Source organism: Lontra canadensis, unplaced genomic scaffold, assembly GCF_010015895.1.
Source record: "Lontra canadensis isolate GAN:19392208 unplaced genomic scaffold, GSC_riverotter_1.0 scaffold2, whole genome shotgun sequence".
Taxonomy (NCBI): Eukaryota; Metazoa; Chordata; class Mammalia; order Carnivora; family Mustelidae; genus Lontra; species Lontra canadensis.
This window is the reverse complement of record NW_022630996.1, coordinates 11551849-11696027: the sequence shown is the minus strand read 5'-3', so window position 1 is coordinate 11696027 and position 144179 is coordinate 11551849. Positions and strand designations below refer to the sequence as shown.

General features: G+C 42.0%; 1 protein-coding gene across 3 annotated transcripts; it reads left to right on the top strand.

The window, feature by feature from the left end:
* The first annotated feature begins 31362 nt into the window (after positions 1 to 31362).
* On the top strand, positions 31363 to 136092 carry LRGUK (leucine rich repeats and guanylate kinase domain containing). Of its 3 annotated transcripts, XM_032868987.1 has the most exons (20): positions 31363 to 31670; positions 39447 to 39554; positions 41911 to 41992; positions 45531 to 45631; positions 49229 to 49310; positions 59152 to 59276; positions 63554 to 63697; positions 68760 to 68840; positions 70467 to 70553; positions 71914 to 72020; positions 76894 to 77013; positions 83862 to 83958; positions 88125 to 88238; positions 90974 to 91175; positions 91795 to 91890; positions 111081 to 111220; positions 122449 to 122537; positions 124590 to 124712; positions 130920 to 131071; positions 135323 to 136092. In XM_032868987.1, exons 1-20 carry the CDS (start codon positions 31368 to 31370, stop codon positions 135451 to 135453), a joined length of 2484 nt encoding a protein of 827 aa, XP_032724878.1. In that variant the 5' UTR covers positions 31363 to 31367; the 3' UTR covers positions 135454 to 136092. The 3 variants fall into 3 exon arrangements, 2 of the variants coding, with proteins under 2 accessions (XP_032724878.1, XP_032724870.1); XR_004383968.1 differs by lacking the exons at positions 122449 to 122537; positions 135323 to 136092 and having other exon boundaries at positions 130920 to 131007; XM_032868979.1 differs by lacking the exons at positions 111081 to 111220; positions 122449 to 122537; positions 124590 to 124712; positions 130920 to 131071; positions 135323 to 136092 and adding an exon at positions 97889 to 100255.
* Positions 136093 to 144179: the final 8087 nt, after the last annotated feature.

Sequence of the window (144179 nt, the reverse complement as noted above, 5' to 3'; positions counted from 1 at the left end):
AGACCCCCATCAGCTGGTACACAGAGCTCCCAAACCTGGCCCCTATTGCTGCCGCAAACTGGCTCCCCCTCCAAGGGTACAGAGCTTTGTGCCCTTATCACACCATCTACATTATGCTATTAATATCCAGGGCCATGCCACCAGCCCATAGCTTATTAATAATGCAGAGCTGCCGCCCCTGACTTATTACACTACAGACATCCCTCATTTGCATGATTAGCACTTACCTTACTGATTAGAAAGTTTCATCCTGCCCCCAGACCTACCTTTTCTGAATGAATGGCTCTTTTAAAGGGAGGCAGGCTCTCTGAAATGTATCTCCAAACCAAATAAAAAGGAATCAACACCAAGAAGAGGACTGTGACTTTCTTTATGGAATGAGAAAAGAGGAGCTTAAGAAGGTTTTTAAAAGTTCAGCGCCATGCTTATCGAAGGAACTGTAAGTAGCTATGGCTATCAAGGGGCACCTGGGGAACAAAAAGTTAGAGAAGGTCTTGGGGATTTGTAGGAGATAGGAATGAATTTTTGGTTTTTACCTTGAAGAGTTTAGGGTTTTAGGCAAGAGAGTTGGGATCAGGTTTCGACTTGAGAAATATCACCCTGGAGGAAGATGGTTAATAAATTAGAAAGTGGGGGGCAGGGAGACTAGTAATAATCCAGGAGAAAGATGGTGGTGGCTTGAACAAGGGCAATGGCTATGCAGACGGACAGAAGGGGATAGACTCAGGAGGTGCGGACCGTGATGGCTCCCTTACCTCCTTCCAGTCTCTGCTTGGATTTCACCTAAGTGAACCCTTCACGGACTACGTGTTTAATACAGAAGTCCCTTTCCCATATCTTGTCACCCTTCTCTGCTTAATTTTTCTCCATAACATTGATCACCATCTGACATCCCATAGAATTTAGTTGTTAATTTCTTTTGTTTTGTTTTTTTCACCATCTAAAATATACGTTATGAGGGCTGGGGTATTTGTATCTTTTGTTCTCCGGATTTCCAACACCTAGACCAATCCCTGGGACATACTAGATGATCAAGAAATATTTTTAGAATGAATGTAGGGGTGAAGAATGAATAGAATTTCAGGACACAATCATTGGTTGGTTGGGAAAAAGTAAGAGGAAGCGGTAAAGGAGCAAAGGAAGGTTCCCAGGTTTCTGGCTAGGTTACCTGAGGGAGTGAGGTCCCAGTCAGTAAGACCGGGAGCACCGTGGGGGAGGGGAGAAGCGGGGTTGGAAGTGAAGAAGTGAGTGGATAAACTTGAAGCAACTGTGGGACATCTAGAGAAAAAAGAGTAGACAGGAGAGAACTTTGGGTTGGAGGAATAGATTTCGCAGCCTTTTGAGGCTTTATTCATTCAAAAAATCTTTATTGTGTGCCTGCTTTGTTCCAGACACTCTACCAGGCTCAATGGATACCAAGATGAGCAAAGAGAGGTCATGCAAAGGGATGAGATTATTCGTAAGATGACATTTACTACTGCAGTTGATAATAGTTCATGTCACTGAGGGGGCAGGAAGCAGGCAATCTCACAGACTGTAGAAGGAACTAGAAATTGGTAGGACCTTTCCAGAATCACAACTTGACAGTATGTCTCAAAAAGCTTGGAAATGGACATGTTGGTGATGCAACAGTTTCTCTTTTAGATACTTACTTGCTAATCATAAGTGCAAGACACACGGAGGCCAGCTTGCACACCAGCTGGCAACTGGGAACTCCACCCAGTGCTGCACAGGACAGGCCCTTAGTCCCGGCACCCTAAGAAGGTCTGTGAGGGCCCCTTCTGGATGCAGCTGCAGAAAAGTCAGGGTCTAGCTCTGGTCCTTTGCTTAGCCTAAGGCATACTCTCAAAGAAGGGCACTGGCTGCCTGTTCCAGTTACATACTCTGTGTACCACGCTAACCTGATCTCATAGTTGGAACTGATCATTTTATTAGATCTCATGGGTCTTTGAATCTAGAATTTGAGCAGAGATTAGCTGGGCACCTCTTCTGCTCCATGTGGTGTCTACCAGGGTCACCCTGTGGTACTGAGTTGGCAGCTGGGCTAGTCTGGAGCATTCAAGATGGTTTTACTCACGTGACTGTCATCTTGGCAGTAATGGCTCTGAGGGTCCTCTTCCACCCTGCATTGTCTCAGCGCCTCCACATGTGGGCTCTCCAGCAGAGTGGCTGCCCTTTTTCATGATGTCTAGGACACTAAGACACCTGAACAGAAGCCGCTAGTTCCTTTGAAAGCTAGCCCTGAGACTGGACTGGCCTCACTTTGGCCATACTGTAAAGGTCAGAAGGTAATGGGCTGTAATGGATCCCACCTCTCAAACAGAGGAATATTGCAGAATTTTTAGCCATCTTTAATCTGTCTCATTTCCTTTATCTTTTTCTTTTTCTTTTTTAAGATTTTGTTTCTTTATTAGAGAGAGCACAAGCAGGGGGAGCAGCTGGCAGAGGAAGATGGAGAAACAGGCTCCCTGCTCAGCGGGGAGCCCAATGCGGGGCTCCATGCTGGGACCCCAGGATCATGACCTGAGCTGAAGGCAGACGCTTAACCGACTGAGCCACCCAGGCGCCCCCTGTCAGATTTCTTAGTTCAGGATCACCAAGAGGGCAAGGTCTAGCATGTACCTTCTGGTTATTCTCCTGCTCTGCTGTGTGTGCCAATTCCTCCCTGTAAGTGTATCACAAAGTGAAAAATCTCTCAGCTTCCTTCTCCACAGAAAACTAGGCTTATTATAGCAAACAAAAAAGAGCTCCTGTAATGTCATTCTGATACCTAGACGTGAGGCAAACCAAGGCTGTGTGGTTCCTACGAACTGCTATACTGGCTCTCCTGGGAAGGCCCTTCACTGTGAAAGAGAAGGAAACAGCCTGGTCTCAGCTGTTCATTTCATGGCTCAGTCAAGAGGGTGGAGTTTCCTCTGATTAGTTCTTACATAGACCGCCATATATAAATGGCCACTGTGAAGGCAGCTACTTAGGAGCCAACTGTACAGACCTAAGTTATAATTCAAAAATACTCCCCTGGAAGCTGTGGTCACGTCCTTATTCGTCCAATAGCAAGGAGACTTGTCTCTTGTTAGTGTTCAAGACAGCATGAAAGACAGTATTAAAATCTCAGGACACCATGGACTACATAAAAAGTGCCAGAGGGCTTGGCCAAAAATGAGAACATGGCTGCCAACTGGTAGGGCACCATCCAGGCAAGAAGAAGAGCTACCAGGCACAGTGAGTGACCTCACAGGGAAAGTGGATCAGGGAGAAGGTCCCAAGAGGCTGGCGGATCTCCTTATCACAGGTGAATGTCTGCACTACCCTTGGATTATCTTCATATCAGGAGAGCCTCCGTAGGCTTCTTTGAATGTAGATGCCTCCCCACCTTTCATGTGGTTACAGAGGTTTCCAAGGTTATGGGCTTTCCAAGAGGTCAAAGATGAGCTACCCTGGGAAGGCATCTGGTTCAGCTCTAAAAAATGTATTTACCCAAAGGATGGGTCTCCCCACCCTTGAATTCTGCTGCCACATCTCATCACTGCTAATGGCCCCTCTGTGCCAGGTTGGCAGGTGAGACTTTGGATTTGAGTTCTGGGGATAGATGCTGTGTGGTGGTGTTAAATATGACCACAAATTCTCTGGCATTCTTCCCTTCAAGAGGTGGACCTTGGAGACTTCCAAAATGGTGGAGCAAGAACTTCTGAAAATTCGTTCTTCCATAAAAGCAATAAGAATACTTGTAAAAATTGCCAGAATCAACATTTCCAAAAACTGGAAATTAACCGAAGGCTTCCAACAACCCAATGAGCTCTTATTCTAGAAAAAATTGCTGAATCTCCATGAGAACAGCAAATGTTGTAGCATTTTTCTTTTTTGTAGCTCGCACTATTTTTAACTCGCACTATTCCAGTGCCCCTCACCCTGGCTCTGCGGTCATGAAAACCAGCAGCTTCAGAATCATGGTAGCTGTGAGAATGAGCAGCCATATGACCATTGGAGGGGTGGATTGAGTTTGGGGGCCCTCAAAAAGCCCCTTTCACATAGAATCATCACTATTTTACCTGTCTTATAGCTCCATGGAAAGCCCTAGTCATAGGACATTGTCATTATTTGACCTGATTCAGAGCTCACTGGGGGTAGGGAGGGAGGAGGGAACCCAATCCCTAGGGCATTTGTCAAGAACAATAAATAGCAATTGTTTCTCATTGTGAGGTTGAACACCAGTTGGGGCCAACAAAAGCCTGACCAAAACTTTAAGAGGAAGATCTCAGAAATGAGTTGTTCATAGGGTCCTTTGAAAAGCTCCAACATTATCATAGGATCTGGAAGACCACACACACATGTGCAGGACTGTGAGAACACTCCAGAAAGGCGTAAGAGGGACAGAAATTTGCAACTTGTCACCACTGCTGGACTTGAGAACTTAAACAAGCAGGAAGTTGTATACTTAAGGAGTGTTGCAAGTATGCCCCAGCACATATACACACACATAAACACACACACAGTGCCTCTTGGGAAAAACTGGAGACTAATTGGTTCAAAGCATTTATGGAAATTTCTGTTCAGTCATCATCTGACCATTAAGTTAACTGAACACAGACTTTAATGGTCACACATGACAGGGAATACATATCTGTATACAGATTTCATATACACATCTGTATACAGACTCTGTCCAGGAAAGTTACAAAACAAACATTAATGAAACAACAATGGCCCACCTGGATGGCTCAGTCAGTTGAGTGTCTAACCCTCGATTTCTGCTCAGGTCATGATCTCAGGGTCATGAGACTAAGGTCTGTGTCAGGCTCTGTGCTCTGCATGGAGACTGCTTAAGATTCTCTCTCTCCCTCTCTCTCCCCCAAAGCAAACAAACAAAACAAAAACAGCAACAAGAACCCTGGTGGAGGAAGGTGTCTGATTTCCAGAACTGCCACATTATTTCAAATGTCCAGTTTTCAATGGGAATGGAGTTCCTTTTTGGGCTGATGATAATGTTCTGGAATTAGATAGTGGTGATGATTGTACAATCTTGTGAATATACTAAAATCCATTGCATTGTGCAGTTTAAAAGTGTGAATATTGTTATGGTTGGTATGTGATGTATTTCAGTAAAATTTTTTAATGTCTAATTTTCAACCAAAAAATTATGAGACACACAAAGAAACAGGAAGTATGGCCTATACACAGGAAAAGAAACAGTCAGTAGAAATTGTCCCTGAAGAAGTCTAGATGTGAAGGGAGTTGAGGGAAATTGGAAGGGGAAGTGAACCATGAGAGACTATGGACTCTGAAAAACAGTCTGAGGGTTTTGAAGGGGCGGGGGGTAGGGGGTTGGGGGAACGAGGTGGTGGGTATTGGAGAGGGCACGGATTGCATGGAGCACTGGGTGTGGTGCAAAAACAATGAATAATGTTACGCTGAAAATAAATAAAAAAAAAGAAGTAAAAAAAAAAGGAGTCTAGATGTTGGGCTTACTATATAAAGACTTTCAATCAGTTATTATAAATCTGTTTACAGAACTAAAGGAAACCATATCTAAAGAGTTAAATGGAAGCATAAGTATAATGTCCCACCAAATAGAGAATATCAATAGAGATTATCAATAGAGCTTAATTTTGTACACCTTTAGTTGGGCTGCAGTTAGCAATGTAATCCTACTGAGTAGAGTATGGCAGAAATGATAGTTGTGACCATATTAGACACTGAAAACACTGATGCTTCTCTTTGCTTTCTTGGATTACTTGCTCTGGGGCAGCCAGCTGCTTTGTCATGAGGACACTGGAGCAGCCCAACGGACAGAGCCACATGGCAAAGTACTGAGACCTCCCATCAGCAACCATGTGGTTGGGTCACATTGGAAGCCAATCCTACAGCTTGCGTCAAGCCTTCAGATGATGGTAGCCCCACCAGCTGCTATCTCAGTCATTGTTTCATGAGAGCCCCTGAGCTAGAATCATCCAGGTAACTTGCTCTTGGATTTCTGACCCTCCGAAGCTGTGTATCTCACACCATCAGTGTCTGTTGTTTGAGCAGCTAAGTTTGGAGCTAATTTGTTATTCAGCAATAGTATCTAATAAATACTGAGAGGCAAAAGTCCTTTAAAATAATCAAAGGAAAGAATTAAGATCAATAGAGAAATGTTACCAGGAAGCTAATTTTGTTTCAATATGAGGAAGAACTTTATACAACGAGAGCAGCCTATAGTGGAATAAGTCACATTTTACCGTGGTGCGCTGCTGTCATTTAAAATTTTCAACCAGAGATGGATGGCCATTTATCACAGATGATGAATGTGGTTTCCTTCTCTAGTGGGTACAGGATTTTTCTGGATGACCTCTGTTTTCAAATTTACTTATAATTTCACACACACCACTACAACTACCATCTGTTTTCCAGAAAGAATCTGAAGTAGTCTAGAATTATGACACATCCATAAACAAGCTAAGATAAAAAAAAAAAAAAAAAGAGTCCAGAAACCACACAGAAGATTTAGAACAGTTACTAGAATTAAAATTAAGCTTTGTGGCAGCTTAAGAAAAAAATTCCACTCCCCATCACTGGAGATGTTGACATCCTCCCCTAGTGGTGAGACCTGACAATATCTTCCCTTTTTTCAGCCCACTAGCTAATTCTGGTTGGAGAATCACTGGCCCAGATTATCCCTCCCAACTCTGTCATTTTCTGTATGCTTTTGTTAGGGCTAAACACTACCTGACTTTTTAATCTTTTTTTTAAAGATTTTACTTATTCGAGAGAGAGAGTGTATGTGTGTGCATGGGAAAGATGGAAAACATAGAGGGGGAGGGCTGAGGGAGAGGGAAAAGCCGACTCCTCACTGAGCAAGGAGCCCAACTTGGGGCTCGACCCCAAGACCCTGAAGTCATGATTTGAGCCAAAGGCAGATGCTTCAGACTGACCACCCAGGTGCCCCTAATCATTACCGGATTTAACTGAAGAACATTCCTTATTACAGATAGAAAAAAAAAAAAAAGGCTATGGGTAACCAATCCCAGAAGATGAGCATGAGAAAGCCTATCTCCCGCCTTAATGGAGAGAAGTAGATATTACCATCTACTGCTTGCCGGAAAGTCTCCTAAAGCAGGCTGTTTTATCACACCTAACATTTAGGAGGCAGCCTCCCTGGTTTACTCCAGTGGAAGAGGGAGGAGATGGTTGTGACTCACAGACATCCTTGCTGAGACAAGTTCCTGGGTCATCCAAAACAGGAGTCAACTCACCAATGGTAAGGGGTCATGCCCATTGATCAGGGATCAACCTCCACAACCTGATATGAATGGAAACATCCAAGTTCCTAGCAGATTCCTTTTATCCCTAAACCTCTCCTCCTCATTATCTCGGTGTTTCCAGAAAAGACAAGATGTCGTGACTCTAAATCTAATTTGGGCCTGGCAAAGGTTCATGTTCCTATCAGTGGGCCACCTTAGTTGTGAAAGTTTCTGGAAGAAATCTGACGTGGAGTTGTACTGCCTTCTGGTGAAAACTCAGATGATCAGTGACATCCAAGGTCCCTCATCACCACTAGGTTCTCCGATGTCAGTGCCATGAGCTTTGGGTAGTGAAGTCAAATGTGTGCAACCAGCAAGCACACGTCCAAGCAACATCATGAAAGGAGGACATGCACTTATTAATCAAAATCGAGTCTGAGACAAAGTAGAGAAATGGCACCTGATGTTCTTTTCGCCAAAGTCCCTGCTTAATTCCAAACATATTCTGCAGGCTGGATGTCGGGCAGCTGAAGGGTGATCAGTCTTATGCTGGAATTAAAGCCTGCTGTGATGTTAATGAAGAACCGCCAGTAGGTTTGCTGGAAGGTAATTTAGATCTACATAATTATGACTTAATCCCTCACCCTGTGACATCAAAAAGGTCCCTACCCAAGCGAAGCTGCATGATTTCATGCCACAAGGACTACAGCTGTATGACTCCCACTCCCTTTTGTGTGTAGTGCTCACATCAGTCATGATGGCTTTATTAAATGGTGTGACCCGACCCAATTCTTGCACACAGGGCACTATCTCCTAATCAAAACCTCCAAATGTGGCTGAGCAGGCAGTGAAAAGAAATCAAGATCTGCATCTTAAATAGCAGATTAGCTGCTCTGGAAGGGAGAGCTGCCGGCAGGGGCGGGGAGGGCGAGAAGCAACCTCGCTTCTTTCCACCGTTGCAGTTGGAAGCACAGCCTCTAGCTGTTGGAGGTGACACGGTCCACGGAGGTATTTTCAGAACTCCAGCTCTTGTTCTGGGGACAACTGTCCTGCAAGGAGTTGCCTCTGGGACATCTCCTTGTCACACTCAGTGGGTTTCCAGGACCAAGGAGAGTCCTCTGAAGCATTTATGCTTTTCCTCCTTCATCTTCCAGGACGAGGGATGGGTGTGCAAGTTAAGAGTTACTATAGCGGGGTCGGCATTCCTTTCTTTTTCTTTTTCTTTTTTTTTTTTTTTTTAAGATTTTATTTATTTATTTGACAGACAGAGATCACAAGTAGGCAGAGAGGCAGGCAGAGAGAGAGGGGGAAGCAGGCTCCCGGCTGAGCAGAGAGCCCCATGCGGGGCTCAATCTCAGGACCCTGGGATCATGACCTGAGCCGAAGGCAGAGGCTTTAACCCACTGAGCCACCCAGGCGCCCCTCAGCATTCCTTTCAAAAAGCAGCCTGGTGACAACCCAGTGCCTAAACCAGACACAAAGCCAGTGCTTGGGTCATAAAACACAGAAAAGTCATAGGGGCTACTTAGGCCAGAGGTGGTAAAGACAGGGAGAGTGGTTCTATCCTGTTTGGGATAGGGAGAAGGACAGTGGGTCTGGGATGTTTCCAAAAGGAGGTGACATTTGAGCTTGGCTATGAAGACAGTATTATGGGGTGAATTGTGTTCCCTCAAAAGTCATTTGCTGGAGCGCCTGGGTGGCTCAGTTGGTTAGGCGACTGCCTTCGGCTCGGGTCATGATCCTGGAGTCCCACATTGGGCTCCCTGCTCAGCAGGGAGTCTGCTTCTCCTTCTGACCTCTCTCCTCTCATGCTTTCTCTCTCTCAAATAAATAAATAAAATCTTAAAAAAAAAAAAAAAGTCATTTGAGGAAGTCCTAATCTTAGTGCTAAGGAATTGTGACTTTATTTGGAAATCAGGTCATTGTAGTTGTGATCAGTTAAGATAACGTCAGAGTGTCAATGACGTCCATCCAGTGTCAATGATGTTCTCATAAAAAAGGGAAATGTAGGGACACCCGGATGGCTTAGTGGTTAAGCCTCTGCCTTTGGCTCAGGTCATGATCTCAGAGTCCTGGGATCGAGCCCTGCATCGGGCTCTCTGCTCAGCAGGGAGCCTGCTTCCCCCTCTCTCTCTCTGCCTGCCTCTCTGCCTATTTGTGATCTCTGTAAAATAAATAAATAAAATCTTAAAAAAAAAAAAAAGGGAAATTTACACACACACACACACACACACACACACACCGAGATGCTATGCGAAGACTGGAATTATGTTGTTCCAAGCCAAGGAACTCGAAGCTGTCAGAGAGGCCTGGAACAGATCCTTGCCTGGAGCCTTACACAGGGGCTGTGGTACCGCTGAAACCTTGAACTCTCACTGGCCACTGGGACTGCCAGGCAATACATTTATGTTGTTCTAAGCACCCCCGCCCCCCAGTTTGTGGTGCTTTGTTATGGCAGCCCTAGCAAGCTAATAGGGATTTGTAGGACTATATTTTTAGACATGGGAAAAGAGAGGCTCGGGTGAAGGTAAGCGCTCCAGCTTCTTGAGTTAAGAACTGGGCTTGCTGGGCTCCTGAGTGGCTCTGTCAGGTGCAAGTCAGGCTCTTGATTTGGGCTCAGGATGTGATCTTGGGGTGTTGAGATCAAGCCCTGAGTAGAGCCCCATTCAGTAGAGACTCCCCAGCAAGGAATCTGCTTGAAATTCTTTCCTCTACCCCTCCTCCCCTTCTCTCTCTCAAATCTTAAAAAAAAAAAAAGAGTTGGACTTGTATCTCGGGAGCATTCAGTGGCCCAGTTTTGTTGGAACCAGGAGGCTGAACAGGAGCCATGAGAAGGTATTTTGGGGACAGGCAATACAGAGCTTTGAATGGCAGGAATTTTTTTTTTATCTGGGGGGATTTTATTTCTCCTTTGTTTTCTGTTCATTTATATCCACTTTAACCAGAAGTGATTTGAGATGTCTGACTTCAGTCTGTAAGTCGTGGGGAACCAGGTTATGTTCTAAGAAGTGACTTGGTCAGTGTCTACAGGAAGATAAACTTGGACACATCTGCCGAGAGAAATGAGAGACAGGAAGCCGCCCAGGATGCTGCTGCTGGCCCCTGAGGAAGAAGCTAGGACGACTGCAGTAGGAAAATGGCAACAGAACAGAGGGGTTGAAGATGAGTGATGAGACTATCTGTTGACCTAGCAAATGTGTGAGTCTCCGGAGAGGAAGGGGGAGAGAGGAACAGGACCACAGGTTGTCAATGTTTGGAGCCTGATGACTGGGAGGACAGTAGTGCCACTGACCGATTTAGTGAGGAAGGGAGGACCATGTAGAGGGAGTTGAAGAATTCCTTCACACACATTCACTTTGCGGTCATCTGTGGGGCAGGCGTTAAACTTGGAAGAAAATGAACTTGAGAGAAAATATGACATCATTCACCTTGACGTGAGAATTGAAATTTTGAAGCCAACTGTAAAATAACAGTTCTAGCAAACAGGAAATGAAATGGGGGGGAAAAACCGTCCGGTAATCCACTTAAAAACTGTTCTCATCTATTCAAACGTGGTTGTTTTTGTTGTTGTTGTTGTTGTTTTGTTTTAAGTACTATCAACAAAGAAAGGATTTGGTCAGGGGCGCCTGGGTGGCTCAGTGGGTTAAGCCTCTGCCTTCAGCTCAAGTCATGATCCCAGGGTCCTGGAATTAAGTCCCTCATCGGGCTCTCTGCTCAGCAGGGAGCCTGCTTCCCCCCTCTCTCTCTCTGCCTGCCTCCCTGCCTACTTGTGATCTCTCTCTCTTGTGTCAAATAAATAAACTTTTAAAAATCTAAAAAAAAAAGAAAAGAAAAGAAAAGATTTGGTCAGTGGCAAAAGTGCTGGAACCTTGCTTTTAAGCCAAGTCCTGTCTCTGTGTGAGAGGATGAAGTAATGAAATAAATACACCGTTGGTCAGGGAAAGTCTCCCCCACCTGGAAAAACAGAAGCAAGGACTCAAGCCTGAGGCCCTGAGCCCCAGAGAGCCATCTCCCTGCTTTGCTCTCCCGGCCATAGCAGGAAACGGAAGTGGAGACACCGAGGGAGTAAGAAAGCAAAGCTCTCAGCTTTCTTTGGAGAGTTAATTAGTCGGTGAGCAAGCTCCCTGACAGAGGAAGCTCTGGTCATCAAAGTATTCTTAATTGATGCATCGGAGAGAGAGAGAGACAAAAGAAGCTGCATCTGCAAAGAAGACCTTGGATGCTTTTTGCAACAGAATGAGAGAAACTACTTTCTTTTAAAGCAGAGTATAAAAGCTGTGGTTAAGTTCCAGAGAAGAATACAAACCATACTTAACTCTTTCTATGCCGAAGTCTTTATTAAGCCAGGTAAAAGTGAGTACTATCTCCTGCAGTCTCCTCACCAAACCTTATAAAGCCCAATAAAACTAAGACCCCACACGGTGGCTTGTCCTCAAAACTACTTACCAGCTCATCCCCACCCAGTAAACGTCTAAGGTGGGCCACAGGTAATTAAATAATTGCTAACAACCACATTTAAAAAGGTAAAAAAACAAAACAGGTGAAGTTGATGTTAATAAAATCTCATAACATTTTAATAAAATATCTTACTTAACCCAGTATGTCCAAAATGGTACCGTTTTAACATTTAATTAATTTTTAAATGCTTGAGGTATTTTATGGGAATTTTTGGGTTTGAACGCTCCAACATCCAGTGTCTGTCTGTGCTCCCAGCGCATCTCCGTTCACACCGGCCACATTTCAAGGGTTTAGCCGCCACCTGTGGCCACCTTACCCGGGGGTGTCGCATTGCCTCTTCTGAAGAAGGCTAAGCTGTTCATCCACATCAGCTGGGGGGTTCCCACCTCGTTTTCAAAATAGATGATTTTTCTTTACATTGAAATTTTTGACCGATGAATTTGCTAGAAATGTCTCCAGTATTCTATGGTATCTCCTCTTGTTGAAAGGTTGGCCGTAGGACTCAGTTCACAAATAGTGTTTTGTACTAAGCCCAAAGTAGACTCTCAAGGAAATGTTTATGGAAAGGGATTTGAGGGGTTGGAGGAGAACTACCACTCGTGGAGGGCTGTCTCTGGGCTGCGTACTGTGCCAGGGGTTAAATCTACGTTAGCCCACATCACTCTCACGCCAACCCCAGGCTGTATGTTCATTGCTCCCGGCTTTCAGTGAGAACACTGGAGATAAAAGAAGAGAAGTATCTTGCTCCAGAACAGCTAGTGGGGTGTGACCAGTAAGAAGTCCTAATTTTCAGTACTAACGGTTCTTTTAGTTCTGAGGAATACCAGACCAAAGCCAACTCTACAAATAGTGGTCCTTAGTGGGTTTCCTTAGCTTTTGCAGTGAACGAGTTATACAGAGGCAACTCACATGATGCGCCAAGACCGTCCCACATTTTGATGGAGGCACATGGGTCATTGAACCCTCCCCACTCCCCCCATCAACTTCCCCACAGCCTGTCCCACTGAGCACAGCAGTGCTCCGGCACGGAACATTACCCATAGAAGGGGGCTAATCCAGCTGCCCACCACCCCGGAAAGCCCCAGCTCTTTCCCCTTACTGAACTTCCGTCCCCACAGGCTGAGGAATGGCGCCTTACTTGAATCTTGGAGCGGACTCTGTCTCACACCCCGCCTCAGAAGATCCCAGGAAATATGCAACTGAGGAGGAAAAGGAAGCTGAAGGTAATGACAATCCTAACAGTGCTTTTTTTTTTTTTTTTTTTAAAGTAGTTGAAGAGAGCTCCTCGTTTGGTAGAGAAGGTAAGGATGCACAGAAAGGATCAACAGCCAGGGTAAGAAGGATCCCAGAAAGGGTGAGATGGAAGATGGGGTAGAAGCATCTTCCATCTGTAATCAGTCCTCTAGCTCATCTGCAAACTGGACGTGGGGCAGGCAGAGCTGACAGTCCTCTTCTGTCCAGTGCCTCCCATCTGCTCACACCCCCAGTTCCACCGGCCCTTTCTGCAGCCGCTGGTCAAAAATGGGAGCCTGGTTTGCATTTTCTGCTTACTTTACCCGGACTTAGTTCTGCCACTAGAATCTAAACTGTTTGGGAGCCGGAGCCGGGACTTGACTCAGGTTTTTTTTTTTTTTCAAGATTTTATTTATTTATTTGACAGAGAGAGACACAGTGAGAGAGAGAGAACATGAGCAGGGGTGGGGGGGTGGGAGAAGGAGAAGCAGGCTTCCCATCAAATGGGGAGCCTGAGCCTGAAGCAGGGCTCAATCCCAGGACCCCTGGATCATGACCTGAGCTGAAGGCAGTTGCTTAACCCACTGAGCCACCCAGGCACACCAGGTTGCTATCTTCCACTTTGTTTATGACAGTGCTTTGCTCCGAGGAGGCACTCCATAAGCCTTTGTTGACCTGAATGTATGGGTAAAGATCTGGGGTGTCCTGTAAGTACAAAGTGATAAGGAGAAAGGGTTAAGCGTGTACAGAACAGAGAGGATATTGAGAAATTCATTTGCATTTAAGAGAGAGGTGGGAGGAGGACGCTGAGAGGGGATGAATTAGGAGAAGAGGTGCAGGCCGGGTGCAGTGGGCAGACCCTTCGAAGCCCGGGAGAAATCAGAGACCCGAATTGTCTTATTATCACATTAAAGAGCTCTAGCAGGGATGACTGCCCTTTGTTGACAGATACCTGTTTGATCTTATAAGGGACCCTGGGAAGAGAAGTTTCCTACGGTTTCTGTGAGATTGCTCTGCATTTCACAGAGAAAGCTCTCTAAATTACAAAAGGAATGAACGTGATGTGATTAACTGCTCCAGATTTGGGGGGGAAAAGGCAAACTAATTCAAATAACGAGTTAACCATTGGAAACATCCATGAATGGTTCCCATGATCAAGGCAAGTAATGAAAGACCTAAGGTGGTCCCTGACCTGGGCCAAAGGTGGCCATTATTCAGAAAACAGGCTCCCTCTGTCCCTATCCCACTGATTACAAAGGCTGATGATTTTATGCTGACCTAGTTCCAAGAGGCTTATATGTGAGTGTCCCCAAACCATGGAAGAAGAGACCATCTCTGCCTTTTTTTTTTTTTTTTAAGATTTAATTTATTTCTTTGACAGAGATCACAAGTAGGTAGAGAGGCAGAGGGAGCGAGAGGGGGAAGCAGGCTCCCTGCTGAGCAGAGAGCCCGATGTGAGGCTCGATTCCAGGACACTGAGATCATGACCTGAGCTGAAGGCAGAAGCTTAACCCACTGCGCCACCCAGGCGCCCCTTGAAGCCTTTTTTTAGAAGTGGGAACCCATTTGCAGAAGCTCCTTCGGTGGAAACATATCATTGGCCATGTGAACATCCTAAGCCAATCGCCAGCAAGGAAAGGGACCCCGCCTGATTGAAATCAATCAAGGCCCCAGCAGAGCCTTCACTGGGTGGGGGCCACGCTCTAGGAGGCAACATCTGTCTGCTTGTAAGCAGAGTTCCTAAGGAGGTGCAGGGTTGGTGAGGAAGGAGGGGTGGGGTAGAGGCTGGGGGTGAGAGCTGTTAGGTCTACAGATGTTAGTGATGTGCTCCAGCCTGGATATTTCATGACCCAGTGCTTTAGTTCTACTTGTTAAAGCAGTGAAGCCTTAGGTTTTTTTCTTCTAAGAGATTTCGTTGGTGCGGGTTGTATTTCAGGTTTCTGGGGGATGCACGGAATGTGGTAGAAAGAGCATATAGGCATTAGGGTTCGAAGATGAAGGCCAAGAAAGAATGCCTGAGACATCTTTGGTGCAAAAAGGTGGTTTTATTGAAGCACGGGACAGAAAGAGTTGCACTGGGGTCATGAGAAGTGGCCCATTATAGACTTTCAAGTTGGGAGGGGGCTGGGGATAGCACTAGCCTCCCAGGTATTTTTGGCAAGCAAGTTTTCCAGGATCCCTGTAGTTATTATTCAGAAAGGTCATTTATTATTGTTAAGTAAACAGTCATGAGACCCTTCAGATGTGTATCAGTGGGTCATGGGCTTGAAGGATGAATCCCAACATGCATCTAGGAAGAGGGGATAGGTAGAGATAAGGAAAGTTCCCTTTATATGTTTATATGCCCTCTTTATATGTTAATGTAGACTTACAGGATCCTGGCGGTTGGGCTGACCTTTTACCCTTAGTGAAGTACTAACCTCAAGGCAGCTGAGTTCCAAGAGGGATGTCACTCTGCCTGTTTTAAGGACCTGTGAAAGGGCTATATGTAGTAAGGAAATCTAATTTTTCTTTTGCCTTTGTTTCCCACATCAAGAAGATCTAGGTTTACATTTTGTGCTGGACCACCTACCAATGGTCTCATGTACTCTTAGGCAAGTCACCTAACCCCCTAACTCTTGTCTTCTGGTTTGCAAAATGGGATAATTGTTTCTACTGTTGTGAATATTAGAGAAAGTATAAAATATTAGAGAAAGTATAAAAAAGCCGAGCATAGTGCATGCCACATATCAGGTGTCTTATTTAGGAAATCCCTTCATCTGTATTAGAAACAGTAGCAACAGTGGGTAGGCCAGCTGCGTAGTAATTTGCTGGGGGGTTGACATCCTAGATTTGTTTTCAGGGGACACATATGACATGATTTACAATTCCATAGAGTCTTCTGAGAAAATAAGTACAATAAGGTATTTTTCATAAATATCGAGGACAGATGGCACCTAGAGCCAGTCTAGCAAATTAAGGGACCCAAACAAAAGGGAAAACATTGGTGTGCCCTTTCTCTCCTCACTAGGACTCGGTCCTGCACTCGCTCCCTAGCCTCTGATGGTGAGGAAGGATGGGTTCCAAATGGGGTCCATTAGTCACAGCCTCCTCTGCCTTCCCTTAGTACTTGGTCCTCGCTCCATCATTAGCCTCCCTCACATTGTATTACGAAATCCACCCATCTTTAGGAATCATCTGCACTTAGTTCCATTTCTCCCACTACACCACGGGTTATCACAGACAGCGTTTCTTATTTATTTTGTCTCCCTAAGGGAAAATCCAGGAATCTAGAAGCTTCTGTTTAGCATGTAAATTATAAAGAGAGCCTGCCATTTGCTAACTAGAATGTGACCCCTTTTAGTGCTGTGATGAGGTCATGGGATGTTCATTTTCATCTTTCAGGGATGGCTTCGAAGTTAACAGAACTGCCCTCAGAGGAGCCATTAGAAAGGCTAAGAAGGGCTGAGGCTCTGACCCACAATTCAGTTTTCAAGGGCTGCCATCTTCTTGCTGCGTCATTCCTTTCTTATCTCAACCTCTATTAGCAGCTCTCTTTTAAACTGCTGCTCCTTGAGAGGGAATTCTTGTTCCTCTGTTCCAGTAGGAATAGCTCAGAATTTATGAAGTCAGCTTTTTTTTTTTTTTTTTTTTTTTCTGCTCTTCTCCAGGAGCTGTGTGTTTATCAGATTTGATTTACAGTCTTGAGGTTTGGCAGTGAGGACCTCCTTCCTATTTTGGATTTCCACATGTTACGGTTGCTATTATGTTTCCTCACCTTTGATGATTCCATTTGTGAATGGTTGGACTCAGAATTGTAGTCTTAACAGTCTACAGCTCAGATTCTGTACTTTATCACATAATTCAAAGGTCAGTGCTCTGTAACTCTCAATTAATAGATGAAGGGACCTGCTTCATAGGGATATGCCTTCAGGTTCCATATTAATTGTCTCTAATGAGGAATCACGGGGGTGGATACTCCCGGTGATACTCTTAGTAGACCAACATTTGTTTGGGGTGGGAAGGGGTGGGAAGGCATAATCATGCTATGAATCTAAGTGCGCCCCCCAAGTGAGTTCCAGATACCAACCAGTATCTCAATGATGAAAATTTGCTAAAGGCTTAACACGGATAGCTACACTGTCATTTGGAGTCACATTGACTTGTCTTTGGCCTTGCATGACATCCCCAACCTTCCCTTTCAAGGCACCTGATCTTTTTCTTAATAACGGACACCTGGTGTCCAGTGCTCTCTGCCCCTTTGTCAAGGCAGAGGTCCTGATGCTGGCCTCTGCTATTTCTTCTTACACTCCCTCATCTGTTTTCCTAACACTGAATTTGCTCATGCTTTCAAGATCCTCACATGCTTCTCAGTGCTCTCCCCCCCCACCTCCCCCTTTTCTGTTCATCTATTCCTGTCTAGGCAGTTTAAATGACAACCTCTTCCTACAGTGGCAGTCTCTTCAGTGCATAGTGTTGTAAAACAATATAGATCTTTTTCCTCCTTACTCAGAAAAACTAATGTCTTTTGTGGTCAGAAAGAAAATTAGTAGCGGCTGAAAGTAGAATTTTAATGACACTAAGACTTAATTGTTATTCAGCTTTGACTTTAAATCCTACCTCCTCTTCCACGAATTCCTATTAATTCATCAGCTAAATAATGTGGCTGCTACTAAAGATTCTGACATCTAATTCTCTGCCTGTGCAGGTTTATTGCCAGGGTGAAAAATACTTTGTCTTTTTACTTTCATTTTTAAAAACAAGCATAATGAAAATATAAAATATTGTTTAGGATTTATCTAAAAAGACTTGGCAGTTTCCTTGAGAAATGGTTGAATGAGGAGATATGAATCAAATTGGAAGCCCGCTGTCCCAGACTCCTAGTCATTATTTGAATAAGTATGAGCTGATTGGACATGGAGAAGATCTCTCCCTATTTTTAACTGTGATCCATATCCATTTACTTCTTTTAAAAAAGTTTTAAGGGGTGCCTAGGTGGCTCAGTGGGTTTAGCCTCTGCCTTCGGCTCAGGTCATGATCACAGAGTCCGGGGATCCATCCCCGCATCAGGCTCTCTGCTCAGTGGGGATCCTGCTTCCCCTCTCTCTCTCTGCCTGCTGCTCTACCTACTTGTGATCTCTGTCTGTCAAATAAATAAATAAAATATTTTTAAAAAGAAGTTTTAAGGTAAAAGGTAATTTTTGAGATGGCAGAGGATTAGGAATTAGCCATGTAAGAGGTTGGGTTTACAAACTACCCCACAGGTTGTGCACTGGATTATTTACTTCTGTGGTTTTAAGCCTCCCATTCTGAAAGCTGCTGCCAGGAGGTGGCTGGGACATTTATAAACACAGTAGCATTTTCTTATTTATAGAATCAGTAATGGGGGTAGCGGGAAGGTTGTAAGAAGTGTATTCCCAGGATTCACCCCTAGGGTACAATATTCTGGGTGTAGTTTACAGAACGATTCCATTCAAGTCCAGCTACAGGCAGAGGTCCCTTCCAGACATAGTCAGATTAGTTTAGTAAGTGAAGCAGGTTTGGGTGTGGATTGAGTTTGTCCTTTAGTTAGGTTCACATGCATAGAAGAGAAATGAGCCAAGGGAAGAGACAATTCCTTTGAGATGTGACTAAAGATCAAGATTAAAAGTAATAGAACACTTGGGTACTTTCACATTCAAGCCAGCTCTCTCATTAACTTCTGATATAAATTTTGAAATAAATTCTGAAAAAATTACATTATTGCTTAATGTAATTCAGCCCTGGGTTTACTTCTTATGCCCAAATAGTAAACCAGTCTTTACCGATGAGTGGCATATAAACAAAGTTTAACTTCCTGACTGGGTTTAGGGAGACTGAAGAAACCCTTCAGGCTGCTCTAATTTGCTAGCAGTATAAATTCCTACTACTAGTCTGCTTATAATAGCTATCTTTATACCTGGCAGGCATGTTGGTCTTTTACATTGTTTTCCCTTTGAAATCTTAGTTTAAAAAACAAAAACAAAAACAAAAAACCCTCATGATTTCGCTTCCCTTCCTCCCTAATTCCCTTGCATCCAGGTGAGATTAGGCATGTTCAGGATGGTATAACCCTAGACTTCCCTTGCATCCAAAAAAAAAGAAAGGAAAAGAAAAAAGCAAGAGAGATGACTCCTGAGCCTCTCTCACTCAACTTTCAACTTCTAAACAGGATGTAAATACCATGGTGAATATCTCACTAGACTAATTAGCTTCACTAGCTCCTTTAAAAAAGGCTGTCTTCAGAGTGCCTGGGTGGTGCAGTTGGTTGGGTGACCAACTCTTGATTGTGGTCATGGTCTCCGGATCTTGAGATCAAGCCCCAGGTCAGCATTTGCACTGAGCTCCGTGTTTGCACTGAGCTCAGTCTGCTTAAGACTGTCTCTCCTTCTGTCCCCTCCCTCTATGCACATGCATGCATGCTTGCTTTTTCTCTCTCTCAAATAAATAAATAAATCTTAAAAAGAAAAAATAAAAAGCTATCTTCATGTTCACTTACCATTCATATCAGTGAGGGACTCAGCAGGAAATATTAGGCTCACTTGGTTAGGCTTCTGAATAGAATTTAATAAAGAGACTATGGGTAGAGTTAAGGAAACCACCAAAGGATGTTGAGATACCAGGGCCTAGATGAAGCAGAAACGGAAGGATCAAGGGAAGCAAACAATATTCTAATTGAACCCAGTGAGAACTGAAGCTATGGATGGGGTTCTCTAGACTGGAACAATAGTCATGGAGGGATGCAGGTGATATAAGGGAAACTCTGACCATTCTCTCACCTGGCTTCCCTTTGGCCAAAATAAATTAAAAGACAAAAGGCAAGGGAGCCAGATGATATCATCTGCAGGGGTCAGCCCCTCCAGAGATATGGAGGCTAGAGAGGAAGAGATGGGGCAGGGAAGAAATGGAGACTAACCAATGCCTATGCCTTACAGATTATTAAATTAGTCCTGGTAATGTGTTTGATAATGCCTGCCCTATTATTGGTCCCATCTTGTACAGTGGTAATACTCTCTGCCTAAAGAGACAATCCTTGTTTCTCTTGATAATTTTATATGTTAAAGAAAGTAATAGGGTCTTTTCAACAAATAATATTGAGGAAATTAGATGTCCATATGCAAAAGAATGAAGTTGGATCTTGCCTTAAACCATATATAGAAGTTAACTCAAAATGGGTCAAAACATAAACATAAGAGATAAAGCTATAAAACTGTCAGAAGAAAACATAGGAGAAAAGCTTCCAGACTATGACAGTCACTTCTCAAATGTGGAAATGCATAGAGAACAACAGTACAAATAGATAAACTGGACTAAGTAAAAATTTAAAACTTCTGTTCATCAAACAACACAATCAACGGAGTGAAAACACAACCCATAGAATGAGTGAAATATTTGCAGGTCATATGTCTGATAAAAGATTAGTATTCAGAATATATAAAGAACTTCTACAACTCAATAACAAAACCCAAACAACCTGATTTTAAAATGGGCAAAGGACTGACAGATATTTCCCCAAAGAAGATCTACAAATGGCCAATAAACACTCAGAAAGATGCTCAACATCACTAACCATTAGAGAAATGTGAACCCAAACCACAAGGAGATAAAACTTTATACCCACTGGGATGAAAATCATCCAAAAACAAAGCAAAACAAACAAACAAAAACCAGAAAGTACCGAGTGTTAGCAAGGATGTGGAGAAATTGGAGCCCTTATTCACTGTTAGTAGGAATGTAAAATGATGCAGCTGCTATGGAAGACAGTACGGCAGTTCATAAAAATTTAAAAATAGAATTAGCATCTGATCCAGTAATGCCACTTCTAGGCACATACACAAAAGAAGTGAAAGCAGGGTCTCCACACATCCATTTCATTGCAGCATTATTCATAACAGCCAAAAGATGGAAGCAACACCAGTGTCCACTGATAGATAAATGGATAAGCAGAATGTGGTATAGACATATCGTGGAATATTATTCAGACTTAAGAAGAAAAATTTTACATGTGCCACAACATGGATAAACCCTGAGGATGTTATGCTAAATAAAATAAGTTAGTCACCAAGAATTCTATGATTCTACTTCCATGAAGTACATGGACTAGTCAAAGTCAATGGTGATCTCCAGGGGCTGGGGTGAAGGGCAAATGGGGAGTTATTGTCTGATGGGTATAGAGTCAGTTTTGCACAATGAAAAGAATTCTGGGGATGGATGGTGGTGACCCTTGCACAGCAGTGTAAATATACTTAATATCATTGAACTGTATGTACACTTTTAAGGGGTTATGATGGTGAATTGTGTGTGTATTTTGCCACAATTTTTAAAGGCTGTAGTATGAAGAACAACTCAGAGCCGAAATAGTCAAAAATCAAGTTTCTCCAACATGATTTTTATGCAAAGGAATTTTATAAAAGCCGTAAATCACTTCCTGACTGAATTCCCAATCAAGACGGACTCTTTAGTAACTTGATTTGGTCAGGAACAAAAATCAAAATGAGACAGAGTAAGAGCTGCTTGAGGGGACCTCAATAATTAATGACCTTTGAAAAATACCCTGAGCCTCTATTTATTTATCATGAAAATACTAGCATATTCAGAGCTGTTGGTATCTGCAAGACTCTTTACAAAGCAGATAAATAATTCAAACACAGATTTGCTCACCTGGGTGTCTAAGGGCAGTGAGAGGCCCAAGGGCAGGACCTGGTCCTATTCTTCTGATGGTTATTGATTTTTGTTTTCCAGATATGTATGTTGCCCGTATCCTGTGACTCCAAAAAGCCGTGCAACATGACTCCAGGTATGATTTCTCTATCATCCTCTTCCCACTTTTTTTTGTTTTTTTTAAAGATTTTATTTATTTACTTGAGAGAGAATGAGTGAGAGAGAGCACAAGAGAGGAGAAGGTCAGAGGGAGAAGCAGACCCCCCAAGGAGCTGGGAACCCGATGTGGGACTCGATCCTGGAAGTCCGGGATCATGACCTGAGCCGAAGGCAGTCGCTCAACCAACTGAGCCACCCACGCGCCCCTCTTCCCACTTTTGAATGTTTCATAGAATTCTAGCACTAACTCTTGTCTACTTGTATTTCTCATGTAAGTGTGGGTCTTTCCATTTTTTAATCATCCCTGTTATTCTTATTATTTCTATGTACACCCTAGACTTTTTTTAATTTATTTATTTGACAGAGAGAGAGAAAGAGCACAGGCAGGCAGAGAGGCAGTCAGAGGGGGAGGGGAAGCAGGCTCCCCACCGAGCAGAGAGCCCGATGCAGGGGTCCATCCCAGGACCCTGATATCATGACCTGAGCCGAAGGCAGAGGTTTAACCCACTGAGCCACCCAGGTGCCCCCACGCTTAACTTTTTGATACTTTTCATGGCTTGCATCCTCCAGACCTAAGGAACACAAGAGTGCTCCCCCAGGCGGTGGGGCACAAAATGGAGGATGGTGGTCAGAGCATCCACCAGGGTCTGATGGGGCCACTGGAACACTGATGGGAAAAGGTATGAGATTTGTTCTTCCCCTTTGACAGATCCCAAAGGACTTTTGTTTCTGTCCCTTATTTAGAAACCACTCACAAACGTTAGCTCCTGTACTGGCTAATTTTATGCATCAACCAGACCTGGCCACGAGGTGCCCAAACATTTGGTCAGACATTGTTCTGGGTGCATCTGTGACGACGCTTCTGAGTGAGATTAACATTTGAGTCAGTAGACTGAGTAAACCAAACTGCCCTCCCTAAATGGGAGGCCTCCTGCAATCAAAACAGAAGACCCTGGGTGCCCAGCTGGCTCATTTAGTTAAGCGACTGCTGTCAGCTCAGATCATGATCCCAGAGTCCTGGGATCGAGTCCTGACAGGCTCCCGGATCAGCAAGGGGCCTGCTTCTCCCTTTACCCTCCGCCTTCCCCTGCTTGTGATCTCTCTCACCCTGTCTCTCAAAATAAATAAAATCTTAAAAAAAAATTGAAGATCTTAATAGAACAAAAAGGCCAAGTAAGAGGGAACTCTGCTGGTCCGACTGCTAAACTGAGACATCTGTCTTCCTCTGCTCTTGGCCCAGAACTTAGGCCGTGGGCTCCCTCAGGTCTCCAGCTTGCCAGCTTCAGATCTAGCCTCCAAAATCATACACACACACACACACACACGAAGAAGAAAGAAGAAAGAAAAGAAAAAAAGGGCAAAAAAAGAAAAAAGAAGAAGAAAAATCACTTGAGTGAAAGTCGGAAGATAAAGATTCTAACATCAGTGTGTCACTAGCCAGTGAGATGAGACCATAGGCAATCCAGACACTGTATATATAAATTCATTTTTGCTGCCTTTCAGACCATCCCAAGATCTTAGTGGCTTAAAACAACCATTTATTTAGTTCATCCTTCTTTAGGTTAACTGAATGGCTCTTCTGGTCTGGTTTTTGCTGGGTTCCTCAGAAATCTTGAGTCAGTGAGCAGGATGGCTGGTGTTGGATGAACTGGGCTGGCTTCGTTGACGTGCCTGGTAATGGGAGGCGGCGACCTAAAGCCCCAGGGAGCTAGACCCGCGTCTGTCATCATCCTGCTGGCTGGTCCTGGCTTCTTTGCAGGGTGATTACCATCTTCCTAGGAGCAGCAAGAGGGAACAGTCCAGGGGCGCCTGGGTGGCTCAGTCGGTCAAGTGTCTGCCTTGGCTCAGGTCATGATCCCAGTGTCCTGGAATGGAGCCCTACATCATCAATCTCCTTGCTCAGTGGGGAGCCTGCTTCTCCCTCTGCCAGTGGCTCCCCTTGCTTGTGTGCTCTCTCTCTCTCAGGAAGGAAGGAAGGAACGAACGAACAAATGGAAAGAGGGAAGGAAGGGAGGGAAGAAGGGAAAAAAAGAAGGGAGAGGAAGAAAGGAGGGAAAGACAGAAAAAAGAGGAAAAAGACAGGGAAAGAAGGAAAGAAGGGAAAGAAAAAGAGAGGAGAGAGAAAGAGAGAAAGAAAAAAGAGAGAGGAAGGAAGGAAGGGAGGGAGGGAGGCAGTCAGGGATGGGGGCAGACCGGCCCAATGCCCAAGCATCTTCCGGTCTCTGCTGCTGTCACAGTTGCAACTGTTCTGTGAGCCAAAGCAAGTCTCACTCAGAGTGGAGAAATAGGCTCCACCCCTTAGTGGGAGGGGCTGAAGTCACATGGCAAGGGGTGTGCGGACAGGGGCAGGGGAATCCCTGGTTGTATTTGCCATTTACCTCCCTGAAGCCCCGAGTTTCGAGTTTCGAGTTTCGAGTTTCCTATTCCTCTGAGTGAACTCTCCCTGGAACCTGGGGAGGTAGGCATTAGGACAGGCTTGGATTAGATCCCAGGTCTAATCTAAAGGAGTCCTGTGAAATCCTTTGAGTTTGGGAATTCTAGTTTGTGTCAGAATTCTGATTTCTGGCGGCTTCAGAGACCGGGCCCTCCCTGCTGGGACGGGCGTCCTCCTAAGTTAATTCCAAACACTCACTCAGGAGGACTGAGGCAGCAGCTGCATTCGGTATAATCACCACAAGGCTAAGCTTCTGAACTGTCAGTGCATGTTTATAAAGCACTTTTTTTTTTTTTTAAAGGCAAATTTGGGCTTTTTTTTTTTTTAAAGATTTTATTTATTTATTTGAAACAGAGAGAGAGAGATCACAGGTATGCAGAGAGGCAGGCATAGAGAGAGAGAGGAGAAAGCAAGCTCCCTGCTGAGCAGAGAGCCCGATGCGGGCATCGATTCCAGGACCCTGAGATCATGACCTGAGCCGAAGGCAGAGGCTTAACCCACTGAGCCACCCAGGCGCCCTATAAAGCACTTTTCATAAAGCTTATGTACCAGGTGCATTAGCAAGGAAGGGAGGGACCCTCCGTCGAGAAAGGGAACTGAGGAAGTCTGGCCACAAGGTGTGGATGGGAATTGTGTCCACTGCCTAAAAGACATGCTATGTCAGGGACCAGCGGAGCCTCTATTCCTCCCACGGGAAAGCAGCATCTGTGTGTAAGGGACTGGGCGTAAAACCAAGAATTGTATGGCTCCTGCCTTCTCCGAGTGGCTTTCAGAATCGCCTACGAGGCCTATCTCTTCTCTTTTTCTTTACTGTCATCTCCTAGATTCTAAGATATTTTGACACGACGGAATTTCACCTGCTCCTTCAGGCATGTCCCTCTTCTTTGAGGAAGTCGGCATCCTCCCTTCTTCCGGACTTCCTGTGAGCAGTTTTTATTTCTAGACCCGTTACTTCTCAGAGCCTCTTCCTAAAACATGTCCGGGCCAGCCTCCTTGCCTTGATTTATGCTGCTTCCCATCGCTTGACTCCCCGCTCTTCTCCTCCTCCGGCGTGTCTCCTTCCTCCTTGAAGGCCTCGTTCACCTCTTACCTCATCCACGAAGCTTCTGAACATCCTTATCTGGGGACAGATTTATCTCAACCGACAGCTCCCGTGGACTGGACTGCTTCCCCTGCTTGGAGGAGTGAGCCCTCTGCCCAGAGTGGTCTGCACCTGCTCCCTCCCCGAGGGCCTGAAACTACCTCCAGATCTGTCAGGTGGGACTTACCTTCTCTTATGTACTTTCATTTTTGTTTTTTCAAGATTTTATTTATTGGGCGCTTGGGTGGCTCTGTCATTAGGCATCTGCCTTCAGCTCAGGTCATGATCCCAGGGTCCTGGGATCGAGCCCCACTTCGGGATCCTTGCTGTGCAGGAAGCCTGCTTCTCCCTCTCCCACAACCCCTGCTTGTGTTCTTTCTCTCGCTGTGTCTCTCTCTGTCAAAAGGATACATAAAATCTTAAAAAAAAAAAATAAGATTTTATTTATTTATTTGAGAGACAGGGAGAGAGCACAGGCAAGGGGAGAGGCAGAGGGAGAGGGAGAAGGAGACTCCTGTCTGAGCTGGGAGCCCTATATGGGGCTTGATCCCAGGACCTGGAGATCATGACCTGAGCTGAAAGCAAATGCTTACTCATCTGAGCTACCCAGGTGCCCTCTTGTGTACATTTTTTTTTTTTTTTTAAGATTTTTATTTATCTGACAGAGAGAGCACACAAGCAGCGGAGCTGCAGGTAGAGGGAGGGGGAGAAGAAGACTCCCCACTGAGCAGGGACCCGACAAGGGGCTGGATCCCAGGACCCTGGGATCACAACCAGAGCTGAAGGCAGACGCTTAACTGAGCCATCCAGGCGCGCCCTTCCTGTGTACTTTTTAAAAAATTTTTTATTTATTTGACAGAGTTCACAAGGAGGCAGAGAGGCAGGCAGAGGGGGAGGGGGAATCAGGCTCCCTGCTGAGCAGAGAGCCCAATGCAGGGCTCCATCCCAGGACCCTGAGATCATGACCTGAGCCAAAGGCAGAGGTTTAACCCACTGAGCCACCCAGGTGTCCCCCTCATTTTAAAATCTCTGTATCTTGCTGCTCAACTATAATGCAAATTTCTTGACTAAAGAGATCAAGAGTTTACCTTTTTCTTTTTTTTTTAAGATTTTATTTATTTGTTAGAGAACACAAGCAGGGGGCGTAGCAGTCAGAGGGAGAAGCAGGCTCCTGCTGAGCCATGACCCTGATGTGGGACTTGATCCCAGGACCCTGGGATCATGACCTGAGCCAAAGGCAGATGCTTAACCGACTGAGCCTCCCAAGCACCCCGATTTAGAACACATAGTATGTGGCTCAGTCAAGTCCTGCCAGGACTTTATCAGTTTCTACCAGCCTGATTAATTACTCCCACCATAATCTGGATGCAATTGATTTCTATAAGGGTAACAAATGAAGTTCCTCGTTTGTTGTATTGTCTTTCCCCAACCTGTTTAATAATAATCGTGAGGCTCCAAGTGTCTGTCTGTCTTAACATTTCGAAGGATCCTTCCATACCATGTTGTGTCAAGGCCCTAGGTCATGGTCTCATGGCTCCTATATTTTCCCTCGTTAGCTGTTATGGCAGTTGAAATTAAGTGATTATTGTATAATTATTTGCTTAATGTCCACAATCCCACTAGGCTGTTATTAGATAATGAACTTTCTTATGAAAAATGACCTCATCTTCATAGAAAGGGATAACAAAGTAAACGAGGTATGACATTAATGCATTGAATTATTTCAACTTTAAGGGTCTCCCCTATTTTAGTCAATTTTGGCTGCTGTAACAGAGTATCGTGAACTGGGTGATTTATAGACAACAGAAATTTACTTCTCCCAGTTCTGGAGGCTGGAAGTCCAAGATCTTGGTACCAGGTTCAGGTTCTGGGGAAGAACTTCCAGCTTGTAAACTGCCACTTTCCCCTTGTATCCTCACAGGGCAAAAAGAGGGAGCTATCTGTCTGGCCTTGGATAATCCCATTCATGAGAATTCCATCCTTATGACCTAATCACTTCCGAGAGGCCCCACCTCCTTACCCCATCACACTGGGGATTAGATTTCAGCTCAGGGACTTGGCGGGAGGGGGACAGAAAAATTCAGTCCCTAACAGCCTTCATAAACTTTCACAAAAGTGGCTGAACGGTGTTTTGTTCTGTTTTTTTTTGTTGTTGTTGTTGTCTTTTTTTTATTTACTTGAGTAATCTTTACCCCGAACATGGGGCTTAAACTCACAGCCCTGAGATCAAGAGTGGCACGCTCTTCCAACTGAGCTAGCCAAGTGCCCCATGAAGTAGTGTTTTGATGAAGGATGTGGGCTGGGAAAGCAAGCTTTCTCTATTTGAATCCTTGCTTTGCCACTGTGTGATAAAGTAGGTTGAGTGGGTTATAATCTCCCTATGCTTAGCTCATTTATAATAGAGGGATAATTTTAATTTCTACTTTGTAGGGTTCTAATAGGGATAAAATGAATTAATATATGTAAACCACTTATAAGGGATTTTGGCACATAGTAAATACCCATTAAACATTATTAGTAATGGTTATGTTTTCATTGTTACTCTCATATCACTGGTGCCTTCAATGGCCTATCTGTTCTCCCATTTCATGATACTCTGGAAAATTTTAAATATTCCATTAAAAAAATACCACAAGTTCAAGGTGCTGCCATTTCAACATACCTGAGAAATATTGTCCCACCTGTTTTTCCTTGCACAAAATTGGGGCTTAGGTACATGAAGGGGATGGAGCCAAACATTCCTTGCTTTGCCCAAGGTCCACACTCCGGGGAAGGTATTCTCCCCAAATACAGGAAATAGAGGGTTGGTCCCTGCCTTTTCTTCCCATTGTCAGTTGCCTTAGAGTGCTGGCTCCGGATTCGTAAAGACCCCTCTTCCACACAAAAAGTCAAGAGTACAATAAATACTGTTACAGAAGCCCAGCTACCTAGTCCCTAAAGCTGGTAATTAAGACCTTCTTTCAAACTACAGCTCTTAACCCCTTTGACACTCTCCTCCCAATAGCCTATTCTGTTTGTCCTCTCAAGAGAGCTGCTCTTAGCTTCATGGTGACAATATTCCACTTTCTTGGAGGGAGGGGGACATTATCAGTGGCGGAAAGGATCCAGGGCTATCCCAGAAGCCCTTGCTCTCCTGGATTACCATATCCCGCTGCTGGCCCAGCCTACTCTATTTCCCTGGTCCCAGAATCCTGAGCTCTTCCTGCCTGCCCCCAACACATACACGTGCATGCCCACACATATAGTACATTTTCGGGCTCTCACCAAGGGCATGCTCTTTGTGCCTCCCAATTACTTCCTGAAAAACCAATTCATACTTGTCGAGAAGACAGAGTACTACTGGTTAAGACCAGAGGCTTTGGGTCCATTAAGACTTGTGTTGGAATTTTGGTGTGGACACAAACTATGTGACAGGGCAGTTTGCTTAGCATTTTGGAGCATCCTTCTTCCCCTTTGTAAAATGGAAATGGCGATTCCTATTTCAGCAAGCAGTTGGAATAATTCATTGAGATATGTAGATGGCACTTCGGGTAAGCCTTGTTTACTGTAAGCAGAGCATAAATGGAAGCAGTTGTTGATGTTTTATGCCAGTAAGAGTTTAGACAAAATATTTCCTCCTCTCACTTCTTCTCCCTCTGCCTAATTGTCTTCTCTACCTGGTAACAAAATTTTATGGAGGTAATGTCTTTCATTTTGATGCCCAGAACCCCAAAGTGTTCTATTCATAAAATTCCCGCCCCAGGAGCATTTTGGTGAACTAGCAAGAGCAAAGTTTGAGCGATGAGAGGTTTAAAGTCTTCATTCCTGCTCAGCTGTTAACAAATCAGGTGATTTGGGGCAAGTTATTGTCTCTGGTGGACCACCAGTTTCTTCTCCTATAAAAGGGAACATTCGATAAGATAAGCTTTTAAGTTCTCTCTAGTTCTGACATGCCATGATTCTATATGAAAGGGTCATTGTCTGAGTGATTCTCTTATTTCTACTGAAGAACATTAACTGATACATCTTCCTTCTCCTGAGACCTCTCGTGTACCTTTATCTTGACTTATATTTTCCATCTGCAAAAACGGTACTTAAAGGCCGACTGTAGAACTGGTCATTCTGGGTTTGGATTTCAGCACCACCACTTGAACTTGGGCTAGTTATTTAACTTCTCTGGGCCTCAGTTACCTCATCTGTCAAGTGGGGATAGACGCAGCCTAAATGTAAAGGTGAAAAGAAAGCACTTAGAAATATATAACTCCAGGGGTGCCCCGGTGGGTCCATCAGTTAAACGTCAGACTCTTGATTTCTGCTCAGGTCATGATCTCAGGGTGGTGAGACTGAGCCTGTTTCTGGCTCCGTGCTCAGCGGGGAATCTGCTTCTTTCCCTTTCCCTCTGCACCTGACCCCGCTCACGCATGCTCTCTCTCTAATAAATAAAGCTTCAAAAAAAAAAAAAAAAAAAGAAAGAAATACATAACTCCAGAAGCTATAGTTTAATGTCCTGTAGGGTATCAGCTGTTTTTTTTCTCTTTAACAGAATACCTCTCTTTATGGACTGTGAAGCCCTGTTACCATATTACTGGTTCTCTCATTAATGAATAGGTTGAATAAAATCATTCACAAGTGTTTTATTCCATTTTTGTATGAGAATCATGTTTTTAATTTTTTGAAAATTATTCTTTGACAGGTCCTAACTAACTCCATCTTAAGACACTGTCCTCAATAGAGGCACTGACAAATCTTCCTTTGCTAGAAATGCTGATTAAGTCATTTTAAGAAACAAAAACCACACCTGGTTTCCATACTTAGGCTTTCTGCCCCCTTCTTCCCTATGTCAGTTAGCAAGAGCCAGGTCCTGTGGGGGTGACGGCGAGGAAAAACCCCTTGGAGGAGTCTCCACCCACAGGAAAAAGAAATAAACAAGCAGCAAGATGAGCCGAGCAAAAAGAGATACTTTCATTGTAGCCTTTACATTTATGACTAGCAAGATAATGAAGGAAGGTAATTCTGAAAGCTTTATGTCAGTTTTAATGGTCCCTCCAGCACTGAGAAAGATAATAGTCAATGGATGGTGTCCATAAGGATTTTTTTCTTCTTCTCCCCTGACAGATATTGACAGGATCATTTTGCATTTGCAGCTGCTGTCATTAAAGCATGGAGAAAAAGCCCTGTAAGGCCAGGAGGATGTGAGCGACTTCCCTGCAAGGGTCTCTATTGTCATCACTATGGCAATAATAGTTACTATAATTTTCATTCTGCTTTTCCATAGTCTACTTAGTGGAGCTCAAGGCTATGGGATTTGGGTCACATAAAATCACACTAGCATAAAATCATGCTTTGTAATCTTGCAAGAGTATCTAACTGCACAGAGAACCTATGCAACAAGATAAAAATAATTACCAATGCAGGTCACTTGATTAATACAATTATTTATGGGATGCTAATAGCTTTTCAGAGGCTTTCAGATACAGTGTCAATTTGACAATCTTTTTTTTTTTTTTCTTCTGTTTGGATTGTTAGACCACTGCCCGTTTTTCTCCCCAAGGACATGGCTTCTCATTTCAAGGGGAAAATGTAAATTAATTGCAAATCAGCTCCCGTCCTCCTCTGGTCCTTTTTCTTTAGTATCTGCTATTAAATAATAAAGACAGGAGCCGTGCCGTCTATTTCATTTATGCACAACCTGGTCTAACAACGCGCGGCCCGCTCAAAGTTTCAGTCTTAATTAGCTTTTCGACGGAGATCATTAGAGGTATCTAACACTTTCAAAGTACACTCTGTGGAAAGGGCCTCTGCGAATGAATCAGGTGAATGAAGGATGCTCACAGGTGGCGTTAGGGTGGGATGAAAAGTCTCCCAAAGGGACCTCCAGGTTAGGAGAAACCAGTTGGAGACAAAAGGGGTGCGAAGAAAAGAGGTGAAAATGAGAAAGAAAAGTAAAAAGAAAGCCAGCGACTGAGCGCACTAAAAGAGAGGGGAAAAACACCCAGACGAGTCAGACGAAAAGAAAGAAAAAGCCGAGAGCCTGCGGTGGCTCAGACTGTAAACCAGGACGCGCGGAGGGGCGGAGATTACAGCCCACAATCCCTTGCGGCGCCGCCTCCCCTGGCGTCCGTCTCCTGGGCAACCCCGGTAAACAAAAATGGCGGCCGCCGGGAGCGGTCCCCAGTGGCCGATGTCTTCCCCTCTCCAGAGCGGTTCACGAACCGGAGCCCAGTGGATTCTGCCGCACTCAGAAAAAGAGCGGCAGTCTCGCTGGTCTTCTTTTCCCATGGGGCAGAGATCGAAAGTTACTTTCCACAAAGCCTCCTCCTACCTGCTCCAGCAGCTCATTCACCGCTCTCAGGAGTCGGACGCGGACGGAGAGGAATACGAGGACGAGGCCGAGGGCGAGGGCGAAGGGGAATCCGAGGAGTCCTCAGAGTCCGAGATGCAGGATTTGGAGGTGTGCCTTACCCCCACCCCCACGCCCTCTCTCCCTTCTCTAGGTGTCGCGCCCTGCTACTCGGGCGGCAGCTCCCTCACGCGCCCCTCAGCAGCCCTCGGGCTCTCGCCGCCCGGAGCGCCTCTCCCCGGCCGCTCCTAGGCTCCTGCTCCTTTCTTCCCGTTCCCTCACCTTTTGCCTGCATTTATTTCCACGTGTCTCCTTTTTTGGTCCCTAGCACACTGGGTGTCTTAAGCGTCAAGTTTCACAGCGTCCTGACGAAAAGGTTTCCACCTATTAGTATGCGGAGTTACAGCTTTAGCTTTGAAAAGTTGTGCTTCGACGGTATTGGGAACGTGCAGAGTTCGTCCTTGGCAGCCCCTGCACCCTTCTCCGTGATTGCGAGGTACCCCAGCACTCTCCCTCACTTCCAGTCCCTTCATCCTCCTTCCTCCAGGGGGAAAAAAAATTACTGTCCTGAAGTAATCCGATAAGGGCTAACCCAAACACCGAGTAATGTATTACTTCTGCCCGGGGTATGTAATGCAACACACAAGCAACACACGCCCCCTTACAGTGTACAAACAGCCGGCTCACTGGTGGTGTTTTCTCAGGTGGAGAGTGTTTCTTACCTTCCCGTCTGTATTCCCCCAGGTGCGGCTTTGCCTTCACATTACTGTAAATTCTCTTGTCTACAGTACATCTTCTAAACCTCACCCAATTCCACTTCTTTCCTACACTGATCATCTTGTTTTTACCCCACGGCCAGTTTTTTGGTTTGGGGGTCAGGGGTGGTGTGGGTCCCTTTCCATCTCTTACCACTTCCTTCCCTTGGCTTCTAATAAATTGTTTGCCTTCCTTCAAAAACATAAGTTGATTCGCTTCCTTTCAATAAACTGTTGGGTTTTCCTCTTTGTCTTGGCTGCCGGGAAACTCAGAATCAATATTTTTCTTCATTTTAATAGTTTTTCTCTAGGGTTTTTTTCTCTCCTTTCCTCTTCCTTCATGGTATAAACTGCTGCAAAATCATTTCTTTCTTTTTTTTTTTTTTTTAATATTTTATCCATTTATTTGACAGACAGAGATCACAAGTAGGCAGAGAGGCAGGCAGAGAAAGTAGGAAGCAGGCTCCCTAAGCAGAGAGCCCGATGCGGGGCTCGATCCCAGGATTCTGGGATCATGACCCGAGCCGAAGGCAGAGGCTTTAACCCACTGAGCCACCCAGGCACCCCTGCAAAATCATTTCTGAAGTAGATATAATACAAAAAAATAGAATGTATCCAGTACCCCGGTTCTGTGATATTTTGGCTTCCCTGCTCTGCATCTTTGTGCATTTTCCTAGTCCCGTCTTCTCCTTGAGGCCAAATATGTTTTTCTTTGCTAGTCCCATTCTCTTTCACAAACTCCTTTCCTCATTTGTCTTGTTTATTCGTTTTCACCTGTCTGTAATTTGCATTGTCTTATGTTCTTCTGATTTTACTGTTAACCACCTACATTCTTTTCCCACTTGGGTTCCCTTCTTTCATAACACCCTTCTATCCATTTTCAATATTTGGCCCATTTTTCCACCCTTCTCTCCCATTTTGACTTTCCTCCTCTTCTCCTTCCTTCTATATGGGCTGGATACACATTAGTTTTTCTAAAAGTGGATGATAGAAAATTATTACTCACATTATTCATCTTTTATTGATTTACTTTGCTACCCTTAACAGTGATAAATGCAAAACTGTAGCAGTGTTTTTACAACTTTGAGATTTTTGTATGGTTTCTACCAGCTTCCACCCCAAAGGAATTCACAGATGAATCACCGGTTTACTTTATTATTCTAATTAACACATGCTCTTGGGCTGTGGGTTTCATTAGTGCTGGTATTAGCCTGTGTTCAGTATACCATTAACAAACCGTAGCGGGGGGGGGGGTTGACTTGAACTGGTTATCCCTGGCTTGTAGGTTGTGTGTGGAAAAATTTATTTTTTTCCTCCACTTATGTTCTAAATATTAATATTTATTTTGTATTCTTACATCTTATTTTAGCTTTTTGGGGTATCCGATAAATTTTAATAGGCTGAATAAGCTGAAAACTTGGAATTGAGGAAAAATTTAGACTTTCATGTTCAAAGATTTATTGTCCATCTCCTCGCCTGGCTAAGGTTTATAATGCCATGATAGTCACAGTTGTTACGGAGTGCCTATGGCATTATTTGTCTCAGAAGCCCCTGGCAAACTCAAGGAAGGTAGACCAGCTGTTCAGAATACTGCCTTTGGTTAGTTTTGAGATTTTGAGTAAGTTATTTCACTTCTGTGTCTCCTCTGTAATCTGGGAATTCTAATGATACCTATCTCCTAGGAGAGTTGTGAGACTTAGATGAGAACCATAAGTGAAATACTTACCATAATATATTATTTTTACTGATACAAATAATAACACATGTGTTTTTTATCTGCTAACTATATATAGCTTATTAAGTGATTTGGTAAATTTCATTGACTTTGAGCAAGTATTCATTGAATGATTACTATGTAGGAGCCACTCTGACTCCATACTGGCCCATCACATATGTCTGGTGCATGGAAACCGCTCTGCCAGTAACTTGATGTGGGTAATGTCTACTCATGGGATAGTTATAAACATCAAATCTGATAAGAAAGCCTGTTAAAGTTCTTGATAAGAGTGTCTGATACAGAGTAGTTCCTAAAAGTTACAGAGGTAATGCATAATAGCAATAGTAATGACAGAAGAAAATGAGAACTTCCTTGAGGACCTAGGTGTCCCCTGTGCTCAAGGTCAGCTAAGGATGTGAGTAAATCATAGCTGTTGAGCATCTGAAGCGTTGTACTTAGGTGTGTACAGATGACAGCTGGATTGCAGGAATCATGGCAAACTTTGAGGGAAGCACACCCTTGTCTGGGTGGAGAGGGGGTGTGTGGGCACACAGGTGAAGTGTGGGCCAGATTTTGGAGGGTTTTATGCTATTTTACAGACCATGGACTTGGGTCTCTAAGCGGTGGGGAGCTCCCCTGGCAGCTGCCCTGACTGGGGTTAGATTAGAGGATAGTGAGACTGGAGACAGGCAGATCATGAGAAGCCTCTAGCAATGTCTGTGGAGGAGAGACAAGAGTCTGAATTAAGGAAGTGGAAGTGGGAATGGAAAAGAAGCTAAAGATGAAGACATTTAAAATATTTAAGGTGGGACAGTTACTAATTAAGTATTGGAAGTCTAGGATGACTGCTAGGTCTCTGGCACAGTCTGGGGACGTATTAAGGCCGTTCACCACAGGAAATTTCCACCACAGTCAGAAAGGGGACAGGTGCAGCAGCACAGGAAAGAGCAGACAGATGAATCACATGACTCTGGAAATCAGGGGAGGGGGCCTCAGGACAGGAGACCTGGGATCATCAGCTTTGGGGTCTGTGAGATCCTCCAGGAAGAGAAGAGGAGGGCCAAGGGAAGAATTTACCCCGAGGGGGTGCAGCAGATGAAGAGAAATCAGGGAAGGCAACAGGAAGGGAATGGTAAGCAAAGAAGAAGAAAGAAGCATTGTGTGAGGGAAAGCCAAGAGTTGTGCTGCCAGTAGGTTAAACGGAAAGGGCCCTAAACAGTGCTCATTAGTTTTCCCCATTTGAGGGTGATTGGAGACCTTGGCCCGTGTGGTTTTGTGTTTGGAGACCTTGGCCCATGTAGTTTTGTGATTGGAGACCTTGGCCCATGTGGTTTTGTGATTGGAGACCTTGGCCCATGTGGTTTTGTGATGTTGTGAAGGCGGAAGCCTAACCGAAGTGCCCTGAAGAGTGAGTGGGAGGTGAGCGAGGGGGCCCTAAAGGATGCAAAAGCAACTCTGCAGTAGCTCGGTTATTGAGGGAGACCGTAGCTGAAGGAACAGGAAGGGACTCACAGACTTGTGTCGCTGGAGAACTGACAGGGTGCAGAGTAACAACGATGGAGAGAGACTGGCTGACATCGCAGGCCAAGAGGGCAACATGGATGGTCCCTGCACAAGGTCCCTGAGGAAACAGGAAGTGGGGGCCCTGAGTGTGGAAAAGAAGCAGTCTGCCTCTGACACCCGAAGGAAGGGCGTTCGGACAGGTGCAGAATGATGGCAGGGTTGATGTCTGGTCGCTTCCATGGGAAGTGGGGGAGCAGTGCACCTGCTGAGAGTGAGGACAACAGAGGGGAGGCCCCTGGAGGCTTGAGGAGAGGTTGAAGATCTGACAGCCAGGGTGGGAGCTGAAAGGCAGCTGATGAAGAACGAGGGACTGGAACAGCAGCGGGTCTGGAACAGCAGCGGGTGCAGCTAACGGTTGACACTGGGGTGGTACCAGCGTGAATGGCTTGGGGGTCCCCTCCCAGCCCACTCAGTAGCTCAAGGGCAGGAGCAGTTTTAATTCACTCAGCTGTGTTTGAGCTCCTACTGTGTACCAGGCACCGTCTTCCCCCTCCTACTTTATGCTTCAGCTATCTTGAACTCTAGTTTCCCCAATGGGCTGTGCTCGCCTTTGCCTTTGGAATTTTGTACCTGTTGCCCTTTTGCCTGCAGTACCCTTCTTGGTCTTCTTCTCCTGCCCTTTCTTCTCCTTTGCCAGAGTCACTTAGTTACTTATGTCTTAACTTCATTGCTTTCTCCCCCAGCAAGTCTTTGCCAACCTCCTAATTCCCCCTAGAACTGGCAAAAAATGGATGCCCTGCTTATGGTCAAAGCACCCTGCTTACTCGTATTGTAATATTTATCAAACTACTTGAAATTGCTTGTGTACTTGTCTGTCTCCCAGACTGAACTGTAAATCCCTTAAAGACAGACACAATGTCTTATTCATAATTCTATCCACTGAGCCTAGCATACTGGCTGGCACATGCCCGGCATGCTGTAAAGATTTTTGTCTCAGATGAATGATGAGCATGACACAGTCCCTGCCTCAGCGCAGTAGTTGATTGTGAACTTGATTCAGGTTTGGGTATGTGTGTGGTAGTTTGAGTCAGAGGACGAGGAGTCAGAGACTTAAGGGTAGAGAGACATTGAAATGGCCCAGGGGATACCAAGCAGGGAAGGAAGTGAGAGGGGACAGGTAGACTCAGAGAGGAAAGGAACTGGCTAGAGATGTTGTCATCAAGGCGAGGTTAGTGTAGGACCACAGAGGAGAATGCTAGGGTCTGAGGTTTCTAAGGTGGAACAGTTCAGCATGATGACTTGGTCCGGGGCGTGGCCATGGCAACGAGTGGCTGAAGCCGAGTAGAGATCAATTTAAAGTGTCTGGAGTTGAAAAAGAAACGTGTGTGTGCGCGTGTGAGCGCTTGGGAGTAGGAGGGGGGATTGAATGGCCATCCTTAGGCTCTGAAACTGCCCAAGATCAAGTAGGGCTTTTAAAGGTCTGAAAATGACCAAAGATCAGAAGGGAAAAGCATGATGCTGATAAAGGGCAAGAACCTCAAGGGACGAGTGAGGGGGTTGCCATGGGGACACTTGCATTGGGGAGCTGGGAAAATGCTGACCGGCTTGGCATGCCCGGCTCCATATCCATGGCTGTGTTGAAAGGCAGACATTTACCTACTATCAGCAGGGGGGCAATATCTTCTCACACCAGGAAATAGAGGGTGTGGGTCAGGTAAACTTCAGAGATTTAGGGGCGCCTGGGTGGCTCAGTGGGTTGGGCCTCTGCCTTCGGCTCAGATCATGATCTGAGGGTCCCGGGATCGAGCCCCGTATCGGGCTCTCTGCTCAGCGGGGAGCCTGCTTCCGCCTGTCTCCCTGCCTGCCTTTCTGCCTGCTTGTGACCTCTCTGTCAAATAAATAAATAAAATCTTTTAAAAAAAAATTCAGAGATTTAGATGGAAAGTTTTGGAGGGGAAGGTAACACCTCCCTGTCTAATCCTTCCCAGATGTTGTATAAGAAATTGGAACTGTATTTAGAAAAGTGAGTGTCTTTCCTCCGTTTGTAAACAGGTTGATCGGTATGGAAGAATGAAGCCTTAAGATGCAGAATTTCCAACTTCATCAATTAGTGGAAACAATGGCCATTCAGTGGGACACTTGCTATAGTTCTAGGCAAAGCACGAAGAGCTTTACAGTATTTTGTTTTTCCTTCTCCCTAACCATTAAGAGAAAGTAATAACATTCCCTATTTGCAGATAAAGAATAAGAGGCTCAGAGAAAATTTTATCTTCCCAAAGTCACAAATTCAAAATGGCCGATTGGGGGTTCAAACCAAGCCTGTGCAGCCTCACAGCTTGTGCACTATCTCCCCTATATGCATGAGCGATATTTGCTTTCCTGGGCTAGTGGAGGGGTGGCACAGAGAAACTCCTGCTACTAGCACAAGCCTATGTACTTCGCCCTCAATACCAGCAGCCCAAGCAGCACTCTTGGTTCCTGAATTAATATAGAACTGGAAAGAGTATTTTGCCATCATTGTATACGCACTAGTCACAGTTAATTATATCGGTGTGACTGATGGGATTACTGGGTTTTGTGTCCTCATGCTGATGTGTTGGTCATTATAGGGTTGAAGGCAGTACGGAGCTAATATGGATCTACCTGTTGTCTCTTATGTTTATTTTTGGGGAAAGGCATGTTGACGTATCACTGGTTCATGGCTTTCTATATACCAAGGGCCAATCTCCTTATGGCAGTGATTGTTACCTTTTTATTTATTTTTATTTTTTAAAGATTTTATTTATTTATTTGACAGAGATCACAAGTAGGCAGAGAGGCAGGCAGAGAGAGAGAGGGGGTGGGAAGCAGGCTCCCCGATGAGCAGAGAGCCTGATGTGGGGGATCATGACCTGAGCCCAAGGCAGAGGCTTTAACCCACTGAGCCACCCAGGCACCCCGATTATTACCTTTTTAATAAATCTTGTAAATTGTATGAATCCAGTAAAATTAGCTAATAGGAAGCAAACAGAGAACCTGTTTTCTTTTTTGTTTTTTCTTTTATCCCCCCGCACTAAGAATACCAGATTTAGCAAAGTAGTTGCCTTAATTTGGATGCAACAATCCTTTCGGGTAGAGGCCGGCAGTCTAGGATAGTGGTTAGAATTGCCCCGGAGTCCGACAGAATCGTTTGTATTATACCACTAGCTATGTGGTTTCAGGCAAGTTAACCCCTGTAAGCCTTAGTTTCTTCATCTGTCAAATGGAACTAAGAGTGCCTGCATTCAGATTGTCAGGAGGTTTCAATGAATTGATCATTAAGAGCTCTTCTCTGAACCAGAGAAGCACTCATTCAGTGTAGCTCTCACCACTAATGGTGATGTTTCCATTGCTGTTGTATGTCACTTTGAATACCTAATGCAAGTGACCACCCGACAGTTTAGTGGCAATAACAACACCGATTTGATAGATATTTGATTATATGTCCTATGTATGTGTCTTCAACATGGAATTTTCTTTAGGGCTGATAAATTCTGGAAGGGTCAGTTCCTGAAGTTCCTGAATATGTAATATACTAAATGCTGGCTATGAGGGGGTTTCTTTTTCTTTCTCTCCTTCCTTTTTTCTTTCTTTTTTTTTTTTTTTAAGATTTATGTGTTCATTTGAGAGAGAGCTGGAGTGAGCAAGAGCAAGGGGCGGGGCAAAGGGAGAGAGAGAGAAAGAGAGCCTCAAGCAGACTCCCCATCGAGTGCAGAGCCTGATGTGGGGCTCGATCTCATGACCCTGAGATGATGAGATGATGACCTGAGCCTAAATCAAGAGTCAATGCTTAACCAGCTGAGCCACCCAGGCACGCCTGGACTGTTTCTTTTCTAATGGAAGTCCTTTATCCACCTGTTTTTTGTTTTTGTTTTTGTTTTTGTTTTTTTGCAGGAGAAATTTGATGGGGTCCTGAGAGAGGAGGTCGTGGCCAATGCCCTTCACCAGTTGGGGCGCTCGGGCTCCGGGACTGAGCAGGTCTATCTCAATCTAGCTTTATCAGTGAGTATGACAAGATCACCATGGGCTGACTAGGCTACATCTTAATACTGGTTGGATCATATCTATTTTTTCTGGTATTATAGTTTTTGTGGTGGGCCTAGATCTCAGTCTTTCATTTGATGGAGACTGGTGATAAGAGTTACTTGTGTTATGTGAGGCATCAAAGCGCTCTGGGTAGTCCAGTAATCAGCCCCTGAATTCCTTTGTTTCCATTCCCATCAGTCTGTTTCTTTCATCTTAAGTAGTTTGTATTATAGTAATCAATGCTTTCTTTCTAGAAGTTGAATTTGACTCTGTGAAACCAATCAAAAACTCTTTAAGAATTTTCTCTCTGATCAGTGCCAGAACTAAAATTAATATCTAAATCCAAGGGAACAAAGTACTTTGGTATTGACTGCCTCCCCCAAGTATGTCAAGAAATAAGTGCTTTGAGCCACAGCTCACTTTCCAAAAGATCCCCATTATTAAAGACAAAAATGTGTTGTTCATCAGTTTTCAAGATATCAATACTAACACATAATCTTGGCTTCACTTTTTAAGGAAAGCTTTAATAGCAAGGTACTCATAGTATTTCAGATTCTTTCTTCCTTTTGTTTCTCTGTAGCCCTAGAAAAATAATTTAACTCTTTTTGCTTCCTTATATTATGAAGTATTAAATATTCCTTGGAGAGCCACACAGTAAAGTCAGATACATAGGTGAAAAAAAAGCACACTGAAATTTTGCTACTGTGCTATAATATGGCTGAAGTATGTATAATGAGCATATACAGCTTCTAATCTTCGTCTCTCTTGGATTTGAACTAGTAAACTATCCAAGAAATATTAAGCTCTTTTCACCCATGCTGGTTCCATGGCATATTCTTTGAGGACAGCATATTAAGGCCGTAACCTTTTACCATTTTTACGTTACAACATGTTCTGGATGACACGGCCAGTTAAGCGGTAACTCACAGGGAACCTCTGTGAGCACTGCCCTATGTTAGGCACTGGAATGGTAGATAATTCCAGCACCCAATACATCCCTGCACAAGTCCATTCCAATCAATATTCTACTCATGTATGTAGTGCTATGCCTTAAATTGATCTGCAAAAAGACCAAAAAAAGCAATCCTTTAAATCTTATTTCAGCTAGGTGGACTAACGCTTAACTTACCTTGCCCCTGACCTCCTTACATTTGAGATCTATCATATTGAATTACTTTGCCTTTATAACCTGTCTTACTGCATACACTTTCTTACGGTTGCCTGATTTGGTGATTTCATCCCCTTCTATCTAATGTTACACGTTCTTTTTTACTTTTTCTTATTACTTACATACATAGCCTCTCTCCTGCCAAAGTCCTAAGTTTCTTAAGGGCACAGTTCAGCTCTACCCCATCATTGCACTGTTTCTCATCATGCACAATGCCTTGTGCATGGTAGGTTTTCTTTCATATTTATTACACTATTCTTGTGGCCTTCATTAAACATTTTATCAGTGTGTTTGAGAACGTGCTTATGATAATTCATTGGTTGACTTTTTCTGATTTGGACATTGTCACATAAACCAGCAATAAGAGTCTCTTCCAAGGGATCAAATTCTCTTCCCCCATCCTGAAGTTCTCCAGAAGCACAATTTCATGGAAGGAATCTTGGAAAAGGATTAGGAGACTTGGATCTGCTTCTCTGTTGCTAATTTGCTGTGTGATTTTAGGTTATTCACAATCCCTCTTTGTCCCTCCTATTCCTCATCACCAAATTGGGACTTGTCTGCCTTATGGATCTCAGTTTTACTCGGTCAGATGAGATTACTGTGAGGGAGCTTTGAACAGGACCTTGTGAAAATGTAGGTAACAGTGTTATTAACGATCTGGTGATACGTGATCTCTTTAGCATTTCATTTAAATTCTAGACATCTGCCTTTTCTTCTGCAAGAGAAAAGACTTGGCCTTACTGCTATTATGTGGGGTTTTCTTTTTCTTCTCCTTTTTTAAAAAAATAGTAAAACTCTAAAGGTCTACCCAACACTGCTTTAATTTGCCTTTTCATGTTGTATTTGTTCTTGTTAATATCACTAATTTTCCAAGCTATTTTCTTCTTCAGAGGAATGCATTTTTTAAATGGGTTTGTCATCTGCTTTGAGATCCTGTTAGTAGGAGACCTCAGATGTAGTTCTCTCATTTAACTACTGTGCTTCTACTATAAGTAAGTATATCTTTCCTATACTTCTACTTTAAGTATAGTATAAGTGTACTATCATTACTATACTTACAGAAATTCTGGATCTCTGTCCGCTCTTACTTCCAGGAGTCAGGAGATGGCAGAGTACTAACCTGTTAAAGCAGCATTAAAGTCTTTTTACCTTTTATCTTCTCAGGGTTGTGATTTAATTGACATTAGCATTCTCTGTGAATATGTTCACCTACAGAAGTTGGATCTTTCAGTAAATAAAATTGAAGGTATGTAATTTTCGTTCTAGTAGATTGATGGATCATTCAGTTATTTCAAAATTAAAGCTGTGCAGTATGTCATAGAGGTTAATACTACAAAACTTGGTGTAAGTGCTACTATGGATCCCTTTACATATCGAAGCTCTACTTTGTGTATAAAAAAGGCACCATGGGTGATGAGTAAAGTCAGCTGACATGCAACATTGTCTGTGGTTCGAATAGTTCAGTGGTGTTGAAGCGTATCCCATGAAATGTTTGCTTTGTTTTTTCCTTTAAGAGACAGCTCATTACTTCTTTAATACTTCTCGAATATTTGATGATTCCCTTGTCTTTCCCCCTATTAGTTTATTCAGTACAGATGAATTAGTCCTTCTCCCCCTCCCACCTTTTTTTCCTTTAACAGATTCTTTTTTTAATTTTGTTTTTGCATCTACACTTTAATTCTGGCCAGCTACTTCTTTTCTTCTTACTTGAGTGCCAGGGATTGCACACATTTATTTTTTCCTTTTTTCTTTTTCTTTTTCTTTCTTTCTTTTCTTTTTTTTTTTTTTTTTTAACTGTCTCTTTACTGGTTCTTCCACTGCACCATTTGTGGTTCTCCATAATGTATTTGTTGTGAAATCTTGCTCACATTTAATGCAATTAGTCACATTTTCTTCAAACCTTGATTCTTGTTTGCTGATCTTATTTGAAGTTAAAGTGTCCAATTTCTTTCCGTTAGACTTGGAGGGAACTCAGCAGTTGTTGTTTTCGACCTGCTTTTTTGCTGGTCATCTTTCCACTGGTGGCTTTAGCCTTTTTCATGACGGTTAAATGTTGCTGATATGGTTTTCTCTGGTCCCTTTCTGAATTCCTCCCCTCTTGAAGAGCAGTAATTAAAATCCAGCCATGCTCTTCAGTGGCTAAGAACCAGTCCAACATCATTTTTTCCTCCAATGCTACTGTTTGTGACTATTTTTTTTCTAGTTTTAGAAATCTTTTTTTCAATGGAAAATTACAAACATGTGCACAAGGGACTATTGTAATGAACATTCAGGTTCAACATTTAACAGCCTGTGGCCCATCTAGTTTCACCTATACCTCCCTGACCGCCTCCCCCAGGGTTATTTTAAAGATTTTAGAGCAAGCCCAAGCACGGGGAGGGGAGGGGCAGAGGGAGAAGCAGACTCCCCACTGAGCAGGGAGATCATGACCTAAGCCCCTAAGCCGATGGCAGACTCTTAACTGAGTGAGTGAGGTAGGTGCCCCCGCTAGGGTTATTTTTAATCAAATCCCAGTTATCCTGTCATCAGGAAGTGTTTTTCAGTGTCATTGGCAGGAGCTGCCCTACCCGCCACCACTCCCAGGTTTGTTTCTATCCCTGGGTAAGGAATTGCAGTGTGATGGGAGATGGCAGCAATGCCCAGTGGTGGCCTCATACCCCTCAGCTTGAGCTGGGACCCCCAGTTGCAAAGGGAGCTTTTCTCAGATCAGTCGTCTTTAATCTTTAAGGGCATACAGTGTTTGAGAACCTATGTGTAAGGCACAGTATATTTTCTTTCTTTCTTTCTTTCTTTTTAATTCATGTTCTGATGTAGACCAGATTTTCACTTGATTTTCACTTGATGTAGACCAGATTTTCACTTGAATCAGAATCAGCTGGCGGTGGCGGGGGTGGGGTGGGGGTGGGGTGCGGGGGTGGGGTGGTGGTTAAAACACAGCAAGCTGGGCCCCGCCCTCAGTTTGATTCTGCAGCTCTGGGGTGGGACTCGAGAATTTGCATTTCTAATTAGTTCCCCTGGGAAGCCGGTTGTGCCCGACCCTGGACCACAGTTTGAGAACCACCCTTGTAGACGCGAGGAGCTCCTGCCATCTGGTGGACACGGAGGTCACTGCACCAAGTAGGGATTAACGGGCCGGTCAGAGTTCGAGGGCCAACAATCAGACCATGCATTTTTTCCTCTGTCCGAGTGATTTGAAAGGATTGGTCATCAACAGAATTGGGATGTACTCGCCATTTCCGTAGCTCCCTTTCAGTGGTAGTGGCTGCTGCTGCTTCAGGACAGCTCCATGGTCCAGCACTTACCTGCCCACAGAAAGATCAGCTCCAAGGAGGCATGGGGTCTGCTGGATGGTAATGGAGTTGACGGAGAGAAATGGAGCTGAGCTCAGGAAGGACAAATAGGCAAGACTTGTAAAGTCATGACAGTTTCACCCTAAGATTCCTTTTCCAGGCAGCCTTCCTTGATTCACTCATTAAGTCCCACCAATTAAGTCTCAGTGTATTGTCCATCCTAGAATAATTCCATAAAGACAGGCTAAAGAAGGGTGTGATTTAGACTAGAGAAATGATGTAGAATTTGGCAGGATCTTGAGAAGGAAAGATGTTTGAGGGGGAGGTGGGCCGAGGGGTGTGCTCATGGTGCCTTCTCCACCTATTCCATGGAAGGCCCCAGCTGCTCCACTAGAGGCCTTCCTGGGTGTGGGGAGGCACATAATAGCTGTGACCTAGAATGGAAAGAGAGGGAAAGCTGTTAGGATTACTGTTTTCGGGTGGGACACCAGAGTTCCTGCTAGAGACAGGGCTGTAAATTCTCTTCCTGAGTCTTTGTCTAATTTATCCTGCTGCTTCAAAATGTGCCTCTGCTGTAGATGGGCAGAAAAGGGCAACACAGAACTTCACCATTTTTAAGTTTTATATGTTACTGTCATTAGAGCAGAGCTGTCCTTTACTTAGTGTTCGAGGTTTAGAATATTTGCTTGGGATAAAGAGCAAAACTCGGACGTACTTCTGAACCAATGCAGAGCCAAAGTAAAATAACAGCAATAATTTAAATCACTTCAAATAATTAATGAGATTTAGGGCTAAGTCCAACTAAAACAAAATTTAATTTATAACAAAGAAACTTCTCTAATTGTGGCATTTTCAGTCTTTGTGAAAAGACTTAATATCGTCACTTAGGGGCTAATTATCAAGGGGATTATCTATGGCTTTAGTTTCTCGTCCTTTCCTCCAAGGCTGTTTTTGTTTTTGTTTTTTTTTTTTTAAGATTTTATTTATTTATTTGACAGAGAGACACAGCTAGAGAGGGAACACAAGCAGGGGGAGTGGGAGAGGTTGAGAAGCAGGCTTCCCGCAGACAGGGAGCTTGATGCGGGGCTCGATCCCAGGACTCTGGGATCATGACCTGAGCCGAAGGCAGAGGCTTTAACCCACTGAACCACCCAGGTGCCCCGAGGCTAGTATTTTTTAAGAATTTGGCTGTTAGTAGCTCATGGGAGAGTGAGCTGGGACCTGGAGGGTGTACCAGTAGCTAGAAAAGTGTTGAGGAGGAGGGGAGGCCTTGGGGAAGAAGGTGAAAGTAGGAGCTTGTGGAGAGTTCTCCACACTGCCTATGTTTCATGCATTCCTATTTTTATTCATTTCACTTGCTTGGAATAATTAAGAAGTGCTTGCAACTGGCATAAGGAGAAAAATGCTCTGATGTAACATAAGCTGTTTTTAATGACTTAGTCTAATTTTGATTTTATTGGCTTACCTTATTTCTGTATTTGTTTCTCCCCCCAGATCTGTCTTGTGTGAGTTGTATGCCTTACCTTCTAGAACTTAATGCTTCTCACAATAAATTGACGACATTCTTCAATTTCAAGCCACCCAAAAATCTCAAGGTAGACTTGATCATCGCATTCATTCATTAAGTGGTCTGCAAAGTACATTAACACGCAAACCAGTGCTCAAATAGGGAATTCAGACAGCCTGAGATATGGGAGTAAATAGTGTAAGTGTCTGAAATGAAATAAGGGATTTGGGTATCATTTATGAGAAAGGAAGACGGTCTGTCTGCAGATAATCTTAGGAAGCTTTGCTAATAGTCTTCAGGCTGAAGAACTACCTTCTCTCTCTCACAGCTAAATACGTTACTTTTTTTTTTTTTTCGACAATGATTTCTGATCTTGCTTCTCTGAAGTTGCTTTTGCATTTGACACAGAACCAAACTGTGTGAACGGGAGTTGATGGAGCAGCTGGCTCTGGGCCGTGTCTTTTTGTTTGTTTGTTTGTTTGTTTGTTTTTAAAGATTTTATTTACTTATTTGACAGAGATCACAAGTAGGCAGAGAGGCAGGCAGAGAGAGAGAGGAGGAAGCAGGCTCCTTGATGAGCAGAGAGCCCGATGCGGGACTCGATCCCAGGACCCAGGGATCATGACCTGAGCCGAAGGCAGAGGCTTTAACCCACTGAGCCACCCAGGCACCCCCGTGTCTCATCCTTTAATGTGCGTACAGTCACCGGGGGTTCTTGCGGAAACCAGGGATTCTGACCCCGGAGGTTCTGAAGTCAGGCCTGAGACTGTGGTTTCTTTTCTTTTCTTTTTTTAAGATTTTATTTATTTATTTGACAGAGAGAGGGAGATCACAAGCAGGTAGAGAGGCAGGCAGAGAGTAAGGGGGAAGCAGGCTCCCCGCTGAGCAGAGACCCTGACTCGGGGCTCCATCCCAGGACTCTGGGATCATGACCGGAGCTGAAGGCAGCGGCTTAACCCACTGAGCCACCCAGGTGCCCCGAGACTGTGGTTTCTAACAGCCTTCCAAGGGATGCCACTGCTGGTGGTCCGTGGGCCACACTGAAGCAGACAGGTTAGAGATTCGTGATTCCCAGACTCTTCTGCACATTTCAGTCACATGGGGACTTTGAAACACACCTGGATCTTCCTGCCAGAGAGTCTGATTCAAGAGGCCCAAGGTAAGGCCCGGGTGTGGAATTTTTTTAAAGGAACCCCAGGTGGCTTTAATGTGCTGATGGATCTGAGAGCCGTCGCTGGGAGCTTGGGATTAGTGTTCGAGTAGACAAATGTATTTCATTAAATATTTTTAGGATTGGACATCAGTTATTGCCTTTTATTATCTATTTTATTTACAAACCAAATGAACTCCGATCCCAAGTAGTAGGGTTTGCACAAATAGGAAAATTGGTTTGAAATCAAAATCTGACATCACCCATACTGCTAGTGAGACGCTCTTTTAATTTTTCTTATGTTTACCCCGTTTTTTTTCTCAGTACTAGAGTAAAATTTTTTCTCCTTTGAAATTATACTTATTGCCAAGGTGACATTCTTTTGTCCAAATAAGCCATATGAGGTGCCTATTTGTACTTGGCGTGGGGCCCCTTGATCTCCAGGTGATCGGGAATTGTACTCGCAGAGCTGTTTCCTTTCTCCCTGAGTTGCTCTCCCATTCTGCTTTGTCCTAAGCCCCAGGGAAATGAGTCAAGGCAACCTCGTGAACCCTTCCCCTGGGAAAAACTTCCTTGGAATTTCTTCCATTCACCTTCCCCACCCTCTCCCCCAAGAAGGCTTCACCAATGAACAAACACAATGCAGAAACCCTGTCTTCGAGGTTCTGAGCTCCCAGAGAGTTAAGAGCAAATCTATCGGTCCCTGTAGAGAAGTGCCTGCCAAGAGCCAGACCATCCCGGGTGATGCACTCCAAGCCCTTGTGAACTCTGCATCAGCCTGGGGGCCATGACCCAGGCCTGCTGGTGTTTTCAGGGCATTATCCTTAAGTAGTCCTCCCCGTAAAGCTGTGAGGCAGCTGGGATGGTCCCATTTCACAGATGAAGACTCCAGAGTAGAGAAAGGGCAAATCACATATGTCATCTTTGCTGGGAGGTAGTAGGGTTGGGTTGGAACCCAAAGTCTGCCACCCAAAGCCCGTGTCTACCCAGGAAACCAGGCTTGTGTACGCCATCCCACCCTCTCAGAAAGCTCTGCATCCTGTTCACTTATTATCTGTGAGCCTTGGGCCACCAGCCAGAGAAGGCTCACATTTCCTGAACACAGGGGCCTGTTCTTACACATGCTCTGTATTTCCCAGAATGCTTTGCTCTTAGTAGGTCCAGCAGGTTCATTTGGTGGCTGGGACTCCCTGCACGCCTCCGGGTCCGGTGGAACTCCTAGGGGGAGTCAGAGCACCCATAAGAAACCCTTTCCAGCCTCTCAGCACACCTGGTTAACACAGGTGCCAGAGGGCACAGTATGGGTGTGTGGCCCAGAGAGGGCTAGAGTTAGAGAGGAGCAGACACGACTGTGGCACAAGAACAGAAGGTATTAATGGAAAAAGTGTCAGTTATAAGTAAGCCTCGATCACTGGGTTGGCTCCCGGTCCATCACGATTACGTAGAAGACCAAAGTGAATATGAAACTTCATTCGGTCACATCAGACTGAATGCTTTAGGTCAGCCGTGCTCTGTGTTTGACATAGTTGCAGTTTATATCGGCGTCAATCTTTGTGTTCCAATTGTTTGGGGTTTTTTGAACTAATAGTATTTTGTTTGCAGATTACTGTTTCTTCACATGGTTCACACACTTGCGTTTTACTGACAATGTGGTCCTGTTGCTAACTTGTAATCAACTTAATCTGTCTTCTTCTCTTGGCACTTGAGTTTTCAGCATGTTTTTTAATATTTAAATTTTTAGTATTTAATACATTAATAAAGTATTCTTTGTACAGGGGGACCCTGTTTTAAAGAGCACTAGTGCTCATTAGAACATTGTTTGATAGTTTTCCAGAGAATTATTACATGTGCCCAGCAAGTTATCACTGTAGCATTTTAAAAAAGTTTTTTTTTTTTAAATCCTTTTTGTTCATCTTTTGCTCATGGGTGAATATTAAAAGTTACTTAATGTTTTTCTTTAGTCTATTTTGGAGAAAGAACAACTCATGTTGCTGAAAAGGCTTTCCTAAAATAGTCCGTTTTGAGAAAGGGTGTTAAGTGGATGAGATGTAGCCTGAGGGATGAATAAGAAAGACTTTTCTGGCACTTGAGAAGTGACTCGAGAGAATATATTGACAGAGGAGAAAAGGCAGAGAAAAGATGAACACGTGGGCTAAGTGAATGCCGTTCGTGGGGCAGTAGAGAAAATGAAGGAAATGGTGGTAAAAGCGGAATTGTGGTGAATTCTGTGGGAAGATGCAGAAAGCCTGAAGTGATTGCCGGAAATGGAGAGAGGAAAGCAGGAATGGAAAGTGTTTGGGGGTGGGGGTGTCCCCACTGCGGCCAGGGCGGGGGACTCCTTCCCCCTGTCCCTCAGACTGAACAGACAAGGGTCCAGACAGAACGTGATTAGATATGGGTGGCTGTGTTAGCCTTGGCGTATTTTCAGTAATGGATTCTAACCCCACGGCCAGAAAGATCTTCTTATGCCAGAAATTATTGTGGTGAAGCAGACGAGAAATAAACTTTGACCTTTTGTTCTCTTTTTCTCATCAGAAGGTGGATTTTTCCTACAATCAAATTTCTGAAATGCGTGATTTGTCAGAATACCAGACTCTCACTAAACTAATTTTGGACAGTATCCTTTGAATGAATAACGGGGAAATTTGGGTAATAGGCCTGTTAATAACTGTGTTCTTGGATGACTTGGAGTGGTACCAGATAAGCAATTTACTGGAGATGTGTGACTCATTTGAATGATTAAGAATTGATATTCACAAAATGAAGAAACATGTTTTATTTACCAAGGAGTAAGATCGTAAGTCAGAGCTTCCCAAGAGCGTCCTCCACCTGAAAAAGCTACATAAGACAGTCATTTTCTGATAAACATAGGCTTATTTTTAATTGACTCTTGAAATTTACTTGTGTCCTGTTTTATATAATAAGGTCAATATCTGGAAATTCAGATATGACCAAAAGGAAAATAAGTGTTTTTTTGTTTTGTTTTGTTTTTTTTTAATTTCCCAAAGAATTCATAGTAATTGCCCTTTAAATAGCAAGCTTCTCTGGTGTATTTATTTATTTATTTATTTCCTCTGGCGTATTTAAAATATATTTTTGTTTTTTTAAAAAAAAAGCAAAACCAACCTCTTTTGATGAGCAGCCAACTTCAGGAACATATACACTGCATGAGTCAGGTTCCCATAGAGAACCATCTACCTTGAAGTGTGCACACACCAGCTTCAAGATCCTAAAGGGTTAATTGGGAATCTGTGAGTTTAATGATCTGGAGTCTCTTGACACCGGAGACTGATGTTTTCTGGGTGCTAAGGGAGCAGTGTCTTCTCTTTCTCAGTATCTCTCTGCCCACCTGAGGATTTTTCGGGGTAGAGTGAGGAATGAATTGATTGCCCTTGGGTGCCTCATTCCAGGGACAGGGCAGCAGTTAGAACGCTACACTTGTAATGAGACTGACATGTGGGGAGAACAGAAGGTGTATCGTCTTGAGCGTGTATTTTATTGGGGGAAAACCTTTTTCATATATGATGGGAAACTTCGAACATAGCGCCATGTTCTTTAGAACACGTGGAATATGCCGTTATTGGGCATTTAACTGGTGCTCTTGAAGCGAGCAAGTTCTCCTAAATGTATCCTAATGAGAAAATGATCAAAATGAAACGCTCTGATGGCAAACTAAAAGTAGTACACGTTGGCAGCACCCGTCCGTAGAACTTCTCACTTGATGCTTGACATCATACATACTGAATTTGCAAGGAGGTAGAGGCTGACCACCCAGAAGCCACCTGACTCAGAAATCCACTCAGACCACCTAGAAGAACACTGCTCAGGGAAGATTAATGATGTCAGCAACACCATTGCCTGGAATTTCTTAGAAATGCAGGCTCTGGGACTCTACCCCAGGCCCCTGACATGAGAACCTGCATTTTTAACAAGACCCCTGGGTGATGGGAAATACACAGTAAAGCCTGAGAAGCGCTGGTCTAGAAGTTAGCCATGCCGGAGACTCCTACCAGCCAGAAAGGAGGAGGGAGCATCCAGAGCTCCAGCTTAGGGCATCCTGAATGAGGGCGGTCACATGGCAATCTGGGCTCCGCCTCCCAGAAAAATACTCTTCTCTGTATAGTATGGAACTGCCAGAGAAAACAACTCCACAGGATTTTGGACTCCAAACAGAGGGTGCGGTTTAAAACATGTCCATCACGGAAGACTTAGGTTCTACATAAATTTATTTTTCCGTGTGAAAAACTGTTACGACTTGTAAATGTCAAACACCATGAAGAAAACGAGGATTTTTGTGTTGCTTTTTTTTTTTAACCTGACTTTAGATGTAGCAATTCGGTCTTCTCTCCAAAGTATAAAAAGTTGTCCTCATTACAGCAGAACCAATTGAAATTCAGAACATGGACACATAATTAAAATGTAACATGGCAGCATTCCTCACCTGTGGTCTTTAAAATGCAAACACAAGGAGCCAAAGCAAGCTACCCTTCATAAACTCTTAATGAAACAAATTCTTAGCTTACCGTTTTGAATAGATAGTAAGCTCGTTTTTATTTATTTATTTTTTATTATTTTTTATTTTTTAATTTTATTTATTTTTTTTTAAGATTTTATTTATTTATTTGACAGACAGAGATCACAAGTAGGCAGAGAGGCAGGCAGAGAGAGAGGGGGAAGCAGGCTCCCCGCAGAGCAGAGAGCCCGATGTGGGCCTCGATCCCAGGACCCTGAGATCATGACCTGAGCCGAAGGCAGAGGCTTAACCCACTGAGCCACCCAGGAGCCCCAGTAAGCTTGTTTTTAAACAGTACTGAATATGCCTCTTGTTCTGTTTTAGACTGTCCTACATACTGCATATAATTATGTTATTAGATTGGATTTTTTGAAGAGACTGAAAAGCTTTGCATAACAATTTTTAAACAACATTTTTTTATGCCAGTACATTTGAAAACCTAAATGAAATGGATAAATTCTTAGAAAAATATGCCGATTTGGAAGTAGAAACCCTGAGTAGTCCTGTATTTATAAATGCAATTCATATAAAGTAAATTAAAATACTCCTATAAAAAAAACTCCCACCAGATCCAAATTTTTAAAAAATTTTAACTGAGGTTTTTATTTTTTTAAGATTTTATTTATTTGACAGACATCACAAGTAGGCAGAGAGGCAGACAGAGAGAGAGGAGGAAGCAGGCTCGCCACTGAGCAGAGAGCCCGTCGCGGGGCTCCATTCCAGGACTCTGGGATCATGACTCAAGCCGAAGGCAGAGGCTTTAACCCACTAAGCCACCCAGGTGCCCCCAGATCCAAACTTTTAAGAACAGATCTTCTAATAATGAACAAAATCTTTCAAAGATTGAGAATAGAAGGCATATTCACAATCCATGCTAATGAGGTTACTTTGATATCCAAAAGCAGATAAGGAATGATAAGAGAAAGGAAAATGACAGACTCCTTTCACCCATGATCTAGATATAAAAATCCTAACTGTGTATTGGCAAACTGAATCTGACAGTGTTTGAAAAAGTTAATACCATGACCAAGTTTGGTTTATCTCATGAATATTAGGATAGCTTAATATTAGAAGGTCAGTAAATGTCATTAACTATGTTAACCGATTAAGAGAAATAAACCATATGATCAGGAGGTTTAGAAACTCAATAGATAGAATTTTATAAAATCTTATTTACAATAAAAACTATTAGTAATAAAAAAAACTATTAGTAAACTAGTTATAGGGAATTTCCTCAACTTGAAAAGGTCTATAAAAATATTTGAAGCAGACTTTGTCCTAACTGGGGACATGTTCTAAACATTCTTTAAAATTGGGAACAAGACAAAGATCTCTACCATTGCCCCTCTATCCATCACTGTTTTGGTGGTTTTAGCCAGCACTGTAAAAACCAGAGGAAAAAAACCTGGAAGTATAAAAATTGAAATGAGAAGATAAAAAGACTTTGTTGTTGTTGTTGCAAATGATATGATTGTCCATAGGGAATATCAAAAATAACTTGCAATGAACTACTAGAAATGATAGTTTTGAGAGCTCAACAAAGTAGTTGAATATGACTTCAATAAAAGGAAATCAATTGCATTTTTCTACATCACAAACAAGGAATTAGAAAGCACAACTTAAAACGGAGACCCCATTTACAAGAGCAATAAAAATGAATCTTATTAACAATAAGACCTGTGGGAGGAATCTAATAAAACTTTATCGAAGAGCAGTAAAGACCTAACTAAAGAGAAATATATTCCATGTTCCCAGATAGGAAGATGGGAGAAGATGTATAAAAAGTGTTTTACAGAAAATGAATCCAATAAGTCTAATAACATGACTAGATGTCAGCCTCATTTGTATTCCGAGAAATGCAGCCCAAGACCACATGAGATACTATGTTACATCCGTTCAAGTGACAACATTTAAGAAATCTAAAAATATCAAATGTTGGAGAACATGTAAGTCAAGAGGATCTCTCTCTCTCTTTTTTTTTTCCTTCCTTTGGGTATGAAATTAGTTCAACCACTTTGGAGAGCAATTTTATGCTCTTTTATAAAGTTAAACATCAAAATTCCCTGTGGCCCAGCACTTTCATTCCTACATATGGGAAGTTTAGCAGCGTGTTTCTGGAGGCTTGTACAAGAATGCTCATAGCAACACTGCTTGTCAGAGCAAAAAGTTGAAATAGCCCATACGCTCATTGATAAGAGAAAGCACAACTTATGTTATACTCATAATAACCTATCCTACGGTAGTGAAAATGAATGAAATTTATCGCCATGGAGCAGTAGGGATGCATCTTAATAAAACTAAATATAATTTTAGTATCAAACCAAAGGGGAAAAGGAAGAGGAAGTAGACAATTCAGCATGGTGGCCATCTCCGAGAGGGAGGCGTTGGATGCAACAGGAGGGGTGTGCGGAGGTAGACGTCAGGTACTGTTCGTGTTCTTGGGCTGAAGGTGGCGTCCATTTCCAGAGTGTTCACTAGATTTTTAAAAATGAATGTACACAGGCTGTGTATGGGCAAATGCTGTACCTGTGTCTATTAAAAATGTTTTAAATCTGAAAATTATTATTTTCTTTGAAAATAGTTATTTACCAAGCTTCAAACTTGAGCTGTAAGAGAATCCCCTGGAAGGTTTGTTAAAAAAACTTTCTGGCCTCCATCCTCAGAACTTCTGGTGGGGTAGGTCTGGGGTGGTACCTGAGAATTTGCATTTTTACAAGCTCCCAGGTGGTGCTGATATTGCCAGTCTGAGGAGTGTACCTGAAGATCTCCAGCTTTAAGCTAGCCAGTCCTCTGTCGTACCTCGCAGGGCACACTTTCCTAATCTGATGCCATTCCGTGTGTCCTTTTTAGGGGTTTGGTGGCTATCATTTTTGTGCTTTTTATGTTCAGGCTTTCCTTAGTGGATGAATACGTCTTTTCTATTTGAGGGGAACATGTGCACTTTTGTTTAAAATATAATTCAACAAAATTGTAATTAGCAGCGTTAAAGAGCACTTCTTTAAAATAAATACAAGTCCGTTAATCGACCTGGTTAATGCTGACACTGTGATTGTAGATTAAATTAGTGCCTCAAAGTGGACTGGTTTAAGAAATCAAGTTTTTGGATTATCTTATGCTATTTTGTCGTTCCATTTGTGGCTAACTGATGATTAATTGATAATCATCCTAAATCACAAGCTGATAAACTTTGTCAAGTCCAAGTCAAGAAAGAATATTCTTAAGAAAGAATGCTGTGTATTCTTTACCAGTAAGTATCGACAGATTGATTATTCTTTAGAATTTGTTAGATGATTATAGAACCATGGAGCTTTTAAAAAGTGATTCACAGAATTTTAAAATCCAGACCAGACTTTAGAGATGATCTACTACTAACTGTTCTTTTATGAAAGAGGAGCCTAAGACCCAGGGAGGCTCATTTACTGTCCAGGATCATTTGGTCAGTGGTTGCACCGAGATTTGTCCTCTAAATTCCAGTTTTCCCCATGCTGCAATTCATTGAGTCATAACTACTTTTATCACCTAGCTATTTAAAGTGTATGTGTGTTTCATTTTTTAGAGAATCACTCCTATAGTGAAGAACATTTTTCACTGGTAAGGTGATATAGATCTTTCAGGATTGGTTTTGATTAAAGCTATCATTGCGGTTCTCTCTACTAAGAGAATTGTGATGGATTTCCTACTTATTTTTTGGTAACTATTTTCTCTACACCCGAACCATATTTTATGATTGTAGACAAACGAATAAGAGCGAATACGGAACTAGTGAATAATTCATGTCAAGCTCTGCAAACTGCTGACAGCATCACCAAGATGTAAAACTACATTGTGGGGCTCTTCCCTCGCTGTAAAGTTACGCTTATGTGCCTTTGGGTCCCGTCCTTCAGTTTCTGAGGACCTAAAGTTCCACGGTAAAAGATTTAATCACTGAAATGTAAAAACTTTAGAGCTGGAATGCGGTATGATGATTTTGAGTTCTTTGAGTCTCTTTCTTCTGGTAGCCAGCGGCCTTTGAAAATTAAAATGTACTTAAGAGGGTTAACCCAGTAAGCTAATTCATTGTAATGGCTTAGTGACTTACCAGATTATATTTTTTCTTGTTGGAAAGTCCCAAGACCTATATGAAAGAATGCAAAAGAATAACGTTCAGAGGAAGGACAAGTAACATTTCATGCAGGTTCTTAAAATAAGATGAGAGATGAGGGAGATAAAGGTATTCCCGAAAGCGAGCTGTAAACTCAGAACTCTGTACGGACCACTCCTGCATACTGACCTTTATCATTACTCGTGGTCACAGATGATGTGACCTTGAGAGTGTGGGGGTGGGGTGTTGGGCCATTGTAAAAAGTACTCTTCAGTCAAGAATGTGATTAATTTATAGAGACTGAAATTCCTTGACGTTTAAAGGGGAGTGAAGAGTTGGGAAATAGACAATTTTTCTGAAATGCACTTATTTCTCAGCAGAGCTGTGTAGTCAGTTCCTTTGCAACTTGAGGAACTTTGCAACTTTGCCCCCCAGCTGCAGTGAGGCACCTGTATTCCTCTTCCCTTGGCCCTTGCGAGGCGAATTTCATAAAACCTGATTTGCTGTACTAGTCAAAGCTGGAGAGTGAAGCGGATGTACCAAGAGAACTGGGGTTAGCCTCGGATGTCTTAGAAAATTACTGCATACACAATAAACAAGCTTGCCTTGTCAATTCCCACTAGCTCTTGACAGTTTCAGGATTCCTAAGTCCTTGTTTTCTGATCCTTGCCCCCTTCCCATGGGAAGGCTTCCTGACTCAGTGCCCACAAGCATTTGTTTTACTCTTCCCCATTGAGCATCTTCATATCAGTTGGAGCAGAACTACCGGGACACTAGTGCGCCTGACATAGGACTTAAGAACTATTGCTTCCTGTGCTAACTGGAGGCAGACGGCCATTTGAAGTTTTCCTTGCCTAATTTTTCTTGCCAAAGATTGCCACTCTAAGGACATTTTATTTCATCTATAGCTGTGGGAGAGTTTAATCTCTGTTTCCCACATTTCACAGCCTTTCTTACAATCTGTATCAGCAAAGATCTGGTCTTCGTTCTGGTTTGAGAATGATTATTTAAACAGCCCAGAAGAAACAGAAGCAGAAAGAGTGTGGTGTTTGTGAGCATGAACGCTTTGTAGAGCTCTCCTGGCAGGAGAGCTTTATGAAAGTACATTTGAAAATGCATATTTGATGACAAGTGAAACTATGCTTCCAAGGATCAAATCTGGAACCAATGGAGAAAAATTGGGAGTGTCTGGTTCATTTGGTAGGACTTTATCCTCATTGCTTCTGGTTTCCTAATTTATCTCTTTCTCTTGCCTACATCTTTTCAGAATAGATGCTGGCTTTCAATCTTCCATTTTGTGCTATTGGCCAACAGGTAGAGGATGTGATCCTTGGCTTCCAGTGCTTTTAATGGGGTAATGATAACTGCCTTATAATTGTGAGGAATATTATAGCTTGTGAGCCTCATGCCAATGATTTTTTTTCCATGATCAAACTTTCAGTTTTCATAGCAACCCATGGTTTGCTATTCCCACTCTACCAGTGAAAAATCTGAGCTGAGAGAAGTTAAGTCACATAATTAGTAACTAGTGGAGTTAGGAGATCTACAGAGAATTGTGAGGCAAAATACCTGTTTTTGTGATACTTAATCATCTTTTCTTCCCCTTTAAAAATTTTTTTGATTCTATGATTAATGGAAGGAGATAGGTGGGAGGTTGGAAGTTGACCAGAAAAGGCTTCAAGGAAGAAATGGTCTGTCCAGAGTGGATATCAACAATTGAAGTTGATGTGACAAATTTACAATTACAGCAGACCCTGCCAGGTTGCTTTCAAGTTGGCTCCGACATAAGGAGCCCTCAGTCATAGGAAACAATGTGTTCCTCCGAACCCTTTAAAATGCTTGCTAAACTGATAGGTGAGGAATGACGCCTTGAGTTGCATTCTCCTGATTAAGGGTGAAGCAGAGTCGCTTCTTATGTTTATTAGCCACTTGGGTTTGCTCTTGAGAATTTCCTCCCTGTACTCTTCCTCATTTTCTGTTGGGTGGTTCTGTCTTCACTCTTTCTTTGGATTGAGTTATTGTCATTCTTTATGTATTCTAGGTAGTAATCCTTCATCTACTATTTCTGTTGCAAATATGTCCTCGCAGCCTGTGCTTTGTGAGTACTTAAGTAATTAAGAGCAACAGAAATAAGAATATGAGATTATCTTTCAAAACGAGATCATAAAGAAGTTGGTTTAACGTATATGTTAAAGAAAGAAAAGAAATGGAATTCGAAATTAAGTCCTGAGGAATGGGCAGGGTTTAGGAAGGGTAGGAAAGCAGTATGATAAAAAAGACACTGCTAAGTAAGAAAGTCCTTGGTACATTCCAGAACTGCTAAGAAGACTGACCTGGCAGAATTAGGCAATTCTCACTGGGTTATAACGGAGATGAAACTGGAGAAATAGGCTTTGTGTAAAGTCAGGGGCTTCCGATGCCAGAGTGAGGAATTTGGAATTTGTCCTGTGAGAATTTTTTGATTGAAACATATTTAATCAATATTTTGAAAAAATTAACCTGACTACAGTGTGTCAGGTGATTTGAGGCAAGAAGAAGTGGACGTTAGATGCACCCATAGGTGCTAAAGCTGAATTAAGTTGGCAGTGGAGTGATCTGAGAGGAAGGGAATAATTAAAGAGATGTTTTAAAGCAAAAAATGCCAACTCTGGCTGATTGATTGGATGCCCTATGGATTACAAATGGCTGAGAGAACCGTGATGTCTTCAGTTACTTGGGAAGGAAAATGAGTTGTGGTGCACAAATGATACTAAATCCTGAAAATTTGCTGAAGAGATTGAGACTGGAGAGAGGGGGATAGAATTGGTGACTTTGGGACTGCAATTTTAGGTGACTCTAAGGATAGAACACAGGAGCAATTTAAATTTTAAAATGAGTAGAAACTTAATGTGAGGAAATGACGGAATTTAGGCCTCATTTATTTTAAAGATTTTATTTATTTATTTATTTATTTGACAGACAGAGATCACAAGTAGGCAGAGAGGCAGGCAGAGAGAGGAGGAAGCAGGCTCCCTGCCGAGGAGAGAGCCCGATGCGGGGCTCGATCCCAGGACCCTGAGATCATGACCTGAGCGGAAGGCAGATGCTTTAACCCACTGAGCCACCCACGCGCCCCAGGCCTTATTTATTTTAAAGGGAGAAGAGAAACCAACAGAGACAGAAAAGGCTGCTCCTCTCTGTGTCCAGGTATTGGTTCTTTACCACCTGTCTGCCACCGGGGACATCTCCCAGGCTGTTCCCCTGGTTCTGAGGATGACAAAGCTGAAGTCCCGACTGGGGGAGAGCACGGGAGTTTCTTGTGGAAACCATTAAGGAACCGAGGAAAATCACTGTCAAGGAGGCAGCTTCTGAAGCACCCTGAGATGTTTCTCCTCACTGATGAAATGAGTCACTTAAGAATGCAGAATGCAACTGAGCATACTCAAAAGCTGTGTCTTTAAAATAATTTAAGCAGTGCCAGTATTAACTTCATTTTTTTAGTATTAACTTCTATAATGAAAAAATATATTTCAAGATTTAGTGTTCATCCTGTATTGGCATGTATTAGTGCTTTATTAATGCTGTTGTTTGATTTTTCTAATGATGATCTGACACTGTTTTTTTTCTTCAAGATGTTTTTTCTTTTTAAAGATTTTATTTGAGAGAGAGCGTGTGTGCACAAGTCAGGGGTGGAGGGCGAGAAAGGAGAGGGAAAAGCAGACTCGGTGCTGAGTGTGGAGCCCGATGTGGGGCTCAATCTCGTAATTCTGAAATCATGATCTGAGCCAAAATCAAGAGTCGGATGCTTAACCGACTGAGCCACCTGGCGCCCCTCTTCAGAATGTTTCTCATAACATTTTCCTTAAACATAGTCACGGTGTATAGACAACGAGATAGAGGAGATCAGTGGGCTAGAGCTGTGTAGTGGCCTAACGCACCTGAGTCTGGCCAAGAACAAGATCACGTCAATTAACGGCTTAGGCATGCTGCCAATCAAGATCCTTTGTCTGGTGAGTCTAACCAAAAGTTACTTTTTTTTTTTTTTTTAAAGATTTTGTTTATTTATTTGCCAGAGAGAGAGAGTGCAAGCAGGGGGAGCAGCAGGCAGAGGGAGAGGGAGAAGCAGGTTCCCTGCTGAACGGGGAGCCTGATGCAGGACTTGATCCCAGGACCCCCGGATCATGACCCAAGCTGAAGGCAGATGCTTAACCATCTGAGCCACCCAGGTGCCCCCAAAAGTTATTCTTGATGGAAACTACTAGTTAATGTTTTAGCAAGTGTATGAATGATAGTTGAATGAAAATCAGGATTTTTCAAGATGAAGAACTGATTCCTTCATGAAAGTTTTTGTCTTCCATTTTGTTTGCTCCTTTCAGTGCCGTATATGTGTAGGATCAGTATTTCCTGCTGTAGTAAAGTGATTTTCTAATTTGGCGTCCAAATTCAATTTTTTAAAGGATTGACATTTTACACTGAAAAAGAAAAGAATACTTTTAACAACTATTAAAAATACATTTCCTAATGTCTCACTGATGAAATAACACTTAAGCATATTTAAGCATAATATTTAGTGCTATTTACATGTTATTGTTCTCAAATGAACCATAATATGTTATCTGAATTTTGGCAGTGCTTTTATATTAATATATGCTAGTTTCCCATTTTAGAAAACCAAAATTGATGCTGAGACTAAAGGAGCAATTCCAATCAGAAACTTGAAATTTTTAAATTTTTTTTCCCATAGAACTTTTCTTAAGCTCTGATGTGCACTGTGACTATGAATAAACATGCAGATAATTTATCAAAAAGTCAGCAGAATTATAATAGTTCCAAAGATATATACAGTGTTTTTGAAATAAGAGATTAGCTCACTAATTTAAAAGCTGATGATATAGTTGTGGATTATTCAAGATTTTTCGTCCTTTCCTCCTCTCTCCTACGTCTTACCCTTGGATGGCTTTGCTGTTTTTTATTATATCTGTCACAAGGTGAGCAGGGAGGATTTTAAGCCACAATGCTGGTAGCTTATTAATTTCTTATGTGAACTATCCCATGGGAGATTGTTGAACTGCTCTTTGAAATGACATCTTGGGGTTATCTGCAGATTTATGACATTTCTAATAGACTATTCCTGTCTTATTTAAACTACAGATAGTGGAAGGTTGGCTAGTATTCATTTTTCTCTCTCTGAGCTTGAAACACTTTTTCAAGAGACTTCACTCCTCATGGCAAGTTAGGTGAGGGCAAAGTATTGGTTCCAGTACCAAGGATGGACTGGAGGCGTGGAGAGGTCTCATAATGTTCCTAAGGTTTCATGTTTTCTGTCCACCAGGGCATGTTAGCAAAACATAAAAAGAAAATGAATTTGTTACGTTGGTGGGCAAATTTAAAAATTATAGAAGAAAGTCACATTCAAAAAATGATAATTTAAAGGAGTACTGGCAATGTGTACTACTTCGATGGTACCTCATTAGAACCTTATCCTTCTCTTTACATCTCTTTGTACTGGCGCTCCCATTGACTTTAAGTGGAGTATGGTATGTGGAAAGAGATAGGGGGGTGTGCTTAGAGGCAGGAGAACTGAACTCATGATTAAGAAGATTAACACATAGCACTTTTATCCCAAGAGTTTATTTCAATAACTAAACAAGTAATCCATGTTGATTGTCCCATCTCAAGCAGCTTTTAGAAAAAGCATAAAAGACATATTTTTTCTACAAATAAATTTGGGGGATTGTTCCCAGTCCCTGCCCCAGTCACCCAAGATGAACCAGAAAATATGGACCATGCCATCATTCATTTTCCCTTAAAATTTTTGAGAAGAGTAAGGGTTTCTTTCACAAATGTTAATGAAATATGTAAAATAAAATGATACACATTTGTTTCAACAGTTAATGCTCTTATGTTTTAGTTTGTGGAATTAGAAAACCAACTGCTTTACTACTGCAAATAATTTATTTTACATTTTTTTTAGAGAAAAAAGAATAATTCGCTATACAAACCAGTTAATTCTCTACCATCAGCTTTTACAGTAAATGGAAGGGGATAATGCGGGTCACTCATGGGCTTTTCTGTCAACTGCTTCTTTGAGCAAGGGAGGACAATACATTCCACACTTTAAAATTCATTTTGTCTTACTAAGAACTGTTTATATTTTCCTTTCCAAATTGGGGAGATGAATAATATTTCTCATTTCATCTGTTTAAGAAAATAGCTTTGCTCTAAAGGCCTCCTTTTCCCTGCTAATCATGATTTTACAAAAAAAGAAAAGAAGAAAAGAACTCGCTGAAACTGGATGTCCACTCTGAGGGGCAATGTGTCCGTTTTTCAGCATCAGATAAAGGGTTTGACTAGATGACTTTCAACTCAGAAATTTTGTGATTCTGAATATCTCCCCATTCTGCCTTCCTTTATGAACATAGGCTAACTAATTAAATGTTTCTATGCCTCACTCTACTCTTATGCATCTACCACTTTGAAAGCCAGCAGAGACGCTGGAAAGATTTATTACAGTCTGTCTTCTATAGTTTTAACACTTCAAAGTCCTTTGGGAAGAACTGTATTGTATATAAATTTTACATGTGGGCATATTTAAAATAGGATATTGAGGTCTTATTTCAATAAGTTAAATTAGTATAGATATTATGTTAACTTTAGTGCAGTTTTTTCTTTTCCTTTTCTATTACACTTTTTAGAACTTTTCTGACCTCTGAATAGTAGGAAATTCGACTTAACTTAGGCAAATGGGGGTTATGAGTATTTTTCCCTTCTGATTATGGAATTGTTCAAACATATATTTAAAAAAGGGAATAGTTTAATGAACCCCCATGTATTATCACCCAGCTTTGTAGATTACCAACATTCTAGTAATATATTTTAAAGAGCCACAGAATTAAACTAATGACTACAAATCTTGCTCATTACTGAAGTGAAATCTTATGAAAGATAGGATGAAAATGAGCTCTTGCTATTACAATGTACCAGGAATCATATATCAGGAAAAATACTGTAGATGGAAGAGCATGCTGTAATTTAATTTTTCAGTTAAGTGCTTATTAAAAGTATTAAAAGTTTAAAGATGGGCATTTTATGTCATTAATTGAAACCTCAAAATTGTCTTTATGATTCCCAACTAAAATTGAAAGTGTAAATTTACTGTGGCATGTTCTTACACTTTGAGGCTAAGAAACCCAAGGAACTGTACATTGGAAAACGCACAAGAAAATGCAGATTATTGTGGCCACTGTCATTTCTGGTTATGGTCCGTGGGGGTTGGGAAAGAGAATCTCTGAATCTTTGTTTTATGCTCATTGTCTGAGAAGATGCTTATGTGTGAATTATTGAAGAACACAGTTATCTATTGTTGAATAACAAGCCATCCCAAGTGTAGTGCATGGAAAAATATTACTAGCTAACCATGGTTTTGGCCAGCCGTTCTGCAATCTGAGCTGGGTTCAGCAGGGTGGTTCTTCTGCTGCTCTTGCTTCATTCAGCCAGCAGACTGGCTGGGGGCTGCGCTCAGCAGGGATGCTGGAATGGCTGGATTTTTCCTCTCTTTAGTGTCAGGGCCCCTTTCCATGTGACCTCTTCTTCTCCATACAATCTCTCCAAAAATCCTCTCCTAATAGAGTCCTTACATGGCAGCACGGGGCTCCAAGACACAAGAAGGGAAACTACCAGGCCTTCTTAATTCTTAGACTTGGAACTGGCATACTTCTGCCATATTCTTTTGCTTAAGGGAAGTCGTAGGTCTGGCCTAGATTCCAGAGGAGGAACATGCAGCAGAACATGAATAAATAATTCAAGCCATGAATCAGACTACCACGGCCATCGTGATATGAAGTGATTACATTTAGTGATTATATTTAGAATGTTCCTAAAAACCAAGCATTTGTGGTAGTCACACTATTTGAGTGGCACTGAAAGACTTGCATTAAATGTTTCTGAAGGTAAACATGGAGTCATGCTGTCTTCAGGCTTTTGGTAAACAATCTTAAAAGCTTATACTACCTAGCTTCTGTCTGTCCTACTGATTTGAACATTCATCTTGCATGAACTTTAGTGAAAATATGACATTGTGATTCTTCCAGCTGTAATACTGGGATTTCTTTCTGGGGTGTTCATATATGTGTTTAGGGAGGTGGTTGGTGGAAATGCGAGGGGGCAGGGGAACAAGAATGGCTTGTTGATTTTGGGAGATTTAGGCAGTATCCAGAATGAAAACTTGGCCTTACACTTTTTCCTACTAGAAGCTTTTAAGATATTGAATGTATTTTACCAATTGTAGAGCAGTAACAGGATTGAGAAGATCACGGGTTTGGAGGACCTAAAAGCCTTGCAGATCGTGGATCTGTCTCACAATAAGATCAGCAGCCTCCAGGGTTTGGAGAACCATGACTTCCTGGAGGTGATCAACCTGGAAGATAATAAGGTAATGTCACACGTCATCTGTCCTGGTTTCAGCGTCTGCATAAGAGGACATATTAGGACCCATTATTAGTTTCTCCAGGGCTCTTACTTGAAATGCCAGCTTAGAATTATTCTAGAAAATCTCCAGGAACAATAGTTGCAGAAGGACTGTTTTGTTTGTTTGTAATTAATGCTATTCTTAATTTTTGAAAATTTGATGATTCCTGATACATTGTTTTAAGGGTTTAATCTGCAATCGAGTGGACATGATTTTCTAAAGTAGATGTGTTCATGTAAAGTTTTGTATAGAAAGGTGACCTTGGGAGTATCTGAAGTGTCAGAGCAGGGAAATGAGAAACATGAGAAGAGCCTCAGGCTGGTGTTGCCTGTGACTGTCATTTAAGGAGAAGAGGCATAGTCCAATATTCTGTTGGTAACAATAGTGTATGTTCCCAATCAGTAGGAGTTGGGGTTTGGATAGACTCAAATTTTCCATATCTGGTTTAAAACAAACTTTGTTTCACAAATTATAAAAATTGGCATTCACTCTTATTATACATTATTTTCAGTGAAGCATTTGAGCTTGTAATCATGGTTTATTGATGACTTAAGCAATAATGTCTACAAAACAATTTTATTCTGAGTACTTTGTCACAGTTTTTGGAAAGACATTGTAAGGAAGTTGACTATTTCTTCCTGAAAATGCAAACTTTGGCCCTGAAAGAGGCATGGGTCTTATCTGGGGGGAGATGTGGTGCTGTGGAGACCTTTCTCTGTTCAGGTGCGATGGTGCTTATCAGTTATGTCTGATGACTCTTTCTCCAATGAACTTGCATCACCTGTTCGTCTAAACATCAAGAAAAGGCCATCTTTAGGTCTGGGACTTTTAATCACAGACAAAGTAGACTTTTAATCACAGACAAAACTCTTAGTCCTTATTTTGACTTGATTTGTATATTGTTTTGTCAACTTCTAAAGTTCATTTAACTTTTGTTCCCTGTGCCACGTGTCTTATGGAGTCAGCATAGTCTCTATTTCATACGGGTTTAGTGTCCTTTCGTGAAATTACCATGAAAATGGTTCTCACCTGTATCCAGGGAGTATTGGAAAGGTGAAATGCATTCATCGAATCCCAACTGAATGCATCTCAGAAGTCAGGGGAAGGAATAATGATTCATGTTAATAGTAATAATTGTAGTCAAAGGATCATCTAGAGATATTTGCTGAGTACCCGTGCACAAGGCACTGTTCTAAGTGCTTCACATCCTTTGTCCCATTTAATCCTCATTATATCCCTACTATTGTCATATTTTCTGGATGAGGAAACTGGGGCACAGAAAGGTTAAGTGTAACATGCCCAAAATTCTACGCCTAGCAAAGAGCAGAGCCAGGATGCAAATGTAGGATGGTTTGCCTCCAGACTCAGTGTTCTCAATGCTGAAGCATAATACAGTAAATGAAATGCTGGTGACTCTTCCTTCAGGAAAGCCTAGAGTATAATGCTCTACAAGAGTGCTTTCTTTCTTTTCTTTTTTTTTTTTTTAAGGTTTTATTTGTTTATTTGACAGAGAGGCAGGCAGAGAGAGAGGAGTAAAGCAGGCTCCTTGCTGAGCAGAGAGCTAGATGTGGGGCTCGATCCCAGGACCCTGAGATCATGACGTGAGCGGAAGGCAGAGGCTTTAACCCACTGAGGCACCCAGGTGCCCCCAAGAGTGCTTTCTGATAGAAATATAATGCAAGCCATAACTGTGAGCCATATATACAATTTTAAGTTTTCTAGTAGCCACAATAAAAAAGTAAGAAGAAATATGTGAAAATAATTGTAATAATATATTTTATTTAGCCCAATACATCCAAAATATCATGTCAACATGTAATATACAAAAAAAAAAATCATTGATGAGGAGCTTTATAACCTCTTGCCCATGCTAAGCTTTTGACATCTGATGTGTATTTTATACTTAAGGCACATTTCAGTTCATCCTAGCCATACTCCACAAGTGCTAAGTAGCCACATGTGGCTAGTAACTACCATACTGGATAGTGCTGCTCTAGAAAGACCTCATGAATAAATATATCATTTTCTTCCATTTCAAGAGGCATTTCAAGTTACATTTGAAGACGTTTAAGGGGAAAAAAAAAAGCATCATTAAGTGAGTAAAGGAGTTTATAAATTTCAAATGTTCAGGAGACTCTATTAAAAAGTGGCCATGTGTCCCAAAGCAGGGAATCCTTTGGGAACAATTGAGTCCGTAACAATAACATAATTCCCTGGCTCCCCACTGGGCAGGTTGGGGAGCAACCAACAGTAGTTTGAAATGTTCTTCGTGCCTTGCACAGATTTCCTCAGAAGTTTCCCCAGTACTACTGAGAATACCATGTCAGGAATGGAAAGTTTGTCATTTTACAGAAACATAACTTAGCTGTTGCTCCTCATATGATTAATTTGATGTTTTATCATTTGTACTTCCGGCAGTATTATTTACTTGCTTTTCGCGGCTGGCACATGGCTGTACCCTCACACGATCATTTCATCATCTCTTTTAAATTCCTTTGCAAATATTTCCCATCGTTGTGTGATTTGGGGCCCCTTATCACTCTCTATAGTCCTTGTTAGCATGGATGTCATTTCTGCCATTTAAAACTTATCTCCCAAATGTTAACTCTATGATAACCTCAGGCCTTTCTTCTAGAAACAAGACACTGGTTGGGGAGTTACTCAGAGAACACTGTTTTCCTTCTTTTAGTGTCATCATTTCACAAATCAATCAGCCAATCAGTCAAAGAAAAAAGCCCTCACAGGGGGCTTTAAGTGTGGGTGCTGGGGCTGGGAGAGCATAGCCTAGGAGGAAACAGTGAAATGAGTCAACTAAACTGCTCTCCCTAGGAATTTGAAGTTGACAAACTGCTAGGGGTTGGGAGTAACCCCCAGTGGCAGAGGAGGTTTGAGAAGAAGGGCATCTGGAATCTGGGGATCAGCTCTGCTGGTGTGACATGGCTCAAGGTCCTCCAGGAATAGAACCTTTCCGGCGATGTCTCACTTCAAGTCATTTGGGGCGCTGTACCCGTACACCTACTGTAACGAATAGTTTGTGAGGCACACAGCCCTAGGTTTGGCATTTGAGAAGAAGACATGAGGATGGGTCTGCTGTAGGGTGAGGTCTTCAGGAGAGGGACCAAGGGCACAGTCAGGACAACCAGTATCTGTGGAGTGTGGCTAATTCAGCAGGCGTAGGATCTTGAAGCCGGGCTTGCACATACGTGCTTTGCTCTCCCCTTAACAACGTCTTCCTACCTTTGGAAGGGCTAGTGGGAAGGGAGCTGGATCCCTCTCATGTGACTCTCAAAAGACCAGATGATCCCAGCTGACATTTTAGTTCTAATTTTATGTAGTCCGTGATCATGCTATTCATGTTGTTTGCAACATTTCAAGATCTTTCCATGTCAGTTATCAGAGATATCTCTACCCTTCTAAAGGGTGCATAGTGTTCCTATTATGGGACTGTGCTATGACTCATTTAATCACCTAATGGTGGGGTTAGTCAGAATTGAGGAATTTTTAAACTTTTACTAAAAATGTTGGGCCCAGTGTTCTTTACCTAATGTTTGCCGGTCTGATGATCTCTTCAGTGCAAACCTCTTGAGGATGGGGTCGCTGGTTCATAGCTTATGTACACGTAACCCATTAGCTTGCCTCTTAGGAAAAACATGCCAGTTTCCATGCTCACCAGCAGTGTGTGCCAGGGCACATGGCCAGGACTTAGTGATGAGACATGCTCATTGCAGGAAAACATCCCCCTTCTCGCATCTGTGTTGGGTCCAAGCACAGGGGCTGTACGCTAGAGGAAAATCAGCCCACTGCTCTGACCAAGCAGTGTGAACCTAGTTGACTATTCCACGTTCCTGAATCACACGGTATTTAAAAAATGATCCTTTTATCATGCAGAGGATCTAAATGTCACTCTAATGGATATAACCATTGTGTTGAAAGAGCTGTGTCTGATAGCATAGCATTGCTATAAGCAGATGAATGCTTATTAATAAGCATCTAGAACTAATGCAGGTTCTATATGATGACTCAGAATTTACCTTTTACATTACGTCTTTGAAAATGGCATCCCTTGAACATAGTGCATATGTCCTTCCCCTGATTTAGCTCTGGGAGTAGTTCAACTTGAGCTGCGTTTTGTGTTTGGATAACTCCGGGATTATTGGTGACTACCTTTGGAGAGCGTTCACAACGCAAGCAGGAATGACTTGGGGAGAAATAGAAATGATGTGATTATTAATTTTTTTGCAAAAGTTTAATAGCCACATTTGAAATAAAATTATAATTATGCTAACTACAGGAAATTTAAGTAAAACTGTTCGTGTTTAGCGGGAAATTCAGGCATTCTAAAACCCAAGCTTTCTCCTTGGTCAAATTAAGGAACTGACCAGCAACTTTTTTTCATTTTTTTAAAGTTGTGAAACATAACCTACACAGAAAAGAGTATAAAACATAAGGATACGGTGTAAACAAAAAATTGTAAGGCGAACACCCACATCAAGAACTGTGTCGTATCATTTCTGTTTTTATCTTTCCTTAAAATAATTACCTCTTGTTGAAAAAACAATAGAGCTACGCATGCACACGTAGTAAGAAGTCTTCACCAGTCCCAAACAGCCAGGTTAGCAGAGGCAGTGCTGGGGAGGGAGACTGGGGAACAGGAGGGTTAGGAAGGATTAGGGCTTAGGAGAGAGAACCACAGAGCCCCCACCTGCATTTTTTGTCCTATTTCTCTGATTCTGCATACTAAGTTATCTCTGCCTTAAAATAAATATGGCTGAGAGGAGGATCAGCTCACTGTTCTTTAAACAGAGAGGAAAAAAGAAAACATGGCTGTGTGTGTTCCCATTTAGTGAGGCGGCATGCGGTCGTTCCTGTGCTCTGCTATCTGAATACTCCTTAGAAGGCTGGCTACGCAACAGAGCAGTTTCTAAAAGAAGTTGACGTTAGAAGATCCAAGTCAGCTCCTTTCACAGAACTTTGTATTATGGGTTGCACAGTCTACTGATAATACTTTGTTTCTTTGATTAAACAGATTGCCGAGCTGGGTGAAATAGAATACATTGAAAATCTACCTCTCCTCCGGGTTCTCAATTTTCTAAGAAATCCAATTCAGGTGAGAGAGAGAATATGTGGGGAGAGTGGGTGAGGACCTTCTTGGAATTCTTCAAGGGGTACTTTTGATAAGGAGCATCAGGGATGTGATGCCCCGTGTTTACCTTCACTCTCCATCTCTAAGGAAACAATTAGGAGGTTTAGGCAAAAGAGAAGCTGTTGGTGCCCTAGGCCACAGTGGAGCCTGGAGTGCCCTGTCTGGGGCTGGGGGAGGGGCCTGGGGAAGGTTTTGGGGGGGCGTCACGTGTGACTCATCCCAGCTGGTAATAAAAATCACCTGACGCAGCCACTGACCCTGGAGCAATGTCCTTTTATGTCATAGAAGGCACCATGCTGGAGGTGTAGACAGACACTGGTTCCTGTGGTGTACGAGGGGAAAGGTCTCAGATCTCTATAGTAATTGGTCTGGATATAGCTGGGGAAATTGGTGGTGTTGGAAAAACGATTATAGAAAGAAATACTCTATTTCCTATGGATTGTTCACCTCTGGTATTCAAAAATCCACTGTTTGTTAAGCCTCTGTCTTTCCTACCCTTGATAGATTCTCTCTCCTGGCTTCTGTCCCTCCCTCTTTTTCCATTTGTCCTTCATTCCATTTTGCTACCTATATCCTTCCCTTCCCTTTCCAGAGACTCTTGAATTTAAATGTACCTCTGAGTACCTTTTTCTGTGTGTGTAACTTGAGGAACATGTCTGGCCAACAAAAAGAAAAAAAAAAGAGCACAAGCAAAAATGAAAAACAAGATTAAAAATAAATCCAGTCCTTGGTATGGGAATAGTGGCCGCCACCTTAAAAGCATTTCTGGTAAGAAAGGAGCAGGACTTACAAAGCAGCCACCAACCTCCCTCCCCCTTCCAGTTTTAGAGCCATGGGGAGTGTTTGCGCATGCGCATAAATAAATACCACAAACCCTTTCACGGGCATTAGCTGGCTTATGTACACACCCCCCCCCCAACTCGCCCATCAAAGGACAAAAAGGATACTTTTGTGTGTTCATTTCATGTAATTTCTTATCTATAAAGGCATCACCCACTAATACCTTTCTCTTCAAAGATGTTTCTTAATACAAAACTTTAATTATATTTCTAAAAGCCAGATAATCCTAACATGGCAGCTAGTTGGGAGTTGGGAATAAGAATTTGTTCTATAAATGAATAATATTTATTGTAAAATAAATTCCAAACAGTACAAGTTCAAAATAATACAATACTAAACAAATGACAAAGTCGTCATAAATAATGTTCATTATTTGCAATAATGAACCTCTTTGGAGCTAGAGGACAGGATTTGAATCCCTGGCCACGGAATCTAAGGTGAAATGCTTCACCACTAAGGCTTGGTTAGTTTCTCTTTAGAAATGAGGATGGTCATACCCGTCCTGCTTATGTCACAGGGAGATTAACAAGATCAGACGTTTGAAGAGCTTTGTAAGCTACAAGGCACAGTCTACATGTGTGAGAGGACTGGTGAGCGTGAAAGTGTAGACACCTTGAGGGTGTGTGTGTGTGTGTGTGTGTGTGTCTCGACAGGGTAGAACTGAAACACCTACTTGTGGGAGTAGCATGCTAGCGCTTGCTCACATGGGAAAGGAAGGCCACTGAATATTCCTCTTCATATTTTAACAAGGAAAAATCTGAATATTGGTTCTTCGTGATTTTTATGCTCCTACGATTAACAGAATTAGATCAGAAGAAAATTAAAGTGGAAGAAAAGGTATGTAATTAATATTATTCCATGTGTTTGAGAGTTAGTGTGCTCAAGGGCTTTGCTGTCTGCCGCGGGACCAATGTAATCAATAGTGGCGCACATGACAATGTGGGAAGTAACGGCTTATTTAGGGAGTGGTTCCTTACTCTCTGTCTTAACCCCCAGCAAAGCTGAGCATCGGCACGAATGCGGCGAAAGTGCTGCTCTTGCATAGTCAACAGGCCAGCAGTAGGGACGGAAGCCGCGCTCCACGGCTCCAGGCAGCAGCACGGTGGCGTTCTGTTAAGTTTGGATAACTACCATTCCTGGAGGGAGTGTGATTCTGTCTAGGTTGCTCTAAACACTCCTTTAATAATGAAAGTTATTATTATGTCATTCTACATATATAATCAGAAGGTACTCCGATCAGTCTCCTGGTATTTTAAACCCTTAATTCTGCTCTTTACATTCATGATCCCCCTGGACACACAGTTCTAGAGTGATGGGACCTGACACGCTAGCACCTGCCTCCCTGCTACCACACCGGGGTGGGACTTTGTCTTGCTTTAGTGAGTGGTGACAGCCGAAATCTCCATTAACGAAGGATTTCTCACACTAAATGCAAATCTGAGGTGAGCATGAGAACAGTTAAAAGCATGTAGAGCAGCCGATATTCCGCTTCATACTTACCTCTTGGAAATTGCGGTTAAAAATAGTTACGGATGTTAGTGCCTTGTTATTCTCAAACTCAGAGGCACTTCCTAGATTTCTCTTTCTCTTTACTGTTTTGTGAAGGGAGTGCAGTTCAAAAGCCTGCATTAAGTAAAAGTGGGGTACACGAGGATCGTGGATGTAGAGGGGTGACAAGGACATTCAGTTAGAGAAGTCTACGTTGCGAGGGAAAGACCCCTGTCTTTGAACACAGGAAGCTCTGCTGAAAGAGGAGGAGGTTTGGGTAGAATTTGAGATAATTGGAATAGCTCCTGATGAGATGGCATGAGGAACACATCCCCATGGCATTGCAACAAACTGGGATCTAGAACTTTGTATTTTATTCCTTCCTCTCAGGCTCAAAGTGGGCGTGTTTACTGTATTAAAAGTACTCTTGGGCTTTAGTGGCTTGGTGTTTGCTTCTTCCCTCCCAAACTGGAGAGCAGAAAGAAGTGGGGGACCCGTGGACTCCAGCTCAGTATTTTAAGATAACCATCCTTATTTAGGTTTTGGGAAAGTTAGAGTACACAGGACTTTGGAGCGCAAAGGTCGTGAGCATGCGTTATTTTCCGTACCTGGTTGCCTGTCTTGAATGTTTCGCTCAAGAAAACTTAAGACTTGTCTTCTTTGAAGAAATGAAGCATGTTTTCCTCTTGCATTTCTAATTCTGGAAAAGGTTGCAGCTGTGAATATATACGACCCTCCCCCTGAAGTGGTCGCAGCCCAAGATCACCTGACCCATGTCGTCAAAAGCGTGATGCAGCCCCAGAGGATCTTTGACAGGTATTCGGGAGGGATCCCCAGGGTAGAACTCAAAGTGGTGAGCACAGGACGTCCTCGTCGTCTGCCCTAGCCCTCTGTTTTGTGACTCATCCCTTCCTCGCCTTCTCTGAGAGGAGGGTCTTTCTTTGACTGTCTCAGTTTTAGGGATTATCGTCACATGCTTGAGCTCAGGGTTCACTCACTGGTGGTTTCCCAGATGTGGAGATGAGTGGATTCGTCTCCCTTGACCATCCGGCCCCTTGAATGGTGGTTAGCTATGACGTAGGACAGTGAAACGCCATGTTTAAAATGTGTGCGTTTTCCTGTTGTAGGACAGAACCATAGACCTTTGCCTCATGAACAGAGAATTGTGATGATTTCTGTCCACTCTAAGTTTTTCCTTAGCTGTGAGTGAATGCTGGATAGCCCTGCCAAAGTGCATGAATGCGAACTATGAGAGAGTCCATAGAAGGAAGCCCAGCCAGCCCAGGGGAAACTTGAGATCGTCTTTACACCTATCGCACTGAGCCCGTGAGTCACCCAGCTTAGCTGAGCGCATGAACAGAGTCTCTCACATCTAAGTTCAAAGACAGATTTACCACAGTTTCTCCGTTTCTTTTTAAACAATCTGTTGGAGCAGATGGCCATTTATGCTATAAGTATATTGCAGAAATTCTATCAATACCCAAAGGCATTTTAAAAATACTTGTAAAATCTCTTCGTTATAAATGGCTTCCCTTCTTTATGTGGTATTTGCTTCTTTACTTCACATGGTTGGTTTCCCACAGAGAGCACATGTTTTATTTTGCATCCAGGACATGATTTTTTACATATAATTTAATAATATAGACATTGACAGTTTTATATATTTATGGTCACCCTCTAGGTGAACTGATTTATCATTTATTTGCATACATCTGGAAGAGCACATCTGATTTAAAAGAAGGGCATTTATGTCCTCGTTGTATTTCTTTCCCAGTTTATGAGATTGCTAGTTGTTTCATGCTTTAGGGTACATTTATATAAAAATATGTATCAAAGAAATTTACAGCACTGTCTGAAAAACACGTATTTCATCATCATTTGTGGCTACCGAGTAGACAAGAACAAAATGGCCAAGCAGTCCCAGATGCTCCAGAATGAAGCAGTGTTTGTTGTGAGAAACTCATGGAGACAGGGGAAGACTACCATTGCCCATCCCAGGCTGGCCCCACAGGGAACCCTAACTCTTGACCTTGGCACTCTTATGCTGCATTATTGGGGAACACTGTCCCTTCCTCTGGTGTGACTAGGGTGAGGGTACAATACTAAAATTACATGGCAGAATCTTGACTCTGGCCTGGTGGTCACTGATAGCTTTCTTGCTCTCCTGTCCTCCAGGCTCATCTTCTACAAGCCCTGTCCATACTCTGGAATTAACCACTTCTCCAAGAAGCCCTGGTTGGTTTCAGTGAGAAATGGTACTTCCCAGTCACAACCTGGTTGCTAGAGGTAATCATTGCTACTGAGTTGGTCATTGTTAGGCTTTTTAGTGGACAGACCTAAGAATGTATTTCTTTCCTTCCTTTCTTCCAACCATCCATCCATTCATCCAGCCATCCACCCATCTATCCAATCACCCACTGGTCTATTTTATCTATCCTGTTTATCTACTTATATGTCTCTGTCCACATCTATTCAATGCACTTATATCTAGTCTATATACATAGATCCACATTTATTTATATGTAGATGATAAAATGTCTCCTGAATTCATACTGATACAACTCAATTTCAAGACGATAGTTGAGCTTTTACTTATCCTCCTCTCTATTACATCTGTGTCCTCCTTTCCTCCCACATCAAAGACACAGAGGGAGATGGATTTAGAATATCCCATAATTACTTTTAAAATCCCATATTGCACAACAGTATCAGTCCTAATACTACCACTGACATGCTTGCCGAAAACACTGAAATAATATTTTGCCTATGCTCTTCCCATCACCCTGTCCCCATTTTTTATTGTGGTAAAGTATCTATAACATAGAATTTGCCATTTTAACCATTTTAGAGTGTATAACTATGTGGCATTAATTATATTTACACTGTGCGACAACCATCATCACCACCTGTTTCCAAAATTTTTCATCCCTCCACCCCCCAGCAAAAGCTGTAACCCCTAAGCAGTAACAGCCCAGTTACTACCACTACTCCTGGTCCCTGGAGACTTTGTATCTCCTTTCTACCCCTGAGAACTTACCTATTGTATATATTTTATGTAAGTGTCAATCACCCACTTTAAAAATAGTGTACCATATTTATATTGTCAGAACCTGTATCCATCACCCACCATACTTCCCCCTTTGCCGTCATTTGTCTTTTTCTACGGATAACTGCACATTTATGGCTTCCCATCAGCCGTTGTATTAATGTCTCCTGAGTTAATTGGGTGTGTGAAGCTTGTTGTCCTGTAGACTCCTTAGGATGTGCTATGGGATAGTATCCCTCGAACCCTTACATGTTGATAATATTCTCTGTCCTTTATACTTGAAAGTCATTTTTGTTATATTTAAAATCCATGACTCACACTTTTTCCTTGAATATATAAAAGATGATACTCTTTTTTGGGGGGCGGTGCAAAACATCTATCAAAATCTCAAAACAGTTTCCTTTCCCTTGTAAGTCATGTGTTCTCTTTTTCTAGCTGAGTGATTTTTTTTTTTTTTTCTTTAAAGTCAGGTCATTTTGCTAGACTTGTGTCTTAATATTAGTCATTCTGGGCTAATACTCTCAGGTATGCTGTGTACTCTTTCAATGCATAGCTTTTGTTGTTTTTTTTTTTTTTTCAATTTCAGGACCGTTTTCTTGAATTAAGGTCTTTAATATTTGTTCAGTTCCTTTGCTTTGGTTTTCTCCTTCAGAAAGAAGCTCTCCTTTGCCTATACTCAATATTTGTCACGTTCAATTTTTTTTTCTCTTGAATCATTTACAAATTGCACTTCCATATAATTTTATTTTTTATTTGTTTTTATGTAAATTCAATTAGCCCACATATAGGACATCATTAGTGTTTGACATAGTGTTCAATGATTCAGAAATTGCGTATGACTTTGAGATAACTTTAGGTTCACATGCAGCTGTAAGAGACAATACAGAGAAATTCTAGATGTTTCTAGATGTTTCTAGGGGTGATACCTTGCGTAACTACAGCAGAATATCAAAACCGGGAACTTGATATTGATACAACCCACCAGCCTGATCAGATTTCACCAGCTTTGCATGTACTCGTGGGTGCATTTAGTTATATGCACTGTTGCCACCGTCTAGATCATATGAGCACCACCACAGAAGAGTTTTGTCACAAGGATCCCTGCGTTTCCCTTTTAGGGCCACAGCCACCCCCTTCCTCTTCAACTCCCCTACTCCCTGGCAGCCAGTGGTCCAGTCTCCACATCTATCATGTTGTCATTTTAGGATTATGATACAAACAATCATATCATGTATAACCTTTTAGGATTGGCTTTTTTTTTTTTTTTAACTTAGCCATATTCCCTGGAGATACATCCAAGTTGTTGGATATACCAACAATTCATTCCCTTTTTTTTTTTTTTTTTTGCCGAGTCATATTCCTTGTGTGGATGCACAACGATTAGTTTAACTATCCATCTCTCGAAAGGCTTCTGAGCTGATTCTCTTTGGGGCTATTACAAATCCAGCTATTATGAATACGGATGTACAGATTTTGTTCATGTAGAGTTTCAGCCTGTTTGCTTTCCAGTGGTATCTGTTGGCCCTGCTGGGGTTCCCTTGTCTTCAGGCATGTCACTTGCTGCCCCATTTCATCCCCCCGCGTGGATCCCTGCAATGTGCAAGGCTCTGTGGGCTTTTGGTTCATGGAAAAACTTTTTCATCTGGTTTTGTTACACATGTTATCCATGGGCTTTTGCTGTTAACTTTTTCCATTTTTTGTGTTTTTCCCCTGTGAATGTTCAGAGAGATTGAAAAATTATACCGCCACCACCTCCATTCTTCATAGAATCTATACCTTAGCGTGTATTCTTAAAGTATATCTTATTCTGTATTTCTATAGTTGTGGCACGAGTGGAATTCACACACATCAACCAGCCTGTTTTCACTCCTTAGTCCAGTCTTCCAGGCGCAGAAGCCATGCCTTGATTCCTATTTTAGCTCTTAGCCATTAGCTGTTCCTTTGAGTAAGTTAATTGACCTCTCTGTACTTCAATTTCTTTGTGTATGCAACGGGGATAATCATAGATAATGATAGAAACATCTTCATCCACTTCTTGTAGTAATTAAATGAGGTAATGCCCACCAGACTCCTAGAATAGTGCCTGGGACATATTGATTGCTCAGGTAAATTTTAATTATTACCATTTTCATTGCATATCTGTGTTCTAATTCAGTGGGCATAGATATTAAAACTTCCTTCTCAGAGAGCAGTCTTCCTTCTTTCATGTTGAAGTTCTTAGGGAAATACTTGATCAACTAAGAACTAACACATTTTACCATATTTTTCCTTTTAAAAATGTGGGTAAAGTAAATTTACATGCATTTGGACTTGACTTATTATCTATGCTTTGAATATTATTTTTGACCTATCATCATGAACTTGCTCAGGAAAGTAGGACCAGCCTCCTGTCCAGTGCCTGCTGGTAGCAGGTGCTCAGTCACGGGCTTAGGCCTGACTGAGGTATAGGCCCTGACGTAGGCCTGACTGGGATGGAGACCCTGACTTAGGTGTGACTGGGCTGGAGACCCTGATTTAGGCGTGACTGGGGTGTAGGCCCTGACTTAGGCCTGACTGGGCTGGAGACCCTGATAGGGGTGACTGGGGTGGAGACCCTGCTTGCTGGCTGTGTATGTGACCAGACCCGGCTGCTCTGTATTCCAGCACTCTCCCCCGTCTGGACGCCCCATATCCCATGCTGGTGCTGGCTGGTCCTGAAGCCTGTGGGAAACGAGAACTTGCTCACCGCCTCTGCAGACAGTTCAGCACGTACTTCCGGTACGGGTAAGTGTGCTCACTGGCTGGGAAGGACGTAAAATGTTGGCTGTTGCTCCTTGGGGCTGTTAATTTTCAGCAAGCTTGAAAAGGTACAGAGAAGGCTCATCGGTTTCTTTGCCATTTATCACACTGTGAGAGAGACCCTGCATGTTGTCGCGCTTTATTCCCCCAAATGTTCACCTTCATTCACTGACCGCTGACATCACTCTCCAAGGGTTGCAAGATCCATGCGTTTTTAGTGAAGCATGGTGGCGTTTGAGGCCAGGCTCCTGCTGTGGCCACCCGCTGTGACAGCAGGGATGAGATGGGGGTGGGGCACCTGGTGCCCAGAGCTCCCTTCCTTGCCTCCCCCGCCCCCCACAACTCCCGCCACTTGCACCTCCACTGCCTCATCTCCACATGGGGAGGCCTCTTCTGAGGCCTATTTCGTGAGGAAGGGAAGAGAAATGACGGCAAACGCTTTTCCTTTTGTTTCCCTTGGGCTAGCATTCACTGCACTCCAGTTTTCTGGAGGAGACATTTTGCCCTCATGGTCCTGTTAAAATAGAGGAGAATATCAAACAAATGAGGACCATTTAAAAAAATTCTTCAGCTGGGCTTAAAGACTTTTTTTGGGGGGGGTGGCGCTGAAAGACTTTTTAAAGGTTTCTGGGAGTCAGGTTTAGAGCCGCCACTGTGGTCTTTAGAACTGGTTTCCTCTTAATTTTTAACCTATGGCAAAGCAATTACTTCTAGATTAGTAATGTCTGTCGGTGACCAGAGGAGGGGACTGCAAAGATTTTTCAGACAGCAAGAAGAGTCGATGCAAATTATTTTCTAATGCCTCGCCTTCCCTTAAGCTGTACATGTTCAAACAATGTAAATACTATTCGGAACAGGTCCATTTATTTAGATATCTAAAATTACATCCCTCCTTTGAACAACTCCGGGATCCAAATATATAAAATGCTTTATTTACTAATATATTTTAAATACCCTGAAGTAACAAAAATAAATTAAAACTTAACATTAGAATAAAAAAGTAGAGTGCCATTATGCCTACTTATATAGGGGTGCTGAACCTGTAGATAAGTAGGTAAGTAGAACACAATGAATGGAAGGTCAAAGTCGGCAGATTGTGTATCCCAACCATTGTGCCAACATGTAAACCCAGAACCTTTTAGCAAACCAGAATTCCGGAAACCAAGGCCTTCTCTGATTAGAATTCCTTTTAATTACGTTATAAACGTTGAGCGCCAGGTCCTTCATATGGTTTGTGATACACGTTTATGGAGGCCCACAGGATCAGGTGTGTTCTCAGAGGTGTTTATTAACTCATCACCAAGATTGTGAGATAGTCCGCCTCTCTGTTCCCACTTGGATGGCCTTCCTCTTATTCATTTGTTTTTTAAGATTTTATTTATTTATTTGACAGAGAGAGAGATCACAAGTAGGCAGAGAGGCAGTCAGAGAGAGAGGAGGAAGCAGGCTCCCTGCTGAGCAGAGAGCCTGATGTGGGCCTCGATCCCAGGACCCTGGGACCATGACCTGAGCTGAAGGCAGAGGCTTTAACCCACTGAGCCACCCAGGCGCCCCTCTTATTCATTTTTATTAAATCCTATTTTTCCCCTATTAGAATGCTTATCCACCATGCTTGTGATTGATTTAACATTTGTCTACTCAACTGTAAGCCCAAGGAGGGTATGGACCAATGTCAGCTTTGCCCACCATTTGGTTCTCGGTGTTCAGGAGATGACCAGGTGCTTAATACCTCCACGAGAAATACTTGTTAACCAAGTGACAGATTGAGCGAGTGAACGGGATGAATGAATTAAGGGTATTCTGTACCACATTTCGTGGGAAATCACTGTGATAAGAAACAAAGGTGATTTTCTACAACTGCCACTGATGGATATATAGAGAGATGGATGGATTTATTCATTTGTTTACCAATTCTTTCAATAAATATTTATCGAATTCCTCCCATGTGCTAAGCCCTAAAGATACAGTGAGAACAAGACTGATAATGTCCTTGCCTTAATGGAATTTGTAATCTAGTGGGGAACTCAGACCTTTAATTAGTGTCGTGTGGAGGCACAAGGCAGTGAAACAAAACCTTAAAACTTGCTTCGTGCCTACAGTTACTACTGCTACTGCTATCTTTCTCCTCCTGCTGGAATTAGTGGCCAGTGTGGAAAGACGGGCCTTACTGCCTTGCTGCCAACTACACACCCACTCACCCACCTCCCTCGCAGGCTCCGAAGCATTGTCCCATCATTCACTGGTGTCCCCATGGACGCAGAGTTCAGAACTTGCTCAGTGGCACATCATTTTAAAAATTCCATCAAGGTATGGATCAAAGATCGTATCATTGGATTAAAAAAAAAGATTTTAGACAGCTAGTAATTTCATCTGTGGAGAAGGTAAGAAAGTACTACTTTATATGCAGCAAGTTTCTGATTAAAACAAATGATGAAACCAAAGCACATCTTCAGAGGCAAGTCATTGCTCTTGTTTAGATTTTTAAATTCCTTATCCAACATAATTTTTGTTGACTTTTAATGAAATGGGGGAAAAAGGCATAAAAACCATTTCATCTTGAAATATACAAGTATTTACAAAGGGACTTTCTCTGCCCTTTCCTTGAATCTTTTCTTTCCCATCTATTTCATTTTCTCGTGGTATTCTGTCTTCCTTTTTTAAATTACACTGCCCCATGATTGAGACATTCAATGAAATTCTCTAAATGCACTAAGTTGTGTGTCCAGATATATCAATATTAAAATCATAACATGGTCGTGTAATAAGCATTGGAATGGCTGAGAGAGTTTGTCCTCGTGTTAGGTTTTGATTTTTCTATTTGTTCTTGGTTTTAGAAGTAGGTTGGTGGTTCTTTCCTTACCTGTATTAGTTCTACGTGGGGATAGGAATTTACTGCCTTCAAAATCTATTTCCAACCTTAATGTTACCACACAAATCAGTGGCTCCCTGGCAGAGTGATGGATAATGAGCGAAACATAAAACAATGCCAGTATACCTGTCCACCTTCCCCATTTAAGGCCTGGAAAGTGATCTGAATAGTCATGAAAGAAAAACTTTAGTCTTCTTTCTGAGATCTCCATTTTACCGCGGTCTCTATCTTTATGACCTTTTTCTTGATGTTGACTCCTAAATGTTTTTACTTTTAGTACGCTAGCGCAGTCACGGAAAAGACCACAGCTCTTTAGCTAAATGAGATGTATGAGCCGCAGCTACCTTAATGCAGGCTAACGCAATGCCTGCTTATCCAGATGTGACAAACCAGTAGAACGGCTCATTTATTCATCTAAACAGTGTTTATTGGGCACCAGCCGTATGCCGGCAGGGACCTGCCGAGCAAACAGAAGTGGCCCCTGTCCTGGGAGCTTAGCATCTAGTCTGGGTCTCAGGCAGGTCAGTGCTGGCTCACAGGATAGTTGGATGGGTGCTGCGATGATCTCCAGGATAGAAGATGTGGAAGACATGTGGGCTGTGGAACTCCAGCGGGAGTACCTTCCGGGTGGGCAGGCATGTTTGATGAACTGCAAGTACAGCCTGGAGTACTGGAAGTGTGCAGGGAGATGGCAGAAGATAAGACCAGAGATGCAGACAGGAGTCTCAGCAGAAAGGATTTGTAAGCGGGGAGTGCCTTGAGGACTGCTGCATTCTAGAAAGTGCTCCCTGTGGGCGGCTAGGCAGAGGGTGGGAAGGGGAGACTGGAGATCCGGGGACCAGCTGGGGTACAGTCACAGCTCACCATGGTGTGAGTTAGAAAGTGGGCGTGTCGTTACTGGAGAGTGGGCGGGGTGGTGGCTTCCTGGAATTGGATGCTGAGACGTGGCGCTAGCATCTTAGATGCTGATGATCTCTTTATGCCCAGCAGTGAATTGTCATATATTTGCAGTGAGGGTTAGGACTAATTTAATTCTACCAAATGCCCTAGGAAGACCTGGGCTTTTGTGGGTAGCCTATGAAAGAGTTCCCTTACTAACAAGATGGTGTGCTATCGTGGGCTTGAATTTCTTTCTTTTTTATTTATCTTTTTCTCCCCTTGTGATTGAATTTTTTTTTTTAACTATGTTCCGTCAGCCAGCATATAGTACCTCATGAGTTTTTGATGTGGTGTTCAACCATTCATTAGTTGTGCATAACACCCAGTGCTCATCACAACGTGGGCTTGAATTTAGATGTGCTCACGGCCAAACCTCTGCCTAAATATTTCCAGTAGCAAGAAGTTTGTTATTTCCTGAGGCAATCTGGTCCAGAACTGAGATTCTAAAACTGCATGCTTCTGAATCAAACTGAAAACATTTCTACTCCTCATCCAAGTGGCTAGTTCTTCTCCAGCATCTTCTCATCCTATTACATTTCCCTGGATATTGGGCCATTCCATTGACCTTGTGGATTCCTTCCCCTCCCAATCGTCATCTCTTCCCCATGGACTTGATTTGCTAAGATCCTCCAGGACAGCTGGCCCATGAAGAGGTCTTTTGAATGTCCAAACTCACTCTCAGACTCTCCGGCCCGGTGTTGTAGTCTGCCGTTCATCTCTAACTCAGTTCTTCTTTGGTGTGGCTCCCATTGCAAACCATGACTTAACTAGTCAATTAATTAGTAAATAATAAACTCATGGAAATCTAAATTACAAATGGAATTGTACTGAGACTGGGGAGAAAAAGGACACTGAAGGTGATGGCCCAGGCAGATTTCGGTCTAAAATTAGGCATCATTTTTTTCTAAGTTTAGTGAAACACTGCTCTCACTATGCAGCATTTCTTTTTTAAGATGTTCACATTTGTGCAGCCTACTCCACAGCGAACATTTCTGCATTTGAAAATTGGATGACAGGATTCAAAAACCCACAAGTCATCTTAGGTCGATCGTAATAGAAGTTTCTGCAGCGGATACAGGCTCTGTCATCCGCATTCTCCTCCTCTCTGAAGTCTTCTCTTTATTTCCCTGCCTAGAAGCTTCATATTACTTCTTGGCTTTGTCTTCCTTTTAGAAATTCTGAAAAAAATTCCTGCCGCTCAGTTCCTTTGTTGGAAAATGCGGATCCAATACCACGCGTAAGGCTATGTGAAGGGTATGCAGTGCAGTCACTGAATTCTCTTTTCTGCCTGTCAAGGACACGACTAGACAGAGGTCCCAGGGCCCTGCCAAGGTGTGTGAAGGAATGCCATAGTAGTCACACCACAAAACAAATACCATGGTGTTTGACAGTGTCTTCTTGGAATATACTCTCCTTCCTGGGTCTGTAATTTAAGTAGAATGTTAAGACTTTAACATTCCTAGTCTAGTTAATTCTTGATGATAATGGAAGGGGAACAGTGGTATAAATGATAAAGATTGGGCTCTGTAACAGGGAAGCTTTTGAAGTTATGACGCTGCGTTACCGATAGTAAGAGGAATTGACACGGGGTCATCCTGGCACTGCTACTTCATCACCTAACTGCTGTGCCTCAGTTTCATCATCTGTGAAATGGGGACAGCAACACTCGCCTCATGGCTTCTTGTGAGGAAGACCTGAAATTACCATGTCAGATGTCCAGCTAGTCTCATCTGCTCCTTGAAAACCACAGGATAATACAAAAGATCAGTTTGCACTGCAGCCCCAGAGCTCAACTCTAGGAAATGAGGTATGAAATTGAGAGTCATGGGCTAGTTGGGACCCCATTGTCTATTTCTGGGACTGACGCTGGTCTGCTCTGTGGCCTTAGACTAGTTGTCTTTATTGCCTTCCACCAAATGGAGTTGGTCATGCCTCTTATCCACCTTGCAGGTGTCATTTACTCACTCATGTTTTTAAAGATTTTATTTATTTGTTTGTTTATTTGTCAGAGAGGGAGAGAGAGAGCATGCACAGGCAGGCAGAGTAGCAGGCAGAGGCAGAGAAAGAAGCAGGCTCCTCGTTGAGCAAGGAGCTCAATGCAGGACTCGATTCCAGGATCCTGGGATCATGACCTGAGCGGAAGGCAGCGGCTTAACCGACTGAACCACCCAGGCGTCCCTTTAGTGGTTCATGTTATAGGTAACTAGTGACTGCTTGCACGGAGGCAGGTGGTGGGGAATGCAGTAGCAAGTAAGATGAACAAGATAAAGTCCTTTCCTCCTGAGTTGTACGTCTGGCTGGGGAAGACAGGGAAAAACCAGATATGTGGATAAGGGAAGACCGTTCAGGTGACAGGGAATAAGTGGGAGGGTGTGGAGATGGGGAGGGGATGCCGTCGCAGTGATCAGCAAGGGTCTCTCTGGTTGAACTGAGCTCCACCCAGGGCTTCCGTTGGGAGGCTTATATCTGGTGTTGATAGCACTGGCGGAGCTGAGGAGGGGGCTCCTGAGCAAGGAACTGGGTGGAGACGGGTGGCAGGCACTGAGGCTATGAACACGCGGAGAGCAACATAATCAGCCATAGGGGGTCAAGAAAGGCTTTTGGGTTGAGGGTGGGGCGTGGGAGGGGAGCGGGGCACTTAACTTGAGTCCTGGAAGACAGGTGGGCTAGCCAGGTCAGGGATGAGGAGGGGCCCAGGGAAATGCCGACAGAGCAGAGAGGACACGAAGACTCTTGGGTGGAAATATACAAGTAATGAGCGGAAGTAGTCATTTGTGAGGAGGTGACGGACACCAGCGCATCTGGACTCGGTGTGGACGATTCCGAGTTTGTATGAGTCCTGGAGGAGTGGAGCAGCTGAATGTGGTCTAGCACTTCGAAACCACAGTGTTTCCAGCACTACGTTACCTCACAATTCATGATTCGTGGATCAATTTCAACTTTTTAAAACCTACTTTTACTCAAACCTTTTCTATTTTCAATCTCAAGCTGCTGGAAGCCTACCAGTTATCCACTGTGCTTTCAGGGCCTGCCACACCACCAGACCGCCTTACTTTGGAGAAGGGGATCGAGTGGATTACCATTTTATCTCTCAGGAAGTTTTTGATGAAATGCTAAACATGGTAAGAATGTTCTCCCCTGTATTACACAAGAGACACTTTTCCTCTGGTAGGAATATTAGGAACTAGTGATAACAAAGAGAAAAATCTTGTGTTTGTTATGAGAGAAGTGTTCTTTTTGGGTTGTTTTTTCTTAAACCACGTGTACATCCTTGTTGATATGCAGCTTTATTTTAGGAACTTGGAGAGAATATTGTAAATTTTCAGTGAAGCTCAATGAGTAGACGTTTTAAGAAAATGGAAATAAAACCTCTATGTAAAGTGCTTGTGATTTGTGCTTATTACGTGCTGCTGTTATTTATTATTATTTTTTAAAGATTTTATTTATTCATATGACAGAGATCACAAATAGGCAGAGGCAGGCAGAGAGAGAGGGGAAAGCAGGCTCCCCTCTGAGCAGAGAGCCCGATCCCAGGACCTGGAGACCATGACCTGAGCCGAAGGCAGAGGCTTAACCCACTGAGCCACCCAGACGCCCCATGTGCCGCTGTTATTAATCAGACTTTACTCAACATAAGCAGTTCTCACAGACTAGTCTGATGTGTGATATGAATTGAGCCTCTCTTGCTGTTGGAGTGTTCTGTCCAGAGACCCCTCCTATTTGCTATCACTGGTGCTTTCTTTTTTTTTTTTTATTTAAGATTTTATTTATTTATGAGAGAGAGCAGAGGGAAAGGGCAAGCAGACTTCACACTGAGTGCAGAGCCTGATGTGGGGCTCGATCTCAGGACTCTAAGTTTATGACCTGAGCTGAAACCAGGAATTGAACACTCAACCAACTGAGCCACCCAGGCACCCCATCACTGGTGCTTTCTAACTGTTGTGGCCCTAAGCATCATTTCATCACGCAGTGTCTCATTCATTTGGCTTGTCCTGGACACATATGTAGCCTTAAGCTTCCATGTTACGCATCAGTGCGCATAACTGTGGTAGAGTTAAGCATGGGATCTGCAGTTTCTATGAGTTTGATTTTGAATGCCCAGCTTTATACATTGTGCATGTTTTCTCTTGCATTCACAGAGAAACCCAAATGAGAAAGTCCTATAATTTCTAGGTCGTTTCCCCTCTAACCTTGTCAAAAGAACATTTTTGAGATTCTTTATAATCTTCTCTCCTAGGGCTGTATTCTGGTAGTTGATCTGAATGTATCAAGAGTATTTTGGGATTTTTATATTTCTAAAAGCCTTAATAGAGATAAGAAGCATTATCTTGATATTAGTAAGAAGGATTCCTTTAGGTCTCTTAGGGTTGAAAAACAGCTAGTTCCCGAAATTCCTGTTAATTTCTCTCGTTAGAGTCTGAAGCATTTTTTTTCTTGGTTCAGTTCATTAGTTCTCAGTACCCCATATGCTCCCCTGACATTCCATACCTTACTGGATCAGTAGTAACTAAGTCTGGTTTAATTCCTAGTCTAAGAAGTCTCTGTACTTACACTCCATATTTGGTTTCACAGTTTGACTCCCTCTACAAAATCCTTGTCTGTGTGAGTAGTGCTCATTTTTACTGCTTCTGCTAACGTGTATTACCTCAGTATAATGTCATTTTTTTCAACTGGAATTTTGCTTCTGAGCTCCTTTTCCTAAAGCGAGCTCAAGACTGTTTCACGAAGAGGCAAACCGTGAGAGGTTGTAACTCATGACACCTTATCAGCTTCGCCAGTCACACCGACACACTCAGCCTCCTGTATACACACCCCCGCTCCCCGGAACCCCCACCCAGGCAGCCTGCTGCCCCGCCTTGGCAGACTACCCTGGCATACCCAGGCCCCGGATGCCTCCTGTGGAGGCACCCTCTCCTCCATTCCCTCATCACCTACATGTGGATCGTTACCCCACTGCATCCCTACAGACACACAATCCTTTTTTTTTTAATTTAAAAAAAAAAAGATTTTATTTGTTTATTTGAGAGAGAGAGAGAGCATGAGAGGGGAGAAGGTCAGAGGGTGAAACAGACTCCCCGTGGAGCTGGAGCCTGATGTGGGACTTGATCGTGGGACTCCAGGATCATGACCTGAGCTGAAGGCAGTCACTTAACCAACTGAGCCACCCAGGTGCCCCAGACACACAGCCCATTTTTAAGGACATACGTGCAGTCACTTCCCTGAAGATATTCTTCCTCTCTTGTGGAAGTAAGATCACAGACCTGGAGGCTTTTGAGATAGGATTATTGCTGTTTACTAAGAAATCCTCCAGCAGGAAAATGTGAAAGGACTATCACCAGCCAGGAGCTGGAGGTCACTTATTCTAAATTTTTTTAAAAGAAGTATAACAAAGCCTGTCTTATATACTAAAGTACAATGCCAGATTCCTCCCAACTCTTCATTCTTCCAGAAAATATTTTTTGGCTCCACAGAGGGTGGCCCTTGTACACACAAGTAAACAAATGCACAGTATTTATCTGAAACATGATTCAAGCATACATTTTGAGGGGCACCTGGGTGGCTCAGTTGGTCAAATGTCCAACTCTTGATTTTAGCTTAGGACACGATCTCTGGGGTGTGAGATCGAGGCCCATGTCAGGCTCCACATTGGACATGGAGCCTGCTTAAGGTTCCCTCTCTCCCTCTACCCCTACCTTCAAAAAAATTTAAAAACCCATATTTCGAAAACAGGGTGAGTCACAGTAAGCAAGATAGGATGGAAGATTCAGATAGGTATCTTATCTATCTATATAGATGCAATATATATGTATTATATATGTACATATGATATATGTACATATATAAGATGTCGTACTATTTGCTTCAAAGAACAAAGAAGGCAGGGTGCCTGGGTGGCTCAGTGGGTTAAAGCCTCTGCCTTCGGCTCAGGTCATGATCCCAGAGTCCTGGGATCGAGCTCCGTGTCAGGCTCCCTGCTCAGCAGGGAGCCTGCTTCCCTTCCTCTCTCTCTCTGCTTTCCTCTCTGCCTACTTGTGATCTTTTCTGTCAAATAAATAAACAAAATCTTAAAAAAAAAAAACAAAGAAGGCATGACATTGAAGACATAAAATATTAGGATATTTGTCACTGAGTTTTTAAACTTTTAAAATGTATGATATAAACTCCTTTGGATTATGAAGTGTGTGGATTGTCCTCATCACTCCTAGCAGACACATTCACTAGAGACCCACCGCGCCACAACAGGTATTCTGTGTCTCATGGACTTCCAACACCCATGCCACGCCCCCCCATCCCACCCCCCACCGACAGATGGCCTGTCCCCCATCCCCAAATCTCCAGAACATGTCGGGCCAGGAGGCAGAGGTAGCATAAAGGATTCCTAACGGCTCCTGTTCTTAATGATGCTGCCATCCGATGTGATTCAATTCAATTGACGGGATTCAGCCTTGCAAGCTTTCATTTCTTTCAAAATCCCGTGTGTGGGGAGCCACAGTTGCCAAGATCATCCATATTTTTATTCCTTCTTTTGTCATCAGCTTTCCAGTTTAGATGAGACCTAGTAGCTTAATATAACAGCGTCAAAGGAATGGTCAATTTTGAGAGGCATGTTTTAACTTGGACTGTTTTGCAAGGGAGTACAGCTTTGGGAAGAACTGGGCTTCCAGGAATTAGATGGAAGGCAGTATTTAAACCTCAGATGACTCTAGGGCACACGGAAATTCTGTTGAAAAACATTTGGGGCAGTGTCAATAAAAAGCTGTTTTATAAGGAAAAACCGAATTGGGTCTGTTTTTCATGGCTTATCTCAGGATGCGAAGGTTTTTAGATGTCCTTGTAATTCATGGCCTTCAGGCTTATCTGGGAATGCAAGGCTTTCGAGAATGGGAGCTTTTTCTGGGGTACCTGGTCTACCAGCGTAGCCAACATGGCTGAGGCTAAGAGCGGGCCATCGGTTTTGCTTTCTCAGTAATAACAGTTTATGGTACACGTTTGGCAAGGAAGCAGGTAAATGAGCAAAATGCTCTGTCCCACCAGCAGCTTCACTCTCCTCACTTGTTTCGTCAGCAGATTACAGGATCTCCAAAAACTCATTTTTTTTTTCCAGCTGAGAATTCTGAATAAATTTCTCTACCACATTTTGATATTAAGTTTCATAAACCCATCGTCAGCCTTCTATTTGTAAGTTTTATGGAAACATAGAAAAGTAAGACATCAAATCGTTTTATTTATATTCAGTTTCATTATGGCAGTTGTTATATGAAAAACCTCTGTGCTTCTCAAATTTCAGGGGAAATTCATTCTTACCTTTAATTATGGTAGTCACAGTTACGGATTAAATAGGGACACCATAGAAGGTATCGCGAGAGACGGTTTGGCAAGCTGTATTCACATGGAAATAGAAGTAAGTGTCTTTTCATTCAGTCAATTTATTTTAAATGCATGTGTATGTTTATGTGAGTCTGTCTATCTATCTATCTATCTATCTCTATATATATATTTGTGGTTGAGGAGGTGGGGGTAGTACCTAGCACCCTGCTAGGCACAGGGGGTGGCCAGACATGCACAATTAAATAACCGGAGTTATGACAGAAGACGTGGATTGCACATATACTAGGAATAGAAGGGCTACTCACGATTCACTTTTTTTTTTTAAATATTTTATTTATTTGAGAGGTAGAGGCAATGAAAGAAAGAGAACATGAGAGAGGTCAGTAGGAGAAGCAGACTTCCTGCTGAGCAGGGAGCCCAATGTGGGACTCGATCCCGGGACTCCAGTATCATGACCTGAGCCTAAGGCAATCGCTTAACCAACTGAGCCACCCCACGATTCACTTTCTCTGTTAATTTCCTCACTACATTCCTCAGTTAGGGCATGTGGTCTCTGTCTATATGAAGTGATATCCAGGTAAATGTCCTCCTCACAGGCTGTGGAGCTGGTACACTGTCCTCTCGGGACCTGCCTGGCCGCTCTGTGCAGCCGCCCTTGTTCTCTCATTCTTCATGGGAGATGCATGGGCTGTGCTGTCAGATTCCTGCTGCTCGCAGGTTGCAGTCCATTCCAGCTTGGAGCAATTCAGACTTGAGGATTTCAGGAGATTTCCCTCTCTGCCCCAATATCCCATCTTCCCCAGTGATCTTCTGTAATTAGAATATGCAGAATATTACATATTCTAATATGTAATTAGAACATGGATCCAGTCCAGATCCAGAGTAAAACCATGACTACCCTATCTAATTATTTTTTTTTTTTTAAGATTATTTATTTATTTATTTGACAGACGGATCACAAGTAGGCAGAGAGGCAGGCAGAGAGAGAGAGAGGGGGAAGCAGACTCCCTGCTGAGCAGAGAGCTCCATGCAGGGCTCAATCCCAGGACCCTGAGATCATGACCTGAGCCAAAGGCAGAGGCTTTAACACACTGAGCCACCCAAGCATCCCCTATTTAATTGTTTTAAAAATTTATGGCTTTATTAAGTATGTGAAGTCTTTAAAGACACTTGATCGTCTTTGGAAGATAACTTCACTGAGCGGTTTAACAGCTTTGTAGTCAGAAAAAAAAGTTAGGAAAATGATTCTGTTAGATCAAACTTACAGAAAACAAAATCTGGGCTGGTCAGATATTCCCTTTCTATCGACTCTGAAACTTCTTTTAAAACTTGTTTTCTTTGTAATTGTCAGAACACGAGACTATGATTCCTTTTTGGCTCCTCGGATTGGTGTGTTGCCTCACTGCAGTGAAACTGGGCCTGTTTCGTCCAGCTCTTTAATTTTTCTATTCAAAATCCCACAATTCTCGTCTTTCTGCAGTTGACTGCATTTGCATCTCTAAGGAGGTTTTCTGTGCTAATCACCAAAAATATCTTCCTTGGACAAGGCAGAAACTCTCCAGCTTCCTGTGCTTACCTTCTTCTGGCTCACTGGTTCTCTGAGTGCTGGCTCCCTCCTCCTTTTTCCTCCCTGAGAATTTTCTCCTACTCATTTCCAAGAGGTTGACTCCGTGAACCACGCCTGGTGTCCCTGATTGTACTGTCATTGGCAGTTTTAGAAATTCTTTTGTAAAAGATCCCATATTTCATCCCCCCCCATGTTTAAAACAAAGATTTTGAACATTGAGCTAAACTGCTGATGATGGGATCGAGGTGGAAGGGGCTTTAGAGTTCATTTGGAAGGACTCTTGCATTTCTGCTATGAGGAAATTGGTGCCCAGGGAGCAATTGTGGGATTGGCTCGTGGTCTGCAATAGCTGGGGAGCTGCGGTCTATCACCACCCAGCCCTCCTGATCCACAGACCACCACCCAGCCCCGCTTCTGGGTGTGAGCTCCTGGCAGCTTGGTTGTCCCTCTGTGTAGAAGCTGTGAGATGTAGCAGGAACCAGCCAACCAGGTTGGTTTAGGAATAGGACCAGTCCCAAGGAGATGACAATGGGGTAACAGAGGAGCCTTTCTTCTCTGGTAGGATCTTTATGTCCTGCAGCTGCAGAGGATGCTCTTTGAAATGTAGACTTGAAATTACTTCTCAGTGGGGCACCTGGCTAATTAAGTAGGGTATGTGACTCTTGATCTCTGGGTTATAAGTTCAAGCCCCACAATGGGTACAGAGATTCCTGAAAAATAAAATCTGAAAAAAGAAAAAGAGAAATTACTTTTCAGTATTAAAGACACAACACTACTGTGAATGTACCTGTTTGTATCTAGCAATTTCCTTTATTTATTTATTTATTTATTTTTTAAAGAGGATGTGAGTGGGGACAGAGGGAGAGAGACTCTCAAGCAGGCCTGATGCCCAGTGTGCAACCCAGCAATGGGCTGAGATCATGACCTGAGCCGAAATCAAGAGTTGGACACCTAACTGACTGAGCCACCCAGGGGCCCCTAGCAATTTTCTTTTTTAACCATCGTGTTTATTAGAGTAATTAATTAGAAGATGGCCAGGTAGTTCTTTTATTTCCAATAACAATATTTGATGGACAAAGGGAAGTAATCCAACTTTGAGATATTTACAGGAAAATAATAGCTAATTATCCAAATCTTGTAATACAAGACTACTTATTATACCTATGTTGTCAGATGTCTCCAACATAATTTCTAAATTGTGTGTCTGTTTCCAATTTATCACCTTTTCTTTGAGCAAATAGGGTGTAAGAAGTTTGAAATTTTCCTATTTTGAGCCTCGATATATCCTGGTGGTACCCATGGACAAGGAAAAATATGAGGGATATTTGCGGAGAAAAGGATTATTCAGTCGTGTAGAGATTGAATTTGCTGTGTCCAGAGTGGACCTTTATATTAAAACCAATCAGAAATTTCCAGGATATTTTGATGCAATCATCAATGCAGGTTGGTAACTTTCAGTGAAGTTTTATTTTTGAAGTGTATTGTCACTGGGGGGAAATCTGCTGTAACCTGCATCTTAACTGTTGGCTGACGAAGTTTCTTGTGGTTGTGGAACTGGGTGTCTGCTTCTTTTGTTAGCTCTCTGCCAGGGGTTGCCCTGCGTCCTAGAGGCTGCTACCAGGTCGTGTGTGGGTGGCCCTTCTGTCTTCAAGCTGGTGACGGCACATGACATTCTCCTCATGCTTCAAGTCTCTGCTTTCCTCTTCTACCAGAAAACACTCTTCCTTTATGGGGCTCATGTGTAGGCCCACCTGGAGAGTTTTCCTTCTGATTAGCCCAAACTCAACTGATGAGTAACCTTCGTTACGTTTGCAAAACTCCCTTTTGCCATTTAACATGACATAATCACAGGAGTAACACCCTCTCACGTTCACAGGTTCTGCCCACCCTGAAGGAAGGCAGTTATCTGAGGGTGAAGTGTCTCGAGGGTCTCCGAATTCTGCCTACCACGATAGTCGTAACTTAGATGTAGCTTAGAAAGTCATTACCACCATCAGTTGCAAATTGGCTGTATTTTCGTATGATTCTGTTGCCTTAAAGTACCTTCTCTCATTTACTGCAGATGATCTGGAGGTTGCCTACCAAAAGCTGAGTCACCTCATCAGAGAATACCTGGGATTGTCTGAGGAAACATCCAAGAATTTGGCTCCGACTGCAGGTGCTACACTCTCCCTTTTTGTGCCAGGAAAACCAGTCTGAATTGCGATGTGGGTACCCGTCAGCCGGGCTCGAGCTGGTTCTAACGCTTTAATCCCCCTCCTTCCTCCCATGTGATTGTCTTCACAAGTGAGCTACGTGAATCCGCCCCCTGGACCTGTCCCTCTCCTTGTCTGGGTGGCCACAGTGGCACTCACAGGGCTGTCCTTCAGGGGCATGCTGGCCGGTGCCTCCTTGGTGGTTTATGGTAAATAAGGGCCAGCCTCCTGGTTCAGAACTCAGCCTTCCAGAAGTTTGGCTCCCTGAGGGAGCTGAGGTGGCATTCTGCTCGGCAAGTTTGTGTTTAGTGTTGTTTTCAGCCAATAGATTTCTTTCTCCTCCTCTTTGCATTGCCACAGTCCTCCAAGTGTCTGGTGCTAGAGAGGATAGCGGAAGAGCACGGTCAGAGGGTGTGAGCCTGGTTGTGGTCCTCCCGCTCCCTTGGGCAAGCTGCTTTGCTGTTCAGAACTTCACTTGACTATCGTGCTAGATGGAGTTGATGCTCTCCATTGAGGGAGAGTTAGTGCCTCTTGGAACATGTGCAGCAAACAACATGGGCTGTAGAGCAGTCTCTCTCCTCGAATCCAGGAATTCTAAAGCCTTAACTTAGAATTTTGGCACATGAATATTTTGAGATGTATTTAGAAGGTTCTCCCCAATCCACCTCATCCCCACTCAGATGGCTGACTATAAAAAAAACAACAGAAAATTAGCATTGGCAAGGATGTTGAAAGATTGGGAAGGTAAAATGGTATAGCTTCGATGGAAAACAGTGTAGTCGTTCCTCAAAAATTAGAAATAGAATCACCACATGATAGAGCAATTCCACCTCAGGATATCTACCCAGAAGAACTGAAAGCAGGGACTCGCACAGGTACTTGTACCCCAGTGAACTGCTGCATTATTCACAGCAGCTGAGAGGAGGAAGCAACCCAACTGTTCGTCAACAGGCGAATGAGTCAACTAAATGTGGTTGATAAATACCGTGGAATGTTATTCAGCCCTAAAAAGGAAGGGGCTTCTGTCTGACACACACCACAAGGGGGATGTGTTCTGCTAAGTGAAATAAGCCAGTCACAGAAACACAAATACAGTCTGATGCCCCTTTTGTGAGGTACCTAGACTCGTCGAATCCATAAGGACAGAAAAATGGGATGGTTGCCAGAGGCTGGGGAGCGGGGAGGAATGGAGTGTTGTTTAACAACTACAGAGTTTCACTATTACAAGATGAAACGAGCTCATGGGCTTCATTGCGCAACCATGTGAATATACGTAACACTACCGAACTGAACACTTCAAGATGGTGGGGACGACAGACTTACGTTCTGTGTAGTTTTTGCCACCTGAATCAAGAAAAAGAAGGTCCCCTCCAGGGGCCTGAACAGCTCTCACATATCACATATTGTAAAATGTTGATGTTACAACATGTGATATGTGAGAGCTGCTGTGTGTTCACGGGCTTTGGCCTCCATGACTCTTGGCCCAGTAGGACTTCGCTGGCCGGGTTGGGGCAGGCCAGGCCAGGCCATGATTTTGCCAGAGTTGAGACTGGCAGTGCCCTTTAGCAATTTTGCACACTTTTTTCAGGTCAGGGACCTCTGGAATGAGGTCAGTGTGACACTGGTTTGCAACCAACAGAGCAGAGTGAGGCTGTCCTTCCATGTGTTTCTTCTAGAAGACAGGTGACCAGGGTAGGACTTCCCACCTGCAGAGGAGTGGAAGAAAGTGTGCCCTATGTGCAGACAGGCTTCTTGGAGGACTGGAGGACTATGCCCAGTCTTCGAAGGGGGGACATTCAATGAGGAGGATGCCCGTGTGTTTATCCACATGGATAAACTCCCATCAGTTTTTTAGAAAGCCATGCTGGGCAAGGGGCATGGCATATCTCATGAGGCTTTGAGAGCTGGATGGAAGTCTCTCGTGAGGAAATCTGCCTCTCTTTGCTTTCAATCTTTGCTAACCTGGTAACTTCTGATCTTTAATTTGGTCCCTCGGGTGGAGCTGTTGCGCTGGGGACGCGCTCCTACGTTAGAACACCCTGCCCTGATCCCTGAGCCGGGCCCCGGCTCCCACTGTGAATGAATCAGTTGGTGTTCGGGCTTTTAAATCAGCCCCTTGAGGATTTAGATGAGCGGGAGTCCGTCCCCCGAGCCTGACCAGTTCTGAGAAAAAGAGAGAAGCGTGTTTGTCAGTCCGTAGCACAGAGGGCACCTGTGAGCTGTGGCGTTTAAGCTGGATCTCAGCCAGCGGGGCTCCTGCTCTCCATCATTCCACATTCTGCGACCACCAGGACGCTGACGATTCGGTGCAGTTGCCATTTGGTGAATTAATAGACCAGATAACGTGTGCATAGGAAAACAGACTCCCGTTTTTTAAAGGGTAAAATGAAACTTCATTTATTTGGACCAGTTAGGTTCGGCCTGTCTGATTTAATGGAAAGTATGAATTATAGAATTTGTTCAAATGTTCTCCCTCTCAGACACACTGCATAACAGAAACTGGGTCATTTGGTTATTGACTCATGGAGCCTCTGCTTTAAAAAGTAGAGGGAAGGTTTATAATTAATGCATTAATTCAGTGGCCTGCATAGACCCCTGTTTTCTTGGCAGGGTTCGCGTTTGGGAAAATGATGTGTTTTCTTAAGAAGCCAAACCACCTCATTTTATTTAAATAGTCCATCTGTGGAGGACGTTACTGTCTTCTGTCGATGGTTTCAGGATAAACTTGCACATAAAGTGACTTTGTGGAGGCCAGATGTGATTCAAGTGAGTCTTTAAAAATTCTAATGAGCATGGTCCTTACTAATAAAGCTTTAAAAGGATCTCTGGTGGCTCAAGAGTAGAGCCAGGGGCCTTTTGGAGTTTCCTTGGCATAGACTTCACGCCAAGGAAGACAGGCCCCCATGTTCAGGGGTTCACTGCAGGTGAGCAGGGCCCAACCATAACCACCCCAAAATGAGCGTCATGACTCCCCAAAAAGGGACCAGAGCCCCAGCAGGGTCACTGCCCCAGGACTGGCTGGCTTTGCATTTTTGCTTCCATTCTGAGCTGGGTCCCTCTGATTTTAAGTTCTGTAGTTCTGTATGTTTACGTAAAGACTTACATTACCTATGTAAGTATAAATGAGACCCCTGGAAAGAAAAGATCAGTAATTTCAGCATAGTTGAAATATTTTTAATATTTAATTGAGCTGTCAAAGGTAAGAAATTGAAATAAAAAATATTTAAGGTTCTATGAAAGACCAATTAGAAAATTAAACTGGAAATTAGAAGCCTTAGTTTCATATTCCAAATTTCACCAGTAATCATTAATTTGATCAGAGAAATCACTTTGAACTGCCATTTCTAAACAATAAAGCCGTACATATAATATTATGGAACATTCTGGAATTTGCTGAGGTTTTCCCCCTTAGATTAGACTGCCTATAAGTTAGGCTTCAGTACGAACCGAAATCTGGTGGCTAATGGCTTTGTTTTCATGGAAGCAGGAATCCTGTACCAATGCCAATTGAGAAGTATTCCTAGATATTTGAAGTAATAATACATAGTCTTATCTTCAGTAATTTCATGTTGCTAATTTGTAACTGAGAATGCAATTTTAATTTCTACTCTTAGTGATGAAAGTAGAACAAAATCGTAAAAATAAGCCTGAAGTCTATCAGTATAGCAAGCACATCAGCCTCGACCCAGAAATGCAAACCTTTACCAGAGGAGAGACTAATTGAATTTCCATTAAATGCACATACAAAATAGTAACGTTAGGTACAAAGTGATTCTAAAACCTCAAAATACGGAGACATACCATTATAATTAATGCCATTAATTAAAAATATTTATCAACCATGGTATGGGTGATCTTATTTTTTTCCCTTATAGCAGTGCCAGGTAATATTCATTTCTAAAGCACGATAACTAAAAAAACCCTGAGCAAACAGTACAGTTTTTATGAAATAAAAAACTCACTTTATTCACAACCCAGTGTAAGAGATGTCTTTACCTTCCATGTTGTCTCTCTACAGCCTATTTCTAGAATACTCATCTGGTGCTCCCAATAAAGCTTTTAAAAAGCTGATCCAACTACCACCCTAAGTTCCTGCTATAGAAATCATAAAATAAAATTATATTTGCAAATCATTATTTAGATCTGACTAGTGAGAGAGGAAAATGATGGTGATGATGAGTCAAACGGGGAAATTGAGCAATTTACTAGGTCCCACGTGGTGTCTTTATCTCTAATAAAGGGCAGGGTTTCATTTGCCAAATGATGTGAATTGTCAAATTCTAAAAGTGGGGTGAAAAAAATCCTTGTGTGTCTGATTCGAGGAAACAGGGGGTTTACAAAGAGAAAGAGCTTTCAGCATTGGGTTTTACTGTTCTTCTGCCTTTCTATTTTTCAAAATTTCTTTTTGCATGTGATTAAAAAAAAACATAAAATGAGCCATTTTAGCCATTTAAGTGTACAACTTAATGGCATTAACTACATTCACAGTGTTGTATAACCATCCCTACTACCTCTTTCCAAAAGTTTTCATCCCTCCCACACAGAAACTCTATTCCCATTAAGCAATAACTCCCCCCTTTAGTCCCTGGTAACCTCTAATCTACTTTCTGTCTCTATGAATTTGTCTCTTCCAGATATTTTTACTTTTCTTCTATTTTAATTTAGCCTTGTTTCTTGACTAAATTTGTATTTACTCTATTACTGTCATGAACTAGGGAGATAGGAAGGATGAGCGGAGCCATCCCCTCAGAAATCCCACCAAGTGGCAAGATTTTCCTTGTCCCCAGTCTTCCCCAACCCCTCCCCAGAGATGTCTGGTTCAGCTGGTGGAACAGGCTACCTCTCCATATGAGGAGTTTTAGGGAGGACCTGGGGTAGTCCAAGCCCATCTTCCTCTGTGGGGGAGAATGGACCATTGCCAGGAGCTTGGTTTGCTTCTGGGGATGGACAGCCGTGGGGTCACCTTGGAGGTCTGACTTGGTTTGTCGTCTCTGAGCATCAGGTTTCTCTCGAAGTGGGCAGAGACTAGTTTCTTCAAGGCTGTTCCACACTGGTGTGCCACCCTTGACTACAGCATTTCAGAGCCATGTCCTTAGCCCTACGTTAAGATGTTCTGTGGGCCACCAGAATATGTATGGACTTCTCTCAGAAGCAAGTGCCTGCTGCACTGATCGAGTCCCTGGTTGGTCCATGAGAACAGAATCACACGGAGAACTTGCTCCCATGGTGATCGAAGGAAGTGTCCTCGTCTGCAATGTTAATGTGCTAGGGGCCTCTGAGAACCATTGCTGAAACCTGGAGTAGACTCCGAGGGCAAGAGTAGCCCTGGGGGTGGCGGGGATGGGGGTGGGGGGAGTATCAGGAGCAGCTCCTGCGAGCCGTGGCACCTCATGCTTCCATGGAATGCATTTTTTGCTTCCTTCCATTCCCTACTGACTTAGAGTGCCTGTTGAATTTTCCATGCCTTGCCTTCCCTTCTCTTGGTAAGCTGATTATTCCTCAGAGAGCTCCCAGTTTCTTGAAGGGGACTGCCATTAAACAAGCAGGACTACCCCTGGCTTAGACATCCACCCTCTCGTTTCTACCATCAAAAGCAGCACTGACCTCTCTAAGTTGTGGAAATTTTAAATTTCATTCACTTAGAAAGTGTTGCTGTCACTCTCTCACCCGGATGTAAATTTTGGTTCTGTGAATAAGTCTCTGTATGTTTATTTGCTGAAGTTAATGATTTCCATTGACTAAGATTTTCTACATTCTACTAAATGAGAGAATTCTAGGCACCTAGTCTCCCCAAGGGGAAGGAAAGGTTATAATTCTTCTCTATGTGTAACTTTATTCTTTTCAAAGGCCTATGTGCATCAGGAAAGGAAACAATTTTTTTTTTTTGCTGTTATTTCTAAAGTTACTTAGTTGCATAGTACATGTTAAGATGTTTTTAGCTAATTTCTTCTTATATTAAAGCAGGAGCTCCCTCTAGCAAGAAGACCCCCTCTGGGGTGCCAGCACATCTGGTCCCATCCCCAAGGCGCTTGGCGAAACTGCAAGCAGATGGCCAGATAACAGAGCATCTCTCTAGAATACAGACTCATGCACAGGTCCCTGAACATCAGAACCTGGCCCCCTCCCAGAACCAAGAGCTGACCCAGGAGGGAGCAGCCCATCAAGAAGAAAGTTCTCCCAGTAGCCATGTCAGTGCTCAGCCTCCTCCACAGCCCCCTCCACAGCCCAGCTCCTCAGCACCTGGAACTTCCCAGCAGGCCCAAGACTTATCCCCAAACCAGAAGAAAGGGGATGTTCAACAATCAAATCTTTCTTCAAAAATAATGACGACAGATCTCCCTGAAAACGAGTCCCAGACATCTGAGGCAAAAGCAGATAAAATAGGGCAGTCTTCCATCGTTCCTTCCCAGGAGGCTTCTCAGCACCCTGACCCAGCTCCAGCTCGCAGCCCTCAGCCAGACCAGGATGAGGAATCAGGGGAGGTCAAGGTAACCTCCACTGGCCCTCCCCCATCTGAGGCTCCCCTGGGGTCTGGCCCAACATCCCTCAGCCCCCAGAGAACCCAGGATGAGGAAACCAAGTCTGCTGATCTGCCACCCAACAGTACCCATTATGAGCCTCCAAGAGACCCTTCCCACCCTAATGGGGCCAAAATACCGGGACCATCTCCAGAACAACCTCTAGAAGAGGAAATCCCTAAAGCAGAATTGGTTCGGGTTAGCACTCCTTACCCAGAATTGCCACAACCTCAGGATTCAGGAGCTACCAAACAGATCCAGGACAGGAACGACCCAATGACTTTGCTCCCCAGAAGCCGCCTGGCTCCCACCAGACTGCCCCAGCCTCAGGTCCTCGCTCCATTCCAGAGCCGGAGGCCCACACCCAAACTCCTGTCACCCAGCAGGGAGGAAGCTTCAGGAACAGCCTCAGATCAAACTGTGACTTCCCCCCCCAGGCCTCCACTAGCTCAGGAAGGAGACCCCAGTAAACTTCCTCCCATCAGCCCTCCCCATTCCAAACCACCACAAAATCCGAGCCCCTATCCGGACCATAGTCCTCAGCAAGTCCAAGAAGAAAAGGTCAGGGAGGTGAAGCTCCCTCTTATCAGCCCCCCCATCCAGGAGCACATGCCACAGCCTGCCCCCGATCTGCCCCAGGAAGAGGAGGCTCAGGTCGTTAGGCTCCCACAAATTTCCACTCCCTTCTCTGAACAGCGGCTGCCTCAGAACACAGGGCCTCACCATGATTCAAGGCCTGCAAAGGAAAGGCAAGCTCCAAAAGCAGGCCACGCCTCCAGCAAGATTTCAGATGTACAGGCCTTAGCCCAAAACCAAGAGCCCGTGCAGCAGATAGGATCTAGGAAAAAAAAAAACCCTGTCCAAAGAGAGACAACTAAAGGGCCAGGGCATCTGAAAAAGGCACCTAGAAGCCATCAGACAGCCTTGCAGCCAGAATCCCAGAGTAAGAGGACTCCCCCACAGGTTCCCGACCGCCCTAATCCCAGCCCGCTTCAGAGTCCTCAGGGGAACCAGAGGAGAAAAGTCCATGCACCAGAAATCCCTGAGCCAACCCATGCTGAACCATTGCCTAAGGATCCCCAATTACCAGAAGAGAAGCGGGAAAAGGAACATTCTTCCAGAAAAAAGGCTGGTGCCAGCCTCCCCACAGATGACCTGGTTCAGAAAAGAACTGTGTCCAAAAAAGGACCATCCTCGAAAAGAAGGAATTCTGGAGGATTGTCTCAAGAGACTAAAGCAGCCCTTAGTGGTGGTCCTCTAACTCAGGAGGGTCAGCCCCTGCCCAGGAAAACTCTCCAGAGTGAAACTTCCTCTGCGGAGTCCAGACCAGATGATTCTGCTTCTAGGCTACATCCGAGGAGAAAAGAAGAGGCTCATAAAAGGGGAAGATTTCCGAAGAGAGAGACTGTTTTGGACTCCCCGGCGCAGGCTTCCACCCAGCAGCTTGTCCAAGGGACGCAAGCCCAGAAGGGGACCAGTCAGACCAAAGGGAGCTCTGTCCAAAGGGACAGCACTCCTGGGCAGCAAGCCAGAAACAAACACAGCCGGAAACATGGGGGAGCACCAAAGGACAGGAGCTCAGCCACACCCCAGAGTCACGTGTCTGCCGAGGAGCAGGGCAGCTGGGAAGGAAGACTTCGAGCCAGGGGCAGTCAGAGCACCAAGGTGTAAGCCACCGTTGGAGCACTGGGTCTCTAACGTCTGTGCCCCTTGGAGGCAGTGCTGTCACAGAAAGGAAAGTGATGGCCAGGCCACTATGACTCCGTATCCCAGCTTCCTTCTGCCACCTGCATAAGCATGAGGGGGTGGGCACCAGCCCCGTCTAGCCTTTGGGTTCTTAGAAGGCAGCAAGTCTGTGCGAATTCTTGTGGTTTGCCACTGTAGCCTCAAAGAGCAGCCCCTTGAGTGGGGTACTCCAGCAAGCTGTAGAGCTGGTCTTAACAGATCTGGTGCCAGCAGGGAGCCTGTGTGTCTAGATGTGTATGATTTCCAATATGTGCTCGAACTCTGGCTGAAGCAATGTCACGTTGCCCTTGTTTTTGTTGACTCCATTAGGAAAAGTCACTTCTAGATGAGAAAATTCTCACCTGCCTCTTGCCTTACCGAGGGATCCAGAAGGAGAACTCTGAGAAAGGAAGCCTTTGCAGTTTCTGGGTCTTGGTCACTCCTGCCAAGGTTCCAGACCCGCAGTTAATGTATGGGAGTCTTCTGAGGGGCAGGGGATACGTTCCTTGCACAGTGACACTGTGATTGCTGAGTCCTCCGGGTTTGCGTTGGCATGTATGACTTGAAACTTACTTTTGCTCAATGTTTATTTCAGGATAAATACCTTCCTTCGCTCTCCAAATAGGAACCTCATGTAAATTAGCCCATGCCTTCATTATGCCAAATCACTTGGCTGAATCAGTGAAAAGGGTTAGTGGGGAGAAGGTGGAGCGGAGTTCATTTTCCTTTATCAACTCATACCATCAGGATTCCTTTGCTGACAAGTGACTGGGGCCCGACCTGAGGCAGCTTACGGGAATCTACGAGAAGGGAGTGGGAAGTCTCCCACAACCAAACTATGGGGAGAGTAGAGGTAGAGCTGAGCCTACCTCAGAACTGGGACCAGTTATTGAACATAAGCCAGACTCTCGTCATCCCCAGTATTTTCTGTCATCAACAGCACTCTTGTCATTTCTCTGTTTCTTTCTCCATGGTAGCTCTTTGTTTTTGGTTCCGACAGACTCCATAGAAGTTTCTGCACATGGCAGGGAACACGGCCTCCAGTACCTCTCAAGTCTTATATGTGGTTTTACATCTGGCAGCTCCCACTACTAGAAAGGGATTAATTTGCATGTTCTTTAATCTTAAAATTAAAAAAAAAAAATTCAGGGAAAGATATTGACTGGCCTGGCTTGGGCCAAGTGTTCATTCTTAAACTAATCTACTCTGGCCAGAGACAGGGTCCCATACATGTCACCATTGGTGCCCCCTCCTCGAGTACATGGCAACTGCATTCCCGGACAGCAGGGACTGAGAGCAAAGCAGCTAACCTGGGATCTGGCTCTTAAAGGGTTATAAGGTATTTATTGCGTGCTTACTATGTAGATAGCAGCATCGGAAACTATGTTTGGCATCCTGTATTTCCAAAAGAGAAAAAATGGAGGACTAAATGCCTGTATAAATGGATCTTATCATACACAAAAGTTCTGTGTCCACGAACTTGTATGTATGGCACATGTTATTTCAAGTTCAGTAGAGGAAATTGACATTTTTAAAATCTAGGAGGCAGGAATCCTCTTATAAAATGAAGAGCCTCTGTTATGCCAATAATTACCCTTTGATTTACCTGATTTGTCAAAGATGACCATAGTAAGGTGAATTTTTTTTTTAACATATCATAACTTAGGTTTATGGAGTTAGTCCAGTCATCCAACAAGCATTGATTGAGCACCTTCTAGCTGCCAGACTGCTGGTTGCTAGATGTACACAGTGAGCTGATGAGGACACTCGAGGAGCTCCGTCTTTTATCCAGAGAGACAGAAGAGAGTTCATTACAACACCATGTGATTGGGGTAGCCGGAAGCCCCACAGCACACTGGGCCAGGTTTAACATCAAATAGGCAAACCCATTTATTAACTTTTCCAGAATGTCATAAGGATACCAAGGAAGGACACTGAATCTAGCCTGGGATGGGAGAATTAGATCACAAAACACTTCTGAAAGGAGGTTATCTTTCAGCCAAGTCATCAAGGTTGCGAAATTAGAATGATGGGAGAGAGCGAAGGTTTCTTCGAAAAGGGAACAGCATATGTCTAAGCGTGGCAGTAAGCGCAGGCGCAGCATTTCTTCTGAGGACCCGGATGTCAGGTGTCTGTAGATCCAAAGGGCGTTTTGTGCTATGCTAATAACGAGTTTGGAAACTTGATCTAACAGTGGGGAGCCATTGAATAGTTAAATTTTTATCTTAGAGGCATGTGTCTAGAGTTGGTATGGAGGATAATTTAAGGTAGTACAGGGGGTAGGAAGGATGGCTGGGAAGCTATTGCAATAGTTCTAACAAGATGGTGAGGGCCTGTAATAAGGCACTGTGGCAGGAATAGACAGATTCAGGAGGTATCTGGATGGGACATGGTGGGGGGTTGGGGAGGACAGATGTGAAGAAAATAAGGATAACCACCCCTTGTTTTATGAGCCATGAATGGTGCATCTCAGAAGCGCTGATACCTCACTTAGGGGAGAACTTTAGAAAAATACGTGGTTTCCTCCCCGGGCAACTGGTTCTGAGGCCGCTTAGGGCATACAAGGTTGCATGTTTCTTAGGATTCTGAAGAGAAGTGAAAAGCCAGGTTTCCCTTTGTTTGACTTAGAGGAAGCTCTAGCTCCCTTCCCGGGGATTCGTGATGGTATAAGGTTTGTGTTTTGATGGCATGTAAAAATGTCCTGGGTTCAGAGCAGCTGGTCAATACTTTGTTCATTGTCCAAGGAAGGGAGTAGCAAAGATCACTAACTCCTCTGTGGTGGGAGGATTTTACTGCTATTATTGATTTTCTTGGTATAACGGAAACTTCTGCTTTTAAGCTGTATAAGAATTGTCATTTTCCATCTACGTTTACAAAGTTCACATCACTTCCATTTGCTGTATTCCTCAGCAAAGTGGTCTTTATGGGACAGCAAAAAAACACTGCAGAACTTTAGTCACTCTATTAGCTAATGTGATCTTTAGCTTTTTAAAGGAAGCCTGGTAGCTCGTGTTGACATCAACAGAGATAATATAGTTCCACTGGGCTTAAGAGACTTCTTCAAATATTTAAAGAGCTAAATCAGTTATTTTAAAGCTTCAAAAGAGAATTGGACAAAGGACATGATCAGGTAATTCACAAAAGAGGAGAGAAACATGGCCTAAATACATGTCAAAATGCATTTAGCTTTCAGTACTTCTGTAAATTAAAATGGATTAGATTTTGGGGGGTACCAAACTGGCAAAGATGGAAAGCAAATTAATGCCTATTCTTGGGAAGGTTAAGGGGAAACACACTTTCTGTGTCATCACTGAGAAAGTAAGTTGGCACCACTTTGCGGGGGACAATTGTGCAATATCCGTCAGAGCCTGTAAATATCGCCTATGTTTAACCTGGTAATTCTAATCTATGACTTATCCCAAGGAAGTAATTGACATAGAAAGATGTTCCCATTAATGTCTTTATAATAAAATCTGGAAGTAATATAGCCACCCAAGGGAATTTAAAAAAAATAACTTACGGAAAAGTTACAGTTTAGCCATATGCTAAAATGTTACATTGCCATTATAATCATGTTGTAGACGAATATAGAGAAGAATATTTGTTGCATACTAAGGAAAAAACAGATTAAGGAGGTAAAGCCAGTATGGTTCCAGTTGTGGGTTCTGGGTTGTCAGATTATGAATAATTTTTTACTTTCTCATTTATGCTTTTTAGTATTTTCCAAATTTTCTACAACGAACCTTTGTTTATTTGGAAAAGGTTACATAGAATCAAATTCACATGTATGAAAACCTGTCCTGTGAAAGCGCAACCTTATGTTATGTTCTCTTTCAGTTTGGCATACATAATGAGGAACTTTCTTAAAGTTAGAAGTCACGTACAAAGGAATAAACAGGTTTTCTCTAGAACTTAGAGGCTCTGTGTTGGAAATCTTATGAGAAGCTTCCATATGTTGGGCGATTAGTTGGGCTGGATAAAATTTAAGGTTGCTTTTATGATTTAATCCATTTACTACAACAGGCTCTACAGGCTGGCTATGGAGAATCCAGCAGTCTATTTAATTGAAAATAAAGCTTAGTACTAGAAAATCTATGCACTTAGGGGCTCATTAGAACAGTGGCTTTCAAACTTTCAGACCCCAAATCCATTAACTAGGAATACATTTTACAATATCATCACACTCACACAGACATGTGTAGGAGACACCTTACTATAGTGATAAACCCAGATGTTTTCTGTTTTACTTAATCCCAATTTCTAAAAATGCTGGCCGTAACCTACAAAATGGATTCCACAATTCAGTTTGCAACCTGTGATTGGAAAACCCTCGTGCTGAGCTCTCTGGAGCTTTGCTCTGGTGTTGTTCCCGGAGGCCTGTTTTCCTAGATGCTTCCCTACGCTGGTAGTTCATGGGTGATGGGATGGGTTGCCGTGAATGACATGAATGCTGAATTCCTTTCTGGGACAACAGCAATGATCCAGTGGATTGGCAGTTACACTCTTTGTCAGTATTAGGGCTCCAGAGAAGATATGTTCAAAAATCTTAGGCACAAAAATAAGTTCTTAGGTAAAGCAAGAAAAAAACACTTTGAAACTTTTTTGATCAGTAGTGTTTTCAGGACTAAGTACTTAGCTGACTCCCTTTCCTTTTGCTCCATGACAACCCTGAAATCATCTTGTTAACATAAAAGATCTTCCAAACTCCACTTTAGGTAATTGTGCTGTTTAGGTAGTGTCTAGCACAATAGGTTCATAACTGAATTTAATTAATTGCTCAATTCAATCTGAAAGACGTGATTCTAGAAATCACTTTTTATTATTGTTATTTTTTTAAAGATTTTATTTATTTATTTAACAGAGAGAGATCACAAGTAGGCAGAGAGGCAGACAGAGAGATAGGGGTAAGCAGGCTCCCTGCTGAGCAGACATCCCAAAGCGGGGCTCGATCCCAGGACCCTGGGATCATGACCTGAGCCGAAGGCAGAGGCTTTAACCCACTGAGCCACCCAGGCGCCCCACTTTTTTTAATTATTATTATTGAGCAGGCGTTCAGAAAAAAAAGGATAATAAGAGCCTAACAATTTCTTGGTGTTGATGATAGGTAAATAATGTCAGACCACCAAATCTTTCACCTCCAAGATGATTATGAGAGTGTGAGCATGATTAGCAAAAGCCGGAGGCTTTTTTTTTTTTTTAATTTATTTGACAGAGATCACAGGTAGGCAGAGAGGCAGGCAGAGAGAGAGAGAAGGAAGCAAACTCCCTCCTGAGCAGAGAGCCCAAAGTGGGGCTCAATCCCAGGACTCTGGAATCATGACTTGAGCCAAAGGCAGAAGCTTAACCCACTGAGCCACCCAGGCGCCCCCTGGAGGCTTTTTTAAAAAGTTTATAACCTTAGAAATTCATTATTTCAAATAACTAACTGTCCAAATAATCATTGGAAATCCCAGCACTAGTACAGTCTAGCTGTGAGACCTTGGGAAAGTTACAGAGTTCTCATGTAGAGACGATGACCTACCTCAAGATTATTGTTAGGAGTAAATGAGTTAATTGAAAGAAAATATCTGGCACATAGTAAGTGTGTATATGAATGTTAGTGTTAACATGTAAGCAGCAAAAAAAAAAAAAGTAAGGATAGCATTTTATCATTAATTGGATTTAACAACCATTCAAACTAGATAGAAGTATTTGGCAAATAGGATGGTCTTCTCTGAAAATCCTTTTAAAAACCTTCACGACCTTGATTGAATTAAGGAGCTTAAACAGAATTAGGATAATGTTGGGAAGAAATTGTAGTAAAGTGGTGTATTACAGAGATGAAGAGATTGTTTGATGGGCGTTCAAACACAGCATCACAGCTTGGAGAATGAGTTGGGGAAACATCAGCTCTAGGGTTGTTATGAAATCTGGTGATACACACGGGAAAGGCTTGTCATGGCAGCTGGCACACAGTACATGCTCAATAAATGTTATCTATTATTTTATTATGATATTTCTTTATTGATAAAGTCAAAGCCATTTATATTTTGCATTTCAAATTGGTTGGATAGTAAGTACTGTCAAGTTACTTAACTCAGAAATCAACTACCAGATAGTAGGAATTCTGTTTTCCTTTGATGATGGGTTGAGACCAAGACTGACTTCTATAAGCTATCCAATCTTAAAGATCCTCAGTTTCCATGGACAAAGAAAAGTGAAGAAAGAAAAAAAAAAAAAGAAAAGAAAAGAAAAAATCTTTCCTAGAGGAATTGACCAATGATGTACCATCTTTGAAAAAGCTGTTCTTGAAGAATGATCCCTTAGGAAGCACCTTGTGCTTGCTAGAGGTGACAGTATAGGATTGGTTGGAAGTTTCAACACCAGCCTTATTATCAAACATATTACTTAGAAGAAGGCTTTCATGTATCCAAACTCCCTGAAGATTTCTCTCCTATTTCCTGCTTCTCCTTTCTCTTGCCCAAGTGCTGGACATATGCAGATCTTATATACTAAGTTTCTCATCTTGAAATTTGCCTGTCATATATCTTATCTCCTTCAAACCATCAACTGACTACTTCATGATAAACTCCTACATTAAAAAAAAAATTCAGGGTACTACTGTCATATGTTTTACTCTATTTTTAAGTTTATTTTGGTATTTATTTTTAAGTAAGCTCTGTACCCAGCGTGGGGCTTGAACTCCCAACCTTGAGACCAAGAGTCACACGCTCCACCGACTAAGCTGGCCAGGCATTCCTGTTATATGTTCGAATTAGGACATTGTAAATGCAGGGACCAAATATTGAGCCCATCAGCTCAGCTATATTGGGAGGTTTCAGTGTAAAGTTCAATGGAAAGAAACATTTTTTTGTGTACCTCATTCTTTCTGTGTGAGAATATACATTCACATGCTTTCCTTTGTCCTGATAAAGACTCTGTTCTCTATTTAAGTAGCTGATTACTCTTTGATTGGAAACTCAAGAATAGAGCACTTTACTATAAGAAGGATTTAATAAGTGTATTCATTTTACCATTTAGAACATAAATATTATTACTGTTTCCTTGGTCTTGGTAGCTTTCCTCTATAAAAGCTTATTTTACTATGGAAAACTATTATGGATATTGTGTGAAATTTTAGTTGTTTTTATTCCTTAACTTGGAAGCACAGATAGAAAAGACTTTCAAGATTTAATTCTGTCCTAGAAAAATAGCTGTTTTCAGAAGCTTCAGTTTTGTGATAATACTTCCTAATGAATTGAGTTTTCCTTAATTTTCAACTAAAATTATGTAACTCTCATTAAGAATAAATAAAGACTGTATCATAGATTATTGTGCCTTAATTTGGTTTTATCCTTTTTAATGGTTACATATTTCGTTATTGACTCCTTTACAGTGATTTTCCAAGTATTTGTATATTTTATATGTGTATGTGTTTAATCATGGTAAGGATAAATTACGCTTTTTAGTTTAAAAAAAAACACACCTCACTGTTACCTACATAAACATGTGTGTGTGTGTGTGTGTGTGTGTGTGTGTGTGTTTGACCCCATTTGAATGGGGTGGGGGAGAATGAATGATTCTGAAACCATCCAGTTATCTGAGAACTTTTGTTTGAAAATTAAAGCTTATTTCCAAATCATACATTTCCTATGGCTTTGAAACAAATTCCAGTTGATTGATTTTTCCCAGGGTTTTTTTTTAAGCTAAAAAAATGTACATTTACAAGTGTTTAGTTTCATATTTTTGAACAGGAAAATGACTTAATTGCTTTGCTATATAACTAATCTCACTAATGTAGAAAAATTGGTTATTCAAATAGGGATTTTTGTTTCTCAAAATATTCACAGTCTGATTCTCAAATTCTAATTTTATTACTAGTTATTGACATGGCTATGTGGCTGCATGCCTATAATGTCAGATCAACATTTTGTATTCCCTCCTTTATGCAGGAAAAGGCCTTGATTTGTCTGTGTAAGGGTAGGATATTAAATATATACTCAACATGTTTTATTCTCAGGTACATGGCTCGTAATGCATTTGTTATTTAGGCTAGGTTCTATGCAGCTTCTTTTAAAATGTTTTATGCATGTTATTTTAATCCACTTGACTACAAAGGGATAGAATTCTAAATAAAAGATCTAAGCTACTTAGAATTAATTTAAGATGTACTTCCACTTGTTCCAGTTAATTCATTTAAATTTTCCTGCATTTAATAATGCATAAAATCCATAAATCCAAAAAATAACTTTAAAATCTGTCATGCATCATTAAATTCATTTGTGCTTCATTGTAGGTGTTTAAATAAATTTAACTAGCCTTTATACTGAAGAACTTGGTTGTTTTGTGGACTGTAATTTACATGTATATTTTAATGTTGCCTCAAGGTTGTCTTTAATGTAGATACTTTGAATAAGATTATGTTAAGAAACTTTTGTTGCAGGTTATTATAACAGTGGTAATTATATATATATATAATATATATATATATTTTTTTGAGACGCAAAATCCCTTGTTCATTGATGTATTAAGACAGTAGAAACTGTTTTAAGAACTGTATGAAACTCTTCATTATAGGAGTTCAACTCATTAACGTGGTGGCATTACAAGGTAGTTTAATAATAATGTAAACACATTACCTTTACCATTGCATCATCACATTGACTTGTTCACACCATGGTACAAATTGCTTATGTCTCAGAAAGGTAGAAAAAAGAACCCTGACACATAGACTGGAAATTTTTGTGGAAATTTTCTCAATGTAATAGCTTCTATTTCTTTAATTTTTATAACTTTTTATTTTTTATAACGTTTCTCAAATTCTGCTCTTTTCCACAATGCTTTTGGTTCTCAGAGTCCCATCAAGGTGACAAGCGTTCTCATTCTTTTTCTTGAGCACAGTCTCCATCATCTCCATCTCACTAGGCCCCTCCCCCCAACCTTCCTTCAGCCATATCCATTCTTTCCTGTAGTTCAGTTAAGCATGCTCCTGAGTCCTTATAAAAAAGCATCTCTTTCTGCATGATAATGCTTTTGTCCCAGACAGTTGAATGCTTTTCTTGTGATTTTAGTTGCCTGTCCGGATGTCACCCCCTTAGATAGATCTTCTCTGATCATCATGCCCTCTCTTGCTCTGTCCCCTTATCTGGCTGCCCATCGCTTCACTGCTCGTGAAGTGTAGCAGTAGCATCTGATGCGTAGTTCGTCTCTCTCCAGCTTGAAGCTGTAATTCCCATAGCTCAGGGGATAGACTTTGTCTATTGCCAAATCTCCAACATCCAGAGCCCTGGCTGGCACAGCAGGTACTCAACAAATATGGACTGAGTGGTTTCTACATCATGAAGATTTAACAAAGAAGGTCTCCACATGCGATGATCTCTTATTGTCACTGGGACTGTCACAACCGCAGCGCTTCTCAGATTGCCCTGTTGCCTGAATTCCTCGGGTGTGGTCTTATTTGTTGTATCTTCTGAGTCTCTGTCTCTGTCTCTCTTTCTCAAGACCGGAGTTGGGTTGTGGAGCTTTAGACTTTCCCACAGGATTAAAAACTTTGACTCTCCTACAAGTGTTCTTATCTCACCGGCCCGGGACTGTCACACCATCTGGTGGGAGCTTGAGTTCAGGTTCTCCATACAAGCACGTAACCCAGGATCACAGGCCTGATTTCCTACAGGTTCTTCCATCCTCAGTTCTACCGAGACTCCGTGTCCAACCACAGTCCCTTGGTCTGTGCGCTGCCGTTCCCAGACACCCGCTTTGCGGCTTCTCACCGTATCAAGAGCCCAGGGCTTCTGCCTCGGGAACATAGGGACTGGCCTCTCCCAGTCCAGAAACCTCAGCCGCAGGAGCACTCGGATTTCTTGACATCGATTCCCGCTCTTCTGACTTGGAACCTTCACTTCCAGCACCTGGAAATTTTTCTTTCTTGCTTTCTCAGTTGCGCTATGTATGACAAATTTCTGTTATATATCTAGTGTTTTCTTATCTTTGGGTCAAGAGAGCTTCCCATATCTGCTCAGTCAGCCATTTGACTGGTGGAACATGAGGGGATCATTTATTCTGGCATTTAAAAATTTTTTACTTTAGCATTTTTAAAGCAATATTCCTGACATCATTGATGCTCATATATATCCAAAAGCATTTACACCAGGGGTCTCTGTAGATGAGCAGTGATAGAAATTTAGATTCTTTGTATCCTAGGTCTCTGGACATTCTAATAATGTTTTAAAGGAAACTTTCAGCATTATTTATGAATAAAGTCTGTCAAACAGTGATCTCATCATCCATTCCATTATTTTTTTAAGTTTCTTCTCAGTGTTGCATGTTTTATTTTCTTTCTAGCCTTTTAGGAGAATTTTGTCAAACAGAAAGTGATTATCAGTGTGATGTTTGAGTATCTGGAAGGTATTGTGTGTGCCAAGATTTCCTTCAGTTCCCTTCATAAGCCTGTCTTGGTGAGCACCAAGTGTACTCCCAGGACATGTCTACTAGGTGCTGTGGCCTGACTTTACTATAATCAGTAATAATTATGACCTTGTTTTCTAAGACATTATTTTATTTAAAGATATTTAAATTTATTTATTTATTTTTTTTTATATTTTATTTTTATTTATTTAAAGATAAAGATATTTGTTAGAGTACACATAAGTAGGCAGAGGGAGAAACAGATTCCTCACTAGCAGGGAGCCCAGTGCAGGACTCCATCCCAGGACCCTGGGATCATGACCTGAGCTGAAGGCAGACGTTTAACCGACTGAGCCACCCAGACATATTTTTAGTTATGTTACTCTCAAGTTGAAATGCACAGACTTTAAGTATTGAGTTTGCTATGTTTGGGACAATCCAGATACAAAGCATTTTCCTTACTTCAGAAAGTCCCCTTATGCTATTTCGTGCCTCTTATTTGCAAACTTTGACTTCTTCCCTCCCAGGTACTAAGATGCCTCCGCTGAAATCCGAAGATTCCGCTCGGAAGCTCTCCACTTTGCATCTGTGCGACCTCCTGGATTCTACAGACAGAAACTACTTTGTGAAATTATGGGCCAGACTTTCCGCCAAAAAAACCCCAGTGGTAAGGGGGGCCGGGGTGGGGAAGGGGCTGAGCGTTACTCCGCTCAGACCAAAAGGGGACCTGGTGTTTTGAGACTAAGTTTCACCAAAATTCTTTTCTGACTGGTAGGAGCTGAAGCCAAATTTTTTTTATAATTTTTAAAATTTTTTTAATCAACATATAATGTATCATTAGCCCCAGGGGTACAGGTCTGTGAATCATCAGGCTTACACACTCACAGCACTCACCATAGCACACACCCTCCCCAGTGTCCGTCACCCCACCCCCCTCTCCCTAACCCCCTCCCCCCAGCAACCCTCAGTTTCTTTTGTGAGATTGAGAGTTTCTTACGGTTTGTCTTGAAGACAAATTTTTAGCCTCTTTCTACACCTGTACGAATAGACATGGGCTCTACAAAGAATATTCAGCGTAGCTTTCATGAGTCCCTTTCCCTAGCCCTTAGTCAAAACTTGGACACTCAACTCTTCTCTTTAGCAAGAGTAGAAAAGGACTTCGACAGCACTCACGTGGTAAAATATGCATTTCAGGAGAAAACTGGCTTTCCTGTTGGGGTAAAATGTCCAGTGTTCTTGGGCTGAGACTTGAAAGTGAGTCCACTCCGAGGCCCTGTTTTATAACTTCGCAGGGCTCAAGCCGCTCATGTAACTTTGTTGCAATTCAGGTTCCTGGACCACCCAGAAAAATCCGTCTGTGTGGGAGGACTGAGTGCCGCGTTGGCTCTGCTTGCAGATTAGGTTGTGCTCAGTTTCCCTTTGTCATAGTTCTATAGGATGGTCTGGGAATTTGAAGAGGCCTAACTCATAGCCACTGCTGTCACCACAAATGCGACAGGACTTGCCTTTTGGTTGTCAGGTCTTCGCTGGTGGTTCCTTAAGGCGAGGCTGTTGTTGGCAAAGAATCACATCAGACTCTAAAGTCAGAACTGTAGGCGGTGGCTGAAAGCCTCAGACTGGTTACTTCCAATGAAAAGTCTCGGGCTATGGTATATCCAGGCATAGCTCTGCAGTCTACTTTGATTAAGTCCTATGACGCCAGTGTTCAAGGGGCAAAAAGCAGATGCCCGATCAAGTCAGTTTACATAAGAGGTAGTTGCGTAGAAAACATGCCAGTGGATTCCCGGTGCGCCAGGAGCAGGGCTGCAGTACAGACCTCACAGGAACTGCCAGGCTCTGGAATGAACGAGTGAGGTGCTCGGGTTTCCCTGCCTTCCAGAGTCATCAAGTTCCTGTCATCTCTGCTCCTGATTCTCGAGTGTTCTGTGGTCCTGTCTCTCCTGGCCGGCCTCCTCCACGCACACAGGCTTCCCTCTCACATCGTTTAAACCCATTCTCGTGCACGCCAGCCTTGACTCTCCGTGGCCTCTTGGCTCTGTGCTCCCAATTCCTGGCCACTTCTCTCGGTCTCTGTCATTTGTATTGTGGGAGGCAAGAATATCTAATTGGCCTGGCTGCACTTTTCAAGCCCTTCCCCAGAGATCATGCAAGACTCCTTGTCCAGTCACCTGCGGAAGGGCAAACGGCTCAGGTACGGATCAGGGCTTCCTAGGAAGAACAGAGGGTGCGTGCACTCCACACTTATAAATAATACGAATTTGTACCATGATAAGCAAGTGCAGGAAACATCATATTTATCCAAAATAAATATAATTCTGGAATTGTTGCCATCAACCAGGATCTGTGGGAAGTCGAATATCAGCCACGAGGAGTTGAGATTACTCCCATTCTTTGGGTCAAGTTCAAGAACCCTGAGGGTTACACCCTCCTGGAAGATTGAGGAAGAGCCCCTGGCTTCTAGAAAACCATGGTTACCATGGAGATGGCCCTAGTCTAAGAGTTTGAGTTCCACTCTGAGCCAGTGGCGCTGGTATTCTCCAAATCCTCTGCTACCAGGCCCTCACGTAGGACTGACCCCTAGGGAGCTCTCTCTACCAGAAGAGCCTCTCAGCCTCTATCTTTCCATCCTGGGAAATCTCTGTTCTTTACCGGTCAGTCTACCCCTTTCTCTCTACACTCATTATCCTCTTCTCGGCTGGTATGGCTTTATGCTTCTTGGGACTTAGCCTTGCTAATACAGGTTCTTCTTTCTGTCCCCAGGACAGAGCAGACCCATAGCGTAAAGTCCAGAACAAATTCTTAGCCACATTTATTCCTTCATAATAAAGTCTGTGTCCTGACGCCCAGAACCCCTCACAACCCACTTTTGCTGTCCTGCTGCACAACCTCACACACGCTGATGAGAAACGCACACCATTCATTTGCCATGCCCCACTGCCCGTGAGCGGGTACTCATGATGTGTTTAAATATGACCAATCTGAATTTCACCTGTTAGAGAACCTCCAGCCTTGATTAAAGACAGATTTTGTCTGGTTAAGGGCAATCAGGTATTTAGGAGTGAGAAAAGAGGGTCAATGGGGGAAAGAAAAAAACCCCAGACACACAATGTGTTTTTCACTATAATTCATGACCAACATTTCAGTATAAGATTAATAAAAAGTTCGGAGAAACTGGAGAGGGGAAGGTATGATAAAAAGGCAGTGTGATCCTACGAGGGGCCCCCACATTGGTGGTGGTAGACGGGGTAGGGGGAAGGGAGCAGGTAGTGCAGGGCACTTGGGGTCAAAGTAGTCTCATGAACTTTTCCATGGGTCACTCCTTCCTGGCAGTCACCGCCCTAAAAAACTGTTCAGCCCCATTGTCCAGGGCATCCATAGCCTGGTCTAGAACATCTAGACCTGTTAGAGCGTTGGCAGTGACTGATCCTGATGGTAACGATCCTCAAACTCCTTGCGCCTGGAGGTTCTGGTATCTTTGCCAGTCAGTGCTGGTAGAGAAACAATGTAACCACAGTTTCATAGAGAAGCGAATCAAATCCCCCAACAACCAGAATACATTCTTCAGAAATAGGTACAAAATACTCAATTGCTGCTATCATATATGTGGGGCAGAATGTGCCTAAGGCTATTTTTAGTGCCTCGTTTTCTTTTAAAGATGATGGATTTGATGCTATTTTTAAATTTTAAGTACTTTTCAGATTTTAACCTTTACGTAGCTGTTAACAATGCAAAATGAGCAATATGACAGCGGAAGCTTTAGAAAGATGTTATCATGTTATGTTAGAGAACATAAATAGCCTTTACACAGCATTTGTAATTTGGAAAAGGCTTTTGTATAAATTATCTCATGTACCTTTCATTGCAACCCTTTAGAGAAGATGTTATTTTGCTCATTTTACTTTCCCCAACATAAATTTCCATGTATTTTTGAAACCTTTTAGTGGATTGAAGAAAGGAATAGCAACTTCCTCTGTCAAAAACCTGTATCTTAAATTGTTCCCCCCCAAAAGAAGAAATTTTTATGCCTTTTTGGGTGTCTTCACTGTAGGTCTAATGTATTCATATTTACTTTTAGAAACTATCAAGGGAACCATTTGACAGTAATGGATAGGTGGAAATTTCCATCGTCTAGGCTTTTTGAGTTCTGTTTCTCTGAAGCTCCTTCCCATTGAATTGAAGACGGTGTTCTTCCTCTCTGCTCAATCTACCCCAAACTCCCTGTGCACATGAGGTCTTTCTGTCTCATTCCTATATTCGAATACTCTACCCTTTACTTGTGCATAGCTTGTAACTACATGTATGTCAAGATGTGATTACAAAATTTAAGGTGGATTATCTATATAAATGTTAAAAGACAAAGCAAGAATACTTCTAGAAGATAATGTAAGAGAAGACTTTTATGACTTGGAGGCAGGTATAGATTCCTTAAATGTAATACAAAGAGCACTTTTACGAAGGAAACATTTAAAACATTGGGGAACATTAAAATTAGTAACATGTCAATTAAAAAAAACAGAATTAAAGAGGAAAAAAGAGAAAGCACAAAGAGCGGGATGGTATTTACAATAAATATAACTAACAAAATGCTTTTATTTAGAATATATAAAAAACTTTTTTAAATTATTAAAAAAAATACAGAAAAACCTCTTTATCAGAAATGCAGATTATAGGCACAGTGAAATGCTGCTACACATACACTAGAAGCACTAAAATCATGAGCTGAGTGTTAGGATGTGAACAGTAGAAACTCTTGTAGGACAGTTGGTGGGAGGTTCAATTTGTACGCTTGAGAAAATAAAAGGGATTATCCACTAAAGTTGAGCATGACTCAGCAGTGGATTCCAATGGAAATGTGGGACCATGTGCACCAAAAGGTATGTGCAAGAATGTTCATAGTAGCCTTGTGTGTAGTGGTCCTAAACCGGAAACTCAAGTGTCCACTAGCAATAAATTGGCCAAGTGAAATTTTGAATATTCATGTAGTGAAATATGTATAGTAATGAAAATGAACAAACTTTGCTCCATGGATATCTCTCTCAAACATCCTGTTGAACCAAAGAATGATTGAATCTAAAGAATGTGCACTCTATGATTCTATTAATATATAATTGAAAAATGAAATTCTAAACCATAATACTTGGGGATGCATAGTTAGGTGATAAAAGTATAAAAAAGGAGTGGTTACCATAACAGCCAGGAGCCTGCTTATCTTGGGAGAGGGAAGGAGGTGGTAAAGGTTGAAAAGGACGCAAGGGATGCTGGCACCTGGGGGTTTAGGAGGGCACCTGGTGTAGTGAAATGAGTGCCATTTGTCTGTTCACTAGCTGGACAAGCCTCAATGAGTTACTTAACCTCTCTGGGGTTGGGTAGGATTTCCCACAGCTTGAAAAATCAAGGGCAGTCTACAGGGTTTTCGTCCAAGGGTGATGCTGAAACCAAAACCAGATAGAGGTGCAACTACATGATCAATCTGAAGGACTGGAAGACGGTGAAGAATTCAGACCACAGTAGGAGAGCACAGTAGGGTGAGAGCTTCCTAGGGGCTGAGACTTAGCTTCCTGTCCTCCTGGATATAAATCTGGGAAAAGGGAAATAATGGGCTACAGGAGGTGTGGCCATGTGGGAAAGTAGTGTTCATAATCTGTGTAATGGCTTGTTGGAAGATGAGTTCATTCTGTCATTGTAGTTTAGCAGTCCTGGGAAGACCCTTTGCTCTCCTAGCCATCCTGTCCATTCCCATATGTGGAAGGCTCCCCTTCTCTCCTCTTTCCCTTTCTTTTTTCTCACTCATTCATCTTCCCTTCTTCTCACATGTCTTGAATTTGTTGAATCCCTACCGTGTATAAGGATTAGATTTGCTTTTCAGTAGATATAAGGTATTTGCTTACTGGACCCTGTTCTAGACACTAGAACAAAGTAGAGCTGATCCTGCCCTTATTGAATAGAATAGTCTGGTAGAAACGCCTCTGGTCTCTTCTCTTTGGTGGATGAGGTCTGTGTATCTCTAGCCCTTCTACTACTGCTTCTTTATTTGAGTAGAAAATGGGCTAATAGAGCACGGAGACATCCTCAGGATTACTGGTGCCTAATACACCAACAGCTGTGTTTTGTTTCTCATCTCTGGGATCACTGGGACCCACATGGCTTGTCTCCGTTAGGAAGAAATGTCCAAGAGTAGTATTCTTTGTTCTTCAAGTCTGGAAAAACATTGCTAACATCATTTTTCTTGCTTGTGACTCTAATAGTTTGTCAATATCAAATGCTTTCCATGAATTTGACCATAATTTAATATGAGTTTAAATAGATACCCAGTGGGGCGCCTGGCTGGCTCAGTGGGTTAAGCCTCTGCCTTCGGCTCAGGTCATGATCCCAGGGTCCTGGGATCGAGCCCCACATCGGGCTCTCTGCTCAGCGGGGAGCCTGCTTCCTCCTCTCTGCCTGCCTCTCTGCCTACTTGTGATCTCTCTCTCTATCCAATAAATAAATAAAATCTTTTTAAAAATAAATAAATAAATAGATAGATACCCAGTGTATTTCCTCATACCTTGCTTATACAATCCTTGTTGCTTTATTTCTTCTCTCTTCTTAGCTTAAATGGTACTTACTTTGATGAATGACTCCCAGAGAATATTAATTTGAACATTTCTGAAATTTTCCTGGAGAACTGTAAATATAATTTTGATCAACCTTTCTTCTTAAATGCAGTTTTTAGTTTTGAGTAAAACAAAACAAACAAAAAAACAATACACAGCTCTTTTCTTACTGTTGCAAAAATATGTAACAAACACTATCTAGTAAAAGGTTTTTATTTATACAACACATATACTATTAATTATAGAAGTCCGGGTTCATGAGTTTTGTTAGGTATCACTATGTTTTAGTTTCTCTGTTAATTGCAACCCCCTTTTGCCTGATTGGCTGCCTGGAAGGCATGCGTGAAGGCTATGGCGGCTTAGTGAAGATTTTCTGCTCTGGAACTGTGACTAGATCTTTGCCTTCCAGAAGAAGATTGATTTTCAACCTTCGCTTGAACTTCAATTGTATCTGTTTCTTCAACCAGATCTCCTGACCTCTTGAGGGGATACCCTCACTTCTGGGCAGACCAGTTTACCGAAAGCCAGTTCTCCAGAAAAAATTGCTGAATGGCTGATTCATTCAAAGCCACTTTAGCAAATGTGTGTGTATGGCACATTAGTCCCATCCAATCCCACAAAGTACCTGAATGTATGAAGGCCAGTGAGAAGGTGGATCTGTGGTGACAAAATATTGAGTACCTATATCTACTAAGTAACACTCCGTTCAATACTGTGAGGGAGCTCAGCTCAGGGAGCTTGTCCAAGATCACACAACTTAGCAATGTCAATTTTGACTCCAAAAGAAAAATGCTTTCTTCTACTCAGATGCATTTTTCAGGACACGACATTCACCAGATGTATTAGCTGGAGTGATACTATAAAGAGATGCTCCTCTCGTCTACTGCCTGGCTACCAAGTGGCACAGATCATGTAGGATCAGCTGTGTAAGTGCTTTTTTTTTTTTTTTTCAAGATATGGTTTCCTATTATTCTTTGGAGGTAACCAGTTAATTTTTAAATATCATTGATGATCATTATGTTCTTGATTTGTACATATTGAATGTATCTACCCACTGCATTTTGTATCCTATTGAAACTCAAATTGTCCTTACCTTTGGCCATTGAAAGCCTCTTTAGGTGGCTCCTGTGTCCTTTATAATGACCCATGTCAACTTCAGTAGCTATCTTGCTCTCTGTTAGGACAAGATCTTCTACACTCTTCTGTGCATTACCTGCCCCAGACCTGCAAACCATCTCTTCTCCAAGGAGCCCTGGTTTCTTTAAGTGGGAGGTGATAACGCAAGGTCATGTGGTTGCCAGGAGTGCTCGTTGCTGCTGGGTTGCTCATTGCTTCTAGGCTTTTTCTGTAGATAAAATACTTCACGAGTTCAAGTCAATATTTCCGATTCAGATTCAAGACTTGAGGATTTTAATGAGTCTTCTCTATTACATACCTTTCTTTCACACTGAGCATCCTAATTCTGAAAGACATGGGAGATGATAGAACTATGGTGTCTACTGTAGTTTAATGTCTATGAAACTGCTCATGTGTTTTATCCAGATTGTGTCCAGAAGAGTCTCCAAATAACAATAACAATATGACTGGTGCCAGTAGAAAGACTGAGAACAGTTAAAAATTTTGTTTGCACATGTTCTCTAATAACCCCAACCCCAGTTATTTGTGGTTGTGTTACAGCTACACTCTCGGCACTTAGTCGTATGCTCACTCCCTATTAACTCTCATTTTGTCTTCTTAGATACGTACTCACTTGATACTCATCATTAGGCCTCAGGCCAATGTCTAGTAGTTTTGTTGTCTAGGCGCATTCTCTACTAGATCCAGGAAGGGTTCTGGGGGGCAGCATTTCCTGAGTTCTTGCCTGCCATTGACAGTCTGTCATACTTGAGACTCAGATTGGTGTTTTTGTGACCTATCCTGTTTGCTTGTTTTGGTTTATCAAGGGCTCTTATTGTTTGTATGTTGGATCATCTTTGTCTATCTTAAATATTTGTCATTTTCTCTAGACTCTTAGTACCTCTTTATTTCTTTTTGAGTTTAAAAAATTTCCTCCATTCTCTTTCTATTCCTCTGAAGTCATTTGTTGCTTTTATTTACTCTTCTCTTCCTTCTGGTTTTCATTTGTGAAGTGACTTTTTTCCCTTTTATTTCTGATTTTTTCCTGAGTTCTGTCACCTCACTTAGGAGTTCTAAAAGTTGTGATTTATTGGGGTGCCTGGGTGGCTCAGTCAGTTAAGCATCCGACTCTTGATTTCAGCTTAGGTCATAATCTCAGGTTGTGAGATTAAGCCTTGTGTGGGGCTCTGCACTGGGCATGGTGCCTGCTTGAGATTCCCTCCCTCTCTCTCTCTGCCCTTCCTCCCACTCATGTGCTCTCTCCCTCTGGGGGAAAAATGTAATTTATTTGTTCCTTAATGTTTTGTGCCATTTCCTTAATGGCACATTTCCTTAATGTTTTTAAATTAATTTTGAAATAGTAGATGACAGATTCTATCTGTTTAATGAATGCTTTCACTGTATGTAAAGGGGTTAGTCTCCTTCTCTTTTAAAATAATAACTTTGAAAAAAATAATAACTTTGAGATTTTACTAGGAAATTTCTCATTCTTTTTTTTTAAGGTTTTTATTTATTTATTTGACAGAGAAAGATCACAAGTAGGCAGAGAGGCAGGCAGAGAGAGAGGGGGAAGCAGGCTCCCCGCAGAGCAGAGAGCCAGATGTTGGGCTCGATCCCAGGACCCTGAGATCATGACCCGAGCTGAAGGCAGAGGCTTAACCTGCTGAGCCACCCAGGCGCCCCAGAAATTTCTCATTCTTATGTGAAGTTCAAACTTTTATAAGGAAGCATGGTTCCTTCAAATTGTGTTAAAATATAGACCAGTTCTCTTTTGAGGGTTTCAATTTTTGTTGGGGGTATCTGGGCTCTGTTCCCCTCCACCACTTTGGTCTAGAATTTCTCTTTGTCTCTGTTGACTATCCTAATTAATTTTGATTCCACTCCCATCAGCTTTTCTTTAGTGTGGGGCCCTGTCTTAGAAGAGAGCCACAGTGGGTTAGATTCAAGAAATCACAGTTGATCCAGCAGCTTCAGAACTTACTGTGGACCCCTTATTCTTACCCACTGTTAAGGTAGGAAGAAGCACCCCGTGGATTCCAGCTGTGGTGCCCATTTGTGCTGCTTTTCTTCCTAGTGAATACTAACTAGGGTCTTTTAGTCCCCCTGTTGCTTCCTTTGCCTTTCTCTCACATAGACATTGGTGCCATGCGGTGGTGTCACTATTATCACCTGTATTTTGGGGACTGAGGGGGATTTCTCTTCTGATTTGGGGTTTGAGGGGATTTAGGGTTTGAGGGGTATCTCTTCATCTGGTTTTCTTGTCAATGTTTTGATGTGTTTTTTATTTTGCCATTTGCTTGCTCTATTTTTGTGTGAGAATTCTGAAAGATCCAGACCATGCTTCCACTATTACTGTCATCCTCCCAGTCATGATGTAATTGAAATCAAGGATCAATATAGAAAAAAATGAAGATGGTATAAAGTAAAATCACAATAAAAGATATGTGTACTGCTATGGAGAAACTGAGGAACAATAATAACAAATTAACCTGAGAGTGGGATAGTGGAGTTTGTCAATATATAGTAATTTTGTAGTAATATGAAATAATTTAGGTGTATTTATGGGGTTATTTAAACAGATAGTTTTAAATAGTGAAATTTACATAGAGTTTCTTTCCTCCTTTCTTGTCCCATTGCAAACCCCATCCATCCAGTCCAATGCCATTTTCTTCTTGTCCTGCTTAAGACAGAATCACAGAGCTAATGGTCAGGGACACAGTTATATGGTCTTGGTGACCAGATAGACACCCGAGAGCCTATGGTGACCAGATAGACACCTGAGAGTTTCATTGTTAGCTATCATAGGTCATGGTGTCTAAGAAACAATCTCAAAAGCCTGACCCAGAATTTCTTAAGCTAGCAACCGCCAACAGCAAATTCCATTCCAGATCACAGAGAATGGTAGACATTATTCACACTTCATATTATCTCCCCAAATTTATACTGTTGTACATTAAAGATATAGATTAAGCTCCCTCTTCATGCTCAGGTGTGTGTGCTTGTACAGGGGAACACAGGAGTGACCAAAGGGTCTTCTGGTCTCAGGGGTGTGACTTGTTTCCCAGGGGTCTTCACTACACCAACCTTGGCATCACCACAGAGTAGAACCATTACTGCAGAGTAGTTTCTGTAATGCAAAAATGCCTTTAGAATCACATCACCTTAACCCTTAAAAATTAATTCTTGAAAAATTCCCCTAAAACACACACGACCACTTGAAACTATGCTAACCCCCAAGGCTAAAACAAGCGGTTAGCCCGGAGTTGCGAGCTCACAACCATAGCTTTGGCGTTTATTCTTCGTGGCATACTTGTTTGTTATCGTTTCTTATGTTATTTTAACTAAATATCAACTTACAGACGAGCCTGGTAGTGACATTAAAATCAAAGAGTTTTATTTCAGATTCAGTTACTGCAAGCAAAGATTGCTGTTTAAATAAATGTTATTACAAATCCCTTTATAAATGAGTCTTTTATGTAAAACAAATAAGCACTTGCTGATTTATCTTTTCTGTAAATTGAGAATTTTATATGTCAGCTTTGCTTAAAGTGAGGAAATCCAGCACTTGGACAGTTTCTAAACAGACCACACTCCATTACATAATCCATGTATAGATATATATTTTACTATTTATAAAACAGCATGTGCTATCTTGTTTTTTTCTCTGTCTTTTTAAATCCCCTTTTGCCACCAGATTATAAACCTTTTGAAGGCGGTGATTGTGTCTTTTATGTCTCTGTATCCCCCTCAAATGTTTACTAAGTGTACAGTGATGGTGAAGTGCTGGTGACACGGGGGAGATATTTCAGGGTTGTACTGAAATACTGCTGGATATAATCAATAACTTGACTATTCTGTGTGCAAAGATCTGGGAAGACAAAAAGACAATAATAAGAGATGATCTCATTGGAAAGATAAAAAAATATATAAACATGAATAAGGAATTGTCACATTATTATTTAGATGTCAAATAAAGTTGGTAAATTGTGGTCTTCATAAAAATATTTCATTTATAACGTTTTTGTTCTTTCCACTGAACCAATAGTTTTTTTTTTTTTTTTAGGCCTTTTCCCCCTTTTTCTTTCCACATATTTGACAATCTCTAGAAGATAGTGATTATAGCTACTTTCGCCGTCTGACGTATTTTTGACATCAATATAATTTTCTGATCATATTCCTTGCCTAGGAAAGAGATTCTATAGAGAGACAATATGAGACAGCCCGGCAGGCCCTGATGGGAAAGATATCTCCTCATCACACACTCCTGTTTCAAAGGTAGCGATATATCACATTTACTTATACCGGGGCATCTTTAGATTGATCCAAATATGCCAAATGAATCCTAAATCATCAACATAACAGAGGCCTCTGTACTAAAGTGGACCCAGTGATTCAGTAGTAAACCTAGTTCTAGAAGTTGTATTTTCCTTTCATTTATATGTATTTTAAAAAGACATAATGTGCTCATAGCTATTAAAAACTGGTGGCTTTTTTTTTTCCTTTGCACTATTTTTTTTTTAAAGATGTTATTTATTTATTTGACAGCAAAGTAGGCAGGGAGGCAGGCAGAGAGAGAGGGGGAAGCAGGCTTCCCGCTGAGCAGAGAGCCCAACTCGGCGCTCGATCCCAGGACCCTGGGATCATGACCCAAGCCAAAGGCAGAGGCTTTAACCCACTGAACCACCCAGGCACCCTCTTTGCACTCTTTGAAGACTATAAGGAATGGTATTTCTGGTGGAATTTGAATATATATCAGCCTTTACCAAGGCTGTTCATGACTCAAAGTTCATTATATCCTGTTCACTATCTTGCTCTTGTCTGTCATGACTCTCAAAACAATAGTAATTTATTATGTGCAAAGTTATTTGTTTAATGCCTCCTTTCCATATTAAACTGTAAATTCCATGAGAGTGGGAATCATTGTATCTTTATTAATCTGTGAATTCTCTATTTTTAATATGAAGGGTTTTACTTAGTTCCTTCCGCATAGTAAAGGCTTCCTGATGTTAATGGCTATAATAATTACTGTACTATCATTACATATCAAGAGGCACATTTAGGCTTTAATATTTACTCAGAATGAATAAGTAGGTCACAGGATAGCTACAGAATGTTTGCATTTTATTTTCTCATTAACGTTACAGGCTTTGATATTCTGAATTCTCTTTCCTGTGCCACATTTTAGAAAATCTGAGTAATAAAGTGAAGTCCCTGTTTTCAGAAAGTTAGCAAGAACATGACAAGACCTTAATTAGGCATTTTAAAAAGCTTTTTTAGAATGCAGAGATTCAAGGAGGCAGAATAAAGAAATCATTTAAGTTTTTTTTCAATTTCAATTTTTATTGTCTGTAATTTTAACCTATCCGTTAAAAATCTTCAACCAATATAAATGAAACCAAGTTTTGTCTATTTGTTCCATATCCAAAAAGTGTGATGAGTTTTCTCCATATTGATAAGCTATCTTTGGATAGTCTGATTCAAAGAATAGGCTGTGTGGCATACACAGAGATCCACTGAAGGGCTAGGAAGGTGATGTCCAGGAGATAGACAGTATCTTCCAGAGCAGCAGAGCTAGGGTCTGTGTGACCTCAGATCAGCAGCAGGGCCAAGCTTATTAAAACGCTAGCGACAGAGAACCGAAGCAATTTTAAATATGAGCTCCAAATGGGTCATACCAGGACAGATAGACGATTCAAATTTGCATGAATTTATATGCAATTGGGCTACTTTGCACACAGCAACTCTATTTAGCAAGTCTGAGGTGAATAGCAACAGGATTTTTTCACTAAAAACGGTTAATGATTCTTCCAAGTCACTCTGGGAAAACAGGCTAGTAGAGATGAAAAAAGAATATTTTACACTGGAGTTTAGTGGAGAGTATAATATTAGAATTTTTAGAAATACTTTATTCTGGTATCATTTCAAAGCATTGGATTAGGAACAAAATTTGAAAACATCTATTTCAGTTTTTATAGCGGTTGATAAATTGTTGGACTCACGTAACAAATGGACAAGGGTTTATAATGGAATACATAGAATACATACTAATCAGTAGGAAGATGATTTGCCAATATTGGTGACTTCATAGATAAGGAAGATTTAAAACAACATAAATTCCCTTAGTCTACAAATTAGAATTAATAATGCTAGTGTTTTAAGACAAGTCTGGAGTATATGTTTGAGTGGATATATTACATTATTCCAAATGTATTTTACAGGTATTTACATTTATGTGGCTATATCAGTCAGTATTTAGGTATTATGTGTGTGTATGCTTGGTATCATTACAAAGTTCTTTTTTCTTTTTTTCTTTTTTTCTGATTCCAGGGGTCCAGTGCCAGCACCTGTTACCAATGGTCTACATTATTTTACAGCTTTAGAACTGCAGAAAAATTTTGAGCTTTGTGAAGATTATTTTAAAGCTCCCATTGGACCGTATTCTGAGAGGAGGTGAGTTGAGTTTTATGCAATAAAATCAGTTATTTTCTGCTGATTAGTGAAGATCATGGCACTCCTCCCTACACTTCAGAGAAATCTTGAAACTGGGGAGCAGGACCCCACCTTCCACCATGGAATTTGAAGGGAGTAGATCGTGGCCCTCTGGGGGAGGACATAAGCATATATCCTGGGTCCATCCAGTTAAAAGCTTCTCTCTGGGATTTTGAATGGGGGGAGACACAAAGATGCAGGTGCAGGTAGAGATCCATCCAGACACCGGGAGTGGAGGATCCAGAATCCATTGTGTCCATTGTGGAGTGCAAGCTGTGATGATCTACTGATCTCTTCCCATATTGAGACGTGGCTCTGTTCTTGGCACGTAGCTTACCTTGATTCCTACCCAGGTTTTAGGTCTGAACCTTCAGTTTTTCATTAGTTTATAGTCGACACAGTAGCTTTTCAGTCACTCCTTTTTAGGTATTAAAATGAGCCAGAGTTGGTGTTTGTAATTTGCGATTAACATCTCTGATTAATATAGTGCTTTGTTTCTAAATGTTTACCAGCTGGTGTCCAATACACAAAAGGACATTTCAGGGTTCCAGTGCTTACTATGTCAAAAGGTGGTTCAAAAGCTGAGTGTGTGTTAAGCTGAAGACCATATACAGACCACAGCTGACACTCTACCACTGATGTTAGTGCTTGGCCTTTGCGGGCAAACTGCTGCATTTGGTTTCTGCTTGTGCTGTGTTTTTTTCTACAGTTGACCATCTCTCCATACATAGGTCTTGAATCCAGACTTCCCAAGAAAAGATCTGGCTGGTTGGGTCAATCACCGTCTACTAGGTGTGCCACTCTTGAATAGAGATCTGTAGCCAGAGCCCTCATGGGAAACAGGATGGTCTACGGATTGATTGCACCTATATCAAGCACCCATCCTTTATCTGATTATCTGTGTCCAGACCAGTGAGAGAGAACCAAGTAGAGAATTTTTCAGAAAGGGTCATGTGGGTTTAGCAGAGTGTCTGCGCTATCTGAACACAAGGCAGTGTAACAGACAAGAAATAGGACTGGAATGCAATGCACTAGAATAGTAGCAGGGCAGATTTCTCTAGAAACACAGTTATTTTTATTTTCTTCTTTATCATTTTTTGTAATTTCTAAATTGAAAATTTTTAAATGCTATAATTAAGGTCTTGTCATGTTCTTACTAACCTTCTGAAAATAGGAACTTCACTTTATTACTCAAATTTTCAATTTAGAATTTATACTTAATTTTTATTTCCTAAAAAAACTATTTAGAATCCATGATGACTTGATGAAATATTTAATAAATGGAAAAAATTCCTTTAGATACAGTTAAGTTTCTCACATCACTCTACGTGTTAAAACAAATGTTAAAATTATAAAGCGTTAAAGACGAACCAATGCCTATAATATAATAGTAAGTGTGGAAATTGAGATACACATGTATAGCCAATGTAATTAGGTCTAAAAATATTCGTGTGTATGTACAGGAAAAAATACTGAAAATACACCAAAATATTATTAGTTATTATCTTGTAGTGATGAGATTATGACCAATTTTTATTTCTTTGTTCTCCCATATTTTCAGTGGTGAAGTATTTTTGAAGTATTAATGTAACTTTAAAAAGTTATTTTTTAAAAGTCTGCCCCAGCAAAGGGATATTTTTTGAGAGCCTGTGTCTTGATAAGGACAGTTTAAAAAATGAGTGACGTTTTCCTTTATTTCTGAGTTTCATTGCTATAACACTTGGATTTCCTCCCTTAACCTTGATGATGAAAAATAACCATCCCTTCTAAGTGGTTCCTTCAAGCCTACACATTTCACTAGCTACTGGAGACCCTAGTATTCTAGTTAGTATTCTAATTAGTATTAATATTCAGTATTAATTGAAGGAAAAGTGTGGACATATTCAGACCATAATAGAGAAAAAGAACGCTTAACAGGCCACACTGGGCTTATACCTCATCAGGCCCCATGGTGAAAAGGGTGGCTCAGACCTACCTTCAAGTCTGACCATTCGCTGGTGGTAACATATGTGTATCTTTCAACTCCACCACTTTTTTACATCAGTCTTTCAAAGCATTTTCATGTAATATTTTCTTTGATAAAAAGGAAGAAATAATTGTTGAAAGGCCTTGCTTTGTGATCCACCCCCCCACTTTTTTTGGGTGTGTGTTTTAAATGAAGACCTACACTTTTTCAAAAATAAGAGACCAGAACATGTGCTATGGGTTGAGTTGTGCACCCCCCACCCACCCCCTGCCAAATTCACATGCTAGAGTCCTGTCCCCTCAGAGTGTGACCTTATTTGGAGATAAGGTTGTTGCAGATGTAATTAGTTAAGATAAGGTCATACTGGAATAAGGCAGTAAGGTAGACCCCTAAACCAATATGATTCGTGTCCACATAAAAAGGGGAAATTTGGACCGAGGCATGTGCATCAGAAGAGGGCTTGGAGTGATGTAGAAGCCAAGGAGCACCAGATTGCCAGCAAACCCCAGAAGCTAGAGGAAAGGCCTAGGATAGTTTCTCTGCCACAGCCTTCTGAAGGAACCAACCCTTCTGACACCTTGATCTTGAACTTGTAGACTCCAGGACTATGAGACACTAAATTTCAGCCGCTCAGTTCACAGTACTTTGTTACACCAACCCTAACAAGCTAATATGGTAGGTGTTAAAAATCCAGTGGCATTTTTTTTTTCTTGCTATTTTCCTTCTGTGCTCTCTTTAACATACTATGTTGGTATTACTTTAGAGGTTGGCCATAAGATCTATGGTTTATTGTGGGTTTTTACTAAAAGAAGGAATAAAGCTTTATGGTGCTATAGTTTAGAATAGAAGATCTAACCCCTAACACATAAATGCATCTAACATTCTATTGAGCAGAACAAGATTCAGTCTAGTATACTTCTGGAGAGAAGCTCCCAAGCAGGGTTACTAATGTCACTTGCCCACTGCAAGAGGAAAGAGCTATTTAATCACAGAGAAATCCAGAAGTTGGAGGTATTGGTCTCACTTCTTTAGGAAGTGGGTCTTAACTCAGTTACCTTATGTTGGGGCAAGAGTTGGAAAACAAAATCTTCTAGGATCACAGTATTCTATCTGAAACAGGCTAGTATTCTGTGAAGGGATTCCAAAAACTGTTGTCTAACAAAAAAAGACAAACCCAAGTACTCAGTCCAACCTGGTAAGAGGGATCCCCTCTTTCCAATGATCCAATGAGCAATTCAGTTTTTCTGTCTGTTGATAATAAGTACTCAAAACTTCTTTTTTTTTTTTTTTTTTAGATTTTTTTTATTTTAGAGAGAGAGAGAGAAAGCGCAAGCAGGGGAGGGAAGAAGGAGAGGCGGAGGGAGAAGCAGACTCCTTGCTGAGCGGGAAACCCGACGTGGGGCTTGATCCCAGAACCCTGGGATCATGACCTGAGTTGAAGGCAGATGCTTGACCGACTGAGCTTCCCAGGTGCTCCCCTACAAGTCCTCAAATCTTCTAAGCAGAACCCTAGCTGCAGGGAGATGGCTCCATCCTGGACTACCTCTGCCTGGAAATGTTGGTGCCATCAAGCCCTAGCTGTAGTTAATAGGTTGAGCAGAAGGCAGGTGTCCATGCCCAGTGTGGGAGCTTTCCAGGAGAGCTGATTTTGGATTCCAGCCATGGACTACGACCCAAGTACTGCAGTCTCTGCTTGCCATTCAGACATAATACAGACAGCATGAGTGCCCTCATATTGGATGTGTCCCCTCAGTATGCCTACATCACCCCCTACATTTCCTCTTGGGTCAAGGGCAAGCCCAAATAGCTAATTGGACTGTGTTTCTTAGTAATGGGGCCTTGAACTCCTGGGGACACCTCATTAAAACTGGCTTCTACCCTTTTCACTCTGCTCAGTAGTAATATCCGCTTGGTAGACAGAAACACGCTCATTAAATGACAGGCTTTATCCAGAGTAGACCCAATTTGTATCAGCCTTTGCTACTGCAAAGATATGAACTTAAGTTAAATGTGGAGTGTGAACAAGTGGAGGTCAACCTGAATTTGACATTTGATCCCAGAAATGTACTTCTGTGCTGAGATAGTAGTCATTGCGTTGAAACTACAGCTAGTGTGTAATCGCAGCCGACCTCCAGGCTCTGCAGTAAACAATTACCTCCTAATTTTCAACATTTTAAATTAATCTTTGGCTAAATCATGAAAAGACAACACTCTGACAACAAAACTTACTATAATTAACACTGGCAGTGAAGAGTAGAGCTCTAATGACAAAGTTGAGGAGGTAGAGGTAGAAAGTCAACACGCATCATCTGTTGTCGGTGGAACAAGAAAGACGGGATTGAAATACAGTCTATGACCATGTAGGTCTGACAGATGGAGGAACTGAAAACAGTGGCAGAACTCTTTGGGGGAGAAAAAACAGGGGGAGTGTTATTAAGTGAGCTGAATCCTTTCTGATTATAGCAGACAGCCATGTCTACCAAAGATTGTTTTAAAACTGGTAAGTCAATAAAAGTAATGTATTATTTACAAACAAAATTATTGTCAGAATATCTGAAAACAGACATGGTTAAAAATGGTTAGCTCTGGGGCGCCTGGGTGGCTCAGTGGGTTGGGCCTCTGCTTACGGCTCGGGTCATGATTTCAAGGTCCTAGGATCGAGCCCCGCATCGGGCTCTCTGCTCGGCGGGAAGCCTGCTTCCCCCTCTCTCTCTGCCTGCCTCTCTGCCAGCTTGTGATCTCTCTCTTTCTCTTTCTGTCAAATAAATAAATAAATAAAATCTTTTTTTTAAAAAATGGTTAGCTCTCAGGAGAGTGAAAGTGGTATTGGGAGAGGTAGGGCTTGGCTTGCTGCTTTTTAATTATGAGCCCTTCTGTATAATAGAACTTGGTTTTAATTATATGTATAGACCATTAACCCTTGAGCAACACAGTTGGAGCTGCACGGGTCGATTTATTTGCGGGTTATGTACAGTACAGGGCACTGCTACAATACATAAATGCATTTTCTCTTCCTTTTGATATTCTTAAGAGCCTTTACTCTATGTTCCTTTATTCTAAGAGTAAGAATACAGTATCTAATACATATGCAAGATATGTGTCAATCAATTGTTTATGTTATCGGTAAGGCTTCCCGTCAACAAAAAGCTGTGAGTAGTTAAATTTTTGTGGAGTCAAAAGTTACATGTGGCTTTTTGGCTGCAGGGAGGGTCAGTACCCCTAATCCCCTCCCTCATGTGGTTCAAGGGTCAACTGTAATGAGTTCCTTAAAACATTAGTGAAATTTTTGGGGGAGAAATAAGAAAACTCACAGAGGGAAAGAGGAGTACATTTTGACCATGTAAACACCTTAAGTTTCTCTAGGTCCAAAACAAATGTAAAAGGAAAAACAGCAGACTATGTAAAATGTAACAAATGAGTCAACATTCAATATATAAAGAGTTCATAAAAAAAATAAAAATAATAAAGAGTTCATAAAACTGGTAGGACAAACAGGAAGTTAGATCCTCCAAAGGTAAATGTTTATAAATGACAGGAGAAAAGCTAAATAATAAATAAATGCACCTAAAAATTAAGAAATAATGTTTAAACTTGCTGCAAGCAAAGCAACAAAACTCACTCACTTCATGGTGCTCTTCAGGATGAGCCCCTCCTCTGCTGTCCATGGAGACCCCTCCCCCCACCTCCCACAAGCCTTGGAAGCCAAGAAGCAGGTGAATCCCAAAGGAGAGTAACCTGATGGCAGGAAGTGCACTGGGCCAAACACAGGGGTATTGGGCACGCTAGTCACAACCCAACCTCATCCTAAAGGGGGAACAAGATCCCAGTCCCCAAAACCCGCATTAGGTATGCCCGGTGTGTGGTCCAGATCAGGCCTCCTAAGACGCTTGCATGTCATCTGTCCTTAAATAGCAGGAACTGCCCTATGTAAGTTGCACTTGGTGCTGAAGTGCTAGGAATTAGTACCCGTGACTCTGTCAACTTGCGTGTGCTCTAGTACCCATCACGGCGCTTTGCTTTGCTTTGTCAGTTGAAGGAGAGGTTTATGCCCCTCTGTACAGCTTTTACTCTGCCCGCTGCCATGTAGCTCCTGCCGCAGACCGCGCTGAATGCCTGAGCTCAGCAGAGACGTGCACACGCCACGGACGGGGCTCCGGAGAGGCCCCCAGTGCGGTCACAGGCTTCGACCTTTCACTTTTCAGTGGCAAGGATTCCCACCTTCTCAAGAACTACTCTACAATATTTCATGCTTACCCATGGTCGAAAGACATGTCTTCTCAGCCTCCAGAGGGCAGTGGTTATTCTCGCCCGGGATCAGCAGTAAGTGATGGTGAGGCTGATCAGGCCCTGAGAGGTATGTGTCCTCTTACTTGCGGGTCTCATATGCGCAGTAACATCGCTGTATCTATTTCCCACTGCTTCTGATTTTTTTTTAAATTAAATGAGTGTTTTAAGTCCTCCCTCTCCTCTGAGGTAGGGTGGGGGTTTTTTGGTCTCCCATTGCTCAGAGATGAAAAACAAAGTTCGGCAAGGTCAGGAATGTGCCCAAGGTCACTTAGGCCACTTAGAGTGGGCTTAGAATAGGCTGCTGTTGGGCCCACTGAGCCGCTCTGCCTGCAGGGATCTTCTGGGGTCAAGGGCGTGTGCCCTCTGCAGGGGGTCTTGGATGACTTGGGCTCCATTCGGGGAGGGTGAAGAGAAGCCTGGAAGGTTTCAGGTTGCTGGCCCATCTTCCGCTCTGGGAGTCTAGCAGAATCCCGTCGGTTGTAGATTTAAAAGGATCTGGCCCAGCCTAGCCAGGTCACCCCCTTCATGCCCCTTGCTCCTCAACACACAGGTGGATGCGTATCTCCAGGCCCCGACAAGGTGGGCATTGTATTTTTGTCTCTGGGCATAGTAGCGCTAGTGGTGTTCACACATGACCGTGAGCAAAGACCTTGAACAGGGTTGGCGAGGCAGAAGGGCTGGAGGTGAAGTGAGAAAGGGAGAAAGTAACCTGGTGTTGGGCTAGAAGATGGGGCTCTGTGAGCAATGGATAAAACAATGAGTAACTTGGAGGACTCCGTGGGAGCTGCAGGCTAGCGGGGAGACACCATTTGTAGCCTGGGCTGGTGGCGAAGTTCTGCCCGAGCCCAGAGGGGACGTGAGGATCCCCTCGCTCAGGTGAGTGGGGAAACCAGAAAGAGGATAAAGACTTGTTAGCTTGCCGGGGACAAGAAGACACAGCAGTTGGCATGTCCAGAAGGCAGGGTTCCTAAACAGGCAGCTTCTAGCCAACTCAAGGGCAGGGACTCTTCAGCTGTACTTAACTTCAGGACAGATGAGGCCTGAGAGAAAGTATTTTCAAGGATTTTATTATTTGTCAGAGTGAACACAGACAGTAAGGATTAGAGTCCCAAGACCAGGGTTCCAGGAAGTCATCCCAGATTCTGAAGTAGACACTTTCTTGTCACCTCACAGGTTGTGGGAAGTGTTCTAGAAACCCATTCAAGACTGTGACCTGCCACTCAGGGGCCTAAGGACAAAACTCCAGGAGCCCTGGACCAAATGTGTCACCAAGGCCAATCATGGTCTGGTGTCCCATAGGACAGTGTTTCCAGACCTTTCCTATCTTATGTTCTGTCCTCTCGTACCTTTCCTTCAATGGGATGCTTAGGGGCACGAACTGCATTCCAAACAGTCCAGCCAGAACCCAAGTGGGGCTGTGACCCGTGAAAAGAACATTGGACTCAAAATGCAAAGGCCTGGTTCTAGCTCCATTTCTGCCATTGTCTGACTGCATAGTTTTGGGCAAATCAGATGATGTCTGAGCCTTGAGTGTGTTATCTGTCCTACAATAATAGAGAAACATCCTGTACACCATATATTACACATATATAATATGTATGTTTCTGTATATTCTAGTGTCACATGGTATCATCTAGAGCGTACAGGATGTGGTGTGGTGTAAGAAAGAAGTCAGGTGCTAGATACCTACTCGGTATGATGATTATAAATTTGTATACACAGAAGCCAAAGATAGTGGTAGTTTTCTTCAGGGATGGTTTCTGGAGATTTACTTTGTTGCTTTGAATGGGTCATGTTTTCTGGTTTCTTTATGTGCCATGTGGTGTTTTGTTGAAAACTGAGCATTTGAAAAAGCAGCTACCGTGCAGGCCACCCCGGGTCCGCGGGACTTGTCCAGAGCCCAGGACCAGTAAGTATGAAGGCTTAAGGTCTTTCCAGTCCTTTTCTGGACATGTACATTTCCTGGACCTGCATGGATGCTTTTTTCCAGTTTCCTAGCATACACAGCCATTAACATAAAACAAAACAAAACAAAACAAAACAAAAACAAACAAACAAAAAAAACTTCTATTTCCTTTCCAGCTGCTTCTTGGGGCCTTATGAAGATGGTGTTCTTTTGTCCTCTACAATTAGCAGTGTCTCACCTCAGGCATACGTGGCTCTGGGTCCTCACTGCTTTCAGCTTCAGCTCTATGGGCCCCCAGTTGTGCCACTTGTGGCCCTCTGAAAGCCGAGTTAAGGGACACAGACCGCTCAGGCAGCCCCCATGCACATTAGCACAGTGCTCTACTCTCTCCGGTTGGCAAAAATGAGTGGGAAAAAAACCTTGAAATTTCCTACTGTTTTTAATGTGGCTTTTTCTTGTTTGGGCATTCGCTTGGTCGTAGGGCTCTGATTTCCAGAGCTCCTACAAGGTTGTTTCCGTTAGTCTCACTGTTCAGTGTTTGCACAGCGGGGCAAGGGCCTGGAGCTTCCCTGTCTGCCAACTTGCTGGTGTCTCTCAGGGGCGGTTTTCTTTGAGATAAGTCACACGACTGGCTCCAGGTCAGTTAAGCTCTCCTGTCTTTTGCACATGAACTGCTAGACCAGGTTTCCGTCATCTAACACATATGTACTTGATTTTCTTCTTACGTGAAGGCAGATTTTATTTTCTTCTTTTTGTTATTTTGGTTTCAGCACCACATTCTAGTTTAATTCGATCATTTTGGGTTTTGTTTCATCCTCCATATTCACAGTTTTATAAGTTTCTGCAGCAAGCATGCTACCCAAGTCTTTCTCATAGTCTCCGCCAACAGTAGGACCCAGGACTTGGGCAACAGTAGTGTCCTGTGACAAGTCTTCGGAGACTCAGTTCCAGGGAGAGTCTACTTGCCTTGTGATTCCTACTCACATCTCTCTAGCGTCTTTTTATGTGAGACACTCTGATATGTGTGGAAATCAAGACAAGACTGTAACAGTGGTGTTTTCTAACTCAGAGGTCACCAAGTTTTCTGTAAAGGGCTAGACCCTTCTGTGATGACTCAGCCCTCCCATTGTGGTCTGAAAGCAGCCATGGACAATATGTAAATTAATGGTCATAGCCTGGATTCCAATAACTTTATTTACTGAAACACACTGCAGACCAGATTTCACCTATGGGCTATACATTTGTTGACTCCTGCCCAAGTAAAAGGGAAATTGAGTTAATTGAAAATAATTAATTTGACATAATTTACAAACTCCTTCCAACACTTATCACTCATTCTGGTGTTTTATAAATGCACAAACCATTTCTTTCACAAACTTGAATTTGCTAAGGTTTGAAGTCAAGTGCACTGGTTTGTAAACCTTTGTTCCCATGTTAAAAAGAGCGGTGTTATTTGTCTTTTCTTACTGTCAGTGAGCTCTACAAGACCAAATTCTGAAAGCACTTCTGTAGTTTACCCCGGCAGGCTGGGATTCAACTTACCTGGGTGTGGAATCTTGAACTGATTTAGAAAGGAGGCCCACACTTCCACTGTCTTCTTTCTTCTGTAGCGCCTTCCTTCTTTTAAGACATTTTGGTTACCCTTTCCAGTTTGAAAAACATCTCCAAGGTGAGGGGCGGGGGTTGGGGGGTCCATTTTCCTTTCAGTGATTCAGATTGCTTCTGTCTGTGCAATAGATGGAGTCTTCCTAATCTTACCGTATAGGTCACTCCATTTTTCTCATTCTCTGTAGAATCTTCTGCCTTACTTTCTCAGTCCCTGCTACAGTGCTTTTCCCCAGTGAGAATTCAGCTTCCTCTGTGGCCACCATGCTCTACCTTCAGTCTCTATCTTTCAAACTCATCTTGCTGCCCACAGTCCCCAATAGAACTTAGCTCCATGGTCCATCCTTGGTGTCTCCATCCTCGGTGAACAAAGCAGCCTTAGAGCACAGTGGATAAGGCTTTTCTTGGGAGGACTTTAGGATGTGTGTGTGTGTGTGTGTGTGTGTGTGTGTTCAGTCTGGTTAGGTATGATTGTAAAAGAATATGATGTCAGGCATCATTACAGAGGGTATGAGCAGGATAGAAAAGTAGCATGGGAACTACTTGGGGTTGCAACTTCTGATCACTGGACAAATTTACATAACCTAAGTCTTATCCAAACCTACACATGATGTATTTTGAAACTCATCCCCTGTTTTTCTTGTTTGGGTGTCTTTTGTTCCCTTCAGTTTGTTATGAATTAAGTATAAACAATATTCTGGTGCTTATAAAATTGCAATGTTTATTTTCTTTGTAAACAAAAAAAATGTATTGTGTACCAAGAGGTTAACTCTATGTACTACCTTTTGTTTCCTTAATGTTTTACAGAGCTATATAAACACTCACTTCCATGGGACAAAGTGCCTGTCCAACACAGAAGACACACGGTCTCGGTCGTCAGCCACCCAGGTTTCAACACCAAACTCATCCTCCCTCCAATCCCTCAGGGTCGCAAGTAGACCAGAGTCACATTTGGTCTTAACGTACAAAACTTGTTCTGATCAATGTCCAATCCCTTTGTCTTACCTGGTCATGGATCCTGTTTCCCACTCAACTATCTACCTACAAAAGAATGTTCTATGTGCCTTAATTCTCTCAATCAATTTCTTTTGTGATTCTCAAGTAGTGTCTTTTTAGAATGTAAGTTATTCTTAGCTTTTAGAAATGTAATTTCAGTTTTTCTCATAGCTCTTAATGACTTTTCCAGCTGCTTCCTGCTCTGAAATATCAGATGGCAAACCCTCCCAAGATCTTGGTATTGCTGTGTGCATAGTGATTTTTGGATATATCCAACTGGGATTCTGCTTTTGAAATTTTAATGTGTCCATTTATAACATTTGTGTATACCCTAGGGGACTGAAATATTTTGTTCTTCTGATTATGAAAGGACTGTAGAGTTCCATTTAATTAGTGACCAAAAGGATCTCGACTGCATCTCTCAAAAGGAATTCATGTATTTTTTCATGGTTCTTGAGTTGCTTTAGCAATATGAAGGAATAAGAATTACCAGATATTTCTTTTACTTCACCCTTTCCTGACTGTGATTATGTACTTCTTGTCATTAGAACTATTTCTAAACAACTTTCTTCATCTTTATAGCTTCACTACCTACTGTTGGCAGAAAAAAAAAATTGGGTAGTTATATTGGTTCTTAAAATATTGAAATACATCTCTCTGGATTGGTAGATGGTCTCTTCTCTGAATTCTCTGTGCCTGCTGATTCTTGAGAGCAAGAGCCTCCACATCGTACTGTACTAATTGTTAAATATTTAAATATTTAAAATAGTAAAACCCTTTAATGATTTCCCTTTTAAAAATATTAAAACCCCCTTTAATAGCCCCTTTTCCCCATGACAAATTTGGATGTAACTTGATTTGCTATATTGGCTTCTGTCTGCCACTTAGCCCTATTCTCAACAGAAGCTGCTTAAAGTTCTTTTCTTAGGGCTAGTGGAAGGGGATAGAAGGGAGGAGCCTGAAAAAAAGGACAAGACTGAGCAGCAAAAGAGAGTTAGTCCTCTCTAGAGCAATGAGGAGGCAGAGGGTGGGATACTTTAATGTTCTCTAGCATTATCTAATCTTTTAAAAAGTTATTTTGAAATACTGTAGAAACACCAGAAGATATAAAAATAAGAGTTCCAATTTCAGACAACATGGAGGAGATACACTTTTCCCTATTTCTTCCACTAAGTACAGTCAAATCCTAGAAATTATATCTAAAACAAATATAAGAAGATGGAGACGTAGAAGGGAGAAGACAAGCCAGCTGGGGACCTTGGGAGCTGAGAAGCAACACAGAGGTGAGTTCCCTGGGTTTCTTTATTGGCTCAGATATCTCAAACTGGGTGCTAGATAAGCTGTAATGCCAAAACATTGACAGTAAAGACCACACATCTCCAGCCAAAAGCATGTTTCTTCTAGGTAAAGAACTAAGAAAGGGGCAACCTGGCAAGACAGAAAACTTTTCATCCATGTCTTTGTGGATGAAAATGTCACTTCACCCTTTTTCCCTACCCTGTCAGCAAAGGCTTTTCTGGCTAAAATGAGGTTTCCTCCTTCTCCCTGCTGGGATAGTGTCAGGGAAGTTCTTGTGGAGGGCTAGGACCTGCAACACTCCCCAGTATTAATGAGAACCCCCTCCCACAGTGTCATTGAAGGCTACATAGGGACCTGGACCTCCATTCCCTACCTGAGAGTATTGAGGCATTTCTTTCCCTTCTCATCAGGGTGGTGTCAGAGAAGGTCTTTTTTTACTCTTACTAAGCAGTCTTTTTCTTCTTTTTTTTTTTTAATTTAATTTTTTTTCAGTGTTCCAAAATTCATTGTTTATGCACCATACCCAGTGCTCCATGCAATACACTCCCTCCTTAATACCCACCACCAGGCACACCCAACCTCCCACTCCTGTCCCCTCCAAAACCCTCAGTCTGTTTCTCAGAGTCCACAGTCTCTCATGGTTTGTCTCCCCTTCCCATTTCCCCAACTCACTCCTGTCCATCTCCCTATGTCCTCCAGGTTATTCCTTATGCTCCACAAGTAAGTGAAACCATGTAATTGTGGAGATCCAGGACTTTCGCCACTGACCTATCTTCTTGCAGGGCCAGTGGAGGCCATGTGGAGAACAGAAAATTTAAATAAAATCCATATTCTTATAACATATTACCCCAACTGTCCAAGATGTAGTTAAAAAAAAAAAAAGAAGAAATTCATCAAGAATCAGGAAAACTTTAACTTGAATGACAAAAGATAATTAACATCCGAGCCAAGATATGTCAGTGAAGGCCTAATGGGAACCCTAAACTTCTACCCCACCCAGTATCAATAAGGCATCATTCCCCCTTTTCCTACTCTAAGTGTCAAGAGAGTCTGGGTGGAGAGTGGAGAGTTTAGATTTCTACCTCCACCTGGCAGGAATGAGTCAGTGTTCCCTCCCGCACTAGCATGGTGTCAAAGAAAGTACGCTAAGAAGATTTAAATAAGACCCAGACTTTCATAATATACTATCCCAAATGTCCAAGAAATCTTTTTTTTTTTTAAAAGAAAAACAAAACTCATCAAGAATCTGGAAAACTTCAATTTGAATGAGAAAAGATAATCAACATATGCCAATGCCCAGGTGAAACAGATGCTGGAATGATCTGACAGATTATAAAGCAGCTATCATAAAACTGATTCAAGAAGCAATCATAAACATAATTGGAAAAAATGTAAAAGACAGACAACAAACAAAAAAAAAGAAAATCTTAGCAAATACATAGAAGGTATAAAGAAGAACCAAATGGAAATTTTATACCTGAGCAATACAGTAACCCACTGGGAGGCTCAGTAGTAAAATGGATAGGACAGAGTGTGGGACAATTCTGAACTTGTAGAGCAACTGAAATTACCCAATCTGAAAAACAGAAAGAAAATAGACTGAAGGACAAAATGAGCTCCAGGGACATGTAGGACTGTTTAATAATCATTGGCAGTCCAGGAGAGCAAAAAAGAGTATGCAGCTAAAAAAGTATTCAAACAAATAATGACTGAAAATTCCCCAAATTTGGCAAAGGCCAAAAATCTACCAATTCAAGAAGATGACAAAACCCAGACAGGTTAAATAAATTTGCAACAAGACACATTGTAAGCAAACTTTTGAAAACTAAAGACAAAGAAAAATATCCTAAAGCAATGAGCGAGAAAACATCGTCATTATGTGGAAATAACAAATCAAATGATGGTGGATTACTTATCAGAAATCATGGTACCACTAGAAACCATGGAAGTAGATCCAACATTTTCTAGTGCTAAAAGAAAAAAAAAAAAAAACCTGTCAATCTAGAACTCAGTGAAAATGTCCTTCAGGAATGAAGGGGAAATCAAGACATTCTCAGGTGGAAGGAAAACAAAGAGACTATGTTGCCAGCAGACCTGTATCCTAAATGAATGACTAAAGAAAATTCTTGAAACAGAATGAAAATGATAAAAAAGGAAATTTGAAACAAAAGGAAGGGAAACTGAACAATAAAGTAAAAATACAGACTAATACATAGAAATTCCTTCTCATCTTGAGGGTTTTTTTTTTTTTTAAGATTTTATTTATTTATTTGACAGAGATCACAAGTAGGCAGAGAGGCAGGCAGAGAGAGGGGGGGAAGCAGGCTCCCTGCTGAGCAGAGAGCCTGATGTGGGCCTCGATCCCAGAACCCTGGGATCATGACCTGAGCCAAAGGCAGAGGCTTACCCCACTGAGCCACCCAGACACCCTCATCTTGAGTTTTTTAAATTAGGTTTCATGACTGAGGAAAAATCATAGCATCTAATATGATTCTCAGTATGTGTAGAGGTTATGTATAATTTAAGGCAATTATAAGCAGGAATGAAAGGACTTAAAGGGAGGTAATCTTTGAGTTGTTGAAGTTGAATTGTTAAAATAGTAACACTGGTAGACTCTGTGATAAATCCTATGGATAATGTAATACCTAGAATACTACTAACAAAGCTACTTTGTGAGATACATCCAAGAAATACTATAGATAAATAAAAATGGAGTTTTTTTTTTAATAAGGATTTTATTTATTTATTTGACAGACAGAGATCACAAGCAGGCAGAGAGGTAGGCAGAGAGAGAGAGGAGGAAGCAGGCCCCCTGCTAAGCAGAGAGCCTGATGCGGGGCTCAATCCCAGGACCCTGGGATCATGACCTGAGCTGAAGGCAGAGGCTTTAACCCACTGAGTCACCCAGGCACCCCAAAAATGGAGTTTTAAAAACTTTTCAATGACACACGAGAAGGCAGGAAAAAGAAAACAGAGAACCATAAAACAAAACAAAACAAAACAAAAAGCAGCCTTAAGCCCTTATATAATAGCAATTAACATTAGAATAAGTGGTCACCAATTAAAGGCAGAGAGGTTGGCAGATTTGATTTTAAAATGTGACCCAATTATTTGCTATCTACAAGAAACTCACTTGAGATTTAACAAGGTATACTGGTCAAATGTAAAAGGATAGAAACGTGTTTGCATATACCATGCAAACATTAATCAAAAGGAAGCAGGAGCGGTGATTAGTATCAGATAAAGTAGGCTTTGGTGCAAAAATTTTTACCAGAGACAGGTATATTGCATAATGATGAGAGAAACTTTAACAAATTTAAAGAATTGAAATCATAAAACATGTCCTTTGACCAAAAAAGAATCAAACTGGAGTAACAGGAAGATAACAGAAAAATCTCCAAACATCTGAAAACAAATGACATACTTCTATATATCCTGTGGGTCTATGAGAAACTCTCAAGGAAACCTAAAAATACATTAAACCAAATGAAAGTGAAATACACCACATCAAAATTTGTGGGATACAGCCAAGTCAGTGCTGAAAGGGAAATATATATAGCACTAAATGCATACACTAGAAAAGCAGAGGATTTTTAAATCAAGAAGCTCCTACCTCAATAATCTAGAAAAAGAGCAAAAAAAAAAAACAAAAAAAAAAACAAAGTAAGCAGGAGGAAATAATGAAGATGAGAGCAGAGATCACTGAAAATGAAAACAGAAAAACAATAGAGAAAAATTAGTAAAACAAGAAGTTGGCTCTTTGAAAAGATCAGTAAAATTGCCAACCCCTCTCTTATAAAACTGACAAAGAAAAAAGAGAAGACATAAATTACCAATATTGGAAGTGAAAGGGGATGAGACTACAGACCCTATAGACATCAAAGTGCAGTAAGAGAATCCTACAAACAACTCTACAGACATAAATTTGACAGCTTAAATGAAATGGACCAATTTCTCAAAATAAAACACAGCTCACACACTATGGGACAGATTATTTGAATAACCCCATAAATATATTAAAGAAACTGAAGAATTAAACTGAACTGAATTGATAATTGAATTTTGAAAAAGAAACCTCCAGGCCCAGATGCTTTCATTGAAGAATTCCACCAAAGATTTACAGAAGAATTCATACCAATTTTATACAGTCTCCTCCAGAAAAGAGAAGAGGAAGGAAGGTTTCCAGCTGATTTTATGAGGCTAATATTACCCTGATACCAAATCAGACAGGCCATACAGAGAAAACTACAAACTAATATCACTTATGAATAGATGTAAAAATCCTTAACAAAATATTAACAAATAAAATTCAGCAAAACATAAAAAGAATTACGCCCTATGACCAAATGGGTTTATCCCAGGAAGGCAAGCTTGGTTCAGTAGTTGAAAGCAGCCAATGTAATCCACTCTAATAACAGGCTAAACAAGAAAAATTGATGATCATATCAATTGATGCAGAAAAAGTATTTGACAAAGTCCAGCACCTTCTCATGATAAAAATCTAGGAACAGAGGAGGCCTTCCTCAACTTGATAAAGACTTCTATTTGTACGTATTTATCCTAAACAATATATGCTTTTGTTCACCATGATTTTAAACTTCATATTATACTGTATATACTCAGCATTGTACTTTGTTCTCCACATTATGTGTGTGGAATTAATCCATGTGGATCATGTTGTTTTAGTTTTTTTTTTTTCCACTGTCGTAATATCCCACAGTAAGGCTATACCACAGTTTATCCACTTCCCTGTTGATGAATGCTGACTTTGCTTCCTTTTTTTTTTCTATCACAAAGGATTCAGCTAAAAACATTCTTGTCTTAACAACAACAACAACAACAACAACAACAACAACAAAATGCATTCTTGTCTAGGAGTCAAATTGCTGTGTTATAGTATGTAAATCTTTAACTTTACTAGATATTCCCACTTTGGTTACTCTAACATGCCTTCACAAACATCTAAGTCCCCATTCTCCTGCATCTTGGGATTGACAGTCTTTTTAATTGCTACTCTAATGGCTGTTAATATAAGCTCATTTTTATATTTAATTTGAATTCCTCTAATTATTAGTAAAGTTGAACATTTTTTTAAGTTTTTTGGCCAGTTATAGCTCCTCTTCTGTGAATTGCCTGTTTATATGTTTTGCCTAGTTTTACCTTGGATTACTATATTTTTCTTGTCAATTTGCAGGATTTATTTCAGAACTCTAGTTATTAATTCTTTGTTAACTGTGTGTATTATAGGTGTTTTTCCAAGGCTGTGTCTTGTCTTTTCACTTTTTAAAAGAGTATCTTTGAATGAATAAAAGATTTTAATATGGCTAAATTTGTCAGTGTTTTTATTTATAGTTAGTACCTTTTATTTTTATGTCTTATGAATTCCTTCTCTATCCCGTAGTCATGGATAAAATCTCCTAGATATTTTTCTAAATTTCTTTTATTTTTTAATTTTGCTTTTCCAATTTAGGTCTATACTTCTCCTGGAATGGATTTTGTGTATGACATGAGGTAGGATTGAATTTTTTTTCCAGTTGTCCCATCCCATTTTCTCTCTAATCTGTAAAACCATTTCTTTCACAAATTGTTTTCATAAATGCTTGGGTGTCTTTTTAGACTCTCCCCTCTAACTCACTATTTTATTTACTATGTATTTGTTTTTGTTTTCTGTTTTGATAGAAAAAAGAAATAATTTTTGTTGCTTAACAAATGATTAGGACTGCCAGGATTTGAATCCAGGTCCATCCATTCCCAATCTAGAGTCTGCTCTCCATTGCACCTACTGCTTAAAGCCAAATGCACATAATTGTGCATAACGAGAGCTACATTGATCAGATGGCCTTTATTTATGTTATTGCCGATATTTTTTAATTTAAATTCAATTAGCCAACATACAGTACATCATTAGTTTTTGATGGAGTGTTCAACCATTCATTAGTTGGGTATAGCAGTATTTGTAATAAGACTTACAACATAGTAGGACAAGTTGTGTACTTCCATATTCCTTAAAATTATCTTGGCTGTTCTTTACAGTTTGCTTTTCTAAGTAATTTTAGAATTTGTTTTTCAAGCCCTACAGATGCCCTTGTTTGGAGTTGATTAGAATTACACTGAATTCATAAATTTGAGGAGGCTTGTCTCCATTTGTGTAGGATTTCTTTAATTTCTTTAACTTGTCTAATTTTCTCCATAAAGAACATAAGTATCTTTAGCATGATTGAGATTTATTCTTGGGTACGTTTTTTGTTTATTATAAGTGGAATATTCTTTGATTATATTTTCTGTGACTGAAATATAGAAATCATGGGTACTTATTCTAATAATATACTCATAGATTATTTCAGAATTTCCATCCAGGTAATATAAAAAAATGCCATTTTTTCCCTTTCTACTCTTATTATTTTTCTCTTTTTCTTTTTTTTTTTTTCTTTTCTTCCAAGAAACTACCCTGGAGAGAACCTCTAATACAATGGTGAATAGAAGAAATTATAGTGGGCCTTCTAATCTCACTTCTGATTTAGAAAATATGTATACATGTCTAATGCTTCACTCATAAATGTGAGATTTACTATAGGTTTTTGGCAGATAAACTTCTTTAGAAAACAATGTTTCATTTAATTCCTGGTTCACTGTGAATTTTACCATGAATAAGTATAGAAAAGAAGGGGTTTTCTTTATAGGGTATAAAAAATTGAGGTATGTATTAATTTAATCAAATTCATCATAATCAAACAATTTATTATCTTCTAAGTTTTCCTTTTCTCCTCACTTATACTGAGATGTCACTCACAGTGATTGAGTTTCTGTTCCTTCCCCTCCTTCCTTCCCTCCTTCCCTTCCTGGATTACCTGCTGACTAAAAAAAAATTAGTGGTACATAAAAGAAATGCTTGTAGAAACATCAAACGTAACATCACACAAATAAAAAACACAAGTTGAATATATAATATTATAATCAAAGTAAGAAATCAGGACAAAAATCATTAAATGATACATAAAACACCCTTTACATTAAACCAGGTGCATCTCATTACTAAGACATAACAGTCATGAGCCCTTACGAATTGAGTCAAATAACATCAAAGTATATAAAGTGAAAAGTGTTAGAAATGTAAATTATTTTCTATCTGAATCAAAGCATTACCATCTATAAAACCAGGATTACCACAAGAGTGCCTGTTTGGAATTCTTGTGATGAGTACACTAGATAATGAATGTGTAGTGAGTAAGAATACCTCAGACCATAAACTCTTTAATTTCAAGCTCAAATCCAAAGTGAAAGAAATGTTATCTTATTCCCAGTCAATTCAGGACAGTCTCAATCAATTCTATCTTTCCTCACCTGCTTTTTCACCTGGGATCGCATCCAA

Excerpts from the sequence above, each read along its gene's own strand:
- LRGUK (XM_032868979.1), top strand. The coding sequence starts at position 31,368 with ATGGCGGCCGCCGGGAGCGGTCCCCAGTGGCCGATGTCTTCCCCTCTC. Across the intron at positions 83,959-88,124 it reads TTGATGAAATGCTAAACATG|GGGAAATTCATTCTTACCTT; the intron begins GTAAGAATGTTC and ends CTCAAATTTCAG. Across the intron at positions 88,239-90,973 it reads GTATTCACATGGAAATAGAA|GGTGTAAGAAGTTTGAAATT; the intron begins GTAAGTGTCTTT and ends TTGAGCAAATAG.